Source organism: Hermetia illucens, chromosome 3 (assembly GCF_905115235.1).
Source record: "Hermetia illucens chromosome 3, iHerIll2.2.curated.20191125, whole genome shotgun sequence".
NCBI classification, from domain to species: domain Eukaryota; kingdom Metazoa; phylum Arthropoda; class Insecta; order Diptera; family Stratiomyidae; genus Hermetia; species Hermetia illucens.
In genome coordinates, this window is record NC_051851.1 from 436,159 (window position 1) to 580,337 (window position 144,179).

Here is a 144,179-nt window from a genome sequence, read left to right on the forward strand (position 1 = left end):
CACGGTATAAAAGTGCGTGAACCCAAGGAGCCCAGAAAGAAGTCCGCTTACTATATCAAAGCGGATAAAGGGCACTAATCACATTGGAATTTCAGAGTATAGAAAAACAGTTCGAAACTAGATCGGTTAAGAATTCAAGCGAGTTCTCCAAGGCTCTTCAATTAATTGGGAAAGTTGAGGAAGGCTTTGATTAGCGACATCTCCATGGCCAACCGAAATTAGTTTCGCCGACATATGCCAAGACTTCGCAAGAGGTATGTTGACGATTTTAATAGAGAATACCTTTGAAAATATTTTTTTAATAATAGAAAAGTCGAATTCGATTTTAAAAATGAGTAGCTGGTATACATAGCACAGCGTGTCAAGCCTGATTTTTAGGGGCATTTCTTTTGATTTTTCCATCATACCTTTACCTGTAAAATAATTGCTTTTTAATTATAACTCAAAATCGCTTGATTTGTTCCTGCTATTCTTTTTATGTGGACCGAAAACGGTTCAATATTTTTCCCACGACAGCCACACTACGTTATTAAGTGCCCTTATTTCTTATGCAAACCGGCGAACTTTTTATAAGGTTGAAAGGGTTAAATGTCAAGATGCTGTTATCGAATAGGATTCACCAGCTCAAGAGGAGACTAGGATCACCCAAGGACCGCAAATTAAAGCACGAATCTAGTGGGATATATAAAGTGGCATGTCAAGGTTGTGACAGCACAGTAGGAAATAGGAAAGAGACCTTGGCGATCCTAAGGGAACCAGAAGGGAGCAGATTGAACTACGATGCGAGTAACGTGCAATCAAAGCTTTTGAGAAAGCTAGCGAGTGAGACATTAGTGTCACCCAAACCGCGATACCCGAAATACGTATTTGCAAATAAATGACCTATCCCATTTTAGGAAGAAATCAACTGTTTTTTATTTAGATTCCATTGGACCAAATTCTAAGCTCTAGGAATGGCTGATCCTCCGGACTTCGTCGTGCGCTTAGTTGCGCGGTAAAACACCTTACTTACACATTGCTGTTACTTTCAAAATAACCCGTATTTCGAAAGATTACTTTGCCAGTATATTCTATGCATAATTTAAATTAAATTGATGCAAAACTAAAAAAAAAAGCCGTCACACGGGATAGCTCCTTAAGGTGGTAGTATAGAGTAATGAAGAAAATTTTAACGTAATTTAATAATTTTTAATAAGAAAAAAATACAAAATATTAAATTGTTGTATATTTTGTATTTTTTTCTTATTAAAAAAATATTATTATATTAATATTATTTTACTTAAATAAAAGTAAAAAAAATTGTTTGACTGGGGGAAGCATACAGCCCTCTGTAGTGGTCCGAATTCAAATGATTAAATTTCTTTCTATTCTGTAGGCTTGTCGTATTATACGGAATCTTAAATACTCATATATTTTCCAAAACGGGTTAAATTATTTAAAAAAAAATATTTATTATTGGAAAAATTCTTTCCAAAATTCTTTGACGTTTACTGTGTTGATTTCTTATATTTTAATAGTATATATTTTTACGTAATGTCTAGACCTTAGTTATCTGACTATAACAATATAAGGTCGAGGATATTATACATATATCAGGGACGATTGGAGTAGTTGCTGCCGGCTAATTGTCATTTCCAGAACTTATTATGTACCCTTCTTTGAGTAAGCACCAAGTTGGTACGAAAGTAAACAAAAGATATTACTCACTTTCCTGTTTGCCAACACTGAATTTTATTCATTTATGCTCTGTACATTTTGAATGATTACGGAATCTGTACAAACCCACGTGTTAGATCCTTTCAGCTGAAATAACGATTGAATCCGTATTTGAGTCTGCTGTGGCAGAAACCCAATCTGCTGTCGTAATTCTCCACTGACACCACTCATCCCAATCGAAGCGGCAATTGCGAAAATTATAAGCATAAAAATAAAGCAATGGTATGGTTGTTTTCATTTCCGAAAATTTTCGAACGTGAAATACGGCGTATCGGGACTACGGAAGAATTGATGTGAAGGGCGCGGGAAGAAAGTAGCTTATGAATGGGAAAAAAACGCCACCGCGTACTTATCAACAGCGCCCTGGGATTACGAAAACAAATTGCTCCAGAAACCTTGTTCAATATGTGGTAGGTTCTCTTCTTGGACAGTATGAAATTCGTCCCCCCAGGGACTCAGTTAGGTAGTAGCTGCTGCTAAAAAGGGAATCTTCAATGAATGGGAAACGAGGAGATGGCTCTGGGAGACTAATGGAAACAATACGGACTTTGCGCCATCCTTCGATCCTATTTGATAAGAAATTTTAATTATATTCAGTGTAGTCCGGCGGATTCAAGATAAAGCACACTCCTGAGTCAAAAGACGCTTTTCTTTGCTTTATGAGAAGGCAACTCGAAAGATAGGCAGGCCGGGAAACGAAGAGTTGTGGGTGAGCTTGTTTGAACTGTAGCTGAGACGCAGGGGGAATAAGTGGAACATGACTGCAAAATGGCCAAGACGAAGGATAAGCCATTATCATGAAATTCACCTGGCCGTTGAGCCGAGAGAGTGAGGAAGATGGGAAGCGTCGTACCATTTAGATCGGCTTTGTTATGTTAATAAAATGCTAACGTTGAATTAATACAGGAGCAGATATTTACTTTTTGTTTAATAAATTAAAGGATAAGAAACTACGTCGGTTACGACTTGCTAGGTCTTTTCACGCCAACGGCGGCAAGAGTAAAATATCTACTTTCGCTCTACAAGTATGAATTTTGATTAGAAGAGTTTAGAGATGTTCAGATTAAATGGTAACGAGTTTTCGTTTCTTCTCTTGTTTTATTGTTTTATTGCGAAAATATACGTGATAAAGGATTTCTCGAAATACAGCCATCGAGAAAAGTGCTGTTTTCATCTAAATTTAATGGTAATGCTTTTGAGAAGGGGAAGCACTCGCAATGTGCTGATTACATTATTCGGAAAAATTCTCCGAAAAGAATTTTTCATTTGTAAGGTCGGTATATGAGGGATAAGTATAATTATATAGGATCAAATTTCCTAGACTTCAGCTACAAATGTACGGCATATGATTGCATAATGATGATGCAGCCAATCCTTGGCCATGTGGTGACATATGTATGTAAGCATAGTTCGACGGAAAGATTCTGCAAATTTTCCAAATATCTGGAATGCTAACTAGAAGTCAATAGGAATATGTTTCCGATTTAATCAATGTCTGCTAGAAATAAGCATCCCATTAAAATCACTCAGTAGCAGAACATAAATGAGCAATTACCGAATCCGGCTAGCTGGAAAATAATCAGTTGGGTACGTTACAAGATGTTGATCTGATAATTATTTACTTAACGGTCTAATTTTAAAGTCTGGGTTAGCCCATAAACCAGTAATGATTCTAGCTGTCTGTTTAGCCTTTCAAAAACACTTCAAATCGATCATTGAGAAATAAATGTTGAAATCAAAATATTTCTTTGACGAAATTGTTATGAAAACATTTGCGGTAAAATTGAATCTGAAGTAATTAATCGGCCGAAATGCCTCGACCAACCACTGTTTTCGTTCGAATTACCAGCCAAAGCTAATACCATCCTCATAAATTTAAGAAGACCCCCTCGTAAGCTGAGAACTAAATTCGCAATTTAGAGAAATTCTGGTAGTTGAGCCGGAGTGAACATTGACGCAATTCGAGGATAAATTGTTTATCCAATTGTTTCCAATAGCCTAGTTAAAGTGAGGAAATCGCGTCCTGCTATTATTTGCTTTATTGCAAACATTTCTCAAGTTATATATATATAATTTCTAATCAAATTGGGCTTAGAGACAAGAAATTTGAAATAGAAAATGTAACACAACGCATAATTAAAAAATATCATGAAATATTATGGAAAAATGAAGAAATGTCTTCGATTTCATTGTGCGTACGAAAGCAGAGAATCTTCCCCGATTGTTGACGCGACCGTCTAAATGAAGTGTGTTAAAGGACTTCATTCTAGACCAGCTGGTCGGCTAGAGGCTGACATCAAGGAAGTGTCCTCTCACCACTCCTCTTTGTTCTTATTATGGACACTGTCAGACGAGACATCCAACGTTCAGTGACCTATACACTGCTTCATGCAGATAGTGTTTTCAAGCATCTAGTAGGAAAAATGATATCGAGCAACTTGTCCAGAAAAGGAATGGTCGCCTCATGCAACACGGTTTCAGATTGAATTTGAATAAAACTGAATTTTTCTTGACTGTCGCCGTATGAAATAGGCACTACCACTGTCAATGGCAGTGACCTGCCCAGAACTGAGCGATTTAAATACTTCGGGTCAATGCTATCAGCCAATGGAGTACTACGATATGAAATTGTTTCACGCATTAACGCAACCTGGATGAAGTGGCGTTCCACAAATAGTATTCTTTGTGATCAACGTACCAACGAACGTCTCAAATCTAAAATTCACCGCAGTGTTGCCCGCCCATCGTCCTCTATGATTCTGAATGTTGGCCGACTATAAAAGGCAATGAACTGCATCTCGCAGTAGTGGAGACGAAGATGTTGTGTTGGACTAGTAGCGTAACACGACTTGATCACATCTGAAATGAGGATATCCGCGATATGGGCTTGCACCGATCGTGAAAAAATTGCGAGAGAAATGTCTTCGATGGTATGGTCACGTAATTCGCATTGACGAAAATTCACTTGCCAAAATTGGTCTGAACACTGAAGTCGACGGTAAGCTAACAAAAAGGCCGGCTGAAACGATGGTGGCTTGATGCGCTAGACAAGGATTTAAAAGCCTTGCGACTGCATATAAAGAAAAAGAAGTCAAGATACAAACCCCTCTGCCTCCAGTGAGATTTGAACCGCGACCCTCCACTGCAAAAGACTAGTGTGCTAAGCACTAAGCCATCGGAACTTTGGAATATAATCAGACTCTACTATAATATAATAATCGTTTGCGCAACAATCCATACTGGATCAGGGCCTTGAAGTGTGTTAGAGCACTTCATTCAAAACCGTAACGGTACACTACAGTGCACTGTAGGAGGCAATGTGGTCAGCATTGCGCTCGCCCGAGATTATTATCCTGATTTGACTCAGGTACTCATTCACAGCTGAGTCGACTGGTATCCGACGTCAGGTCACGATACAAATCCCACTGCCACCAGCGAGATTTGAACCGCGGCCTTCCGTATTATAACCCAGTGCTCTAACCACTGAGCTATTCGGACACTACTATGTGAATAGAAAATAAGCAGAAAAGATCAATTGAAAGATATCATATAAAAAATGGAAATAGATAAATTAATTACCCGGAGTGCTAAGTTGTATTGTATCATACATACTTAATCATCATCAACGAATTGCGATATCACTACTAGCTGCCTGACGTCCAGGTCTACGTCAACGTTTCGTCTAAGGTAGGCCCTGCTACGTCTGTTTTTCTACCATAATATTGTCCCCATAGACTTTAATGATGGGAATATCAGTCATAGATATCTTTGTTATAAAGGCTACGGAATCGTCCATCCTCGCAATTTTGACCGTGGAGAAAAAAAAATATTGCCTTGTACCATAGGAATTGGGGCGTATCTTGTATTGTTATTTTCATTATATCAATACTGTTGCCTCTGGCATCCACTTTTTTTAGGGCTAGTTGAAAGAGATAGATAATAGGTCGGTGATCCAATGATGCATCGGGCCTCGTATATTGGTAACGAGGTCCAGAGCGACTACAGGAGTTGTTGTCTCCAAATATGTCGATTTTTGAATCAATATATTTTGAGCTAATAACGAGTGCAGCTGCTCTCGGTGGCGTTGCCCCACAGGATAGACGTGAAGCAGTGTCTAAAGGAATACATCAGCGCTGACGACAAAACCGTCAGAAATTTTTGGAAAACAAAAATGGCTTTAATAGACTATGTCAATATTTGTTTTGCTATAGTTGTGGCTTCTCGTTTGGTGTATCGAGAATGCTGATCACAAGGCTATGTATGCTTCTCATGTCTTTATATTCTTCAGTTCGATTCGTAAAACTTGCTCTTGTCCTTCAAGACGCCTACAAGTATTTGACTATCATGCCGTCGTAGTTTTTCGTTTGACGATATGCCAGGTCAAAGTACCCTCAATGAATCACCACAGAGAAGTGGTTACAAAAGGTTGGGGCTTCCAAGAGACGGTAGAGTAAATATTAATGAGGGGAGCCTCAAATTGAATTTTAATTAGATGCAGTTGCATTTTCAGATCATGCTGTCGTTTCGTCATCTAATGGCTGATCTAATGTCAGATGCCCGTCTCTGTCGCAAGTTGCGATTGTATCATTCTTGAAGTACAGGTTCTCAAATTGTTGATAATGATATGAAAGAGAACGAAGCATTTTAGGATCTGATCTACTTTTCCAAATTGGCTAGCACTTAGCTCCCTGAACGGCCAGCTTATTGCTTTCAAGTTTTGGAATGACTAACTCGGATTTCTTTGGATAATTACAAATATACACATTAGGTATATTTACCATGCACTAGAAGGTCCAATGCCGGAAATTTTCTAATCCAAGGCATGTACATAGTTAATCTATAAGATCGGTACAGTTATTTTCAAGAGATCTTATGCCTTTTATGAAAACCATTTAAAAATCGCTAAGTGCATAGGGGCTAGACTCATTTTAAGTTTAAATTTTAAACGATTTAAAATCTAGGTATTATCCATATTATAGTAATACCAGACTAAGGAAATGATGATATATTTTTTTCAATTTTAATTGTTTATTTATTACTCATAGGTTTCTTTATTATCCATCATTAATTCTTTTTTATTCTGTTTTAGATGACTTTTAAATTTTCTGTCAAAGCAAAGATTTTGAGGACTAGCCATTAAGTCCAGTCACTCTATAGTAAAAAGTTAATTAATTGGAATATAATATTGCTTTGTTTTGTGTTTCAGGTGACGTCGAAGATTAAGAGTCATACGTAATGACATGGTTTCTGCGTAGTAACTTATATGAGCTGGTAAGTGCAGAGGAAAACATGTTAGGCACATTTCAACTGGACTCTGATGCATCTTTTTTTTCAACGGAAGGTCATGACTAGTTGATTTTTTTTAGAAATCGCAATTGATTCGTGTTACATACTGAAATAAAATTTTGCATTATATATTTAGTTTTTTATAATTTTCACATAAGAATTACTAGCGTACACGACTACGCAAACGGGTTATATATATTTATGTATATGAAGAATATCGCCTTGCAGCTTTGAGGGATGGTTAATAGGGTGAAACTGAGTTATTCTTTTTTTGCTATTACTGTCTTGTTACTAGAGTTTCTAGCAGCGTGCGTACGGTCAGAACTCCGATTAATGACATAAGGTCTACACGTAATATAGGACATTAGCCCACACAAGGATAGGAGATTTGTTTGCAAAAGAAACTTTCTCAATGAGACAAGGCATAGGGTTGATTCGAACACTCACCATATCGGCAACACAAAGTTTGAAAATTTCAAGAGCGATCACTTTGGGAAGATAGAGCTTTAGCATTTTTACTAAATTGTAGTGTCCAGATCAGGCATTTGATAAGGTTAAATGGCAAGGCCGATCACGACGAGCCGACCCCGCTTGTGAACGGGAGAAAGGCTGAAGAAAAAAAAGAAGCATTAGCACTTTCAATATAATTGCTCGTTTGCAGCGAAGAAAAAGTTCTGGATATTATTCGACTGAGAACGTGTAAAAGTGTTTAAGTCTGGATAGACAAGGATAGTTTAAATTACCCTTTCGGATGAAAAGATAGTTATGTGAATGAAATGATAGGGAAGACTTATCATGTGGCCATAACAACGACAGTGAAAGAAGAGATTCTTTTTTATATGCAATATCAACTACAAGAAAAGGCGAAAAGTACGAGATAAATCTACAATGAATGATGCCAGTTTTACTGTTTAAACGTATACAATATATGGAGCTTACATCTTCTGTGACTCGGAGAAAGGTAGAAAGACTGGCACGAATAAAACAATTTTGCAACAAAATGGTCAAATTAAAAAACGATAATTTGTATTGAAAATTAATGCTGACAAATACACTAGCCCTACATCGGTACCTGGTTAACCACTATGTGGGATACAGCCCGTCAACTAGGTATGGTTAACGCGCTATGCCCGTCGTCGGTTCCTGGGAATGTTCTTCCGCTCCCTCCTTGAGAATATTGTACTCTTCCTCTACTGTTCTGTGCCATATTAGGGGGGATTCGGACCAGTGGGTCCCTTTGGTCCTGCATAACCCCCGATGGAGTTGGTCGACCTATCCACTGGCACTTCCACTTTCTGACACACGCACATTTGTTGTTGCCTCAGGCCAGAATGCCCCGATGACACGACGCAGACATAATCGATGAAAGTTTGGAACTTCCGAATCGCAAAGGTGATCTCCTTCCATGTGATAATCAAATATAGCAGCGCAAAAAGTACATTTTCACGGAACAGTTTTATCTTGATGTTGGCTTTGAAATAATTCAGGACCTTTGACGTGCCAAACGACATCTTGTTCGGTGTCGTCTTCAGACACAAATTCCTAGATTTACAAATTATTCGATGTACTTAATGTTCAGCCCATTAATGTGGATAGGAAGAGTGCGATGACCAGTTGGAGTAGGAAACTTGATTTGTTGGTGTTTATCATCCGACCCTGCTTGTTTCCTTTTCCAAATTTAGGGCCATTTGGCTAAGGTCTGTGACTTGGCAAGAAAGCGTACTCGAACTATTTGATGAAAGAGGTCATGGTCCGTTGAAGCCCTGCATACCCTCCAGCCAAGGCAGCGAGACGGATGTCGACACTTTAAAAACCACATAATTGGTTCAGAAGAAGAAGAATCCGGTAAGTCAATTTCGCCCTTATAAGTCGGTTTTCCCTTTTTTCACCTAATTCGGCATGCCAAACTTACGTATAGGCGCTGCATTATTTTTGTGATTCACGTGTAAATTCAGTTGTTTGATTCGGCCAAAATCCTTATTGCAACATGCGTACCTCCCATCAAAGGAAATTCAAGGTCTAATGTCTAGATGCTTGCACAGTTGAGATGATTCCGTGCAAGATTGAGCAGATTAATGAAGCATTTATTGAAGATAGCTAAAAATTCCAAAACGGTCAGGTCAATTGAAATTGAAAAGATAGAAACGAAAAATAGTTTCTCTCGACATTATTTAAGTTGTAGGTCCGTGATTAGAGAGCTAGTCCTTCGCAGCGGAGGGTCGTGGTCCAAATCTCAGTGGTGGCAGAAGGAATCGCGACTGGATGTCGGGTACTAGTCGAGTCAGCTGTGAAATCAAGGTATTAATCAGAGACGAGTGCAATGCTGGCTACGTTGTGTCCTATAGCGTACTGCAGTTCTGTAGTGTACCGTTACGGCCTTGAATGAAATGTTCCAACATGCTTCAAGGCATAGATCCAATTGAACCATTATTATTATTAATATAATGAATAGCACTTCCTTGCATTCTTACATTACATGGCAACTTGTTCCGAAGGCATGTTAAAGTTTGACTGAAGGCCTCTTGAATAATAAGCGAATCTTCAAAAGAAAATAGTTTTAAATCGTTTCCATATAAAAGATCAGGATAGAGAAAATAGTAAATAAGGATCAATCATGAGAAATAAAACCAGGAGTGAGGAACGGATAGAGTCGGAAGGTACCTTCAATGATGGATAATAAAGGTGAGATGCATCTATTGAAAGAGACTCGATTTACTTTACCGCTTATGACAGATCTCAACAAGAAGAGAATAGTTGAATCTATACGATCGAAGTTTGGTGAAATGTAGGGCTGTCAATTGAATCGATAACTTCGGAGAAATCAGTGTAGATTGTATGGACATCTTTTGTTGTATTAAGAATTCCAGTGAATTAGTCTCAGTCGAGCAATAGCGTTTTAATCCATGCTGCTTGTTCAAAATTAGGTGTCCAAAACAAAACGTAAAGCAGTCTTTTACGCATGTAAAAGAATTTTCGGCCAGTAAAACGTCCACATGTACATATACGGGGATAATACGAGCTCCTTTCCATATATCCCGAAAGATACCTTCGGACAAGCTCTTGTTGAGCTTGAGATAAATGATAGCAAGGAGAAGGGAAATCTTGTGTTTACATGTTTTTAGGAATAGATTTGAAGTACTACCGTGGTCGAGATCAAAATTTGAAAGGTTCAGAAGAGGAATGGAAGATACGCGGATAAATGGTAAAAAACGGAGGAAAAATGATTACAAAGAAGCCTACAAAATTCATGAAAGCTAGATAAAAGCGAGGCTGACACGTCCAGAAAGGGGACCTGATACCAACTGCGAAGATTAGTCCCGGTAAACGGAGGCCAAATATGTATGTTAGTTGATTTCAAATAGGTTAGTGCAGATACGGTTTAGCTTCCAAAGAATACGAAGTGTTGAAATCCGGAAAATAGCATGCGTTGTAGATTCCAGAGTATAGAGAGTGAGAGTGTTGCGGTCCGAAATACCTGAACGCAGAGACTGCTCGATATTCGAAAGATAGCTGATACGCTGTGGAATGAGTAATTCTCTGCGTAAGGATAGGTCGATGCAGAGAAAGGAAAAGGGGAGGGTAAAAAATGCAGTGCCGCGAAACTATGAAAAGATCCCATATGTGTTATAGTCTGACTGTAGTCTCCTTAAAGAAATATAGAAGGTCATCAATCATCCAGAGATCTCTGCCTAAAAAGATTTGTTTGAGGTTAAAAAACTTATTGTACCATCTACACTTAACCCGAAGCAGGAATAATTCTTGCATCAAAAGAAGATGTGTCCATTGATTTCACTAACCTTGCAAGGTTAGTGGTAGGTACCCCGCATGCACTGGACACCATAGAATTTACAGTGGCTTAAAAAGTGGGTCGGAAGCAAGGGCATGTATTTTACCCACTAGGTGATGTGACAGCGCAGTTTGCTCGGGTAATTTACAGGTAAAGAGAGAGTCCGTAATGATAGCAGCTTTCTTCGTATCCATTCTGAAGGCCACATTGATGGCCTGAAGACCGCCAAAAAGACCATACTTAATTTTAAGGGAAAACATGAGACATGCGTCCCCTCGGGACCAACTAGAACCACATGAAAGCAGCGTCCGACGCCAGGAGAAGAAAGCCCTTTGATTTTAGACTTTCCATGGCCCTACCACACGCAGCCGCAACACGTGCTCTGCTACAAGTGCCATCCAAGTCATAGGACAGGATAATCTGAAGCTTATTAGAGATTGTGGGCATTGGGAATAACAGTATCGAACAAATTTTGGATAGACTTATAGAGCAAGAACAGACCATTGTCAACATCTGGGTTTTGCACCACCAATTAATAGGTTTTACGATTCCTTTTCTTTAATTTAAAAAGTTCCTTGGCCACCAGAAAGTGCCTTCTGAAACGGAGTGGTGGCTCTTTAGCCTCAATCATTTCCAGTGGTCAATATGAGAAAATCGTCCAGATATTGGAAAATTTTAATGCTTTCAGAGCCTTTATGTGAAGGGATGCTGTATAAATATTAAATAGCGTTGAACTTAAAACGCATCTTTGGGGAATGCTATTGTCTACTTGCGCAAAATGCGACATCATCTTTATCACCCATAGAACAGTCTCAGCAGGAAAAATGAACTTTGACATTGTGTCACTCAGCGTCACCAGATCATCATTCTCATAGGCGTTCTTCACATCCAGCGCCACAGTCAACATCTGTTGACCTTTACTTTTGCGGATCGAGATGCGCCATAAGACATCATTAATGGGATGGGATGGGGATTTATCTGCAGAATAGGCATAACATTTTGCGGGGAGTGTTTGGTATTCTTCAATGAATTTATTGATTCGAACCTTTACCATTGAATTAAGCTATTTAACAATCACATTAACGAGAGCAATTGGACGATAACTAGTCAGTTCGGGGTCCTTAAGGGTATTGAGGATGAGAACCACCTTAATAATAGACCAGTCCCAGGTGGACTTATATTGCGCAAGATGAGGTTTAGACCCTGCAACAAAGCAGAGAACGGCGCTAACCAGCGGTAAGTAATATTGTCTGGACCAGGGGCAGAGACTCTCTTGTGCCTAAGCAGGACAGTCATTATCTCTTTTTCAGAGAAAGGCTGAGAAACTGAGGGATATCTAAGCCAGGGAGGAGGATGAGGGACAAAACCCCCCAGTTAGAAATTCAAGATATTTAAGATTTCTCCTTGGATCCCAGCACAGAGATTTGTCGCTAAAGTAGTTACGGAAACCATTGATAGATTTTCAGAAAGACTTAACATCCTAATTGTGTGTGTGTTCTTGCAAGGGAAGTATGTCGAAATCGTTGCAGTTCGCATAAAATTCGATTTTTTTGGCCCTTAGGCTCTGAACATTTAACTGAAGTATTTTCACCAATGCTGCAAAGAGAGAGTAGGTGGTAACTTCCTAAATCCGTTTGATTGAGTAGCTTCGTGATGTCAGAAACTTTACTCTTGAGTTCCTGATCATCGAATCTGATGGCTGTTTCTGTGAGCGTTAACAAAATTTCACTCATTGCTTTACAAAGGGTTTTCGTAAACAGGGGTGGTTGGTTTGAAACCATTCTGATGGGTAGCTTTGGGAAAAGTTAGTTTAGTAGTGCCAGTACTTCTCTTCTTAACAACGTTACTAAAACTGACCGGGCCTCTAATGACTCTATTCAGCTTCTGAGTAGTACTTTTGATACTTGGGTTTCTTTTTACTGGGTAAGGAGACCCTATCATAACTATCCGAATTTTTTTTATCTCGCAGGTCCCAGAGTAATTTTCAGCAACACTGTTGACACACCTGGATCATCCGGGCTTTGCAATACTTATTGATGTGGCCGGGTCTGCCACACTTAAAGCATTGAGACGCCTTAAGTTTAAAATATGAAACTTTCACTCTCGTGTAGGTGAACAAAATGTGGTCAGGTAAATTGTTTCCCAGGGGTGACCTTCACCCTCACCGTAGTAAAGGGCACTTTTTTACCTCCGGGATCTCGACTTCTTCGAGAGTTAGCATTAACTGTAGTTTCCATGTCACAATAGAGGGAGATGCTCCTGACAACAGCATATCTGTAGACACATCTAAAATATAGGCCCAAGGAGGCCAGTCGAACATTCTGAACAGCAGTGTCAGCATCTTTGAAGAGGATTTTCACGCTCCTACAACTGGCTTGAAACGAGTGAACCACATTCTGAATGTTAAGCGATTTAATTTCGTTGTTGTTCCAGGGAGTTTATACTTAAAGGAGCAGTTTCAGCAAACTTAATTCTTTCGACTAAGACCGGAAAACGCTTCCTCTGAGTTTCTACATCATACAATAGCGGGACTTCCGCCTCTCTAGAAAGCACCTGTTTAATAAACTTTTTAGGAGTCGGGTTGGGAGCGTCCACAGGGATTGACGGATAATCTCCACACAGGAATTGTTATCAGTGTTCATTTTTGCAGTTTATGAAGAAATTTCAGGGGGGTTAGTACTAAAGACCTTAGCAGTTGAGGGGAAGTTCACAGACAAATCTTCAGCTGTTACAGCATCAGCAACCGTATTCGTTGCATCGCTGCGCAAAACTTTGGGATCTAGGTTAAAGACAAGCGGATCCGGGCAAGTTCCCGGATACAACTTCCTTTAAGCAGGCGTGAGGCCAGGATCAATTGCCTTCCTAGAAGGGAGTCATAACGACGAAAGGTTCATCTCTTCCCAGTCATGCGATTAGGTGATTTTTTATGTAAACGGAGTTGACAGATACTTCGGTCAATATATTAAGATGTTATCAGATGAGGTATTGAAAGCAGAGCTGTAGACAAACAATTGCTTAGGAGCAATAACAATACGTAGAGGTGCCAGCACTTACCTTCAAGCCTGTTGTTGACTCGTGCAAGGGACCATTGAGACACCAGTTTGATGTGACAGAGGAATCGAAGCGCTCAAAGTTGTGAATGGGTCTGTACAGCCGTATTTTCGCCATACATTATCCCGTTTGCGCTACTTGCGCTTGCGCTTTTACGCTCGTACCACAACGAATTCCGACGAAAAAACTTTGATCATGTGAGATATGTCAACGATACATTACTCTGTACACCTGTATACCTCAGCGATTGTCTTTTAGGTTTGATTAATGGTGCTAGGGCTTTCAGGTGCCACTGAAGACGTCATTTTCAAGTACGCCAAGTATATATAATCTTATTGGTCCTGAAGGGTTAGTCCACCCAACTATTGGCCTATGCTGACGATATCGACATCATGGGAAGAACCACCCGAGACGTACAAACTGCCTTCATACAGATCGAGCAGGCGGCGCAAGATCTTGGGCTGCACATCAATGAAGGCAAGACAAAATATATGGTGGCAACGTCAGCACCGAAGACGAACCAACCAACAACATCAAACCGCACTGGTCAAACAGGAAGAATAAGGATAGGAGAATACAACTTTGAGACCGTTGACAATTTCTCCTATCTAGGGTCGAAAATCACAACCGATAACAACTACGATGATGAAATCCGCGCACGGTTGTTGTCAGCCAACAGAGCCTATTTCAGCTTACAAAGACTGTTCCGCTCGAAACGTCAAAGGGTCAAAGCTCTTACTGTACAAGACTATGATCTTGCCAGTCCTCATGTACTCCTCGGAAACTTGGGTTCTTAGCAAGAAAAATTGCGAACTCTTGGTCGCGTTCGAGAGAAGAATCCTCCGAAGAATTTTTGGCCCCCTACATGGGGATGGACGATTCCGTAGCCTACACAATGACGAAATCTATGAGCGATACCATGACCGTCCGGTTGTGGATAAAATCCGGCTCAATAGGTTGCGGTGGGTGGGTCACTTAATGCGTATGGATGAGGATGATCCCACCCGGAAAGTCTATAAGGGCAATATCTATGGTAGAAAAAGAAGACGAGGCAGACTCCGCCCAAGATGAAGCGATGGCGTAGGCCAGGACGCCAGACAGCTTTTAGGGATATCGAATTGGTGGACCTCGGCGCGGAACCGGGATGTCTGGAGTTCCTTATTAAGGCAGGCCTAGACCGGATACCGGTTGTTGCGCCGTTAATGATTATAAAGGGTTAGGCCATCTATCGCCAATCGAGTTAGATATTTTCATGGTGTTAAATCTGGAGATATGAAGCCATGGAAACTAACTTAGTCCTTGTTGGCATCCCGACTTCGAGTTATTAGACGTATAATACACTTGGATGCATCTACAATAGTTTGCCGCGAGTCCTGGTGAATTAAACTGCGGCGAGTTGAACGCTATCTAAATTACCTTTTAATCGGACAGATTCAATGCATTCCTGATTATTTCGAATCAGAGATGAAAGCGATATACGTAGAGAAACTCGAATGCAAGAACGGAACACAGCAAAGCATTTCAGTTTTCAATGTCCGGCGGAGTACTTGAGTTTAGCCGAACCTGTTCCTTGCGGGTCGTTGTCAGGAACCTGTCCAAAGCTAACCCGACGCCACCCCATTAAAATACTGATCATAATGTAAGTGTGCTTGTTAGCTATCTCCAAACCATTTGTGATGACATTTGCAACTTCTACCGCGACGAGCTTCCCCACACGAATTATCCCCTGCGTTGTACCGGGTCAAATGAATTGCCTCGGTGTTCACTTCCTCCGTAATTAATTAGAGATTTTTGTGGATTGTAATTTTATAAAGCGTCACAATTGTAACCACACGACACAAGCGGTGTGGCGACGCTCGAAACGATGCAAACAAATCTTTATGCAGACGAAATTGCCGTTGTAACGACTTTGACGGACGGTGTACCCGAGCAGAAGGCCCCTGACCCAAACCCGGGTTGAAAAAATCGGATGCCATTCATCCCCTGCCCGAAACTGCGTTCAGGCGATCGGAGAGGGAACGAATAAACAACGGTATCAAAACGACAGCAAATCGATCCTAAATGGGCGTGGATTACATCAAGTGAGAATAAGGCTCAGAGTTACATTCCGAAAGGTGCAAAAATCTGAAAGGAGCAGCGATTATGGTGTCCAACGTAAGAATGGAATGGCTATAGATAACACACTGAAAGGTGTGCGTAGCAGTGTGGCCCCGAGGTAGTTCTGGCACTGGTACCGACCTGCGAGCCGCCGAACGAGCGAGCGAATCGGTGCGCTCCCACGAGGGAGAGAGAAAACCATTTGACCGTAAAAAGTCAGGAGCCTTCCAACTTGATGCCAGAGAAATTTTCTTTTACAACACAAACTTAATTGCTGTGATAAGCAATTTATTGCTGAGAGCGAGCAAGAGGTAATGAGTTGAGAGCGGATGTGTGGGTTGAGCTGTTGGGTTGGAAAAGAAGTGCGAGCGAGATGCAGTGGCGGCGGTAAAGGGAAAGCCGGCAGCCGGGCGAAAGGGACAGGTAGTGGCGTGAATGAGACGGGCGCGGTGAGGCTGTGTGCGTGAGGCTAGTGCCACTTGGAGCCATGAAATTTCCGAAATGGTTGTTTTGAGTATGCGTGGGATTGAGCTTTACGTTCACTGTTATCTCTTCCCGAATGGCTACGAGACAATTTTTGTAATGCAAAATGTGCAGTTGGAAAGAGATCATAAGATATGTACAATAAAAATAAAATATATATGAATGGTTGAGGTTATAAAGTGAATAGGATTCGCGGGCGGGACGGGGGCCGCGGCATGCACTTGAAACTGGTCGCACGAGCGAGCGAGCAGGAGGGGTCGATGCATGTGAACCGGGCGCGCGAGAGGAATGGGTTGATTGGAACCGCTCGCGGCGGCGGGCGCGCGTCGTTACAGCCCATTATAATGCGTGGTATGAATGCAATTTAGAAACCGGGCTCTTTTGTGACTAGGTTTGCTATAATTTTTTTTATTATATTATGATTTAGTTTTTACGATTATTTTATTATTAGCGACACTTTATCGAAATTTTGATTGTTTGTTTACATACGCCGACGAGGGGAATTGTGGTTTGGCTAATTCAGCGGACCTGGCCAATTCCCGGTAGCATTTGATAAGTATTCTCGTTGGCTTTGGCAATTTTTATTTTGTTGGCTCACACTGGATTGCAGACTGTGTAGTTGCACTGCCGGAACCGGTTCTCATGGTGAATTTTTACTAATCTCCAATTGAGATAAAAATCGGAAATAGTACGTTTAAGGTAGATATGCATATTATCTGTGGAATTCGATGTAAGAGAAAAGCATGTACGTACGTAGTACGTAGGTATAAATATTGTGTGAAAGATCGATATATGTATGGCTGAAAGAATCTTTGGCAGCCAAGAATCTGAACGAACACATTAGCAGCACTGAGGCGAGCGAAATGATGAACGGGACAACTATCTTGGCGAGCTGGTTGCGTAACGATTGAGGGCCTTGGCGGGAAGGAAACAGCGAATGCAGCGCCATGGCGAGCGGCGGTTTGCATGTGTACGTCGTGGCAGTCGAGCGAGTTCTCGTCATCTGGCTCGAAAGCTAAGCGGTTAAGCGACGAAGGCGACGAAGACGACGAGAGCCTGGAGCGGTCTGTGTGAAGGATTTTAGCCCCGGCCCAGCTCCGACTTTTCTTCTTCTTGGAGCTCCCGGTGCCTGCCTGCCTTCACTTGGCTTGGTCGGAGCCGTGTCTTCTGTTTGGTGTTTTGTGTCGCTGACGTTATATCTCGCAACTATGTGTATTGTATAATATATACCGCACACCATGCACACTATAGACGGATCCAACGACCATACCCAGTGTATAGATAGATAGATGAAACGGAGAGAAAATCGCGTAGCTTTTGTATTGTGCCATAAACGAACTACTTCTCATAACGCAAACAGCTTCGGACTACTACGATCGAGAAAATTTTTATACTTAAATTTTTATTATATTTATACCACCATGCTTTCTGTGATGAGATACAAAGCATAAAAACTCATCAAAAAAGTGACAACAGAGTGTGGTTCGCTTTTGGTGTGTTGTATTTTGACCCCGAAACAGAAAGTTATTATTCGTCATTAGATTTTCGCTGTGTGAATTATTATTATTTAAAGTGGATTATATTTTTATTGATATAAACAAATTCCCGAAGAGGTTGTTATTTTTATGGGTGAAACGTTTAAAAAACATTAAAAGCCAGTCATCCATTCAATCGGCACCGGACGGACAGCACTTGTACTTTAGATGACGTATTATAATCGTAATAATAAAAACAGATAATAAAAAGTATATAAAAGGTCGCCATTAAACTACTGTTTACCATAAAATTAGATAAACTATCTGACGGTAACATAATAATAAAAAATAATGACAACGTGAGGAATGCCGTGAAACGTGGTGGTGAATTGAGTGCTCGCGCGCAGCAGCTGGCGTTGGTCAGTTCTTTTGGTGTCGATTTAACATTGATTGCGTTTTCTGACTTTTTGCGCTAACTTAATCGGTGGTTCTGTGCATACCAATTACCCTCGCGTGGTAAATCCTAAGGGCAGCGAGGGGCAACTGGACAAATCCGCAACAGCAGTATTATCATGGTGAAGTATATTAAGTCAGATCTCGAAATTTTAGAGGAACATTCACAGATATTCGTTTAGTGCGTGTTGGCCTACGTGTGTTCGGTGATTAAAGAGCTACATTCTTGCAAGTTCAAAATACGTAAATAAAAATAGACTTGATCTATAGTTTATGCTTATTGTACCTTCGTGTTGCGCTTGCCTTTCGTTAGGACGTAATAATTGGCAATTGATCTATCCGTATTAAGCCGCGTGTGTTGAATATTTAGCGCTAGTTCAGGTGTTTCGTGATTCCCGGTCCATATTCAAGGCTGTCTATAGACAAATCGGACTAATCAACACAATGGAAACATTGTTGTTTGCAATTGAGACTTTCAAGCTGTAATATGTGCGATGTCAAAATTCGTTTTCGATAGTATGCTACCAAAGTATCCACAGTTTCAACCGTTTATAAGTTCGCATCTACCATCCCATAATCACTCGCCATCGATAGCATCATCGCAGTCTGTTTCTCATCACACGACTCATTCTGAAGGTAGTCCGTTGACAGGTTCCGAAGGCAGTCCTAATACTCCGCCTACAGCCGTCGCAGCCGCAGCACAAGCAGCCGCATCCAAAATGTATCCGTATGTATCGAATCACGCGACAACGCACTCAAGCCTGTCTGGTATGCCAGGATTCTCTGGATTAGAGGATAAATCATGCAGGTAAGCAATGTTTTTCTCTAGTTGTGCATTTCCAGTAGTCTTATTGGGACTCTACCGACAATAAGATTGATCCTATACTGCTCATTACAGATTTAATTAGGAAGAATCGTATTTTATATTTAATCTGGTTTGATAGTTTCCAAAAGTTGGACTCCTTAAGAAAGCTTTGTATTTCCTGATATCTGTTTGTACTCTTTTACAATGCTTAAATAGTCAGTTTCTCTAGGAAAAGGATTTGTCACCCCGCCTCTCTGTGTAAAAATGTTATCTGTTGGTGCTAAACTTCCTGCAGGAATATTGTCTGTAATATGTAGGCTAGATGTGAGGAGTTGACCAGCTTGAATTCATGGTTCAGCTGTGCAAAACAATGGCTATTCTTGACTATTATAATGATCTATTTTACGAAAAGTAAGATTGGTAAATATAAAACAGCTTCGATGGTACATATTTTAAAATCTCGCGATAAAAAAAATTATGAAGATCATTTATGAAAAGCGTTTTCAAATGTCCAAGTAGTATGTGGGTTTTCCTGCTTCTTCAGCGGTACCGCCGGCATGGGTACCGCTTGCCGTTTTTATGGTAATATCAAAAATTTGATGTATTTATTCAAAGTTCGTAGATAGCAATTACATATACATATATGTAGTAACATGTGTTGATTAATTATTCAAGTTTAATCGGCTTCAACCAGGTTGGCAAGGCTTGAGGTTTTCTTTTATTTTATATGTCTATTCCGACGGGCCATATAAAATCAAAAATCTTTAAACTCCACTTTTTAGATTAGGTGTTTCTGAAATTGATATTATTGGATCTGTTTAGATTTGAGTAGAAAGGGACTAATATCTTTCATTCCCATGAATTGGTGTAAATAAGTTAACCAATCTTGAGACATTTTCTTAGTATTTTTACCCTTGAAAATGCAGTTGCCCAGCAATTTCTGCTGTAATTATTAACGGAATTATGTAAAAGGTTGGAATTTCGCTTCTATATACATATGAAGTATTATAAGAAACGAAACGAAATTTAATAAACAAAAAAATTAACAATTCTAAACAGATCATTGAATAATATTGGCTGATCATTTGGTAGATGATCCCACAGGCATACACGCAGAACAAGTGTTATAAGAATTGCATCAGCATGTGAAAAGTTTCTCATTTAAGATTTGGGTATAACGAAATCGCTTTGCAATTAATAAAGATAGTAGTCACTATAGAAAAAACATCCAATTTATCAACGTGAGTTGGAATTTGAATTTGTCAAAATGGGGAAGGCAAAGGACGGTTGCAATAGAAAATGATGAGTTTGATGAGGTGAGCAAGCGCAGTAGTAGCAGGAAGTTGGAACGTTGACGCATTTCGTCCTGCTTCACTAGTGCATGGAAAGCATGGTATTCATAGATCTGCGCATAGTTTGTAACGGCACTAAAACTTGTTATATTGGTTTCCAAATTGAACTAATATACAAAATTTCAGGAAAATGTTTTTTCGCTTCATAGATATAAGATGCTTAACATATCGACTTCACATACTTAATATGAATTGGTTAATGTATGCATCACAATGTATCTGCTCTGTTGATTCTACAGATAATTTAGGTTTGTTTTATCATCTCATCAAACTTAAATCAAAATTATGTACAGAAGGCGTATATGGTGTCAGTATAACATTGACTTATAGAAAATCTCAATTACCAATGAGTAATTACCATAACGTTTCAAAACCTTTGGTTAATGTATCACTTATTTTTCTTTCTCTTGTATTTACTGCAATTAATTGGAATTTACTTACGACTTAGACGCGAATTATGTGCAAACCCAATGGAAGGGAGGAATTCATTCAATTTTTTTGTTGGCAGATTCAGAAAGAAAGATCTTGCCAATCAATTTCCATTATTTTATTTGCTAACGAAAAAACTTTAGAGTTTACTTTAAACTTTATTTCTTTTTGAGGTTTCGGTTTTGAGTAAAATTTTTAAAATACAATAAAATAAGTAAAATAAATTTCTATTAGAAGTTAAAGTTAGAATTAGCGGATCACAAAAGTTTGGAGGTGTACTGGGTTCAATGTACGATCAACTTTGCCAAAAAATTAGTGTAAAGGGAATCTCAAGGGTTATCGCGAGGAAAGCTGCTCATTGACTGATTTTAGTTGATTGTGTCGGGTTGGTAATACTTGCCCAGTTGCCATTTGTAATGGATAAAAATTCATTCTCTCAAATTTCACACCAAACCTGTCAATTCCTTGATATCCTTTTCCTTGAATGATATCCCAAAACAAGTATTCACCATTGCCACTTACACTTTCTATACTATGTTCCAATTGGGTGACGACTTTTTTTTCCTGTTGGCATATGTTTGAAGGGATAGGTTAATAATGAATATGTGAAATTATAAATGAAAGAAAGAGCAAATATGTAGAAGTTTCTGGGAAATAAATTAGTTAGAAATATTGGCATCAAACAAATAGTTAGACAGTATACAAACAGCCAACTTAGTGGCGATATTACTCTTAAAATATCAAGTTCGAAGAACTATGAGCTGTAAAATTGCTGGTATTGCAAAGAATCACAGAAGTTAAAAATGGAAAGAATTCATTAAGTCGATAATTATGCATTTTCAGCTGTAGCCTTCAGGACAAAGCGAATTCGTCACCACGAATCCCGCGGATTCTTCGAAGTCCAAGATCCAAATCACCCACATTCGTATAAATGGTTAGCAATCATTAACCAAAAGGGTTCATTCGAATTCTTCTATAGTGAAAATGCATCCATATGCTTAAAATTGATTCTAAATCTATTTGCAATCTGTGAGAAGTCACTTCTGTTAAATTTCAATAAATTTGAACTTACTAGTTTTACTTATGTTTCCTATCGTTCGGAAGTCACAATTTTACCGGTTGTTGGACCAAGCAGTCATTCCTGGACAATACTATTATAGATATTATGATACTAGACCTTAGGAATTTTGGAATAGTTTTAGTAGAACATTATGGGAACCAGAACCTCTTCTGCGAATAGGTATATTTTGTTATTTTTCCGGGAAATTTTTCATGTCCTGCATTTCCGTTGCATATTCAATATGCAAGAGTTTCACCTATCACTTGGTATGAAACCAAACTAAATGTTCGCAAGTTTGGGTGTGGCCTTGTATCTCAATATAAACTACTTATACGCATCGAGTCGCTCTAAACCTAACTCTATGCGCAAGAAGTATCTATCTAATAATGAAGCGTCTTTAGTATGTTTTTCAGCTACTAGTTCCGCTACGGATTTTCACCCCTTGCATAGAGATTAGTAAGTTAAAGAATCTTCATTCCTCCACGAGGGCATCTTTGTTTGCATATTCATAGCCAGACTTGATGGCATCCAAAATATCCTTGGGAAGAGCACTGTACGTATGTTTGAACGAATCCAATGTGTTCGCAGCTTCAGCTTTTTGCCATTGGGTTCACCACAAGTCCGCGTTGTTTCATATATGAGACATGGTTGCTTAAATCAGTGTATCTTCCTTAGTTTTGCCCCGATTCATCTCACACAAAATTCTTGAAAGGTTCACCAACCCAAATAATAATAAAATGTGAAAAAAAGTTAAAAAATGTTTTTTCCTCTCCCTCTTAACAATACTTACAGTTGCTAGTATTAATTTATACTAGTGCTCTCCAGGTCACAAGGGTAGGGAGGTATGGGGAGGATAATGACTCAATTTTTCTCAAAAAATTCTTCTAATTGGCAAGGCCGGATGGGCGGATGCTTCGACGTGATGCACGAAGCATAAATTTGCTTGTCAGAATGCTGGCCTCTGCTTATTTTTGCGCGCGTGATGGTGTATGCCAGGGTTGCAAGACAGTTCCCCTAAGACTTCCAGAGACGCCGGCACTTCTTCTCTACTGTTTTGCACCAAGTTCCATTGAGACAACACATTCGTTGGCCATCCTGGAAAAGTGGATTCCACTGCATCGCGTGTCCAACAATGCAATTGTCGCCTCTATTTAACGTGTGACCTATCTACTGCCACTTCCGTCTTTCGATCACACCACCTACGAGTGGCAGACCTCTGCGCCGACCAAGTTCTTTGGAATAGTATCCGGCCAGCATACTACGAAAATACGACGCAGGCATGTGTTGACGAAGCCTCGGAGCTTTCGAATGCCAGTGGTTGTCATTTTCCATGAGTTACTCCCATATAGCCACAAAGAAAGAAAACTAACAAAGCAGTTTTAACTTGATCTTGGTGTTTGAATAATTGCATTGCCCGATTTTAGACAAGACAGCGAAAGCGGATGTAGCGCTGTTAACGCGTTGGGCAACATTCAGTTCAGCAGAAACCACATTTCCTAGGTATGTAAACTGAACAATGCTTTCGATACTCTCCCCATTAATATAGATAGGGAAGTACGATAACCCGTCAGAATGAAAAACTTGATTTTGTTTTTGTTTATCTTCAGTTCAACTCTATTTGCGTCTCTTTCCAAATCCAGAGCCATCTGGTCATGATTCATTACCCGGTGAGTTGAGGAACAGATGTCAACAGTGTAGTCGAAGTGTTTGAGGCAAAATATCTCTGTCGGACAAGACAACATGAAGGGCGTCACCAAAAAGAAGAAGAAGTAATATCCCTGATAAGAGGCAACACTGGTGGACTGCACTTTAGCCCCTAAAATCATCTGATATTTTACCTTGGTTCGGAATGTGACATTTTGCGCCATGTCGCTCTGTGCACCGTTCCCAAATAATTCGTGGGTGTTGATGGGATCAATGTAGAAGGATCCGGAGCGGAAACAAGGTTGCTCCTTGCCGATCAAGTTTTCTAGATGTTTTTTCAATGCGTTCCAGGATTACTTTGGCTACTATCTTTACGACGGCAGGGAGCATACAGATACAACTCCGATTGTTGCATTCAAAACGGGCACCCTTTGGAATCTTAACGACCATCCCCTTATTCCATTCTCTGGGAAAGGTCTGGGATTCCGAAAATTTCAGTACGAGTGGAAGTAGCAGATCCGTAGTAGCTGCAGGTGCAGCGATAAGTAACTCTGCGGGGAGACCGTCTGAGTGCATTAAGTTGTAGAAAGCGAGCATTCTGTTGACCCTTGCTACCGTTGTCGGGGAGCGTACATACAGTACAGAAACCAATCATAGTCTGTTTTCGATAGCCAAAGGTCGTAGTCGTGAGGTCAGCTCCTATCACAGGCCCTGTAGAAGGATAGCAATAATGTCTCATTTTAGCCCCCTGTTACGATAAGCAGGGAAGTTTTTGAGTTTATTCTTCAGTGTCTACTCACAGGGCCATGGAAGAAATGTAATATCGTTTGAAGCTCATAAGCACTCATTATTTTTTCTCATTTTCGAAACCATCGAACCGAACCACTTGCCGTAGCGTTTCCAAGGCGACGTAGCATCCGTCGGGAAACGTGATGGGCAGAATCGCTGTCTGCCACTGGCCTATGCTTCTCTAGTAGTCCATTATTATCATAAGGTTTTCAATAGCGAAAACTCCAAAGAAACAATCAATATTTGAAAAACCTTTCAAAGTGCTGAAATAAATCGCTTAATCCTATATACCAATTTTCCTGATCAGCTTAATCCATAAATTATAGTGTCGGAACATTAATTTAATAATAGCTGAACATTCGCCCGTCTATCATCATTTCAAAATAGTGAATAAGCCCACAGAAAAACCTTTACATTATGTGTACTTTTATTAGTAAGTCCACACTTTATTTTTATGAAAATTAAAAGTGGACGTCACACTATGCCGAAGAACTTCCAAAAATCCACGTAAAGTCTGCCTGAAGTCTTAAATTCTGAATTTTCCTTTTTAGTAAAATTAGCAAAACAAAAGAAGATAATCTTTGTTTAGTATACAATTGCAATTCAAATGCAAATTGATGCAAATCCATAATAGGTATGTGAGAAATATGACCGAAAAAGACATTTCAGCCGAAATGATTACGGAATATATTTATTAGCATCGTGACTAGAATATTAGCTGAATTACGAATGGCTAATTTTGCAAGATCCCCAACTTTTAGAAGTGCTAGTTAATTGTGAACGAATTAAAGTAACTTCAATGATATCTGGAAGCTACAGATAGAACTAGTACACATTTGATTTTTTACTTTTAATAGTTTTCCATTCATAAGTTAAAATCATTTCGATACGAAACATATTTAGCGAATTGGTGCGTCTCAAATGCACCTATCTCATGCGCGGGACGTTCAGGTGTCAGTTCAATGCGCGGCTCCAGATGGGTTTCTATATACCGGAATGAATTAGAATCGGTAGTATTGCATACTTGTATGTGTTGGAATGCCCTGTAGGTGGCAACACATACGAAAAATACCCAACAGTCACAAATTCGCCTATCGAAGAAGTGTCCTTATACGGAATATCCGACTAAGATCCTGATGTGAGCATAATGTCACAGATTTGACCAGAAATTCACTTTCGGCGATCGCGGAAATACCCAAGTTAAATTTCTTTGATCCGCTATGTTGGTTTTGTCATCTTTGATTTAAAAAAAAACTAATGATTAATTCACTTTCGACGACCACTAAAGCCTTCAGAAGACATTTTGGTCCAAATTGTTAAAAAAGTTGGCCATATTAGATTCGCCATCTTGAATTTTGCTAATTTGACTACAGATTCGTAATCAGCGACCCCAAAACCTTACAGGAATTGATACTGGTCCTGATAACTGAAGGAACAAGAAAGTTATCGCAATTCAAGTTTTTCTAAAAACTTTAAATGCGTTTTTCTCGAAACCATATTTTTCATCATGACTTCACGCACAGGGATTGATCTATTGACCTGATTCATGACGATTTCTATGACTTATACCTAAAACGAGAATGAAAAAATGTTAATTCATAATTTTTACGCCAGGTCCAAGTAAAAAACGTGTATAACTATTTTTTTTGTTTGTTTTGTAAATGTTCATTATTTAGCGTGTTTCTGTCCAGATTCATTCTAATTGGATATAAGCCATAGAGAATTTTATAAATTTTAATGAATTCAAATTATTACTGAAGTCAGTTTATTACAAGAAGCTTGAAGTTTCCGGACGATGTCTATTGTACAATTCCTCTTGGCGGATTAGTAGTTTCCCCTTCCGTATGGGCTACTGACAAACTTATGTTTCGATACTGGTTAAATCAAAAGATAATTCGCTAACTATACCTCAAACGGTTTACACCAATTTTGAAAGCGCAGATGACAAAATGTTCCTTTTCTTTTAAGCCCAATGTAAAACGTGATCACTCCCTAAGAATACGGTCTACCTAGCCATCAATGGGAGAGTAAAGGCCGGCGATGTGTAAAATTAACAACAAAGTCAATGAGCTTCAACTCCCATTTCTTTATGGAACTTTTTTTTTCTATTTGAAAGAACATAGATTCACATTATTTCACATTGAGAATGAGATAAAACTTTGCGTCACTTTCGTTTATTTGCAGTTTAGTTATATTCGATATCTTTTGTTTTTGTCGCCTGTTTATCTATTTCTCACTGTTTGTATATTTGGAATAATTAATATGGATGTGTGCGGCAAAATGATTCCATCATTTCGATAATGCGCTATCGCTAGTACAATTAATATTGACAGAATCTCATCTGTAGAAATAAAATGGTGTGATTTATAGCCTCCGAGAATGGAATATTTATGTTTAGGTTGATAACAACTGAAATATTATATACCACTATATTTTATGACTATTGAGATTAGGATTTTATAGAAATTTTATTTCAAATCCTAACTCTAGTAAATAATTCGTGATCAAGCTGTATGAAATGAATTACATGTCTCATATAATTGAGAACTTTCAAGCAAATGCAAAAGCCTATCTAAACGTTTTTTTTTTTTAAATTAAACCTCAACACTTTATGGCCAAATTTCCGTCATATACAAACCAAATAATTAACAACGTATTGACCCGGCTACTAAACGGGAGAAAAACTTAAAAGAAGAAGAATAATGGGGGGGGGGGGGAGGTCACTTCATATCCAAAGCGCCCAGGTTTCGGATCTCTGATTTGTTTAGATTTTCAGATAGATTCCAAGTTTATTTCCAAACATTCTTTATATCATTATATGTTCAAAGTAATTGAGATTCTGCCACCAATATGTATTCGATGTAGTAGCACAATATGTTACAATGAGGTTGCATAAATAATTAAGACACCTCTGTGCACTGTGTGTTTTGTTTCTGGATTCAGGGAGTCTTGACTCCACCAGTTATGCACTCCTTCTTAAGCACTCGTCCTCTTTTTAATTATCAAAATAAGATCTCGCTTCGATTTGTTTTGTGTATTTCCATTAGTACGTAACACGTAACATATGCACATATTGTGTGAAAATATCCACCTTCAAGTGATATTGACATTCAAAGCCTTGAATTTGCTAAGAAGCGACAATTTTGACCTAATATACCTTTGTTAGTAGTAGTGCAATTTTCACCAAATTTAGTAGGAAGATGCTCTATGCTATAGCCAACATTGCTTCGTGATTCTAAGATGAATTTAAGGAAGGTTTTCATGCCAATTACTGAAAATTATAGTATAGTACTATTATTAACTTTATTTCAACAGATGTTGGTATGTACTTTGGAGCCTAGGCACCATATAGTGGTAGGCTTCTGATTTTTTTTTCAGATTTTTCGGCTGGGTAGTTTTTGAGAATGAGTCCGCTAAAAAAATGATCAGTTTCAACCCCCCGAACTCCCCACTTTTCCAGCAGATGTCAAAACTAAGACCGGCTTCGGAAAGTACCTTTCATTTGTTACCCCACATAATTATATTTGATGAAAATAAAATGTATATTCACCTTTTGCATGTGTGGGGACCTCCCTTAAATTCGACGTGAAACGATGTTACTCACTGTATGCTTGAGCGTTCACTGTTCCCACCTTTCCACCAAATTTGGTATCAATTGCTATAATTGTCTCCGAGAAAAATGCGAGACAGACGGGCAGACAGACAGTAAACTCATTTTAATAAGGTTTTGTTTCACTCAAAACCTTAAAAATGACGGGTAAATGATTCTTATCTATTTTTGGCCTAAATGCGAAAATGGTTTAACCGTATTCTTTACTGTTAATTACAAGGAAAGCCAGAAAGAAGAAATTGAAGCTATGAGCTTAATATAAATTATGATATGTTTTGTGATCTTGGGCCTTTGAGGTAAATTTGGAAAATTGATTGATTAAATTGTAGCAAATACATTCTTTTTTGGAATTACTCAAAGTATTCGCCGTCAGTTCTAGCGATCCTCTCAAACCTGAACCGGCATCGATTATATGAGTGTTTAAGTCTTTCCCGTGTTGGTTATTACTTTGAAAAAGATGTCTAACATTTCCTTCGCTGCTTACGCCCCGAGGATCATGATTGAGTCGCTAAATTAGATTTCCCAACTCAGAAGAAACCTTGTCGGAATTTTTAGCCCCCCGAAACTATCTAACAATCTCGTAGACCAGTCTTGTCTGTATACAAACCATTCAACAATCTCTTTTGTTGATTCCCCCTGTATGAAGTGATTCGAAAGTGGCCGATTTTCGGTCTGTTCTTGGCTTATGTTTGTACAGGTCGATACGTGCTTATATCAGAGTGACAGATGACGATATATTCTGGTTTTGTACATTGGTTGGAAATCTATATCAAAGATTGTTAGTTTGTAGAAACTGTAATCAGCTAAGCAATAGAAGTAATAAGTTTGACTGTAAGAGGAAAGTATGGCTTCAACTGTTGAGAATAGCTTTTAAAATTATCTGAAGTTTTCCTTTTACATAAAAATAAAAAATGTTCAACATAAAAAATATTTGCAATGAAGATGGTCTTTTCCATACGCAATACGATCGTCCCGACAAGCTTATACAATGGTCAATTTTAATTGATAGGAACGAATGTTGATTCATGTTTAGTTAATATCAATTATTTTATATTGGCAGGTATACAGACAGTGTGATGAATAGCTATCAATCAATGGGTGTACCAGGAGGTGCATCGAGTTTCGCACAATTCTATCATCAGGCTGCATCCGCAGTATCAGCTGCTTCAGGTGCCATAGGTGTAGGAGTAGATTCACTGGGAAATGCTTGCACACAACCTTCGTCGGGAGTAGTTTCAACAGCGGGTACCGGCCAATCAATAGCTGACACACTTCCACGATATCCATGGATGGCGTTAACTGGTGAGTGATATCTGCTCATTTTATTTTTAAAAAAAATGTATCAATAGAGAACGATCAGTTTTATGTTAAGCAACTGGAAAATCTGCTCTCGAAGACTGTATTGGAGTTACTAAATCCATAAAATGCATGCATATGTAAATTTTCTTAACGTCTTCAATCACTTATAATAATATTTATTAAATAATCTGTTCTTAATATCCTTCAATTCAAATTTATAATATTTGGTAGTATCACAAACTGTCAACTGGTATTATGATGCCTGGAATAAATTTTGTATTGTGTAAATTATGCCAAACTCTACTTTGACCTATATTCCTACCTGAATAAGTTATTGCTTACCCTAAGTGCGGCATAATCGGGATGATTTATAACCCTGTATTTTTATCTTATTACAAAATGGAGATACAGCTAAGTATGGTGGAAGTAATACGCATTGTTGCTTGGAAATTTCAACGGAAATGTTACTTGCCTCCACAGCATTAATTCTATGAATACTCGAGATTGTTTACAACCGAACTATGGGATCATGATGTTTCACAATAGTGTCATATCGCAACCAACTTTTTTCTGTCGATATTAACAACGAGATAATTATGTAAGGATACCAATTGGGATCCCCGTGCTAGCTCCCAATTCACAATATTAAAGAACTTTTTACGCCTATCACGCACTGTGTTGGTCCTATCCTTACTATATTTCTTTCTAGGCTTTCACTTATCGAGATCAATCTATTGTAAATCATCCGCTCCAGCATTTTCTCATAGTGTATTATAGACTCGCAGGTTTATACGAGGATATCAATATGATATGTATTCCTCAAACAACTCACCGAACATGTCCGGTCTAGTCTACAACGCTAGTTCAAGAATCTTTTCCGATATACAAATTCTCAGCAATTCATCTCGTTATGCAGTTTATTATTCTTTCGCTAGTTGACTTTTCTGCTGGGGAATGTGATTTCCTTACCATTGACGCATCACATGCTTTTGTGATGCATTGCGTTAGGTGAAGGGCTCTCTCCCTGAATGTGTTTGGCACATTAGACTGGTCTAAATGCATCTTCATAAAGGTTTACTCATCCATTACTTTCACAGATCAACTTGACGTTCTTCTTGGTTTTGTTCGTGGGGCTCCCTTCATTTTTAGAAGATGGTTGTTGGTCCTCGCTAACATCTTAGGCTATGTTACCAGACAGTGCAACACTGACAAAGGCCAGGTTAACACTCATACGCTCTACCAATCAAGTCTATAACTCAAGCATTATCGCGAAGGATTCGTAAGTGGCTCGAATAAGTAGATCCTTTTGTAAGTTGTAGGTATTTGCCGATCCGGTACTATAGCTATTATCTACGTCGTCATTTCCTTTGCCTATTATGTGTTTGTATACCCTCGTGCTCTAACCACTCAGCTATCCGGACACTTTTTTACTCGAAGGAATTAATTGGAATTAAATCAAATGTGGATATTAATGATAATCGTATTTCAAACAACTTTTGAGAATTTTGTGAATAATTTAAAATGAAAAATGACAAAGTGAGGGGGTATTAGTCTATTGAAGGTCATAGCTACAGCTCTCCAATTGCAAGACGTGCAGCCGCCGCCAATTTTTATCTAAAGTCAAAAAGGCTTTAATTCTTTATTGCTAATTATTTTTCCAAATAATGAAAAAATTCAAAAAGTTTACAGCTGTTGAAAAAAAAATATTTCAATTTTTACCAATTTGTCACTATTGATGCAACGAAAGCGCAGTTAAAAATATAACTCCAAAATTTAGTTCATATTCTTCGTAATTTTATAAATCAAACTTCCAATTTTCATAATGATCAGATTCACTTTACTTTTTAAGTTAAAATTTTCCCTAATGTGAAAGAAGTCACTGCGTTTTCGAAGAAAAAAGAAATTGTTTGAAAAGAAGTCCTTCCGATTTAGAAATATTCCTCACTTTTAATTACAAATAAAATGAAGTTATAACAAATGCAGGAACTGAGGGTCGAGCCTGATCCTGTACTCAATAATCGCTTGGTTCTATGCTCATAAAATCTAAAGCAACAGGAATTGTGTTTTGAAATTTTTGTAGCATATTTTGGGATAACTAGGTTGACGATCGATGCAATAAAAAAAATCGAATCTTAAAACCTGTAGTTCCCCCCTTAAGTTAATCGTTGTCAATGATGAGTCTTTTCTAATAATGCGATTAAGTAGAGGATTCTTAATCGAATGAATAAGAAATTTGCATTCAACCAGTTTTTTAGCCACTGGACGCACGTAACTTAAGCCTTTCGTATTCGCCATGTGTTTCCGCATCGATAATGGTGCCAACACATTTCTATTATTGCGGCATTCTGAACGCTATATTTCCAGGCTTTTCCCTTTTTCTGACCCTGTAACGAATTGGTCCACGCCAGCTGCAATTGTTAGGTAATTCTGAAACTAGATTGTTTCTGGAACTAAATGTTTTTTGTTGTTTCTGAAATTAGATGATTCTTTCGCATACGTAGATTGGTCGGGTCATTTCACCTTCGAGTAAGTGCGGACAAAATTTACCAAAAAAACTTATCATCCTCAAAACTGAGAAGAAAAAATAATCGTGATTATTTTTAGCGTGGAAAGTATAATATTAATTGATTAGTTAATCGTGTTCCACTGTGATTGACAATTTCGGTATGCGTGGGTATTTGAAATCAGTAATCTTAATAAAAAAAAAACTTGGGGTTTTTAATAATGTGAATGTCAAATTATGATAGTTTGGTAGCTTTTATTAAATTTATTAAATAGGTAATTATAATCATCAACTACTTAGCATTAATCATGACTTAGCATAAACGACTAAAGTGGTATCCTGATGAGTGAAAAACTTAGTCTAATCGTCAATTGTAATTTGCGATTAGCTGTTTAAGGAGTGATTTTTACTTGGGATTTATTTTTTTGGTAATACTACACGCCAAATTAAAAATAATATAAATTTAGATTTTTCACTTTCTTCCGAACTTATGAAAGAGGGTATGCAATCATTACACCCATTATGAAGGAAGTCCAATGTCTGTTTAACTTCGCGGTACCACAAATCTATTCGATATTGTGTCGTCGCCAAGAGCTTCGTCAGTTCGCTTTTCACTTTTTTGATTAACATATTCCTGGACACCGTGGTATCCGTGAGAATTTATATTAACTTAGGGGTTGTTGGCAATTGTTTCCAATAGTTTGCTTAACTTCCTATAATATATGTATAAAACAAGCCATATAGTAAAAGAGATGGTTTCCACCCGTAGTGGGTGAACGTACATTTATATATTTATTTGTATTCTCTTGTCGTTTTTGACAAAAAATAGACAATTCTGATAGTATAGGTTATTTTTGAGCTCTCAATTTTTAGAATACTTGTATGCTATGCAAAAACATCCTTGACTTTGTTCTTCTATGTCTTAATGTCGGTCCACAATCAAACGCAAGCTAAAATAATTTATTTCTATTTTCACTGTGCCTTCTGCAATGGATGTTCGTTCATTTGTCCGTCGATTTGTAGCATCTCAATTGTGTGGTAAGTCTTGTTTGCAATATATCCATATGTGTATGTCTTAATGTGAATCAATAGAAACAGCTAAAAATGATTTTCTAACATTCAGAGCCCCAATATGACATTTATCATTAGAACTCTATCTTAATCGTTTTCTTTCCTTAGCAGTACATTTAAATCGATTCTGAAATTCAAAATACTACAATGTATTTACCAGTGAATGCATAATTATTTGATGTTTTTGAAAACTTCAATGCAGAAGCGCCTCAGTCAGATTTCAAAACATTCTGGAAATGTTGCTTTATATAAAAGTCGTTTGAATTGAAATACTTTGCAGCTATTTTTTGTTTACATGAAAATGAAACATTTTATTGCCGGAAGTTTATCTTCTGTTCATTTCTCCATTTCGTTTCAACCAATTTTGAATTATCTGTGAAAATATTTTCCAGTACGCTGAGCACGCATGCATATGTGGCATATGCTGCAGCCAGCATGTCTATCAAGCCCGTGTAGTTTCCATACATCTAAAGTATCATATATCTAATATATGTGAACGTCAAAGAATTCAATTGAATCTATCGTTTCATATTTTCCACTATCACTTTTAGGGTTTTGTTGTTTCGATTCTAGGTGATTCGAATAGCGATAACGTATGAAAAACTTTTGAAACTAAATTCTGCCAAGGCATCTAAAATCACCGCAATTGTGGGCAATTGTCTTACGTAGTGTTAGATATCTTTAATCTCTAAATTTTAACAAAGTCATCCTTCTTTCTTTCGATGTACACAGTTGAAGATAATTAGAAACCCTTAAACCCCAAAAATGAAACTATCAGTTCCCTCACTAAATCTGTTCGATTCTATAGGAAAAGGGAATCAATTATAAATACTTCTGTAAAGCAGCGATAAGTGATGATTTTATTGCACTTTACGATCACATCCTTGTTTGGATAAACGAATACTTTCATTGAAGTCGGCATATTTGTTTTCAAATGTTTTCAAGCGTTGCTTTCTTGTAAGATTTGTTTTTCAGAAGCTTTTCAAAGAAAAACAAAACTGGTGATATGGTGTAATGATTTTCTAGCTAATCAAATGCCGGTGGAGCTTTGTGTGAACTATCCAAATTTTCCAAATAAACGGCATCTTGTCTGAAAATGCACTTTCATAGAAGGCATTGATCTCATGACAGTTTAGTTTTATTTGATTGGTATTAACATGTAATTAAGCTGGCAAATGTGTTAAGGGATATGGGAGAAACATGCATGTATGTATTTTACATTCAACAGCGCCTGGATGTCTACAATGTAAAATTTAGAGAAATGTATGGGTAGTTCTTCTATTTTCTATAGTGTTACTTCAAATTATCGGGAGTATTATTATTGAAGGCACGAACTTGTGTTTGAAGTTCATAAAGTTTTCATTACATAGAGTTTTATGTGCTTTTTAATTTTATAATTATATTTGTTAATATGACTGCGAAGAGTTTTTAGGAGACATCAGCGTTAGCACCGTTGTAGGAACTTCTTAATTTGGCAAATATTCTTAGGGATTTCTGAAAGGTAGTTTTGGCGGTTCCTAAAGCAGTATTTCCGTTTTGAATGTTTTGGTGATTCATATTTTTCGAAGGTAGAAATTTCAATTATCATTCGTTATATCAATGGGTATGCCTTCTGAAAAGGAACAGACATAAATTGTGATGTCAAAAAAGAAAAGTGAAATCATTTTGACCGTCTTTTTTTTTTTTTTTTTAAAAAAAACTTGCTTTTCTAAAAAAATCTTGTCCTGAGTCCGCATCCACTTGATAATGGACCGGACCAGTTGGGAAGCAACTTACTTCCTCTCTTGTGGTCCATAGACCCCTCTTTTTGAGTTGAACACCCAAGTTTTTAAAAAAGTTGACTGACGTCGTCGTGTTCTCTATTATAATAATTTATTAGGATAGGATCCACATTTACTACTAGATATGTTGTGTTCAACGAGATTATAAACTTGTTATCAAGAACTGATTCCATTTATTGTGGGCCACATTGGCAAAAGATTTTTAAAACATGTCAATAAATAAGATTTTAAACATGTTTCCACGGTCTTTCCAATAGTAATGAATTTCTAAATTAAATTCATTTAGTTAGGATTGTTCAGTACAGTTAAAATATTGATATACTCCAATGAAGATTAAATTTTGGTTTTATCTTTCTGTTTTCCCAAATTTACAAAAAACATCTTATTTCACATTGCTATTGGTGTGGATGTGAGATTCGTACACAAAACCTTATTGTAAAATAAAATCTTATTAAACCCGGTTCATTGTCTCTCTATTTGTCTATCTGCTACACGCAGCATATTCGAAAATCTATAGACCGAAATTTGGTGCAAATGTTGAAACTGTGTATGTGGTGAATAGCATAATTATGTTAGCCTGAAGGAGAATCTGCAAACATGGAAAAGGTGGGTATGCACATTTTTCCTCGAACATATCCATGTGAGGTATCAACTAAAAGATCTCGCTAGTACTTTCCGAGCAGGTCTTACTTTTGTCATCGAGAGAGATCTATCTCTATTTTAAAAAGCACCCACCCGGACATCTGAAAATCACTATGAAGATAACTGTATACGACATCTAGGCCTCAAAGTATACCTTGAAAGTAAATGCTTAAATGAAGTTCTTCTTCTTTTTCTTCAGCCTTTGTCCCGTTCACAAGCGGGGTCGGCTCATCGTGATCGGCTTCGCCATTTGGCTCTATCGAATGCCTGATCTGGGTGCAATCTCGAGGCTTTCAAATCCCCATCCAGCGTATCAAGCCACCGTTGCTTAGGTCTGCCTTTTGGTCGTTTACCATCGACTTCGATGTTCACACCAATCTTGGCAAGTGAATTCTCGTTTGCACGAATTGCGTGACCATACCATCGAAGACGCCTCTCTCGCAACTTTTCCGCGATCGGTGCAACCCCATAACGATTGCGGATATCCTCATTTCGGATGTGATTTAAACGTGTGACGCACTAGTCCAACGTAGCATCTTCGTCTCCATTACCGCAAGACGCAGTTCATTGTCTTTTATGGTCGGCCAACACTCAGAACCATAGAGAGCGACTGGACGGACGACATTGCGGTAAATTTTAGATTTGAGACGTTCGTTGATACGTCGATCACAAAGGACACCAGTTGTGGAACGCCACTTCATCCAGGTTGCGTTAATGCGTGAAGCAATTTCATAACGCAGCTCTCCATTGGCTGATAGTGTTGACCCGAGGTATTTAAATCGCTCAGTTCTGGGCAGATCACTGCCGCTGACAGTGATTGTGCCTGTTTCATGGGGATCGGTCGTCAAAAATTCCATTTTGTTTAAATTCAATCTGAGACCGTGTTGCATGAGGCGATAATTCCATTTTTGAACAAGTTGCTAATAATTTGCTTGAACGTCCTATCCTCCTACACCAACAAACTTATATTGTTGATCCATAGAAATTTGCAATAGTATTGGCATATACGATATATGGTTCTGAAAAGTTTAGTAAAAATCCTGCTATTATTAGTGTGTCCGGATAGCTGAGTCGTTAGAGCACAAGGCTGTCGTACGGAAGGTCGTGGTTTAAATCTCACTGCTTGCAGTGGAATTTATATCGTGATTTGACGTCGAATGCCAGTCGAATCAGCAGTGAATGATAAGTACCTGAGTGAAATCAGGGTAATAATCTCGGGCGAGCGCAATGTTGACCACACTGTCTCCTACAGTGTACTGTGCCGTTACGGTCTTGAATGAGGTGCTCTAACACACTTCAAGGCCCTGATCCAATATGGATTGTTGTGCCAACGATTTGTATTATTATTATTAGCAGTCATAGTGGGTAATTTCGTCTTTTGTTTGAATTTATTGTATCTTAAGGGATCATATGTATTACATAGGATGTCAGTGTAACATTAACGTGATTAGTCTGACATACTTAATACATATATACTGCATGTTACCTACAAGTGACACCGTCGTGTATTTCTGTCTCTGCCTGAAGTACACAAGCCTTCCAATTTATTTTTCTAAAGTAATAAGTGATATGAGTTCATATTCAAAATCCCAAGGACGGAAAAATGTATTCTGAGTTAGTTGTTGCCAGAAGGTATGTATTGCTTCTGTTCACTCTTTTTGTGGAGTGTAGGACATCCCCCCAATCTCAAGTGTCAATAAGATTGTGCTTCAGTTTCGTTATCATCATACCTAATGCTGTGCTGTAATTCTACAGTAGCGGGACATCATGAATACGAACAAAGACATCCAAAACGGCCAGGATTCGAAGCTGGGGTAGGAAGTTCGAGAGACTGACGTGCATTGTACTCGCACCCTTATTTTATTGGAAATTTTTTTGACTGAATGGTAATATAGCGGCATTATTTTCGCCATTTTCGCTCTTTTTCGTCCACAGTTACTCGTTTTCGTATTGTTGATTTCATAGAATATTATTCAGGTAATATTCATAAATTATCCCTTGTTGAATCCTGTTTTATAGTAGATCAATTATAAGAAATAACAAGAGCAATGTTTAGTGCAGGTTGCAAAGTCATTTAACAATATCATATAATTTCAAATAACCATTAACATATTCTGTACTCGGTAAATTCTGACTGCTCGGTCTAGTAATTGATTGTCAGGAAATATGTGCAAGGACATCACGTTAATTCACCAACTTCGAGACCAAAATAGTCTTCATTATTTTGAGATGAAATTATTTGTTTTCTTAAGTTTTCATTATACTTATTAAATCGTTAGAAACATTTTGACAATAGAGTGAACATTTTTATTCGATATTTTATTTCAATTTGTTAAAGTTCATACTATATCTTCGGAAAGATGGACATCTCCCTCACAAGGAGCCAGATTGAGTCATTTGCTGATTATTCAAGAGCTGCTTTTCAGTAATAACTGATTGACAAATCTATAAAATAATTTAGTTGTATATTCGTTATTTCAAATTTCAATTGATTTACTATCACTTCTACTTCCTTGTCAAGTTGTATCTAGTTCTAACCACTGATCTTCTTCTCCAGATCATTTTTTGTGAAAAAAGCGATGCTGCCTCCTAAAAATGATTGATATCTGCTATATGGGTGATAGCAAATACTCATTGATCAATTATCTTTACTCAATGTTTGTTGTGTATCTAGAATGCATACTCTCATATATATGTATGTAAATTCATTTAGTTGGAATTACGTAGGTTTGGATTTATTTTGCCACTCATGCAAAGTTTTATTTCTTTATTTTCTCCACTTATATAAATAAAGGAAAATTACCTTCATCTAATAAAAATAAAATAAAAGGTGTTTGCATATTTTCCATTAAAATACAAATTCTCATATGCTAAGAATCAGGAAAATTTTTCAAAATACGTTTATTTTTCATTTCGTTTCAGCAGACTGGATGAGCAGCCCCTTCGAACGAGTTGTTTGTGGTGATTTCAATGGTAAGAAAATAATTATTACTTTGACTTTGTTACTAGATTAACTTTAAAACACAAAGGCAGTTTTAGTGACTCTTAAAACTACTCGTAGGAACCATCCTAATAGTCGTAAATCACTTTCGGTTACTTTCAACGCACGAGTACAAATTCCTTCTGAAAAGGTCTAATGTAACTCAACTTTCTAAATGCTTAGAGATTGCATGTTTATTGCTTCTTATTGTCATATAGAATCGTTGGAAAAGAGGTAGAATATATTGTTCATGGAGAAAGGTTATTTCAACCCTTACAAAAACTGAACCTTGGCTACACGCATGGCATTTAAAAAATAAAACTTTCACATCATAAAATCGACGACTTTCACTATTTGGTTCTTTCATTTTTAGAAATTCTCTGGAGTGTCGATCTTTCCTCTCATGCGGTGGATGTAAAGGTTATTCGTATTTTTATCGAATCCATTGTGAACACCTTACAATCCCACAGAAGATGAGGCAATATCTTAAAAGTATAGGCGTCGAATGATAAGCATTGACTGAGTGTGGATTTGTCTGAGTCTGAATAGTTTAGAAGAGCTAGATATTCGTTTAATTTTTTCCAAGGTTTACATTTCCGAATCCATATTTGAATATTTTTGAATATTCTATGTGAACCAAAGAACGAGAAGTAGTGTGACATATTTATGGGCGTGTATCACAGATATTTATTTTGAGAGAGAAATATAGGGATTTAAGTTCCGATTGATTCAGAAGCCAAATTATAAAGTCGACTGAAGAAACAGGTTTGAAAGGTTTCGGCATTTTCCATTAGAATTATTCAGGTTATACAGACATGTTACGTTTTCATGTGAGAACATTGATATCTTAAATAAACACTTTAGAATCTTTTTGTTTATCGCATTATCAAAGAGAGGCACATTCGTAACAAAAAGAGTGCAATTTTTCGTAGCTCAGTGCTAGCTAGTTCAGTGAGTATATTTGGAATTTTGTTGTGTTTAAACAAGCAAAGGGCCATCACATTTTTTTAGGTGTCATTAATAAAAATATATTCGGATGGCTTAGTTGTTAGAGAGCTAAGCTGTAGAGGCGGAAGGCCGCAGTTGAAATCTCGGTGGTAACAGGAGGATTTGTATCGTGACTGAATGTTGGATACCAGTCAACTCAGCTATGAATGAGTACCTGAGCCAAATCAGCGTAATGATGACGGGCAAGCGCAATGCTGACCACCTTTCCTTCTGCAGTGTACCGGAGGCCTGTAGTTTACCGTGACGATCTTGAATGAAATGCTCTAACACGCTTGTCGTGCAAACGATTAATAATATTAATAATAATAATTTTTGGCGCAACAGTTCAATTGGATCAGGGCGTTGAAGTGTGTTAGAGCACTTCATTCAAGACCGTAACGGTACACTACAGTATACTGTAGGAGGCAATGTGGTCAGCATTGCGCTTGCCTGAGATTATTATCCTGATTTGACTCAAGTACTCATTCAAAGCAGAGTCGACTGGTATCCGACGTCAAATTACGATACAAATTCCACTGCCACCAGTGAGATTTGGAAAAGATGCAGGAAAGTAAGATGTGATATCGAATTTTATGAAATCTACGAAAGTAGCTTTAGAATGGATTAAGTCTCTTATTGAAATGAAAAATATGGATTGAGAATTCATTGGAGCATATGAAAGGGCAACTTGAAGGCTTGGTCGACAGAGAGCGGGCTGATTTTGACCCTGAATCCCCTGCATCGCTCATGTTAATATCTTTCAGACCATTTTGGAGCAGTGCCGTTGTCGAGGCTCTGCAGGCCATTTTGGACTTTGGCTTTCAAGATGTCGCTTCTCCAAATATCTGATCTATCGATCGCATCCTCCAATTTCGAAATTCGAGCTGTGATGCGCTGTGTTCGTCAACAGAATCTGTCCAGTGCCTCGGAGTATTCCTATCAGCCTGCGTCTTCTGTTCTCCCTTCCAATACCCTTCCAGGTACCCGAGTGTCTTCCATACATTGATCGTGGCCGGTCAATTTCATGGTCGTCAAATATTTGATACAATTCATGGTTGTACCTGATTCGCCACTCGTCATTTTATCTTTTAGCTCCTCAAAATCCTCCTCTCGAAGGTATTGGCCAGTTGTTCGGAAGTTTGTTTTAGGGTCCATGTTTCACATTCTTAGAACACAGGTCTTATTATCGTTTTGTATACTCACAGCTGTTGCTTCCCTATGTATGCAGCTTGTTCTGTTTACAAGCTGAATTCGACGTTTTATTTCGTCTACTTCATTTCCATCTTTCGTCAGTTGAGCGCCTAAATATATAAAGTTGTCCACATTTTCCAAGTTGTTCTCGTCAATCGTTATATTTTGTCTGTGGACGTCATTCTTCTCGTTTGCGATATAATTTTCATCTTGTTTTCAATAATGTGTAGAACAACTTCGTTTGCTGTTTTATCGAGCTTTATAAACATCTTCTCCTGATGTGAAAAATCGAGCCATGAACATTCATTTACGCGACGATTTGGCAGGATTTATTCATAAGCATACCTCCTTTTATGTCACAGGCGACTTTCGTATAACCTGGTCCAGTGGCAGATTGAAAAATGGAGGTGTCAGTCCACTTCCTTGCTTTGACCCGACGTTTGTTTCAAAGCAGTGCGTGGAGCAATGGCGGAATTCAAGTTTCTGCTTCACTTGCTTTTCACGGACTTCGGGAAAGCTTCCATCAGTGCGAGCAAGGAGTGTATATGTACTCTACGCAACAGGGACATTCCGAAGAAGCTAATTGCTTTTACCAGGAAAACATATAACAGCACAAAATGCCTTGAAGTAAAGTCTCTGGAATTTGCAATTCCTCGATATTATTTCTTCTGCCTTGGCTGAGGCACGAGAAGGGCTTCAATGACCTATGATTTCTTTTCTTATAAATGCTGCGTCAGGATAGCCGACAAGGAGTCCACCTAGAACTACATGGTGTAGAACAATAGAAGAGGAGTGTAGCTTTATCTATAAGTCCTGGTGGAAGCTGAAACAATTTTCAGCGGACCAGTTAGGATGGTATGTAGATGTGATTAACGTGTCCCAATTATGGGTAGATAATAACAATATTTTATATACGTATGTGTTTTGGAAATTAGCTGTGAAACTCTACATTGGAATAGACCGAGTTGAATAAGTTCTAGCATAATATATGTGCTGAGATTGTAAATTTGGTGGATATCGGATTACTAATAAAGTTGCAATTAAGTTGGTCGTAGTTGTTAGCCCAAAGCTATTTCGTACTAGAACGGCTTCAGGGTTATGCTATCCCTAAATATGAACATGCAATTTTTTTTAGGTGTAGACAAATAAATGAACAAAGGTCAGAATGGTAGTTGTTAAGGTTTTTTGCTTTTCACTACCGTCTTAATCACAGAATAAAAGAAGAACTACTACCTATCTACTTTTTCACCCTTTCTACAAATTATTCATTCAATGTTCAGATATGAAAGGGGATACGAAAGGCGAAGAGGGTGACTCGGTGGATGGACTGCTTTTTTAAATTGAGTTTGATTTCACATTTAGGTGTGTTCATGCGCAATGTAGCGCATCGTGAATGGCCGAAAAGATCAATAATGTTGTCCATGATTGCCCCAGGAACGGATGGCAGAAAATGAGGAGGGATGGAAATGTGCAACACTAGGGTGAATGTCTGATGAACTTGTTAGAATGGCAGATGTAACTTTTAATTGGAGACTGGAAAAGCCTAGCTGCTTGAAATTGCAAAATTCATTGTAGATGAAAAATATTTTCGTGATTTTGTGACCGAATCATGAAACCAAGGTGTCTAATTTAAGAACAATGGTTTTAATTCTATTTAGATTGGAATTGTTATTACTTCAAGCTTGTAATATTTTTTGAATCTGATTATGTAATTTTTCTTTAACTTAAACTGGGCAGATAATTTTCATTTGTTGATCATGTTGTATGAAGAGTCAACTTGTTTAGTTAGGTAGGTTTACAAACCATTTAAGATGAGGCAATTCATATGTTTCCCTCACTATTTGAAACTGTAGAGTGAGGAAAAGGTTTCTGTCTCCTTTATTGCAATTCAATAAAAACACTATTGTGGTGTAAATCTTGATAGTGCAGTAGTTGAACGTTTCACCATAATCGAACAAGTCAAGAAATTAAAAGGAGAATGGAATTCAGTTTGCAAATTCCTGCATCAGACATTTACTTAATTTCAGATGAAATTCTAGACCGTGGTGGACTGTAGTTTCAATTTACCAAAAAAGAAAAACATTCTGAAAATGTAAATAAACAAAAAAATTCCCACAGCTATTTCACGAGCTTTACACTGATTATAGAATTGCAATGTAAGCTAATAACAACAAAGGCTCAATTTGCATCAAACAAGCTTGTTATGAGTTTGTGAAATTGTGTTATGACTGAGTTAAGAAGACTTTCAGCGATCAGGCCGCTGCCAAGATATACAGTAATACTTGGACCGCACTCTCTGAACGTTAAAACCTTTGTTTTATTGCTGAAAACCGATTTGTTTTATTGCCTACACTAATGCTCGAATATACGTACTCAAGTATGATTAACCAATGTGCAATTACCCACGGTATTGGATATTGCCTTCAAACATATTGTTTGAAATAAGGTGGAGGGAAAGCACGACATTTAACTGCAACGTCGTACATACATATGTACGTGAGATTTTCCATTCGGGCCGGGCCGGGCCTAATGAAAAGTGACCTCAAACCGAGAAGACTGGTCGGGTAATTACCTCTGATATATCGTAAAATCGATCGTATAATATACTCGTTTGCTGTTTAAAATTCTCTAATAATGTGCCTCCTTGCAACTTTTTATGAACTGTTGATATTATGGTTTAATTGCGGGTTGCCTAGTGCATTATTAATGTTTCACGGGCGAAATTAAGAGAATGAGCATTAATTTGGGAAATATGAAGTGCTACCTCTCAGAACAGACGTTCTTGAAACTATAGAGAAATTTGAGACTGTTCGGGTTTGTAATTTTGATACTGGCGGACATTATTTGTCTGTTATATTTTCAAGTAAAAATTAGAGCGGCAACACCTGAATATACATAAATTCATAAATGCAGATTCAGCAGAATATATTTTGCTCATACAGGCTTAATTAACTGTGAAGTTGGTATTCTCTATTGCTTTCTAAAATAAGCCATATATTTGAAGCTGATGACTATCTCGAAATAGAAAATCTATTTTATTTTGTTGTACAGATCTTTAGTTATTTACATATACAGATATATATAAGCGGAAAAGCTACAATTTTTGAGGTTTTGTCTGAAGCAAAACCTTATCAAAATCGATTTAATATCTGTCCGTCTGTGTGTCACAACCGATTTGTTTAGAAACGGCCAAAGCTATTGTCACGAAATTTGTTGAGAAAATGTAGCCTGTGAATCCCTTTACATACAACAAGTGACATCATTTTGTGTTGGGTTTAAAGGCGTGCTCCGCATACATGTGAAAGGGGGTGTAATCTATTTTTTTCAAGGAATATGGCCGTGTGGGGTATCAAATGAAAAGGCTCGATTAGTACTCCCTTTTGAAACTGATCTCTTTTTCTGATACTGGGTGAAAGGGAGGGAGTGAAAGCCAAAATGTGCTTCCAAAAATTGTAACAGGTCTTGCTATCAGAACCTATTCAAGCGAAAAATGTGAAAAGATGCTGCATCTATATGAAATCTAGGCCTCAAAATACATCCCATTCTGATATTTGCTCAAATAATGTTAATAATGGTATATAATCATATTTTTGAAATTTATCCGAAAACCCCTTTTAATTCATCCTAGAAGTTCAAAATTTGGTGTCAGTATAAGAATTTGTATAAAACACAAGCTTGAGCCCAATCCAACTACTACTAACTAACAAGCTATAAAAGGTTTTGTATTTCACGTGAATTTGTTGCATTCCAAGATGTGTATGACGTTATCATCGCGGGGTTTACGGGTGCATTCCAGTTTTCCCATTTTACCTTTTTTTTTGCTATTTGTATATCAGTATCAATTATTCGAGACAGACATATATATATATATATATAATGTAATATAGTTTGTGGGTACGTTGCTGCCAACGGTATGCAATTTACCTACTTATATATATATTAGTTAAAAAAGCCCACGGACCCTCTTCCCGCCCAACCGGACCGAGGGGCGACCAACCTAAGGATGGGCTGAAGGCAACATCCAAAGGCCCGCATCACAGCGATAATGCGTTTTAACGCAAAGTGTGTGCGACCTTGCGAAAATGTATTACTACATCCCGATTGTCGCAAACACTTCAGCCAATGACGTGGAGGTTCTACACTACAGAGACATGGATCTTATATCGAAGACAGTGCGGATCAAGACTGAAACCCATTAGGTCAGATTGTTACCCGACAGGACTCTTCGGACTATAGCACAGGTTGCAAGGATAACCGCTTTTTGCATCTCCATGTATAGTCCAGCCCTAAGATCGAGCGTTTTCAGTGCTTTATGTAAGTTCTGCGGGACTAATCCCGTCGCTGAAATTACTACTGGGACTACTTCGATCTTTTGTTGTCTCCAAGTATGCTTCATATCGTCTGCCAAGGGGCCGTAGTTCCGGATTTTTTCGTGCTGTTTTTCAATAGTGTTCCGGTCCAACGGTGCGGCTACATCGATTATAAAGCACGCTCGTTCTTCCTTCAAAAGCAGAACTAGATCGGGTCTGTTATGATTAACACTGCGGTCGGTGGCAATAGTGTGATCCCACAGTAGTTTAACCCGATAATTTTCCAAGACTCTCTGCGGAGTATACTTATAGTAAGGATGGTAGGTTGCCACCAAGTTATACTTCAACGCAAGGTTTTGATGGAGAATCTTGCAGACGGAGTTATGACGATTGGTGTACTCGGTACCGCCCAACATCCTGCACGCAGATGTTATGTATGGATGGTCTCCTCTTCACAGTTGCATAACCTACAACTGGAGTTGGTGATTGAGGAGTCGTGAAGAATGTACCGTTTATAATTTTTTGTTGGGAGCGAAGCATCCTGAATTGAAGTTAGGAATGCTTCGGTGCCATAGAAAAGTACACCATTTGTCAACCATTTGTTGGAGGCTTCGATGTCAATGCCTGACAACAACAAATTTTTGATATGACCTCCGTGAATGGGTTTCTCTTTCCACATGTCGATCTTCTGTTGGACTGAAGTAACATTCGACATGGGATCCCATTCTCTGCTTCTCAAGTTCAAAGGAGATAATTTATTATCTGCCATGACGGTAGCCTGCTGTATTTGGCTAGAGGATTGTTTCTCATAGAAAAACTCACGAAGAGAATGCACTTGATTGTAGTGCAACGTTTTTAAATCAAGTTCCCCCCTTCCTCCCTGATGACGTGGGATAGTGATCTTCAATTTTTCGGCAGCTCTATTGTGCATGTTGTTGTTTGCAAGAACTACCCTTACCCATCTATTGACAGATTCTAAATCAGTATTACTCCACTGTATCACACCGAAAGTGTATAGAAGGACAGGAATGGCGAAGGTGTTGATTGCTATGATTTTATTTTTCCCGTACAGCTCAGTTTTAAGGACAAGATCCAGACGCCGTTCAAATTCCCCCAGCAACTTAGATTTGATTATTGCCACAGCAGGTGTTGTTGCTTGCAATATGCCGAGGTATTTGTAGACGTCGTCCGAATCCATGCCCTCAATTCGGATGTTATACATATATATATATATATGTCCATACATATGTATGCTTTGGCGCGTGGAGGAAAGTGGAAATATCTAAAATGCTTGCCATTAATTTAGATATGTATGCATATATCTGTACGCATTAGTTTGCTTAGGATGAGCATAATATTTATACCTTCAATATGTACATCCATATATCTGAAAATTTAGCAATAGACAAGGAACCTTGTCTATAGTTTGGACACAAAATCTTTATACCCGAAGCATCCAGCTTCCGGTATTCCAGCTTTTTATAGTGCGAATTGGAGTATCTTTACGATATCATATGAAGTTATATAAGTTCACGCGTTCACCTCACGGTTTTAAAGCTTGAGATGCACTTTTCCTAGTAATGATAACTTTTTCTGTAAGCCTTCAGCCGACTAAAGCGTTTCAAGTTTGGTTTTTTTACTACGTATCCGGATGGTTCAAGTGATTAGAGCGCTAGGTTGTCGTAGCGAAAGGTCGCGATTTAAATCTCACTGGTGGCAGAGGGATTCGCTTTCGTGACTGGATGTCGGACACCATTCGATTCAGCTGTGAATGAGTACCTGAGTCAAATCAGGGTAGTAATCTCGGACGAGCGCAATGCTGACTAAATTGTCTCCTACAGTGTACTGTAGTGTACGGTTAAGGTCTTGAATGAAGTGCTCTAACACACTTCAACGCCCTGATCCAATTGGATTGTTACGCCAACGATTATTTATTTTTTACTACAATATTTATTTGGGTAATACCTATTTAGATCAAGTTTTAAGAATTACATTTGATTAATCTGCTATCCTTAGACCATACAAATTTACTTGTGAGTCGATATACTTCTGCTTCGTTCGATGCAGCTGCCTTAGCTATTTCGGCCATCGTGATCCTTTTTTCATCTTTTTGTACTGGCAGCCTATTACGTCTAGAATTTTTGCCCGGATAGCTCAGTGGTTAGAACACTAGGCTGTCGTACGGAAGGTCGCGGTTCAAATCTCACTGGTGGGAGTGAGGTTTGTATTATAACTTAATGTCGGGAATCAGCTGGGAATGACTACTTAAGTCAAATCGGAGTAATAACCACGGGTGAGCCGCCTGTTGGGTACTGCAATTCTGTAGTATATCGTTATGTTCTTGAATAAAGTGCTCTGACACACTTCACGTGATCACGCCAATGATTTTTATTATTATTGAACCCGGCCAGTGAAATATGCACCTAACTGGACGAGTTCCTGACTCGCAAACGTTTATTTGGAAATGATCGCCATTCTATGTTACAGTTCTCCCTGGTTGCTGGCGTCTGCATGAAATGTACACACAATAACGATTGTGTACGTACGTTCTGAAGGTACATGGGATCGCAAAATACAAAAATAAAATCGATTTTTCAATGGTGCTAGTGCCTTAATGACAATTTCCTTACGGATCCTGAAGAATTTAATAAATGTTTAATCCAACTATTGTTAAAGTACTCGTTTTATGGTATGTTCGAAATATCTTTTGGTTTGCCTTGAAGATTTATTTCTTTTAAATGACATTACGCATTAATGTTTAATATAAATTGCTGCAGCTAGACAAATGTAGAAATTTCGTAAATAGCCTAACGGCATTATTGGTCCCTGTGGATTTACATAAATGAAATTAGAGAAACCTCCGACATACTCACCCTTCCATGTTATGAAACGAGAAGCGTCCATTGAATTCATTGGGAAGCGCTGGCTATCTTCTTTTCCAATCGTATCGAGAATTTATGTTGCCAGGGTGTCAAAATATATTTAATCCTCGGATTACATACCTACGACTTACAAGATACAAAACGTTATTCAGAATTCACTGCCAGGCAGCCCAGTTTTTTCTCTTTTTTAGGGACGCATTTTGGTCTAGTAGATACATACATATACACTTTACCACCCCTCATTCCATGTATATAAAAGGGAGGGTAAAAATGTGTATCCATATTAAATTTATTTAAATTTAATCTGTGTTTGATGGTACTTTAGCACGCCCCTTAGAACATATTTTTTGATTTTGCTTAGATGTCAATTCCACCTTCAGTTGTGTCGCAGGCCGTCGTTTCCTACAGCTGGTTGGCAGTCTCATTTGTGTTCGAGTGAGTCAAGAGCTGTAGGGTGGCATTTGTTAAGCCATGAGGGATGCATAAGAAAGTAAGGCACAACATGAAAAGAGGAAAGCACCCATCAAATGCAGATAAACGCTAATCGTAGATTCTACTATCTCGTTAGTTTTTCCTCATGTTGAAGGTGGTATAGAATACAATCACCCTCGCCAGTGGCAGATATTAATCTACCTTGGTGGCAATTTATTTTCTCCAGAACTTCCTTTTAATACAAAGGGCTATTGTTAGATGTACAATGAAATTACAAGGGTGACTTTTTATACCAAATTTTTTTCGCTATTGTCTGTCTTAGGTTTCTTTTCTCTACAGCGCGCGAATTAGAGGCTATATGTTCACATTCAAATGCGGTTCCAATCCACAAGCATCGTTACATATTTTATTTATAAAAAATACGGATTTTAATTTAAATTTAACTCGTTTGTGGAAACTGTGAAAAATATATTATTTATTGCCTTGGATATAATCTATAGTTAGTACCTATAATGTTTTTTGGTCTCAGCTGTAGTAATTTTAAGTTGTGAAACCACTGACTTTCTATTAAATTTTATATTGCACTGCCAGCTTGACTACCAATCCCACTCAATATCAAATTAAAATTATCTTGTAAACGGCCTTGCGGTCTAATATCTATCATTCTGGCTATAGAATACACCTCAGCTGTGACAGCAATCAACCACTAATTTTAATAAATTTACTTAGCAGTTTATTACACAATTTCGAATGAACACCGTCTTTAACCTATTATATTGCCCCAGAAAAACCTTATGAATTGAAGGCTATAAAATTAATAATTACCAACTTAGTATCACCACAATTCTTTTGTTGATATAATAAAAAATCACATTTTTAATATTGTTAGCTGAGTCGTTTTTTTCATTCTTCAATGCTATTTTGCAATTTTATAGATTTATGATTTAATGAGGATAAAATGAATATTGGCAGACTATTACATAGCTTACGGTAGTATATTATATTTGCAGTAATGGGACTATAAACATTTTATGAATCTTTCACGTTTTTCTTTTTTGGGGTGTCGTTAATAATTTTCGGAATAATCATGGCATAGGTGTGCAAATGGCAGGCCTTTGATGAGACCACTTTCAAGCGTTACAATGCTATATTTAGGCTTCATGTGGAAAAATGGGAACTTACAGCGCAAGCGGCACATAAGCCAAAACCAAGAAGCATTTCTGTTCGATTCTTTATCTACAGATTTGGGATAATAAAAGTTAAAAAATGGCCCCTTAGGTGCGAGAAATTTTGAGTTTCCTTATATAAGAGACTTTCAAAACACATTTTTTTCTTAGGCATGTAAATAAATAAAAGAGCTTACTGCAGTAGGTAGGTAGGTATCAGTGGCTGCTCGGAGGAGCCCAATTAGCGCTGTGGTGCCAGTCTTCATGAAGGAAAGCAGCTCTCCCACCCTGCAGCTATAAATCTATTGAATGTCTCCAAAGAATGGTTTACCCAATGTCCATAACCTGACTTTAGCTAGCGCTGGGCAATCATAAGGGAAGTGCCCGTGGGTTCTCTCTCTTCTTCGCAGCTTCTGCAATGCCCCTATGGGTCAGTGCTCTGTGCAGAGCGCTGTAATCTTGTTTGCCTTTACACCCGTCTGGCACAGGACTTTTCGTGAGCGGGTTTTGTTATAAGTGGGCCAAATCCTCCTTGACTTGGTACAGGTGGTGAGTCTTTGCCATCTGAGGTCCGTTGGCTACAGTTCTTTTTAAAATGGGTTTACAGGGCGAGATTAGTGTCGTGTTCATAATTTTCGCGAGGTACACTCAACTATCTCGTCGGATGGGATAGTGTAATACTTGTGTTTGTCAAGTGACTTACACAAAGATAGTGTTTTATCAAGAAGATCCCACACAATACTCTTCTCCTTATCACTATCTGAAAGTGTAAACTCACTTCATGAAAAGTGAAAACATTACCTCTTTTTAGTACTTTGGGTGCCGACAAAAGGTTTTCTTCGTCTAGGCTGATTGAGTACTAAGGCGAATCTTCCGCCTTTTTCAAGCTCATAGCTGACTTATGTATTGCCCATCGCAGAATATGTATGAACTTAGCTTTGAGTCTGATGGGTCATCGCACTCTCTCTACCTGCATTAATGAGCAAAGCATCGTATGTCTAGGAAACATGGTTTCTGTATATAGTGGCATCGAACTAGATTTTACCCCAAGCATTAACAGCGCTAGATCCGCTTTCGCTGCTTTCTTTAAAATCTAGGAATGCAGTTATCTCAACTCAAGATCAAGCTGAGACTCTTTTGTGATAATGTTCTTGGTGTGTCACGTCGGAGTGCGCTGGATTGATACTATATCCAATGAAGAACTTGGTCGGTGCACCGGCCTGGATGTTGGCAGTGGGTAGGTCTAACATTGAGAAGCGCTGCGCCTCGCAGTGGAACCCACTCTCCCAAGATATTCTAGAGTGGGTCGCCCCAAGGGCACATGGCGCAGGACAGTAGAGAAGAAGTTTGGGGGTCTCGTGAAGTCGTGGGGGAGTTGAAACTCATTTCCATTCGCTTTACCTCGCCAAGGGTAAATTACTATTATACCATATACATATATATAGTTTAGAGATGACGAACATGGATTTAAATATTATTTTTTATTTTTCAAAACTCACCACGGATAAATTTTTCAAAAAGGATTTTTTTTTAGTGTAGTCAAGTATAATTTTTTCTCCTTTGTATACGTATAAATCTCGGAGATCTTGTTTCTTGATCACAAAGCTCTAAAAAAGACATAATTACCAGGTATAAGTTCAATAATTGTGCAGATCATAAACTGCGTGATGTATGCTCTGAGAGAGTTGTCACTATTGAAAGCTTTTCATAAAAATCATATAGTTATAAGTATAATAAGAGTTCTATTCAAAAGTTAGGCGCGAAACAGTTCTATGTTCATAATTCCTACCTTGCTTTCCAATGCTCATTATTGTTTGGATTGAGTTTCTATCAATAATTTCGGATTTATTGCTTGATATTTTACGTCATTATTGGTGAGGTATAGTTGATCTCGGAGTGCCTTGTATCAATCCACTAATGGAATACTACATTTGTTCCTTGTTCACTTCTTCATGGAGTACAGGGCATCCATTCAGTCTGTTAGTTGTTTCTGTTATTTTTCCTTTTACATATTTTATATCGAATTAGACTCCGCTTCAGTTTCACTATCATCACACTGAATGCTATGCAAGTGATAACATATCCACGACGAGCAGGATTTGAACCTGAAGCAAAAAGATCGGTGCACTAATGGGATTAAATTAATTCTTATTTTGTGTAAAGAGGCTTTTTAGTGTCCCAAGAAAAGTGAAATGCAAGATGACCTAGCTTGCTGAACCTTTCAATTCTGGCATCATTTTAAATTAACGTATCTAAAAATTTGTAGTAACAGTTATATATACACAATGCTTACCAATATTTCAAAGAATAAGAAACTCAAATTGAAAAGAAACTGAATTCAGTGTTCCTACTATATACATAGATCTACTAAATTTTCCTATGGACAGCAAATTGAATTTAACCAGATAAATTAAAGAAGTATCTACTCAATCTACTACTAGCGATCAGATTAATAGAGAAATTCGTAAATAAAACCGTACTGTTGTTCCTTTCGCTAGTATATTTTTTTAGAGGTCGCACTGATAAAGGGACTGAATGCTCCCGAAATATTGGAATACGCCAAAGGAAGTCCTGAGTCAAATCAGGTTAATAATTACGGGCGAGTGCAATGCTGACCACATTGTACCGTAACGGTACATATTACGGTCTTGAACGAAGTGCTCTACGTTTTTTGAAGCCTGGATCCACTGGTCACTGATTATTATTATAAAAGAGAAATAAAGAAAACGACAGTACCGTTTTGTTTATTTCTCTAGAAAAGTTATTTTTATAAAATTTTTATATGGCCATCCTTAACCTCGAAATTAAATTTAAGCCTCAAGAGATACTGCTTAAAGTCACTTAAAAATTTGATAAAAGAATAGCATTAAAATTGGTAATCAGAAACCGATTTTCAAATTTAATTATCGGAAATGTCGCCAGGAGATTAAAATTAGATATTCCAAAGTGTAGAAAATCATGTCCACTATTCACTTTAATAACCGTGAAATTATTGAGTTCACAATCAACACTGGCATCATCGTCATTCGTAGGTTGGTCATAGTATTTGTAGGCAAATTGATGGAAAAACTCAAATGGGCTTGTTACATTTTGACCATCACGTCGTTAAAATTGATGGTGCATTGAAAGAGCTATTATCAAAAGTGTTAATGGGCTATAAACTTATGGGTTTCGAAACACAATGTTTTATGTTTTTTCAATCATCCTCGTTTGATGGTCCGATAGTATGTATATTTAGTGTGATGTGGTTATTCTAGCTTTTAGGAAATTTTTCCAATAAGTGTGAATGATAGAATGCTATCATGTATACATTAGCGGAAAACATTGGACAACAGTATAAATGAGGAGAGTTGATTGAAAATTACTTTTGACGTTACAGCAAGCCATTGTAGTTTATAAAATTACTATTGTCAGAAATGCTTACTAATCATGTTTCCATCATAATAATTTGATCCTTTTCGACAATGATAAACCTTGATAAAGGGCAACAATTTTTTTTTTTGTGGGTTGTGCATTTATAAATGAAATTTGGCAAAAACAGTTCCTCGGATTGATTTAAATATTTTTCTAGTAGGTCTTTGAAGTATACTGCCAATTTCAAGAGAATGCATCAAACTTAAAAATAAAAAGTAGTTTAATTCATATATATGTATATATATAATTCCTATTCGACCATTTGGACATCCTTTCGTACTGCCCCTTGACTTTCGCTCTAGAAAGTATAATTCATATCAATATGTGGCTGCTATTATGTTCTCAAACATCCCCCTTATGATCGGTATGGGAGAATGGGCCTAGGCACAGGCACTTTGCATCCGTATCTTTGTTCTAATTTTATATGAACGTAAGTAATCCTAAAGCGATGAAAGACAATGCTCTTAACGGAATTAATAAATCATAAATCTAAAAAAGAGTGAAAATAAATTTCGGTAGCTAGTCTAATGCCAAATTTTTAACTATGCACATGAAAATCACACCAACCAGTGACGCTAGTGGATTTAGCTGAAGAATATGTATCTTGAAAAAGTTTCATGATGACACAACTGTTTTTACATTCAGAACGCGTTTGAAGAGATTCACCATATCAACTTTTATTGATGCTTTCGTTATTCTCTTCAAATCCAAGATGTTGCTTTTCCCATATTTTGTATGCATACACATATTGCCTGTTTTGACATGTTTTGTACGAAAAGAATACTAACGTACACATAACTGAATTTCTATTGAATGCCTTCGCAACGATAAAATTTCATCGAGGATGGCATTTAGGAGAGGCCAAATTACAAACCCCAAAAGGGATAGGATAGAAAATTCCTTCATGCATGATAAACCAACGAGGAATACTACATTTCTCTTTCTGCCGTCTGTATTGGTGCTGTTCGTTTTTTCGCTCCTTCCTTTATATATGTCTCCTGTTTTTCCGTTCCAACTGATATAATCTTACACACTCACTTCGACAAAAGGTGCTGAGAAATTCCACCTTTCTATTTTCATTTTAAGGGTTGTTGTATGAAATGTTCACGTCGTATGTGCCATCTTGCATTGTTAAACGTTTTATAAAATTTTATGTGTTTTATTTCTTCATATATGTGAAATGACGCGATTTGTGGGCATCTGTGTATACAAACCTTGCTATATATACATTTGTGTGTGCACCATTTTAGGCGGGTTATTGAGTTTTAATACCGTTTCGAATTGAATTTATCAAAGAGGCAATTTTCCCACTCCAGCGACGGCGATCGAATATACTAGGTCATTTGTTGGCCGCAGCCTTCAAGTTTTGTTAAGTTTTCCGATAAAGATGATGTCGTTTGGTGCTACAGAGAAGAAAAGATTCACATTTCCATTATGTGCATGAAACTCGTTCGAGGTAATTCGTGAACGCATCATATTGTCATAATGTGTGGTTTATGGAGGAATTGTAAATTTATGGACACACTGCCCTCTTCATTACTTTGGAGAAATGGAAGGATTGAAGTGAGGTGTTCATTTAAGGGAAACTACATAGACAATTGCTTGATCACAGTTGAAAGAAAAATATAATGTGGATACCACTAAAATGAATTCTCTTCGCAGAAGAGAAGTCCACAGTTTTTATTAGACCATCGGTAACGAAAGCACCAAATTAAGGATATATTGCAAATCAACTTAAATATCAAACAAAACCTTATTAAAATAGATTCACTATCTGTCTGTCTGTCATACGCACTTTTCTCCAAAACGGCTAAACCGATCCGAACGAAATTTGGTGGACAGATGGGACTATGACATCCCATAGAGCGACATAGTGACATAAGTTTAGGTGGAGTTTAGAGGGCTCCTCATACATGCAAACGGGGGATTTAAAAAAAAATTTTCACCGGATATAGTCGTGTAAGGTATCAAATGAGAGGACTCGATTTCCGAAACTGACATTCGTTTTGGCGTGAATTATCAACTATAAAATTTCGCACCAGCATAGAGGCATACACACGCCAAGTTTTATGGAAATCTGGCTATTAACGCCAAAGTTATAACAGTTCAAACTTAGCAATAAGATACTGACATCATAATTAACGAGAATAATTGACTTTCGCGTGAAATATTAAAGTCGCATTTGTGACGAATCTACGTCTCTGTAGCCCTTTTTAAGCTTTTGTGTGAAACACTTATGTGATATTTAAGCCTCGAAAGATGCCCCATTCTGATATCTGCTCAAATAAACTTCCTAATAGTATATTACCAGCTTTGAGAAATTGAATGAAAAGTCAAGTTCACAAGCGGGGTCAATTCATCGTGACCGGTTTCGCCATTTTATTTTACCAAATGTCTGATCTGGATGTAATCGTGAGGCTTTTAAATCCCCATTCAGCGTATCAAGCGACCGTTGTTTCGGCCGGCCTTTTGGTCGCTTAACATTGACTTCGATGTTCAGACCAATATTGGCGTCGAAAACGCCTCACTCGCAGTTTTTCACGATCGGTGCAACCCCATATCGATCGCGGATATCCTCATTTCGTATGTGATCAAAACGTGTCACGCCACTAGTCCAATGCAACATCTTCATCTCCATTACCGCAAGACGCCGTTTATTGCCTTTTATAATCGGCCAACACTCAGAACTATAGACAGCGGCAGACGGATGACATTGCGGTAAATTTAAGATTTGGGATGTTTGCTGGCACAAAGAACAGCAGTTGTAGAATGCCACGTCATAATGAAGCAATTTCATTATGCAGTTCTCCATTGGTTGAACTGAAAACTGAGCTATTTAATTGTTTAGGATAAGTGTTGGTTAGGATAAGTGAGGGATCCTAAGTCCACATCCACTTGATGTTGGACCGGACCAAATGGAGAGCAACTTACTCTCATGTCTCATTGGTCCACGGATCCCTCGTTTGGGGCATGGCAGCCAAGCATTTAAAAACTATAGGGACAAATGGTTTCGTTCAGGGCAGAGGCAACTCGTCAGATGCTGCCTCATCTCTGCCCTGGGAGCAACGTGACCGTGAGTGGCAACAGATGGAAAACGCTCCTTTATATATTCGGAAAAACACGCCAAGGGCGCCAATTATATCCGAGTGAAATCCAAGTGAGCTATTTACATATCTCGAGTCAATGCTATCAGCCAATAGAGAAGATCCTCACATAGAGAAACACAAAACCTTTTATACCTGAAACGTTAAGCTTCCGTTTTCCCGACTTGCCCGAAAGTCCCGAATGCTATCAATAGAAAACTGCGTTATGCCCCTCACATAGAGAAACATAAAACCTTTTATACCTGAAACGTCAAGCTTCCGTTTTCCCGACTTGTTACATATGCTATTATTTATATTCCATTGAGAAATTGATATGATGAGAAGATGGCGCTTTTATACTTTAAGGGGTCGATTAAAATCTACTTTTTTGTTTCACATATTTTTTTAAGTTTGGGGTCTGCAGAATATCTGGTGAAAAAGGCAAAGTAATATTTCTATGAACAAGCCAGTTACAGTCGTTTTGACACGTTTTTCTCAAAACCACGTTTTTCCATGTACCTAAAATTTCTCGAAATCCAATGAACCCATTGCTTTTTCTTGTGGTTATTCTATACACCATTATTTAGTACTTGTCGTAGGATTTTTTCTGTTACTTAATTTATAGGCGAAGTTGTTACTAATTTTTGGCCAAAAAATGGCTAGTTATTTTCAAACGTTCGCTGTTTAGTTATAAATCGACATTTTCAAAATCGGCTATGACAAGTAATAGATTATAATATATAATCTATTTATCTTTTAGGTTTTCAATTTCGGAGGATTTTTGAAGAAATCCCAGTGGGTATCATGTACGTCGTTTTTGTACCGTAGTCCAACGACTATAAAATATCTCATATTTTTAGTATTTTTAAATGAAAAATTATCATATTTTAGACAATCAAAACCTCAATCCGCAATTTCAAATAATGGTTCTTGAAAAAAATCACCAAAATAACCATTTTTCCGGCTCCTAGGTGTATATCTCCCCTTAAGGAAAGAAAAAAAACTAGGGAAATTGCACGGGAATTTAGAGCAATAGTTAATGGGGTAAATTAAGTATGAAAACCCTTGAATACGCCGAGAGTCTATGGTCGTACACATCTACATGTACCTATCATAAGGATGACAATGGTATGTGTGAATACCTCGATCCATAATTGTAAAAATGTCGAGTATACAAATTTCCTCTACGAATTGCATTGATTTGCATAGGAATCGAACATGATAATCATAAAAACCAAGTGGAAACCACGTCGGGCTTCTGTTAAAATATTCAGCGTTGCGCCTTAAATAATAGTAGTTTCTTGACAGTAAATCACAGCCTGCCCCAATGCACAAGAATGCAGAAGTCAATTTGCTTAGCCTTCACGTTCATTGTGTATTTACGGTTTAATCCAAAAAGAACTTTAAACAAAGTTCTACTGTGTACATTAATTTCGATAATGTGTCGATAATGTTGACAGCGTCTAGAAAAGTTTCAGTTATAAAAAAATGTTTTCAGTCTGAATATATTTTGACTTCAGGTCTCTTCCTAGAGCGAACGTAATTGGGAGCAAGTTGTAGGAAACAGGAGCCGAAAGGCTAAACTAAAAACCGTAGAAAGGAAAAAGTTAAAATTTAGTAAAAAAATACTTATTGATGTAAAGAACTTAAGATTCATTAATGTGTTAGAATGCTCTAATGCCTGGGAGGCATGGAAAGAAGTGATGAACATGGATGGCTGGGCAGTCCTCGTATTTCTTAATTATATATTCTAAAAAGGCAGTCGTTTTAGCGAACGTCAAGTGAATTTATATTAACTCGATTAAAAAGAACATTGGATTTCGAACATTTCTTAGTATTCTCGAGTGCTGCATCAATCCTTTGTAATGAATGAGGAGATTCGATTCTATTGTTTTGAACATAATAAACTTGTCTGGCACAACTAACATAAACTGTCTGATAAGTACTAGACAGGCGAAGAATTTTTCGTTGCGTATTTAGAATAAAATTGATAATTCTTGGGAAAATAATATAATACACATAAATAATTCAAAAAGTTAAAATTAGTAGTTAAGCGGTAGAAGAAAGATGAAGACATTAGTGTCATCTTCTTAAAATGTTTCTCGGATCACAATCCACCTAGAGTTTTAATCAGTTTGTCGCGAACATTTTGAAACATAACTCCGGCCACGATAGTGTAACACAAATATGGACTTATAAATTCAGTTGTTTATGTATATTGGGTTTCATACTTTGAAGTCTTTCTGTGATTTCTTCCTACAAATTCGATTCAATAAAAAATGGTGTGATGGGCGCGACGAAAGTTATAAGTAAGAAGTGAGAGGGAAGCAAAACTTGTTCGAAATTATTGAATTATCTGGCACAGATAATGTTTTGCATTTAAAGTGCAAATTATCACCAAAACAATTTAATCGTGTCTGATTTAGCTGTATATAAACTTATCGTTGTTTGCAATTAAATCGTAATAAAAATGAACTCTACCAATGTAGCAGCGTAATAAAAAGAATTTAATTGTACTTTTACGGCCATTCTTATGGCCGCACGTTAAAAACCTATTAGCTGGTGTTGATATAACTTTTCCCTGGTGTTTTATTAATTTCGCTTTTTCTAAATTGGATTCTGTCACTGTCAACTATGAACATATCGGTTTGGGTTCACGTACATTGATTTCTCTATCTTCAATTTCCAAGCTGTTCTCTGGAATAAAGTTTGCTCATAATCATTTCCATTGTTTAAGGAACTGCATTGATTGAACTTTATTCTTAATCTCGTATATGCAAAAGATGCGAGATTGAAATTAGCGTGTTCATACATATATAATGGATTAAAAACTGATATACATACATGCTGGCATTTCATTAGAATTATCAAGGTGACTAACGCAAATTATGCCAACCTACTACGAAGTGCCTACAACATGCCTGTCGAATAAGATACCGCTATATTTGGCAATATACTCATTTTTGGCTTCACTTTCCGCTAGAATATTTAAATATTTGCTGTTGTTAAGATCTTCGCTATTTATGAATTAAGTTCAAAACCAATTGAAATTAAAATCGCACCATTTTTTAAGGTTTTTTTTCCATTTCTTACTAGTGGATAAATTGTAGTTTATATTGACTGAGCTTGTGAGGGAGACAATGTTACCAATAGCAACCGGACTGTTGCAACTTTTCCTTCCATTAGTCTTTAGTATGCTGTCCGGACTACAGTTGAATATGATGCTATCTTTTTGCAAATGATTCAGATTAAAGTAATTTTCAATTCATAAATATGTGTCTCCTGTTCTCTTCTTTGTGGGGTATGGGACATCTTTCCTTATTGTTATTCAGGTTTTGTGCGAAACAAAACCTTATTAAAATCGATTAAATGATCATAATAATTATGTCTTCAATAGGTGCATATGTATGTATATTTTGGGATTCGGAAATACGTGAAGGAATGTTTAGAATTGTCAGCACAAAGGAAAGGACGAACATCCATGAGAAACCGGCATTTGAAAACGCAGCCATCGCACTTTCGAGTATCCTTGCCATTGAAAGCAAATCTTTTGAAAGGCTAAAGGTTCCTGTTTTGTTTTCAATATTTGTCTTTACACTGGTGTTCTTGTAAAATAAACTCTGACGAAAAAACGATCATTAATTTAATTTGAAAAATATGGGGAAGGCCAAGAAAACTACATACAAAAGATTTGTCTCTCGGCGGGTTGCTTGGATTTGTATGGTGGAAGAAAAGCATTGCACATGTTCTACATTCTTCCATAATTTCAGCGTGAAGAATTCTGTGTATTAATATGATAGTTTTGGGGTCATGTATGTGATATATGCTATGGGAAAACATTCATCAGAAAACCATCCAGGCGACAGTTAGCTACCTCGTACCTAACCCACATATACGCCATCACGTTTCGTCCGCCTACAAACTCGATTCGCTCGTCCTGCATGCAGCATTCTTTGTTGAAGACTAGATGCCACGTAAATTAATCACTGATTTATTCAAACATATCCAATGGATATTTTATTTGTTTATTAATTTAAAGAGGACAATGAGCAGCGAGAATTTAGAAAAAGTACACATGTAAACTGGCAGGATAGTATACAGCGGGGAGGTTCTTGTTAAAGAAGAGAGATCGCGTGAATATATATTAAACGTTTTTAAGAGTAAGGCAATCGCAATTGCGGGAAGGGGACAAGATCACGGAGCAATAGCTTAGAAAAAATGAGTGATCATAAAAAGACAGTGTGTCGAAGAGGAGCCTATCATAGAAGATTACACCGTGGTTTTGGATGGAGTTCAAATATAATAAAGGGTGTCCGCCGGAATTATTTAGTCATTATCTCCTCCTCCGATAGAAACGGCCCTTTTCGATGAAGATAAACTTTTGAAATTTTTACATGTTTTTCGAAAGGCCCCCATAATAATCGCTTTCTCTAGCTTGAACAAGAATTCGACAATTAGGAGTTGGGATTAACGGAAGTAAATTGTCGGCTGTGGATAAAATCCGGCTGAATAAGTTGCGGCGGAATGGTGACTTAATTCGTATGGATGAGAGTGATCCAGAACGGAAAGTCTATAAGGGCAATATCTATGGTAGGAAAGGAAGACCCTGCCTGAAATAGAGCGATGCCATAGGCGAGGACGCAAGATAGCTTTTGGGATATCGAATTAGTGGATCTCGGTGTAAAATCGAAATGTCTGCAGTTCCTTATTAAGGCAGGCCTAGGCCGGATACCGGTTGTTGATCCGTTGATGATGACGAAAATATTGGGTCTCTGGATAGCACTAGTTTACCTCTGAATTGAACCGTTGTACTCCACAAAATGATGTGAGCTTCGACCAGAGTAAAAAAAATTATCTTTTCGACAAAACTGTTGAAAGGCAGGGTGAATCCGATCTCAGATGGCGCAAAACCAGGACGATATGCTGCTGTCGAAAAACTTGGAGCAAGTGGGCAGCTCCATGTACTTAGATGCGACTATAACAAAGGACAACAATGGAAGAAGTAAAGAAATAGATCATGCCCGCTACCAAGAATACAGGGTTGTGACCCGTAAATCGTAGTATGTGTGAGGAATTGAGTATTAAAAATTATTGATTGATTGAAATTAACTCTCGTATGAATAAACTTAGGTTTTTAAACAGAAAAACGGTAATTCTTTACAATCAGCACATTTATTAACTACGTCATGTTTCCTTTCTCCCTTTGTGCTTCTATACAAAGTGGACAAAATTATTATCAATACATCTTTTTTTTATTCTTTAAATGTGCAATTAATTTTGTATGGAGCATGAATTCTTCGTAATAATTCTGCATGAATTTGCATCGGAAATTAGAAACCAACACAAAAAGTCGAACATTTTAAAATCTAACGCAGAAAAAATGAATATTCCTAATTAAGAGAAAATGCCTTTCATTTTTATTTTTTTTCACATGGTTTTTCGATTCACTTGGATAACATTTCAGATTTATCATAATTCCTCCTGCTATATGTTAATTTTACAAGCTGTTGCTATCTTGAGAGCAAATTTGGACTTGGAAATTAAGGTTTTTCGCGAAAAACTCTGGTTTTTTTACAATGTGCTTCGGGAATGAAAGCACTTTGCTTACTTGCTTCCGGGCGAACTGCAATTTGTTTCCGTCGTCTCGTCCTCTGATCCTTAGAGCTGATTTTCCACAGTTTAAGGAATAATTCCTTTACCATAGTGGGATGCAATGTATTTTGTATTTTGGACTTGTTCTGCATTTTTTTGTGGTGGTTTTTACGATTTTACATGATTATCACACCGTACTCAGTTGTCTTATGCCGGTTGGAAAATTTCTGAGAATGAGTTTTGTTTTAGTTTAAGTTTATACTTATTGACTCTTAGTCCGCTACTTGGCAACAGACGTTAAAACTTAAACTTGCCCCGTAAGATATTAATTCGGACCTTTCATTAGATACTTCTTACAGTTCTACTCAGAGAAAGAAAAATATTCCACTTTCTCTCCTTAAATTCCATACAATTCACTGTATGCGACAAGTTTTACAGTTTCCATATGCCCACAAAATCGGGAGTCAATAGATGTATCTTTTTGAGTACATATAACAGACTTATAGTCAGTAAATCGGTTTTAATAAGGTTTCGTTTTACACAAAAACATCAAAATGATTTTTGAATTTTAGGTGGTAAAATAAAATAAACATGTGGCCAATGTGTTAATTTCATTTCATCACTTAAAAAGTACTTTTATTGTGTTGCGTACAGAACAGAACTATTAATAATTTTGATGATAATTCTAATTTGATTAATTAGCATGATAACAAAAATTAAAAGAATGCTACGTGAACTTTTCGGTACTTGATGAGCAGGAAGCATTGAAATACTGTCAATGATGGAATGAAATAAAATATTTTCGAAAGTAGTTTTGCAACTAAACGTCTGAGGAAGATATTATTAGATCACTTCCCAGCATTTATATCTCCCACTATGACCACATCCCATCTTCAAGTGTCCTTTTCTAAATTACAATGAACTACTTGTATGGATGTTTCTTAGCACCTGAAGTTTCTGTTATGAGAGTGTTGAGAATGTCTCTATATTAATCCCCTAGCTCGTAGTTTCCAGCCATTTTCAAACTCCCTTTGTAGAGAGGAATTTTAGGAAAATTAGTAGTTGGTATATAGAGTAGATTCTATTGATTAATTTTCTAAATTTAAGGGAGAAAAAGAAAGATGTTTTTCTGTATTAGTTTGCTTTTTGTTTTCTTTAACAACGTATTTCAGGAACTAGATCATTGTTCCCTTCATCAATGCAAAATTTTGAAATTGAACAACTAGTTTCAGAATACTGTGTTTGGAGAAAAAAATTGTTTAGATAAGAAAGATAACGTCCTCTTTTCATTCTACTCTAAAGAAATTTTTTCGGTGAATATCTAATCGATTAAGAAAAGAACTAGGTTTTTTTCCGTATTCTGTAATTTTTTTATTTTCTTTAGTAGGTTCTTAATAAAGCAAGAAAAGAATCAACCCGACATCTCACACCGTTTTGCAGAAAAGTGCACTCAAAGTTGAATGTCTTCATTACAAAATAATTAGTTGATGTTTTTAGTTAAAAATTGGTAAAAAAACATTGCCCAGGCAGTATTGAAACTAACAAAGAAATCATTAAATTTCATTGAGTAGTTCTCAAAATATACATGTTTAAAGGAAAAAATTCACGTTGCGGGTCTAGGTTGGGGCTGGTCTCCCTTAAATATGAAATCTCATTCAACTTATGATATGACTTTAAGGATTTACTACTTTGTTTGTAACTATATTGTTGTTCCTACAGTGCTTTTTCATTGTCTTTTTGAACAAAAAACATACACCACCATTTCATTATCATATATTTTAACACTGAACAAAACAAACGTGCTCATTTACTTAAGGACACTTTTCACACTCTAATAGGGAATTCGGTTTTTTTATTTTGAAAATATTGGCAATTAAATTTCATAATCACATTTAATTTTTACCTAAAGCATCGAAAAAAGGTTTTATTATCAACGAATCTCAGAAATCCAAGGGACGAGCATTATGATCATTTGGATAAAAAAAAAAATACTAAAATCGATCTAGTAGTTCCTGTGAAAAATTAGAAGTTTTAAGAAACGGGTTTTCCAGATAAACGCCTTCAGTTTCATAAGATGTGTTCGACTATTCGGAATCTAAAATTTTATTAAGATGAAACGTAGTTTTTCTAAAGCCAAGTCTAGAGAATAAAACAAAGAAAGAATTAAGGAAATCGACTAATACACGGCCGAGCAATTTCGAAAAGTATCCGGAACAACGTTGTGTTGTCCAAATACAATTCATATGAAAAATGTGCTGTTCTGTCTTTTTGTTATTTGGCCTCCACAAAAAAAAAACGGAAAAAATACTATTCTTGAGACTGTATTCTATTGATTTAATAAATAAAAAAAAAAACACAGGAAAAAAAATTGCTGACTGTCAAAAGTTCCCTCAAGGATAACAGATTAATGACAAAATTGAGGTAATAAAAAACTTGCACCCTTCCTGGAATTATTTTTTAATTAAATAATTTCACTCCGCACGAAGCGAAATTATTTATGTATTATATACCTATATATGTTACATACTTAACAAAGCCTTCTAAATTTATTTGCTAAGTAAGACAAATGTTTTTACCAAATTTATTTTCACGGACACAGTTTTGGTGGTCGAATAATATACAATGAGAAGAATAAATCCTTTATCTACTTCGGGGATGGTCAGATGGTCAGATAAACGGGGAATCTATCATTTGAGGGCTTCCACTTGATACGTCACGTTATCCTCTTAAAAATTCCTTCTCTAATTCGCGGTCGCTTCGTTTCGTGTCGAATCTTGTGAATATACAAACATACATCCATGTAGCTTAACTGCTGAAAAGTGAACTGAGTGGGACGTGGGATTCCGTGGACAGACAGACCCAAAAACAAAACGGTTTTGCCGAATTATAACCTTCTCATAGATACCTTGTATAGGAATAAATATAATAGCAAGCATATATAATTTGGTTTTGCATCGCTTTGCCACTCGGAAAATCATTTTCCATACGTTCTAGTACAAAAGTTTCAGATGGCTTTCCGCATTTAGAAACGAAACAGCATATTATACATTTTTCAATAGGCAATCATAAATATTTATTCGTTGTAAACATTTTCTGTCCAGCCTGACGCACAAAACACATCACCGACAGTGCTGGGATGCTTATTACACTTGTTAGTTCAAATGCTAATTCAAGTGTGAAGTGAATGTGTCTACCACGGTGCGCGGATATACAAAACAGCGTTGGAAAACCCAAACAGGAAATAATAAGCGAGTTATGGCCCGCCGGCAACCCGTCAAAACCATCAGACTCGAATCTGAGGAGAATCCGGGAACGTCGGTTAACATCATTCACACGACAAGCAGGAGGACATTTTCCTTGCTGCCTTCGGTGTCATACCAGCAGACATTGTCCTCGCCATACCATGTGACGTCGACGGGCGCACAGCAATCCTCCCCCTTCCGCTTGGAATTAAACATGGCCTCTCAGGCGAGCGGTGCTCATTGTTGCTAAGCAACCGGTTCTCGCCATGAACTGCATACGGCAGACTGCTGCCTCCGTCTGTGGACTAGCTCTCCTAAGCTCCTCCTTTTGAGTGCTAGAGGAGGACGAACGTAATGCACTCGGGGGTTCTAAGCATTTCATTTGCTTACTAAGGTGAGGCATGAACCATTGGCAATTGCCAATTGAATTGTGTGCAGTTTGCAAATAATATGCAGCAATTGTCTGCTGGTGTTGTCGATTCAGTACTATTTAAATGTACATACCACAACGCACAGCGCCCGCAAGGCGATTTGAATGTTGGCGCCCGAAAAGGCGGTTGTTACTACTTGGAGGAAGTCACTTTAATTTAGTACAAGTCATGATTCTATCTCCAGCATTCCGGAGTAATTGCTGACCTGAAATCACACCCCGTCCATCAAGCTGTAAATTGCTGAAAATCTCTATTTCAATCAAGTTGGTTGATTCCGTGATTGTGCTCTTCGGAGAGAGTAGGAATGACGCTAGTGGCCACATTTAATATGTTGCGGTTAGCGACGCTAATCTCCATAGCCACAGTACAACACGTTTATACCGCTCGGCCGTGGCTCAGTGGCTGAAGCGGAGTCCGCAAGCCGCGAGTCTTAATCAACGAAGTACGCTTTGCTCGATCCAGTCATTTGCCATTTACCATTTGCCGCATCAATGAAATACTATACAACTGCTAATAATAATAAACTTTAATACGCAATAAAAATCATCATCATGAGCTATAAAACCCATAATAACAATTCTAAATTTAAATAATGCGCACTGAAATGCTGAAATATAAATTAAGGCGCGACTTAAATCAGTTCTTCTTGGTCGACGACTAGACAAGCTGTAATGAGACGAGGCACGCGTAACAGACAAATTTTTCGGCAACGGAGAGGACAAAAACGTGGCTTTTATTCTCAGCACGATGCCTCCATACTATTGTCTGTTCGTGACATGTGAGCTTTTCCCGGCAGTTGACCAGACTGAAGTCGTGTTCTACACGGCTGAAAGCATGGAGGGAAATTACAACTCTGCTTGAATACTGGGGAATTCAAACCGTATTTGCTAAACTATTGTCTTCCACTAACTAAATATAGTGGAAACATCTTATGGATAAATCAGAATCAAAAAAATGATTCAGGTCGCGAGGGATTTTACGGTAATTAAACTTCAGATTCAATGGTTAGCAATTAACGCTTGTATTTGATCTATGCTAGTAGTTTACCTCAAACTGAGGAAACGATGCATGATAAGTTTTTTGGCTTAAATTGCGGAGTTTGCTGATTCAGTAATTTATTAAAAATATATATCAAATGTGAAACAGAAAAAGATATTCTTGTTTTTGATTAGACGTACTTGTTGAACTACTCCATGTTGTTTTATGAAAACTCATCTGCAATCCCGAACTTTGATTGACTAACATGAATTTCCATAACTACAAATGCATGGATCTTGGCAAAAATTAAAGTGAGGTGAAGCAAGTCGTTTACTCTCAAGAAGCCTCAGTTATAACAGAATATCACAATTTACCATGCCGCATATAAAGGAATAATGTTATTGCTAGGGAAGTATTCATGGTGTGTTATGTTTCGGAACAAACCCTTCATGCATTTTAGATGATTTTCTAGATCATCCATATCATATGTTTGACAATGAGGTAGTTGAAATGATTGATCGTCAGCCTTGGGATCATCTACTTCGGACTTGAGTCCTGATTGTATTCATGGGTGTTTTATTCGTATTTCTGCTTGTCCTGATGTTATAGGATCAACACTAGTACAGTCCTACTAGTAGTGTTGTGATAATAGAACTGAAGCGTAGTCTGACTACATATGAAATAGAAACAAGTGGAAATTCGGGAAGCTAGTGCTTCGGGTATAAAGGTTTTGTGTTCATCTTATGTGAAAAACTTTCTACGCACAATTTTCCATTCGTATATGGCTAAAAACTCAAAATATTCTTTCATATTTTTCCCAAACTACAAGATTTACGAAGATATTGCAGATGTGGATATTATGATATACTCATACCTCAACAAACACCGAATACTATACTTATACATGCACATATATAAATTGATCGTACACAAATTTTCGGTTTACTTCCTGCTCAAAAGCATAGATATGTATATATACAGTACCTATATTGAATACCGCTGGTTTATTCTACAAATATATCTATCTGAATTAGCACTACCCGAAAGCTTCATTAGTATTTACATATAAATGCATATATATATATCGGCCTCGAGTAAATGATATTAATATATAAATGATTAAAAAACTAACTCGAAATGCTTCCCTATGCCCATGCATTCATATGAGCTCACTTTGTTGTGCTATTGACGAATTAATATGTTATAATGACGACACGACGTTTTATAATGCACGAAATTCATTCACATTCAATATAAAAGTTTCACTTTCTATAACCTTGTTAATAATTGTTGGATTTCCTTCAAGCCCATAGTGATGCCTTATTTTATCCCCTTGCCTTCTGCCACATTTTGTACTTCTACCATGAACTTAAGGGGGGTTTTTAAATTTCTAAAATACGGCAATGTATTATTATTAACTTTATTTGTGCAAATATTTTTAAATGGGATGCATTTTGAGGACTAGATTTCGTTTAGATACACCGCTGTGATTTTTTTCAGATTTTCAGTTGGATAGGTTCTGAGAACGAGACTCGTTACACTTTTTTGGGGGTCATATTTTGAGCCCTCACTCCCCCACGTTTCATGGGATGTCACATATGGGCAAACTCCATTCTATTAAGGTTTTGTTTCACACAAAACCTTGAAAAGACAGGTTAAAAAAGCAAAGGCTATGTAGATGCCCTTTTCTCTACAAAAGAGTGATCAAAAAGTCCCAAGATCCCCCTTTCCGCTCGACTGAATCTTGGAGCGACAATATCAATATTGGCTAAGGGCAACTTCCTAAGGTTCGCCTCAGAACGGCAATGAATTCGGTTGCTAAGTGTATGCGACAAACTGAAAATGTATTGCTAGATCCCCGATTGTGGCCAGCAACGCAGAACAGCAGAGATAATATGCTGTTAAATGAAACTTAAAATAAATTACAATTGTGTATCTTACTAGGTCAAACTGTCATCGAAAAGAACTCTTTGGACTATAGCACAAGTCGCAAGGATAACGGCCTTAAATATTTCAATGGTTTCTCCTACCCTTAGACCATCGTCTTTAGGGGTGAGTCTTTAGTTGTTTTTTAAGAGGAACAGATAGGAGATGAAATTTCTTTTAAGTATTGTGGTCAGAATGGAGAGAAAGAATTCTATGTTTTTAAATTAGCATCGGAGACAGGGTCGAAGGAACTAATATGTAGGATGTTGTAACACCGGCATAATCTTGAGATCAGGAAGTGATCTCATCGAGCTTTGTGAAGTAAATCTGGAAAATATTTGCGTTACGTGTGTTATGAAGTACGATGCGAACGATAATGTCAGAGGGGGCAGAACTGTCTATTAAACAATCACAGAGTTTCAAATGAGCACACATATCAAGGAATATTCAGCGATGTTGCAGATAAGAAAAATTAAAAAACGGCGGAGGTGGGAGGTTCTTTTTAAAGATAGCGAATTTGCTGAATTGTATAGCTCCAAGAGCGAGGCAGCCACACTTGTCGAAAGAAGATCAAATCATAGAAAGATATTCAAGAATGTTTTAACGAGAGATTTGAACATATTAAGGAGGATTGGATTGAGGTGAAGCCCGAAGAGGAACATTGAATAAAGTCAAACATTTTGGAAGCTGTCACGGAGCTGGTCTAAGAAGTAATCGCCACATCAAGAGGGTAGAAAAAGAGAGTTTCTGAGAGTTTGAGTTAATAATATATCGAGTGATATTTGCTCACGTTCACTTTCTAAATTGGGATGCAAGGAAGCACAATCCAACGGGGACAGAATTCAATTAATCAAAAATGGAAATAGTAAAGGGCTTAGTCTAGAGCCTTTCTGAATTCGGTCCATTCAACTCCTTGTCGTCTTGCAGATTTTTTCTTGCTGTTTTTCAAGAATCTTCTGACCGAATGGTGCGTTTATATTGCAAGCTCATTCTTCCGTGAAAAGCAGAACTAGATCGGCTCTATTTTGATCAACTCAGTGGTCGATGACATTGTGTGATCCCATAGTAGTCTAACCCTATGCTTTTCTAAGAATCCCTGCTGAGATTATTTATAATTGGCGCGGGTGTTCTGCATTGAGTTGTGATTCAACGTAAGGCTTTGAAGCATTGTTCCGTATCTTGCATGCACAATTTATAAGTGAAATTGTTACTTAAGAAGCCAAGGAGCATATATCGTTTCTAGGTTTTATTTAGGAGTGAAGTATATCCCGTTGACGTAAGGAATACTCCTAACTGCTAAAAGAGTATACCATTGTTAATTGTTTTTGATGATTCCCACCCTCTACCCTACAAATTCAAAAGGTACGTCATTTTATCTGCCATGACCGTAGCTTGGTGCAATTGATTACCGGATTGCTTTACATAGGAAAAATGTTGGCAAATGTGGCAATGTTTCCTTTAAAGATAATACAACCCTGTTTCTCTAATGACATGGCAGTGGTTATACATTCTACTGTTATATATGTCCGGCTTGTTAGTAAGAAAAAAACAAACAGAGAAAGATTAAATTTTTCCTGAAATGCCAAATAAGAATTTTTTACTTCCCATATACCGAAGTTACGAGGGCCAGTTGTCTAAGTCTCACAATGTTACTATTAGAACCTAAACGTATTAAAACCTCTAATCATATTGTAGGAACACGTTTACCATGACCGAAAATGAAATGCATTTCTTCGCTTGGAAGTTAATGGCAGTCTCACCGATATATGTTTTCTCTTGTGCACTGCATAAAAGGAATAAGAAAACTAAAAAAATGTGTCATTTACTTTCAAGAACTGAACTATAATTATAAAAAACGAAAAATTATAGGATCTCCTCTGATAGTTACAGTAATATGTAAATTATAGATATACTCTTGATAAGATTTATTCTCCAACTTTAAGTATATATGGTTGAAGTGAAAAGTTCAAAATTCATGTTTTGTTAAAACTGGAACTGGGACCAGAAAATTTTCCTTCGGAACTTGAATCAGAAACAATACAATGAAATAAAAATCATGAACCAGTTATTATTAGGTCCGAAGGGAAAATTGCATAGATTTAAAACCTCTTATAAAGCAATCGAAAGAAAATCGAGAAAAAACAAGAAATCTGAAGCTTGTCGATTGTCGACCACTTAAAAATATATTTTTAAATTAAGTTTATCTCCGTTTGGGGTTTATTCATACATCGATAGTGTGGACTTTCCCGGTGTCTGTTAAAACAGTTTCTCTCAGAATCAGTTGGCTGGATTCCATAGCTCGGTCTGAAAGCAAACAGATGCCGTCAACTTGATTGAGGTTTTTGAGGGAGAATATCATGATCCATTGAAGTCCTGCATGTTCCCCAGCCAAGGCAATATGGAGAAGGCCGCTGATGATGAGAAGAAAAGTTTCCTTGATCACATTCAAACCTGGGGCATTGGACTTCTAATTCCTCTAAGATTTTTCCTCGAGGCAACACGCGACATTCCGCGCCTTTGATTTAATTTAATAACGGCTATCCGTTTCTCTAGAATGCCCCGCCTGCGTAGAACATAGAAGATACATTCCATGGTGTCACTGTTGGCGACTTCATTCTGTTTGAGAGCATTGATGGTAAAGATTATTCCAGTTGGTTTTTGGGAAGCGGTTAATATCCGCTTGTTACTGTGGCTTTTTCATATCAGCCACGAGAGGTGAAACTTCTCTGGGTAATATACAACTAAGAATCGTGGTAAAGTTCTCCTTCCGCCTCCTAAGGTGTTAGTCTGCATAAATAAGAAGTTTACGGTTCAATTCTTCGACGGGATTACAGGCAACTTCTGTCTCCCCGACCAGTGCAGTGGTAAATTCTTTTTGTGACGGGATACAATAATTATTTTCGGTTCCTTGTGGTCAACGAACCGCTTCCGCTACTTTTGGCTTACACCTAAGTAAGTCCGATGAGAAACTGCTGAATAATCGCGACTTCACAAAACTGGGAAGCTGGGGAGCTTGAGACGTTGAAGTTCTTCTTCCCTGCGAATAGATGCAAAGGAAAGCAAAGAGAAGTGATGATCATGTGCAGGTGTCTGTCAAGAATGCATCTAACTTTTTGTGTACATTCAGAAGATAATAATGTGCTTGATTTGATTGGAAGCAGTAGCCTCGAAGCTCGTAAAATGGGCTGCTAACAAAGCGGTGTATACTATAGAACTCTGTAAATGTCTCACCATTGTCACAACGGTCCCCAAGACTATGTTCCTTTATCATCTGTCCGCGCAAGGTGTGATCACTCATCACAGCTTTAGGGAGACCACATGAAGTGGATCATGGGATGCTTCCTTCTCCCGGTCTTGAAGTCTCCATTGATGTGTAGCATTATACTTTTGAGATGTTTCTCATTATGGATAGGAATCTTCCTCAAGCGGCATCGGCTCTTCGTGATCGGTTACACTACTTTTTCCGTCATTTGCCTGATCTAAATACAATAGGGAGAATTCATCCAGTGTTTGAATGGCCAGTGTGTTCCATTGCAATTGTCGCGCAAGTTGGAGAAAGCGAGCTTTCTGAAGGACCGCTATGCCGTCGTCCAGGAGCGTTCGCACATTGTGGAATGCAATCCTAATTCTTTGACGATAGCAAAATCTGATTAACGTTCCTGTAACATAAATGTATTTCGAAATTTGCATATTGCTAAGCTCACAAATCTATAATTCATAGGAAAGTCATTACTTCAGGGGAATATCTATTATCTCCTCTTAAAATTGAATACTATTACTACGAGTGGCATTCACTCCGCACTGAGATGCCATGGCCATTCAGTCTATAGTGACTCTTTGTTCCGTCTCTCCTCTCCGCGGACCAATTTAACTTGTTGCTTTATCAACCGATTTAAATCATTATGTTACTTTCCATATATCTCCTTTATATATATATATATATATTTTATATATATATATTTTCGTTGAAAGTTTCCGCAAATCCCTAAACTCAGACGGACATCAGACGGAAAGACGGAAAATATTAATGCAAGTATAAAATGGCATTTTCTAACCGAAACAATTTTTTTTAAATTGAGTAATTACTGTGGTTAAGTATAAGGAATATGTTGACAGAGTGGCGACAATTCCTCAGAGAGCGCCTAAATTTTCCTTCATTTCTTAAAAAACATTTATAAATGTTCCGAATATTTTCCGTATATTCTTGTACTAACCAGGTAATACTTTCTACTGCCTGGAAGGTTTCCCTCGTTACCTGTAACCGGTTCCTAAAAAATTCTTGCACAAAACAATTGTTCGTAATCCTTTTATACCCAGAAAGACACAATCGATACAGATGCACCCTTTCACCAACATTTTCTGTTTTTTACCTTTTGTTTATGGATATTAACCTTCAAGATAGAACTGATGTCGTGACTTTCTAGCTCTTGTCAAGAGAAAGTACCATTTCCGAAACTATGAAATAGAAATAGGAGAAGAAGAGGGTCCTTGAAATATTTCTCCTTTTATCGAGAGAAACAATAAACATTTTCTCGATTAGACGGTTCGTTAAATTTAAGAGTTGTAATATCCGCAATTATCGTTTTATTACATGAACACATTTTTGTATTCTGTTCCTTTTTACAGGCCCGAATGGTTGTCCCCGACGGAGAGGTAGGCAAACGTACACACGCTTCCAGACGCTCGAGCTCGAAAAGGAATTCCACTTCAACCACTACTTAACACGGAGACGAAGAATTGAAATCGCACACGCACTTTGTTTAACGGAGCGTCAAATCAAAATTTGGTTCCAAAACCGGCGAATGAAATTGAAAAAGGAACTGCGTGCCGTAAAAGAAATTAATGAACAAGTAAGAACATTTTGATTGCTTAATATTATGTGTAAGTAGTTCACTTCAGTTTTGACTGAAACGATTAGAGCGAGAGAGATTTTATTAGTGATAGATTATTTTAGATTAGAAGGTGTCAGTTCATCAGGTTTCAACCTAATTACTTTAGTGTTGCGGTAGGCAGTTTTAATTCGTCTAGTTAGGTAGTTGGAAATAAAAAGGGGAGTCAATTTTTTGCTAATGAAGAAATACTGAATAAGATTCTCTTAATTCATATAAGGAGGTGGTTTCTAGGTTGTTTAGGATCTGCGGGATCCTAAGTCCACATCAACGTGATGGTGGACCGGACTAAATGAGGAGCAACTTATTCCCACGTTTTTTAGTCCATGGATCCCTAGTTTGTAGCGTAGCACCCCAAGCATTAAAAATCGATAAAATCAAAAATTGACTGACGGTTTCGTCCAGAGCAAAGGCAACTCATCAGACGCTGCCTCACCTCTGCCCTTGGAGCAGCGTGACCGAAAGTGCCAACAGGTGGAAAGACGCTCCCTTTTATCATCGCAAAAATCCAAACACAAGGTTGCGAATTATATTGGACTTAAAACGCCAGTCGTTGTAGTCTAAGCTAGACTAAGGCTAAAGCTAGGTTGTTGTTTAGGATCTGTGGGATCCTAAGTCGTGTTTTTGCGATGATAAAAGGGAGCGTCTTTCCACCTGTTAGCACTTTCGGTCACGCTGCTCCCAGGACAGAGGTGAGGCAGCGTCTGATGAGTTGCCTCTGCCTTGGACGAAACCGTCAGTCAATTTTTGAGGTGGTTTCTGTTCAAATTTTAAATACGTTCAGTTTTCGTATTGAGATGTTACATCAACAATAGACGCTCAACTTCGTTCTCAGTTCGTCATGGATGCTTTTGTTACACTTTGCGTTTACCCCACTGCTATAAGCTAATCACTGACGCAGTGCAAAGTATGATTGGAGAGAGTTGGTGTAGAAAAGGCTGAACTTAATGGGCGTTTGATTTCATTTCTAACCAGAACCAAATCTTTTATTAGTGTATTGTGGTAATAAGCCATTGATTTTGAAGTTTAAGTAGCTTACTGCAATACTCCACTCTCCACTCTCACACTTGCTCAGGACTTGCTAATCCCCCTCATACTTTTTCATGCTATTTGGGCCAGTAGCGTAATGGTTATTTTCAACTCCTTAAGCATATTAATGTAATATTGATATTCAATGATTGGATGGAGCTGCTATAATTTCGTTAGTAATAATAGGATTTTGACCAAACTTCGTAGTGTAATGCTCTATATCATAGTTTATATTACTTTAATTTTATGATTCTGAAGGGAGTTTCTAGTGAAGCAAGAGTCCTAAATATCGTATAGGGGCAACTACTCGATTTTTTTCAGATTTTAGACAGAGTAATTTCTAAGAATTGGCCCGTAGAATAAATGGACACACTCCACATACAACTGATGTCAAAACTGAGGTTTCAGAAAGTACTGATCAGAACCTTCTATTTGAGACACCTTATTGCTATATTCAGGTGAGAAAATTGTACTTTTACATATATGGATCCCCTTAAACTCAACAAAGAAAGATGACATTCACTGCATGAATGGGGGTTCATATTTCCAGCCTCTCCACTAAATTTCGTGTGGATAGGTATAATCGTTTTTGATGAAAGTTCATGTCATAGAGGGGTAACAGACATAACAATAACCAAAAAAAAACGATTTTAACAAGTTTTTGTTTTACACAAAACCTTTTTTGTTTTACATCAAGCCCTAAAATTCTATTACCTCAATAACAATTTCAAATTGAGGTTTTTTTTTACCCTTGTGTTCCTTTTGTATTGCTGAGCAGCAATTCGTCTAATACCAATCATACCAAATTTAACATATATTTATATGTTTGTCGGTGATAACATCATCAGGGTTCTTTGTTCTAGTATCACCTTAAAGAACTATGTTACCGTACGGACAAAATATCTTCTGGTTTTATGAAGACATTTCGGGAAGCCATAAGAGAAATGCACGTCTATAGGAATCTCAATCAATACGCTTGTCCAAGCTTCTTTGAAGTTGTTCTTTCTTAATTGTTCTTTTCTAGTCAGCGAATGTATCAATTTGTAGAGTTTATACATATATACAAATCCGATTACTATTTCAAGGTCGAGTAAACGCGTTGCCTTGCCTAAACTTCTTCACATATAAAACGTAAAGTTTGATCTGAATCTACTTCCTATTGTATTACTAACGATTAATTAATACTAGAATTTTTTCTATTTTTGCCCCATCGTTGTATCTTCGGTTTAGTTTTCAGAGAAGTTTGGTTTACTTATTAAGCTGAGCTTTTAATCTCGCGAGTTTTTCCTGTGCCTCATATTTAGATGTGCAATTGAAAGATGAACCAGGTTAATTGTTTAACTGTGAGCTACTTGTTGCGATTAGTAGTCAGTTTCTTAATTTGCTTGAATAACATTGTGTTATGGATATAGATGTTGGTTCTAAAGCTTGAGTGTTATCACTTACGGATTATTGCGGCAGAGATATTGATAAGAAGGTGTAACTCTATTAATAAATAACAGTTTTTAAGCATGAATTAGTTCCCGTATAGTATACTAGTCAGAGTGGAAAATTAAAAACAGATGAAGAAATGTCGACCCTCTTAAATAAGCTCAATTATTGCCTGATATGCATACCTGCACTTCATTCTCAGAAAGCATTAATACTGTTACCTAACAATAATCTCAAGAATGCAAAGATTATTTCTGTATAGCTCCAGCTCAGGCATACTATTTTTTGCTAATAGGCATTCCATTATGTGGAATATATTTCACAACGTCAACGTCCAGGTAGATTTCAGTATACATAGATATTTTAAATTATAAGCATGTTTTCAACAAAACTACTGGAAATGTGTCGGTTATTAGTGCCAAAATTAAAATATATAATAAGTTATGTAAGTAACAGAGCAAGAGGTTTCTTTTTCCACGACTCGACTTTCATATGTTTGCTTTATGATATAAAAAGGATAAAACAGAAAAATTAATTAGTAATTTTCATTTGTATAATGGCATTTCTGTTGACTGTTACGGTTGGTAGTTGTTTTGCATTCTGTTGAATTGCCGAGTTTATTTAATCATTAATTAAACCCGGACACGGTGACTTCCAGATAAATTTGCAGCATCTTATCCATTGATGGTATAAAATAAAAATGAAAAGGCTGACCTTTGCCATTCTAGAACAATGAAAAAGATCCATGATATCCATGCGCAGAGAAATTATCTTGCATTAGGTCAGACTAAATCCGTATGAATAATATGATAATAAGTTTGAATGAGTTTTTTGTTGTTCTGCTTTGGCCACTAGCATGAAGTCTTAAATCAGGAGTCCACCACACTGGTGAACGACTCAAATGATGGCCCTCTTCTCATTGATTCATGGCCCAAGCCTATTTGAATGCAATCAGAAACACCATAGATCTGACCTTGAATAGACAGGCTCTATGTACAGTATAGAGTGGTTACCTGACAGTACAAGGTGCCATTTATTCACTCCGTTCGGGTAGAATTAAATACTATGCAATCTAACGAAAACTTTCCTGCGTAAAGCCCGCCATCCACGTACAATTGGGTCTGTTGGTTAGGCCGTAAGAGCCCGCAATGCACCCGCCTACTAGTTGAACTAAATGCATTATCCACGTGCCGGCAAGCTGTAACATTATTATTCCAACTGTGGAAGTCGTTGAGATGCAGATTTGAGATAATTTTGTGCGTGAGCATTTATGAAAAATTTGCATTAGCGGCAAAGATACCCATAAAATTCTCGCGCACAGCCTAAACAAACGTGAAATCTTCGCTCACATCCTAAACAAACTTGTCTGGTCGGATGGCCGAATTATTGTTCGATCATCGATCACTGAGCAGTCCAAACTGACAAACCAAATACATCTCACCCACGTTACAGCCGCTGGTCAAATGCGGGCAGTGACCACACTGTACGTGGATGGCGGGCTTAACTAGACACAACCTCACCAAGGTGTTTCTTTGGATCATTTGGTCTTCTTGAAAGATGATACGCCGAACGCTATTCCGTGCTTCTGAGGAACATATTTGGTCCAGAAATAATTTTTCAAATTCATGCTATTGATAGACGGAGTGCTGAATCGGTCAGGGCAATGTTTTTAAAACTCATTTTGAGGTAATTTATCAGTTGATGAAGTTGGCAAAGTTCTATAACTCAACGACCAAACCAGTCAGTTCCTAACCCCTCGACAGTTGGTCTTATGATTCTTTTGTTTTGGAGAAGAACATTCGCGTTGTTACAATTGATTTATATATGCAGATTAAATGGAATTGAATTTCATCCTGTTCGCTTGACATTTTCCAGGGTACGGTTTTGATGAAAGCCGCTCTTATTCGGTTTAGAAATTTCATTTTTGATTCGTTGGTTTTCCACCCAGCCCGATCGATAGGCTAGAAATAGCTTAGCTGGAGAATATTCGCGTGAGCAAACTTTATTGAATAGCTATTACAATAATTCTAACCTATAAAGTTGACAATTTATAAAAAATACTAATGATTTATAAATTTATTTGGTTTCTTTTCGTTATAGGCACGTCGTGATCGAGAAGAACAAGAAAAAATGAAAGCACAGGAGTCCATGAAGTCTGCCCAGCAGCACTCGAAACAGCAAGAGCATTCAATTGTGACGTCCCAAAATTCAGGCCACCTGCATCATTCAGTTGGGCAAAATGATCTCAAATTAGGTTTGGGCATGGGTGTGGGAGTGGGCAGTAATTTAGGAATGATGGGAACACTTGAGAAAAGCCATGACCTTTTAAAGGCGGTTAGTAAAGTTAACACGTAAATTGCGTTTTCTTTCTGAGGATAAATAAATTTTATACAAAAAGTTAATATTAACAAAAAGGAAAAAAAACTAAAACGTAAAATATAGGGTAAGTGAAATTGAAATTAAGAACCTTTCTCCTAAACGTAAATAAATGCATATGAAAATTTATTGGTAAGTTAGAATTTAATTTCATTAATTGAAAAACTTCATTATGGGAGAAGTCTATTCGGATGAATTTATAATTCTTGTGTTCGCGCATATCAGTTGGAAGTTTCTACGTTATATTATTTAATTGAGACTCAAACTCCTAGAGAGTGCACTGTAAATAAAAAATAATGCCATTGGTTTATACTTAAATTGGGAGACCGAAAAAAAATGAAAGTGAAAAAATATTTCAATGATGCCCGCTTATCTATGTATATGTTAAGGTCAATTTAATTTTTTACTGAGAGGTTTTAGAATGCGTTTTAGAAAGTATAAGCCATATATTTAATAGAGAAGAATGTATCTGCTTATGTAATAGTTCCCAGTGGATTTGTCGAGACAAGTTAATACTATTCATTAGCATTGATATGGGAAAAAATTTCAAAAATTGAAAAAGTAACGTAAAAATAATACGCTATATAGCTATACTCATATACGTACTAGTTTTTAAGATAATTGAATGGAGTATTTTAAAATAATATACAAACGAAAACATGACCCAAATGAATTTAACTCCGTACAGATCAATTTAAAATTGAAATGTGAAGATTATCCTCACATGTTATGCTTTTTTCCATAACAAATTACTCTAAGTACGAATTTGATTCTTTTTTTTTTTAAATTTCATTTTGTTATTACATTTATCGCATTGATTTCGATAATTTGTTATACTAGTAACTCGTTTAGTTATGTTACATTAACAACATAAACTACCATATTATATGTAGAAAAACAAAGTTTTGCCTATACAGAAGTAGCATTTCTATTATTTTTTATATTTTGTTCTGGACAATCTGTCGCTAAATGTTATGATTTTGCTGTTTTGTTTGTAATTTTGTTTCTTGTGTATTCAATGTGCAAATTGAATTTACTCCAAACTTTCAGTAAACTTTATCTATTTGAGTATTTAAAATTCTATTTACTTTGTTCTGCGAACGAAGGAAAGATACGGACAACCGAACAGAAAACAGAAGACTTAACGTATGAATAGAAAAACATCTTAACATTTTTGTTTAATTGGACGAAAACAAATATTTTTATTGAAAAAAATGTATTTTATGTTCATGTGATGTGTTAATGTAATTTATTTTATAAATAAGAAGCAAAATGTGAGAGAAATCATAGGAAGTTATGAATACTTAACTGATGAATAGAAAGAAATCTTTGAGAGAGATATAAAGCACAGATTAAAATTTGTCAATAGCAACTAAAAATTGTAATGTAAGTAGAGATTAGAGCCATTCAACGATAACTGATAGCTAATTAGAAGAAGAAAACACTTGACGATAATAATGTAAGCAATTACAGAAAAAGGAAATAATTGTGAACATTGTACCAAACAAACAAATGTCTTCGAATGTCACCTCTAAACTAGGAGTGTAACACAGAGAGATCCAGTGTATCATTTTATTATTGCAAAACATTAATTTTTATTATTTAAAAATTTACATAAAAAATTATATTTTGAATACGTTTTTCATTTGAGCTTGTGGATTTTATTTGCCTAGGTTAGTTTGGACTTGGCATACGATATCGCCGTGGAAGCGAACTTTGTGCTGAAGCTGAATCACAATTCTCCCTCCTGATATCTTTTTTCAGTTAGCCAAATTAACGCCACCCTTTAACAACAAAATATTTAATTGATTTAACACTTTCTAAGGAACAAGTACACTTTAGTTATGAGAGCAATGCATTTTCTAGGTTACAATGTGTGTCCGGATACTGCAAAAGAAAATGTGTTCTTTTGGTATTCGACAGTCGTAATCATATACTTTTGCATATAACGACGTTGTGCTCCAGTGGAAGGGAAGATCTATTTCAGGATGACATTTGAAAAATCAATTGTGATAATTTTCCCTCACAGTACTGGGCCCACATAAACTTTCCTATTCCTTCTTCTTTTCTGGATACAAATTGATGGTAGTGTAAAACACGCAACTTAGCGGAGTTCTCTCAAAGGAGTATTGAATTATTATGCGCAGTTTGGATGTAAATATTAATGTAATAGATTTTTCCAAATCAATTTTCTGCTGACCTGTGCAAGTATTATTAGTTTATGCTGTGAGTATGGTCTGGAAGCTCCCACCTTAACATTACATCCTAACAACGATCCGTGATTAGATGTCAATTGGATTTGTAGTTTATATCAGAAATATTGATAGTCCGTTTCGCTGAACATGTACGTGCTGCTAAGAAATCTAGAGGTTGTTAAAGTCCACTCATGATTACTATATTATCAAACAGGGGAAGACAACTTAGGTTTGCTTACCGTCAACGGAAATGGGTACGTCTCTATGCCATCAGATTTTTGCATGAATTGTTCATCAGAATCTCGAAAATAGCAAATATGTATTTTGCCGCAATAGACTTTGTAGCACTTTCGTGACTGATCTGATAGACTTGCATCATAATTCGAGGTTTTTCTGGAATTTCTTCATTACGAAAATTTCATTTTAATTGTTTTCGGGTAAGTTCATAAATGTTTTATTGGTAACACTTGGCTTTGATTTAGTCACAGCATTCCACACGTACAGATATTCATCGGTAGGATCAAAATGGCCTCTCTGGTCCAGCAAGAAATAAAATCGTTAGATTCTTCTTGCTTTTCCATTTCTAAACTGAAATATACAACGAGTTTAAGTTGTTTCATGTAAACTCAAGGTTTTAGGAGGAAAACTATGAGAAAAAAATTAATCCAGTTTACCTTATATGAGGATCAATAAAAAATAAACGGCAACTATTTTTTAAAGATTTTTCTGGGTATGAAATAATTTGAAAAACATATTTTTTTATTTTACAACATAGTGAATTAAATTTTTCCCAGCGTTTTGGAGGTTTCCTTATTCCCTCGTCAAAAAGTTGAAGGTTGAGTAGTTAACCAATTGCGCACAGAGTTCAACCTCCTCAGCGAGTTTGAACTTTTGACCTCCAATAACTTCCTTCAGCGGACCAAAGAGATGGTAGATACACGTCGACAAATGTGGGTTATATGGTGAATGTACTAGTTGATCTGATTCCAGCCAATTTTCTACAATTTGCTCTGAGTTATGCGCGCCGTGTGAAGCAGTGCATTGTCATGAAGGAGGATAACGGCTCTGATTGTTTCGTTCAACAGTTCACAATAATAAACAGAATATATTGTTCGGCGTTCGTTGGGGAAAGCAACATAAAAATGTACTTTTGGAATCAGAAAACATAGTTGCAAGAATCTTGCAGAAAATTGCCTCCCTTTGCTCGCCTATTTTGATTCAGGCGTGTAGTGGTGAACTATGTCTCATCCTAGGAGACTAAACGACTGAGAAAACCATCTCATCCACCTATGGCGAATTTTCAAAGGGAGTTTTTTATCACGAGAAAGAAAGAGAGCACCCCACCGTGCTGAGATCTTTAAGAATTCAAAATCCTCTCTGATGGAATATACACTGTTGTGATTTAGACCTATAGAAGGAGCGATTTCGCCGATGGTGACGCACTGGTGCTTCAAAAGCTCCCTAACTGCATGGATATCTGTGATGGAGGTTCGAGGACGCTGATCGTTACTCTGATTTGGAGAGAGTTCATGCTAAAATTTCTGGAAGTTTCACTTTTTCTTGCGTCAAAAATTTGTTCACTTTTTGCTCTAATATAGGCTGAATAGGAATAAGATTGGTAGTGCGAAAGTGAAGTAGGAAGACCAATATGGTATTCGTGAAAAAAAAAAATTCAGAGCTTTCTAACTCTCAAAAAACGCTTGATAGCTAAATTCTTGTTTATATCCGACTGACCCTCGTACATATATTAAAATCCTTCATTTGTATCAATGTTAATGGAAAATGCGGTTATGCTTCAGGCTATTTTCCATAAAATTAACTGCATTATCTTTTATTTTTTTACACGGCTGGTTCATTTTCTTCAATTAGATTAAATTCCTTGTAAGTTCAATGTGTATTATATACAACTGCCACTTTTTAATCGTGACATCGGTAAACGCGGTCTTTGACTAATGAAGCATTCTCGGTGAATGAAATAAAGAAGTGGTGAATGAAATCATAAAAGAACTAAACCACCTACTAGATTTGCTTCAAACCAAATTCACTACTAATCTGATGACTACGTAGTGCATAGACCGACCATGGACTCAATGTTTGCACTTTAATTGTTTGTTATTCGACTTTTCTATGATGGGCAACTGATGGGAGAAGTATGCAGTTTTCAATATACATGGAGTAGCAACTCGTAACATTCGGAATAAAACCAAGGACACCGACAGTTCCTTGGTAGGCAAACATTCCAAGCCTAGCATGTATATATTGACTTCATGTTGGTTCTAATCTAGTAACTATTAATGACCATTCATCAAACGAAAATGCGCGTTGGGGAAGAATGTAGTTACAATTTTGCAGGACAATTAAATGTTTTGGACTTATTGCCTTCCAATGATTCCCTTTAAATGATGCTCCATTCATTTTCAATATAATTTATAAATATTATATAAAGAATATTTACTTGTTGTGAGGTATGGGTACTAAAAACAAATTGCTCGAAAATACCTTTCCCCATATTCGATGTAACATTAATTCCCTTCTTCCATGATACATAGGAACCAAGGTGTTAGTAGAATGTAATACGTACCAGATATGAGCAATAATTTATTTGCGAAACCTCAGCAAATAAATGAAACTTCAGAATGTTAACTGGAATTAACCTAATACTACTATTCATTACGAAAAATGACATAGTAAACCTATAACGTAATCAACAAAACAATAGAGATTGTTAAATCTTTGAAACAAAATTATATATACGTAAATTTGGTCAGGGTAGAATTGAAGTAAATACTTGAATGAACTGGGGAAAACTTTAAAAAAGAACCGCATAAAGTTAGAACTACTAAATTAAGATATGTATTGTGGCTGAAATATGTAAAAATCGGTATTTAAACAAAATATATCTTTATTTTCTTAATTGAAAGCATACATAAAGTTTTACAAGTTTTCGGATTTACTTCGAATTCTTCTTAGGATTAATCTCGGGAATATTGCATAGCGCCAATAGTTGTGAATAAAAATAATTCGCGAGTAATGCTTTTCAGGCTCCAGTAGTTAGACGTCTAAATGTTCTTTAACTTTAGAATTATTTCGTATCATTTGCATGTGTTGACTTCATATGAATTCTTTTTTGATTTTGCCAAAACACTAGTGACATACATGATAAAAAATTGTGAAGTGAATTTCATATACGTAATAAACAAATAATAAAAAATAATAATCAAAATATCTAACCTAAACACATATTGAAAATAACATTATTGGAAGTTATCTATATATTTCTGTGATAAGATTTTGACAGACTCTAGAAGTTGGTTGGCAAAGTTGAATAACAAAAAAATTATTACAAATCATACCATCCATTTTTCGAATAACGCTTTCGGTAGATTGCCATACAATCATCATTTAAATATCAGAACATATACGTATAAAACAATCTCAGCAACGATTACAGAAATAACAAAAATCTTACTTGTTAAAATCTTAACACAAAGTTAAAGTATATTTCTTTGGTACTACTATCACAGACTTCGTATGGGGATTATGAAATTTGTTTTCAAAGAATTTCAATATGGAACACGAAACAATGAAAATGGTCAGCTACCATAATGTGTTACATAGAAATATATATGGACGGAAAAGAGGAAATTGAGAATTTGAGCTATAGTTTGAATTATTGTTCTTAAAATAAATACTATGAAATTAAGGCTTATTAATATTACTGTAACTTTCCTGCTGTATTATACGTACAGATTATAAGTAAAAAATAAATAATCTTGGAATAAATTCAATTGATTTTTTTATTATCATATATCAATTTGAAATAGCGGACATATATATACATATTTGCATTCCTTCAACTCTATTCTTCAATAAATCCGAACTGCCAAAGATAGCAGCTAAGGGCTATTGCTGACATTACAATTTGCTGTTCCGGTTCGTAGGAAGTAGGCCTTACAGGGCGAGTGAATTCCATTGCATCGAATAGCGAATACAGCGATTTACTTCCTTCAGAATCTGATCAATTCGCCTTCATATTATAAGAACCCTTCATTATTTATCATGTATTATTTTGTGAATTTCAGTTGACTGCACCATTCCAATCTCATGAAAATTGATTTTGATTTTAATAAGATCAGGATATGTAATAATACGATCAAAAACTGCCATACTAACTGCACCCCCGTAATTACACATTACGACCCGTTCAAGTGAAGTCCAGGGTCTTGTGAAGAAACTCCAAGTCAGGGGTCAAAATCATGTGAGACGAACCACTGTGTTATTCCGGGCCCATCAGAAATCATCTTCACCCTCCTCCTCCTTTGGGCGGGTTCACTGAGTGCCTAATTTGGTGGTATTCATCTTTAGAGATTTCATCTAAATGCGATAAGACAGCTGTCATTAAAATGTATGTGTAGGAGAATCTCGAATTAAAACCAACTCTACTGTAACTCTACTTTCCTAAGTAGTCCTAATGCTCCAGAATTACGCTGTGACAAGTATAAGAAAAACATCCATGTCTATTGGGATTCAAACCCATGGAAACGAGATTGAAAGGCCAGCGTTCTACTCCCTCAACCATCGCGCTGTTTCTAGAATATTAGTTTACATATATGTTGTAGAAGAGAAAAGTAAAGGCGGAAGAAGTATAAGTTTAAACTGAGACAGAGCTTATTTTAAGAAACTATCTTATCAAAAAATCCTAAAAAGGTCACAATGATGTTCGGCCCATATAATATATTGCTAAAAGTTCGAAATTGACCGGAAGACGTTTATCCTAATTTCGTGAAAATGCTACTCTTACTAAGAAAGTCGTAGAAGGGGAACGTAATCATTTTCGTGTCAATTTGCTGCATCTTTAGTCATTGGAACTATTATCAGTTTGTAAATAGTACCAAGAATCCTTTCTCTGCATCCATTTTTTGTATCTTCTCCAAGTAAACTTCTGTACGTTTTTTTAATCACTGCTCAGCCTTGTGAAGCCAGATGCTAATAGAAGTGAACTATTATCGTGTCAGTACTTTTCAGAACGAATTTTATATTTAGGATGGTTTTGAAATGTAGTGCACAATTTAGTTTTCAACTGCGCACAACTGGAACGTAGACACAGAAGACACAAAAACTCGGATACTGAAGGGTTCAGCTTCCGGTTTCCCGATTTGTTATGAAACTGTAGCAAATATTTTAGTTACATTTTTTTCGCTTTTAAAGCGCAGTTTTTTGAACATATTAAATGAAGTCAATGGTTTCTAAAGTAAGAAGAAACCCAAAAAATTATCTTTGAGAGAAAAAAATGGCAGTATTCTGAGTGTATCATTTCCAATTGCACACTAGGTAGACGAAGCAGAATGTTAAAACCTATCTTCGTTCATACTATTTCTAATATATTACAGAATAAGTTGAGAGTACTTTTTATATTAAAAAAACATCGAATCTCTTTTCAATCCTTATTTTGTCTGATTTCCTAGATCGTCACAAGGTTTAAATTCAATAGTTTTGGTCAAAATCGGAGTTTAAAATAGTTAATAAAACAAAATCGTTAAATAACTAAACTGTAGCGACAGTCAAGGAATACCCAAGAAACCGAGATCTTCAAAGTTCCTTCTAGAAAAGAAGTAACATATGTTATGAGGAACAGCGGACCATCACACTCTCTTCTTCTTATTGTGATTTTATTCTCACAGATTTTCATTGACCTTTAGTTTCATTATCTTCCAAGTTGTTCTTATATGATGAGCCTATAGTAACGGGACAGCTAAGATACTCAGATAGACCACAAAGATTCATAACGAGCCGGGATTGAGAGACTGGCACTAAACCACCTCGTTCAATATATGAAGACATATAGTACATATGTATGTCGGTAAGTGGTCCAGGAATTGTGAATTCAGTTGTGACAGTTGGACTTTTTTATATTTATATATATTATTATTTTTTATATTGCTATGTTTGCAAATTATATTATCTGGTATAACCCATTAGCGTTCCTCTTTGAAAAAGCAGATCTTCCATGCTAAGGGCTGAAATCGCTTCAAGGGTTTAACGATTTCAAATTTCTGTTCTGAATTTTATGTATATTGAAGAGAAACTCCAACATTATAAAATATTGTAACAAATGCTACTGATAATTTGCATATTTATATTGATAGGCTACATTCGCATGTCTCGTTTTGTGACAAATTAAAATATTCACCGTGTATCAAAATGACAGTAAATTTCTTCAGGCCTTCTATGGCGTGGCTGGAATCCTCGGTTATTGCTATCAATTCTGCAATAGTGTGAGATTGTAGATGGATTATATGAAAATTAAGTAGACTCTTGGAACACATGCTGCTTTTATTTTTCATAAGCCTCATTCACCATGCAATTTCGCCCTGTAATGGATACGGCCGGAAAAATTGAAATGTATAAGTTCACCTTAATAGAAACATAATTTTCGCATTTTGCATATGACGACTTATGTGAGCGGGCTTATGCCTGCGCATGGGGGAGAATGATGCCACAAATTTTATTTATGAATTTTATTTATGAATACTGCGATTTCATCCCTAATTTTCGAGCATAAATTTCATCCGAACAAAATGCAAACAGCTACCGAAAATTCTGTTGGACTGAACAGAATAGCGAGTGTGATTCGATGAATGAGGGCTGCCGACAAGTACTAAAAAATGTTATTGTAATCATAGCGAGATAGGAAGTAAAAGAAGGAGTGCTAAATAATATAAAATCTTAAGTTCATTACAGTTAAGAGTTTCCCTGCAGCTTACAATCCTTATAAGCAGAACAAACCATAGCAGCTCAATTGAAATTTAGTTAACTCTTTCATCAAAAGCAGTGGGATTAAATACTAAAATGTTTTATTCATTTTAAACAGAAAGTTCAACAAATTTTGGTAAATAGCCTAACATTGTCATATTTCAATATGCTTTCCTCAAGGTTCCGATAAACTTTCCATATTGGAAGAAATTCTAAAATGGTATGTTTCAATAATACTAATATGGCAAGCCTTACTTGAAATTCCTCACCACGTGTCCTTGCACCCCGCATAGTAGCCCCATTCCGACTTTACTCCCAGTTTTGTGGAACTTCGGGAGAAAATGCCATGTTACGAACCACCCCTTATCATCGTTCCTATATTCTCAAACCCAGTCCCAAGGTGCCATTGTTGCGAATGGAGATCCTTTCGGAAGGTTGAAGAGACCCTCTGCTGTACTACACACGGTAATATCTAAAAAAATGTTGTCTGTATTTATAAGATCCGGTCGTACGTGTATAATTGTGTACTGGTGTAGGTACGAAAAGGCGCACAGTGTATGCAATGTTCATGCTTTGTAATAAAGGAGGGAGAGTAAGAAATGGTATATCCTTGTACGTGCCAAGAAAACGAAAACATATTTGTTCATCAGAAAACAGAAAGGAAAATATTATGCCAGAGCTTTGTCTGGAATTAATTAAATTTAATGAAACGTTTTGCTACTGTATTTCGTATTTCGGCTGTGTAAAGGTTAAGAACTGATAATTTATTATATAGTGCTCTCAGCTATAGACATGCTGCTGCGATGGAGAAAAATTAATTAATGGTAATAATGTATTGGGTGGAGCTAATCATGTCAGGATCCGGGGTTAAGTCCTTTCTGGGAGGATGACTTCAGTAAGCATGTGCTACAAATCGTTTTGAAGTAATAATTTCCTGAGACTTATTTACTGTGGATATCTTTTGCGGCATTCTGCTACGTACTCTGAATGATAAATTAATTAATCCATATCAATTGTGCAATGTGTCTAAGCCAATGTACCATACAATATTGACTGATCTGCATTTATGTGCATGTATTATAACATTCCTATAAATAATCCTTAATTTTTTGCCCCACTGCATTTGTATGCAGTAAATGGGGACGCACTTTTACAATTGGTCAATGCATTAACGGAGAATTGACGTGTCGAGTTAATCTTGTTGTAACTTTATCGTCAAAAGCAGCTTCAGCAAATATTTTTTATTTAAATTTACGGTAATTTACACAATACAATCAAGTGTTGCCTTTTGCACGTTTGGAGAGAATTTAAAAAAGATAGGGCCTTTTTGTCGCTCCAATTGGACTCTCCTTTTTTACCTTTCCCTGATGCTACTGTTTTTCCTCTATAGTAAACACATGCGTAGGCTTCGTTATTTCCATTGCAATTTTTGAGGAAATACTCATGTGTACGTGCTGGTTCACACACGTTACTACCTTACTCGCATTTCGATTCTACATAGCTTACTATATCTAAACACATAATAGTACATGAATGTGCCACAGGAAACTAACATGCGAATTAAGGGGTGACTGCAATAATAGCACCCTGTGGAGTACATAATATAAAATGTTGGTGTTCGCAATTTATATTATGAACTCCTATTGCATGTCTGGGTGGTCTCATTGTTCGCTCTCCATGAACTTGAGTGTCGTTGTTGCAATGTAATTAAATCTCATTTATACGGAATTCCAGTTGTTTGCCACATTCCACTTTTTATTATTAAATATTTACCATTAATATAATTAAAAGGATCGAAGAATAAGGTTCCACTTTTGCTGGTTATAGTATGCCTATAAACTATAGTAAGTCATTTAAACTTAAAACCGACCAAAACTTTAATATATTTTCGAGGTGCATCCACATTTTCCCCTGCTATGGACCTGCAAGTCATCAGAGCCCTTGCGGCGGACTTATATTTTCAACATGTGTTTCCTAGAGTAGTTTTGAGTTTAGTGTGCTCCCTAAATATTTGACCCCTGTTACTCATTTCACCTCCATCCCATGTAATGTAATGGCTCTGAAGTGATCAAGCTTATGCTTCCTTGTGATTGGTACTATATACTATATTGACCTTGGCTGGATTTAAGCGCAGTCACTAGTGATTCGCAGTCCGATTTTGATTTTTTCCACATTGGGTACCCTTATATTAACAATATTATCAACGTAACCATGGACCTGTATTTCAGTTAGCTCTCCAAGGAGTTCACCAACTACCGTGCTCCACATTAATGCTGTTAATTCCCCACCTCGTGGACAACTTTGAACAGTGTTCATGACAATAGAATTTGTACCTGTCTACACTTCTATTTGCCTACTCCCTGACATTCTGCCCATTCAGGAAACCAGGCTTCCTCGTATCTCTGTATGCGATGTGTTATCGAATGCGCAAATGATGTCCAAGACTGCACATAGGGTGGGGTGTAAAGGATCATTTTTACTCACTTTCGGATTGCCGTCTCCATGCCTTTGGTATATAGCCTATAGTGTCCCTTACCACTTTTAGGGGAAATCCTAAGATGATTTCAAGACCTCTCTGGAGTAGTGCTTTTAAAATGCAATCTACTCCGGCTGATATATCCTACAATGAAAAACTTATAGACAGATTCGCTCGTATCTATCCCCAGCTGAAAAATTGTAAGTTGATTACCGTGCACAGATTTATAAGTAATACTACACTGTACCTCAAAATAATTTCATGTATTAGACAGATATTGACTAAGTTATGGTTCACAAAGCTATTTAAGCTGAATATAGCAATATATACAATTAGTATGCTTTTAAGTTAAAAAAAATTGATAGAAAATTGGCCCAATTGTGTACATTTGAGAGGGTTTTAGCTATTTTTTAAAGAACGAAAGTCGTCTTCTTTTACTTTAGCGTTTGTACCCTTTCACAAGCGGGATCCGCTCGTCGTGATCGATTGTGCCATTTTGTTCTATGGAAGGTCTGATCTGGATGCAGTCGCGAGGCTTTCAAATCCCCACCCAGCGTATCAAGTCACTGTTGTTTCGGTCAGCCTTTTGGTCGCTCACAATCAACAATGGTGGGTTTCCACCTACTGGCCTGCTAACAATTTCAGTTTACATCAGTTGGTTTTGTATCTAGTCCGAAGTCATTCTGTTATAGTACTTTTGGCAGGGTATTTCTAGATGACTGGTTGTAAGCCTGTCTGAATATTCCCTCTGTTTTATAAAGAGAAAGATTTGCCTTTGAAAGTCTTCTCACGATCGAGGAAGGCAAGGTGTTTCTCTATGAGTAGTTGAGTGCTGTATAATTGTGCAAGTACTGTCCGTTCTTGTTAAACCTGCCTTGGTTCATTGTAATTTCAAGAAATTCGCGAATGTGTTTGGATAAGATTCGAAATCTTCATTATGTGGAAGAATAATGTAAAAAACGGCATTCAGTGGTCTCCTGAAATCGCGGGTGAAACGATTTTGGTTTTTTTCTTGGCAAATTGCCGACGGTTGATCCTTAGTTAGCCGACACGCTCCTGTTGATTGAATGATAGCGTTGGACAGCCAGTAACGGCCAATGTTGGCGTACGATCATTTTGTATGGCAAGGCTGGTGGAGCGTCATTGAGGCGGCGACAAAATGGCGGTATCTGATAAAAATATAGTTGATGTTCGTCTCACTGTTGTAGTTATGTGGACAACCGTTTCATAGACCATCATTATCAAAGGCGCAACAACCGGTATCGGGTCTAGGTCTGCCTTGGTAAGGAACTCCAGACATCCCGGTTTTACGCGGAGGACGACCAATTCGATAATAGACTACGTGTTGACAGATATATGGTGGTGAATTTAAGCACAAACGACGATACGCTTGGCATCCTAGTGTGACGGCGTTATTTTCGGTATGGAAATGACTTGACTTTGATGCGTAGGTGGTAAAGAAATAGCTCGTATGGTAAGTTTAAATGATCCTGATCTTCATCAACCGATTATCAAATCGATTTCGATTTCTTTAACGGCGTTGAGGAAACTATTAGAGAGGGCAATGCTTTCACCTCATTGAATGCCTAGATTAGAGAGTTTGGAGCTGTGTTTCTTGCTGTCACATTAATAACTTGTAATTTGCTTATATTATGTTGCTGCTTTATGTCGAAAGCTCTTGCTGCTTTCACGAAAAGAACCTTAGCACGGTCCGTTGCGTCAACTATGATGGACGTCCTAGCTGGGATAAGTGAGGCATATTTAATAGAATATTTGTCCTATGCTGGACATTCACTGCATTTGTTTCTAGTCATTTTATCATTAGAGCTGTCACGTGCAATGGTTAATAGGATTAGCATGATGATGTTTTTAACTCCGACCTCTGCAATTTTATTTTTATTTTATCAAGGATAGTACTGAGTAGTTTACCAGTGGTCCTACTCCTTTATCTGGGATTGAGACCAGTATATTACGTAAGGAATTTAGAAAAGTTGACGAAAATCAATCGGAGATGATTAGCACAGGTAGGTCCTCTCCTGGGGCTAATCTGCACATACCATAACTGACATCACATAAAAGTTCTTTACAAATGTTTAGATTATAGATTATATAATTATGTAAGAGATAATCATTCAGGAATCTTTATATTCTATCATCTCTTCTTTCATCTGTCCTCATACTGGAAATTTTCAGTGGAGTGAGCATAAATGATGCTCGAGGGAAGCTGACAGGGGCTACGGTTGAATTGAAAATGTTCAAGGATTAGATCGAAATTACCTTTCAGGCAGAAGTGAGTATTTTAGTTTTCTGATAGTTCCAGTTTAATATATTATATTTGCCCACATATTTAAATTTTAAATTAATTCGGATAACAGGACAAACAATGAAAACGGAAGCCTTTAAATAATTCGCACTACTTCATTCCAAAATGGATATTCTGGCCTTTAAGGAGTAATGCAATGAAACAGTTATTTTAACACCATTTATCTTAATGTAATTTTAATACACCAGCCAACATTTGCTCTTTTGTACTCTCAACTAATATCCTCCTTCCCTATCAATTCCTCTGTCATGTAATTATGACAAAGCATTGTAATACATATAATCTAACAAATTGACGAACTTGTTGTTCAAATGCTTTCTGTGCGTTATCTTAAATCTGATAGCTCTCTGCCCATACTCTTCAGCCTAACCACATGTTTTGACTTTATAGATGTGCTCATACATACTTGCAACAATGTACCAGGCGAAATTCCCTTGCTGTGCGATGAAACTTTCATATCTCATAAGCATGAACATATCCACTAATAGTAGAAGTTCTTTCTTCAGTTTCTTTCTCCATTCGAGTTTCCGATGACTTTTTGAATAACAAAGGAATTTCCCGTCACATAAGAGTTTATTGTAGTATGTTGTAATTAACGTCATTTTACCGTGGGGATACTTGCCTTAGTAGAGAAAAGTAATTCTTCTATCATATTCTTTTAAGGCCAATATTGCAATGTATCGTAAGCGCATATGATTAGTACCTTTACGAATCACAACAAACATCTTCATTTACATACACATGAGTGTTGGCCGACTATAAAAGACAATGAGTGACGTCTCGCGGTAATGGAGATGAAGATGTTGCATTGGACCAGTGGCGCAAAAGGCCTTGATCACATCCAAAATGAGGAGAGAGAAATTTGAGGAAAAAATCATGCTAACAAGAATTTATTTGCCAAGATTGGCCTAAACATCAAAGTCGATGGTAAGCGACCAAAACCCCGTCCAAAACAACGGTGTCTTGATATGTTACACGGGGATTTGGAAGACTCGCGACTTCATCCAGATTAGGCTTTCGACAGAACAAAATGGCGCAACCGCTCAAGAGGAGCCGACCCTGCTTGTGAACGGGACAAAGACTAAAGATGTATATATAAAGTTTGTGTATGAAATAGATTATATTCGATTTCATGAAATCTAAAGAAATGGGCTTTTACTTGACTTTTCTACTTTAGAATAAGATGCGCATTGGCCGTTTTATTTTGAGCGAAAGGTGCAAACCCTTTTGCTGCTGCTTAATCGGTACTTTAGTCAGTTTTCATTGAAATATCGCTACACATTCGTTCAGAAACCAAATTCGATAAAAAGTAGCTTTCCTTATAAGCATAAAAATGGAAGGTTTAATGGAAGTCGCCAAAGAGGTAGAGAAGGGCAAACAACCAACTTTCGTTCCTTGACCAAAAGGCTCTGGGCTCGAGGTTGAAAAGATAGCCGCCATGGGAAGGAAGGACGAAAATATAATAAAATCGGTAGAGAAAAAGTATATGCAAGACGAACACAATCTTCTTCTTCTTTTAGCCTTTGTCCCGTTTGCAAGCGGGTTCGGTTCGTCGTGATTTGTTGCATCATCTTATTTTATCAAAGGTCTGATATGGACGTAGTCGCGACGCCTTCAAATCACTAGCCAATCATACCTCTTGAAATGACTTAACCGTGATGAAGAAAGTGATAGAAGCTAGGAAACAAGACACGTATGAATCTTTGGAAATTTTCACATCAGCCAAGGATTCATGGATAAAGGATTGAACAAAACCCATAGAAATATTTGTTGTCCTAAGTCCACCTCTTTTTTGAATAAATTGACTTACCATTTACTAGAAAAATGTCGACTATGATTTTTTTTCATAAACATAAACATGACCGCTTTACTGAGCTGTGGAAAAGTCTCATGATTTAATAAGAAGCAGAACTAGTGGAAATCCATAAAACACTCCTCCGATTCACACTGAAGTAGTAGTAGCTTGCACTGTTTATCTAAAACCGTAGTATTTGCTTTTACAATTTTTTTTATTCCATATATATATCTGCGTGCTATTTTCTTCTTCAGTACTTTGACTACCTAGATAGTAGCTAAAGAACTGATGGACCCCTGGAAATGCGTATATGCATTGAATAAAAAAAAAATTTGAGAAGGAAAAGCTACAGATTTTTTAGTATTGGGGAAAAATTCAAGCGTCAGAAAGGATAACTATTTTAGTGATTTTGGCAAAATTCAGACCTTAACAATCAAAGTGTTATTGCGGGACTTTACCTTCCCATAGGTCGCCAAAAAATTACAATATGTGTCGGCCAATAATAGTATAAGAAACCTTGTTTAAGTGGAGGAACGACGAAGCAACGAATTGGTCACTCCAGGCCAGTGATGGTGGTGCAAAACCGTCAATTAGGAATTTGTTTTCAATCTATTGGAGTAGAATTCGTAACTGTTTTGAGAGAGGTATGGAATGTAGATTCAGTTTCGGTAAAGATGATAATCGCCAGCATTTTCAACTGCATTTCTTGGTCCTATCCAGGGAAATATATAATTATTGTTAGATAACATTATTGGCCAAATATTGTATACTTTTCCATTTATCAAATATTAAATAGTATTCATTATTCTGCGCTTCTGATTTATTTATAATGTCCTGAAAACTGAAATGAAATGAGGAAAAAGTCAAAGAGAAAGGGGAAGATGGTACATAAAAACAAAGGCAATAAATGGCGTGTTTAACCAGTTGGACCTGAGGAACTTCTGTCAGATCGCCGTCCCCTAAAATTCAAGCACCTTGTTAAAATTTCATCCGTCTTCGTAGTTCCCATGAATTTTCAAGTCAAGCGGACAATATCAAGGAAGTTTTATAAACTTCCATTCCCTGCTAACATTGCAAACAATCAAGCCTAAAGTTACACGCTCTTCATTCATTCCGACATAACCTTTTATATTCAACTCAGTAGCCCATTTTATATAATTTAAAATAATGATGACCCATTTTTCACCGCCATTCACCATCACTGAGCTGCACATTTTATGTTGACATGTCTTGTCTATGTGTGTATATAATATTGCCTTGAAGATTGCATCTTCTCCATACCTTACGTTCTAAAAAGGAAAAGTAAATTACACCGTAAATTAATTGTTATCGACAACTGAAATGGGGTATTGTGTCGCTGACATGGGAGGTGAGAGTTTTTATCAATGTTTCAGATCTAAATGGCTGATGTATAGCAAAACAACAAGGAAAGTGATGGCGTAGTTCCAGATTAGGAATTTTATCGTTTGTGTACGAGTTATATGGGTATGTTTTCAAAGTAATTGATAGTAACTTCATAAGTTACTTGCAATAAGGTGCATATGATGGATTACAACCTTATGAATTTATTGCTATCATTTTATATCAATAAAACGATTAAACGATTAAATTCTATCCTTAAATACGACACGCAATAGATTTCGACTTCAATTCTTACTTTATCTATGTGCGTTACTTTCACAAAAGGAACTACTACATAGAAGCACTTTTTACCTTTAATCCTTGGATATTTTTTCAATTTCAAGGGATTTCTTGAGGATGGATGTGTTGTTGGAAATGTTGCAATATCACATCTTACATATGACCACCACAAAGTAAAATGATCACAAAGCGATACCGACCAATAAATTTTGTTGTGGTTTCAAAGATAAAACACAGAAAGGCCATTAAAATGCTTGAAAACCGAAAAGAAAAGAAAGCAATGTGACCGAAAAGCCGAAGAAGCATTATGCAATGATGATGATGAGAAGAAAATCCGAGATTGAAGGCTAGTCTGGTCTAAAAGTCTAAAATCCTGCATAATTATATATGTGTGCCGTGCACTCTATATGCACACGGGTATGGGTAAAACATGCCCATATATCTTTTGCGCCCTGGCACCTTATAATATTCCTTGACTTACCTCACCTGACTTTTCTACCTCCACGTTTTGATCAGTTTTTTCCTACAATCCTATCTTCTTACTCAGCTGCCCGGATTTGTGTAGGTTCTCATACGACAAAGAAAGGAAAGAGGTGCAGCAATGGATACGGCAGCGGCCATGGAAGTTTTCAAGTACGATTCCAAAGAGCTCAAGCTGGATAAAATATTCCGACAAGAACAAATGGTGTTCCATTGAAATTTATTGTATTTTACTTTTCCTCATACGTTCATTGTGATTTTTGTTTTTGTTTTCCATGGTTTTTATTACCCACTCCCAACGTAAAAGCTATAAATTTTCCTGCAAATTAATTTTTGATTCACTCATTTTATGAGAATTGAAACCTTTTGCAATGTTGATTTGTTTATCCGTATTTAGAATTCCACATTGAGTTTTTAAGTCAATTTGGGATTATAATTGAAGGCAAAAGCGTCGTGCCAAGGATTTGAGCCAGGATATCGAATAATGCGTTTCAAAATTCAATAAAAACTTAATTAGATCAGATACATGTAGGTTAACTTTTATTTTTATGAATTTCACCAAGTAGTAATATAAGTAACAGATTAATAAGAGGAATTTCCATAGCATTGTTTACCTTTAATTTACTGATGGCATTCAACTTTCACTAGAGCTCTTATCAAAAGAATTAATCTTAATTCTTAATCGGGTTCTGTAATATATTTTGCTTGATTTCGAATCGAACAGGGTTGTAAACATTATTTTATGTAAAAGATATGGAAATTTCATTGCGTGAACATGAGTACAATTGGAGGCATAAGAAATTCAACATCAGGTCTTACTGTAATCTACTATCATCGAAAGCTTGCAGCTTGACTACTGAGCTAAGAAATCGTCAAGAAAAGTTTTTGCGTTTCCACGTACACAACAAAGTGAAATTTTCAATTCTCGATTTGAATCGCAGACCTTTGCTTTCGAAGTTTCAAGAGAGATACTCAAGAGTGATATTTATAAGTAAATGGGATTATATCAGGTGTATGAAGCAAATGTAATATTTTCAAATGTCGTGTCAGAATAATTTTCGATGACCAGTTTTTCGGGATAAAACTAAAAATCATAAACCTTCATCTTTCTACCAAGTTTATGCTGCCAACTTAAAATTTCTTTTCTCATTATCATATTACAATGTAAGTTGTTTTGAATATTACTTTGATAGATTCAACTCGAGGGGACAATCTACGTTACTTCGTTGAAGATATTTATATTAAAACGATTTTTTTTCATTGCCTTCATCTTAGTTACCTTTACGCTAATTTGCATCAATAGTAATTTTCAGAATTCATTTTCCATGTATGTCAGTTGAAAAAGTCGTTTATTTATGTTAAAGCACCAAGGTGGCCAAGAAGGAAAAGACGCAAATTAGGATCGCACCGTTCTTTATTTCACTTGAATTTTAATAAATTTCAATTATACACCAGTTGAAATTCAGTGAAGCATATATTAAAAATCGATGCTTGCAAAGTTTACATTGGATCACAAATATTTATATATTTATAGGCCAAACTGCTTTTTCCAAGCAAAATTGGAAGCGGCAAGTTCACTTAAAAGAAAATTCAGTGGCTATAAGTTTACATACGGAAATCGTGCTAATTATCGCTTTGAAAATAGGGGAAAAAAATGAAGGATATGAATGCATGTGTGAACAAATGCAAGATATACATTATGGAAAGTACGTGAATTGCTGATCAATCTTTTTTAAGTAAGAATAGATTCGGGTACTCGAGTAAGTTTTCATATTGTAACTGAGTAAGTATTCAGTAGCAATCCAAGCTCTAAAACTGATTGCTCTTTGTGAGATAATGAATAATGGAACCAGTTATTACGAAAAGTTTCACTAAATTTCCCTTTAATTTTGACAATATATCCAATATTTGAACAATAATCGCGTGTACGTCAGTAATATACTACTTATTAAGTCAATTCTTACTGATCAATAATAATCGTTGGCGCAACAATCCTCGAAGTGGGCTCGAAGTCTATTAGAGCACTTCATTCAAGACCGTAACCGTACACTACAGGATTACACTAGTCTATAGTTGACTGGTATTTGACATCCAGTCACGATAACGATTTCTCCTGCCACCAGTTAGATTTGAACGACCTTCCGCTACGACAGCATAGTGCTCTAACTACTTGAGCCATCCGGACATGGTCAATAACATTGAGAAATGTATAACTAAAAACCCAAGTCGGAAATTGTAATTGTACACCATAATTACCCTGATTTGACTCATTCGAAGGTGAATCGACTAGTATCAAAAGGACAGAGGCAATCCCTCAGTCGCTGCCTCATCCGTGCCCTGGGAGCAGCATGACCGAAAATGGTAGTAGAGGGAAAACGCTCCATTTTATATAATCGCAAACAAATGAGTTTTGTGCTGACCACATTGCCTCCTATAAGGTACTGTCATCTTGTACTGTACCGTTACGGTTTTGAATGAAGTGCTCTAACACACTTCAAGGCTCAGATCCAATTGGATTGTTGCGCCAACGGTTATTATTATTATAAGAAATGAGTGCGAATTACATATATCCAAGTTGAAACCGCCAATTGTTAAAGTCTAAGCTAGGCTAAAGCGAAATTTTTGTTTGGGAGGTGTGGGATCCTATGTCTACATCTACTTGATGTTGAACTGGACCAAACCTCATCTTTTTTGGTCCACGGACCCCGCGCTTTGGACATAACACCCAGGTGTACAAAAGAAAGACGACTAATCCTTTCGTTCAGGGCAGATGCAACCCATCAGAGGCTGCCTCACCAGGGGGGAGGTGGAAGCATGACCGAACAATAACAGATGAAAATCACTCCTTAGGATTCCTCATACTCCAAAGAAAGATACAAAATCTCTCAAATCTCTCTGCTAACAGAAAGATTGGAAACGCAATCTCTTCCATCGCGACATCCTAGAGGTAGAGGGTAGAGATGGATTTGTGATGAATATAATTTCAGATGTAATCTCAGAAGTGATATCACATTAAAGTGTAATAAAACGTCGCCAAACATTACGGCATCACTTAACATTACAATATCACCTAAAATCACCGCATCGTCAAAGTGATGATGACATAAGTCTTGTCATAGGTAATGTTTTGTATGCGATATCACATCGCCAATCTTTACAGTACAGGCGGCTGTTGTCGAATACTTAGCCGATTCCGAGTATTGCTTTGGATTCTATAATACATATTAGTGTTACGACTCCCTTGGTTTGGCTTGATTTCGGCTGCATGTTAATATGCAGACGTAGAATATGAAATTATATATCGGCAACGGTATGGCTTGATAATGAATGTCGACCACTGATATGCGTAAGTGTTGGCCTAGGAGATATTGCAATTTATCATTCGATAGATCCCACGGCAACCGGCGATGGCGGGTACCAAGTACCGATGCCGGCTACGGATTGCGAATCTGTTAGAATTATGATTATGATTATGCCTCTCCTCTTCTCCTGGCTAGTTTTGCCATGGAAAAATAATTTCCAGTTTGTGCGTGATAGATAACTTTTAACTCCGGGATTGCAATGCCGACCAGAGCTTTAGAAAATGCATATATTTCTAAGTGAAATAATGTTCTTTGGCAAAACTCATAATCCCTGTGCTTTGCTATGGCATCGATCTTCTGTTTTTTTAGATGGAAACTTGTCTGAGAATTTTCAAAAATGCTAAATACTCGTAATTTTAGATATTCTTAAGAACCAACTCTATTGCATATATATTGACCAACCTGCCCTTAATAACAACACTTATCTGTTGGAAGTGGAATAACTACATCTCTAACTACAAGTGCAAAACTCAATTGTAGTTTACTACTTTCACAATTGTCAATATTACCCTGTCCCCTTTTTGAGTTTATTGCCCTCCAAACGCATCCAAAATGCGGTAAATCTAAATTGGCACGGGACTTCATTTAGCTGAAGCATAAAAAATGCATAAATCTCGCCATTTAATTAGAGGCATTACCCCAGACCAAGACTACCTAATTAATTATGTAAAATCTCGTTTAATTAAATTGCTTTTATTTCCATTACATGAACCCGTAACACACGATTAGCACAGAATTATGTAAAAATTAATTTTAGACATGCAATTTTTGGAGTCGCCATCTTATAGCTTGCTACGGTCAGTTTGTTTTCAGGGCGATTCCCGGCGGGGCAACCCAGATTGTCTCTGTGCTACCTGGGCTGTTTGTACAGAATACTAATTCTAGGCGAACGCTTTGGAGGTTCACAAAGTTTTATAAATTTCACGCTTTTGAGAGGTTAACTCTCACGTAGTACCCAATACATTGCCGTCACCTTTCCAGTTAAAATGCTTGAGGCGGAGTCCTCGCCATTATTGTTGTTCACACAATATGAAGTGAATTATTTACTCCTGACTCAGGGTTAACAATTACTTCTACGATTATTTGATAATTTGTAATATTGCGTGGAAGGCGGACAAAAGCAAAGTCATGGGATTTAGAAGAAGAACAAGCTTTTGGTTTGATTTCGTTTATGTTACGATAGATTGTCATTGACTGGCACTTTTTGAAAAACGTAGAAATGCCGAATAGGTGAAGAGAAATTAACGAGAATGGTATTTCAGGAAGGGATTAACACTTGGATTGACTGATAACTTGCATGAGTTGTGTGCAGTTGAGTTCATCTACACTGCGCTGTCTTCACCGGTACTATATGAACTCTTGGCTTCTAGCGATGGTAAATGTTTTATACACATACACATACTCACCGAGTGTATTACATACATAAATATAGAAAACAAAGTTTTTGAAAGTTTTGTACAAACGTATTGCATATTTAGTCACATTAAATAGTTAGTCAGTGAATCCGTCTTCTCACTTGTTCGTTAGATAATGTGTGATCTAGCCACTGGCTCTTTCACGTCCAAATCAAAATTATTACTATCGATAATGTGGCCCATATGTTAAGACAGTTCCTCATTTGAGGATGTGTTTGACTAGAGTAGTCTAATGATACATTTAGCAGTCCTAACGAAAACTTAGAGCGTTTGATTCATTGTGACGATCACTTTTTGATTAATTATGACCATCACTTTTTCCACACATCAGTACGGGGACAACTTTACCGAAGAAGAAAAGTCTACAAGACATAAGGGAGCAAGCAGATATCATCTGCGAAATTCCGATGAGTAATGAATTTCCTCCAAACTAATCCATGTCTTAAACGCAATAAGGAAACTGTACTCTTTTGAAGATAACTGTATTTTCCAATTCTAATTAGTCAGAATAGAGTTTAGCCAGACTCAACCTTGGGTTTCTAATTCCTCTTTGATTTCATACTAATGTAACGCATGATTTTAATACATCATGTAATTTATCGCTTTGATAATAATTATTAGTTTCTTTATAATATCCCTCATTAGTAGAAAATTTAAATACGTTCTCTGTTTAATGTTCCTCAGAATCACCAAAAAATTGATAGATCGGTGATTTAATTTTATCGCACTTCTCCATTATAATGTGGAAGACGTGAATGAGACCAGAGTAGCTAGACCCGGAAGAAAATCTTATTAACTAGCCCTTCGTTGATTAACCTTCAGAGTTATTCATCTGTACGTTCTTTAGAGGTAGGTAGGTTCGCAGCAATGTGCAGCTGTTGCTTCCTTTCCCAATTGTTCTAGACTGATCCTATATAGCAGAATAGAGAAAACAGCCTCAACTCCGCAATAATCTGAAGGACATTAATGTAGCTAGTATCTACAATTGACTAATGTCCTTAACCTAACAGAAATCTTAGTAGTTAACTTGAAAGTGAGTTAAAACTATGGAATTTTACCCAATAATATGTTGTTGACTGTATGTAAACCAGTACCTACGGGAAAGTTAACAAAGACTTCTAGTCGCTATTGTCACTCCAATTAAGTTTACTGGTGACAGAGGAGGGTACGGATTAAGGATAGGAAAGAGCTTAACGGAGAAAAGGTAAGTTCTGTTTGGGTGAAAGAACGGCAATACGATTTATTCGAGCGGAAGATATTTCTCTCGCTTATCCACAGGTACACTTTTAAACGAATTTCATCCCATATCCGACTAGATCCCATTGATGCGTGGTGCCTAAGAGATTTTCTAAAGGATCTGGTTGAATATGTACCTCGTACCATCGTTGTTGACAAATATGCCGGTATAGTAGCTGAGAAGCCGCCTTTCTCCGAGGCGCAGCCTCTCTAACTGATGTCTAGAGGTTTATCAAGAAAATGGAACCGAAAGTTATTAGAGGTCGGATTAACTGCTTTGAGTAGAAAATCTTGACTTTTGGTGAAATGGCCTTATTGAAGTAGATTGTGGTGTACAGTGGTTTGAAAGTGCTATTTGCACGGTTTATCGTTATTGAGGTCCAGCAATACGTGCTTGAACATCTCTATGCTTCCCACGCTCTGGGATGTCGGAGGATGTTTTCCCCACGCATCGCATTCTCTTCCGATGTGTCGATGCCTCCGGCGATTGTGACTTGCCTGTTCTGGATTGCGGTTACCTGCTTAGAATCTCAAGACCTAACTTTCGGAGACTCCTCTAAATTTGTTTAGCTCTGAATCCCTGAAAAAGGAATAGGGAAGTTCAAGAGGAAGTTCCAAATTCGCTCGTTTTACGCTTACTTGATAGAGCTAGTATAAGTGAGTTAGCAATTTTACCTTCAACTTGTTAACATGGCAAACAAAATCATTTCTTTAATTGGAAAAAAGATAACTATTAGCGGAATGAAAAGAAATATCGTCAATGCATTAAAAGCATGTCTGCGATAATTGTTAGAGCTCCAGTGACTACAAGAACTACCATCCTGAACAACTGATTATATGAGTTGATATTTATGTTGTACTGCATATAAGAAACTCTATATATTCAAATGGAAAGTAAGCCAAATGTTGGCAGGTTGTTGCTGTTGTCAAAATTTCGATTTCTCGAAAGTTGTAGAGTGGTTTCCCCCTTAATTAAAATCATTCTGGATATAAAAAAGAACTGTCCGGCTCAAGTGGTTATAGCGCTGGACTGTTGTATCGGAAGGTTGCGGTTCAAATCTCACTGGAGGCAGAGGGAGGAAACCACATTAGAAACCCTATTTTGACGCATGTTTTGGAATTTTTTAGTAGGAAAAAATAATTGAAAATCAATCAAATTAGTCATACTACTAGCAAATTTTGAGATTTTTTTTGAAAAATACCCTTAAAAAATGATATCAACCCAAATGTTGTATTCTTGGCAATTTTATAAAGAATCATACCCCGAAATTTCGTAATGATATCTTTATTAGTTTTTGAGGTAGAATTTTAAATGTGCAAATGTGAAAAACGTCATTTTGAGAAAAACGAGCTTGAGGCAAAGTAATAATCTCAGGTGAGCGCAATGCTGACCACTTTGTCTCCTACAAGGTACTGTAATCCTGCAATGAATCGCTATGGTCTTGAATGAAATGGTGTAACACACTTTAAGGCCCTGATCCAAATGAATTGTTGCGCCAACAATTATTATTGTTATTATTACGAAATTACATATGGACATAAACTGATTACATCTACTGCGCTCGAGCCTGATCCTGTATCCGATAAGCGCTCCGTTCTACACTCATAAAATTGAAAGGAACATGAATTTTACTTTGAAAGTTTTGCAGGATATTTTGGGATAGCTAAATTAACGATCTATGTAATAAAAAGAAGTCGATTCTGAAAACCTGCTAATGTGTTTCCCCCCCTTAAGGATGTATAAAAGTTAACTTTGACGCTATAAATATCATATTGGCTCGATAGCATGATTTCATTAGGAAGTACATAGGTGTTGCGAATGGTCTAGATGATGTTTTTGATTTTGTCCATCAACCTTTGCTTCAAATAATGCTTTCAATTCTGCACGGCATACTTTGAACACACGATTCAATGCATTAATGGATAAGTGGATTGTCCAGGTATACTTTGCGAATATTTTGTATTAAAACTTTCTCTCGCATAAACGTTTTGTTTCAAAACACCCATACCATTTACAAGGAGACTTGGGTGGCAAAGGGAACCTCTTGACAGATTTTGCGACATGGCGAAACGGCAGAAGACCATCGCCGGAGGATGATACTTTTCTCCTGATCGTTATCAAACGGAAACAAACTGGTCTCCCAAGGCAATTATAGTGGATTTATCACTGAACAGGAGCTAAAAAACCAAAATTAACCGCAATTAGTTTTTGTAACAGAAAATATTTTGAAATTACATTTCATTCAAGTCCAGTGAACGTTTTGTCCTGCTCTACGAAATTCAAACGGGTCATTTCCAACGTCTCTGATCAATGTTAGCCTTTTTGTGGGACAATATGTTTCAGCCAGGACTCAGCCAAGCGACGCTTTAATGTTTGAATGGATAAAGAGAAAATTCGGTCTATTCTCTGCGCGGTTTTGCATTTGCCCTTACAGTTCGACCGTAGATTTAGTAGGTCACTCCTTCCTCCATGAGAGTGAGATTGTAAACATTTCCTTTTTATATAAACTTTACTTTTAAGTGATGCAGTGCCTTTGGCTTATAACTGAGAAACGATTCTTTAAATATCCTCATACAAAGAAATCTGCTTTCCCGGGAACGCATGGTAGTAGAAGACCAGTAGAGACTCATTAGAGGTGCGGTAAGTGGCTCTGTTTTGGTGCAACTACATGTTCTGATTTTATTTAGAAAATTTGTTAGGCTGTGCTGTTAGAAAGTTTCCTAACATTTATTAGATAGCATATTAATATAAACTAATTCATGGTTACCCCGTATGTGCCTGTTAAAAGAGTCCTGGCGCTAAAGTTTATGCATGCCAACTAGATTTCGTTAATTCGTTTGACTCACTTCGATAACACTTTAAAATTCTAAATGTCAATAATTTATTAGTAGCAAATTATAGTTTGAAAAAATTACTGGGAACTATCTCACGTCTGCTAATATATAATGCGTTCCAAAATGCTAGGTCCACTTAATTTTTTTTGACATAACAGCTTCTATCGTTTGGTTTTTTTTCATATTATACATCTACTAGTTGATCTATGGTTCTTTTGAACTCCATTTTTGCAGGATTATTATTTAAATTAGAAGCCAGAGGTTTACTTCTTTAGTGCGAAAATGGAAATGGGGTAAAAGGGTCAACAATAATGAAAAAAGAATTTCGGACAGCATAAGACCAATTCTCAATATTTTACAAAAAAAAACACCAGCGCTGTTGACCATAATATTTTCACATAAATTGTTAAACACAGAACCCAGCATAGTTCTAGCTTAAATCGAATCTTGTTAAAGACAAAAAATCTAATGATAACTTAGAGATACAGTTAAGCCCATGAGTGTTTAAAGTAAGTACCTGTCGTGGAGACTTAATCCTACGGTCCTCTTCAGACACGGATTGATTTTGTGACCACAATCAGAGCCCCGCTGAGACAAGCAACAACGGTACCAGTCTATACCAAGTGCATGGCTTAGCATTCATACTGGTGGATGCAAGAATTACCTAAATCTCTACCGAACTAAGGAGTACGGCACCAGTGTTGAAACGCAACACCATGCCGAGGACCGAAGGTCTCTTCAAGCTTGAGCACAACCACAACCACCATGAGGGGGGGGGCAACCGCAAATAACCGAGCTGTACTCACATACAACGGGAGTTCACCCGAAGTATGAGAGTCCAGGGGCTTTCCCGGTTCCCATGGTACCAGTATACCCCTGGTAAGGTTTCGTGACCAATTTGCCACTTCAGATGAGTCCCCGTGCAGACTCTGGTCTGATCGCCCTAATCAGGCCTCTGGAGCATTCGCCTACTGCATCACGGCCGGCAAACCAAAGTGAGTACAGCGTCTCCCGGTGCCACCACTATGGAGGTTCGCCTTGGCCACTTGGTTTGGTTTGGCAGACAGGGTTGCCGCCCCGTCTTCCTCACTGCCACCTTTGAGCACCAACTTAGAGGTACAAAAGGAAGTAATCGAAAAGAAGAAGAGAGAATGGAAGACCCACAACATCAAATCCAGTGTACAAATATAATAAACAAAAGTGAAAGCCGGACACTGTCGTACAAAATACATAAGGGCCCAGGAAGGAGGTAAAAGGAGATGTATGTGTTTGGTTTCTTTCCAAGGACGTTACGTACAGTTTGTTGGTTACAATTCAAAAAAAAATCAAATAAAACCCTTGCTGAGGGGAAAAACAAAAGAAACTCCAGACAGTGACAAAAATCATAATAATAACATTAAAAACTCAAAAAATAACTACTTAATACTCCATATGGATACTTTTAGCAACATATACATACTTCACTGGACAGTAGCATGGGTTTGACCAAACGTTGGATATATTCGGCAGGAATTTTCCTCCATTATTCGAGAAGATCTCCATCAAGCATTTTTTCTTCGAAATGGGTCCATCGCGATGCCTACCGTCTTTACAATCCTACAGGTTCTCAATAATATTGCCCCCGAAGAGAGTTTTTTTTGCCCTCAGCAAGGGTTTTAATTGATTGTTTTTTTTCGCCCTCAGCAAGGGTTTTATTTGATTGTTTTTCGTTGTTTTTCTGCATTATGTACAACGTTTACCCCCTTCGTGAGCCCTTATCTATTTCGTACGACGGTGTGCGAAGCGGTTAAGTTTTTTAAATCAACTACTATTCTTGGTGGAAAGCAGGTGATTTTCCTAATTATAAACTAAAATCTCCTTTTTATCCGTTCTTGTATCATCCGTCCATGTTTAATTGGTCATTTCTTCCGATTTAGATATTTAATGCCCCTAAGGAAAATGAACTGGTGTCGAACATTGTGAAATGTTCGAAAATGATTTATGGTCTATCCATAAATGCTGTTGGTACCTTGGCTTACAAATATGGAAGAAATTGTGCGTATACGATACCGGAACGGTGACGGAAGCAGGTAAAGCGACCACGGATTGGTATTACAGTTTCATGTGCCGCCATCGCAATATATCGTTGCGAAAGCCACAATCAACCAGCTTGCAACGATTGAAAGGATTCTGTAGTGTATCGGTGGATGATTTTTTTGTTAATTTGAAAGCTATTTTGGAGTAGACGCAATTTACGGAACACCGAATCTGGAATATCGTCGAAAGTGGCTTCTCACCTGTATCGACCCAACCTGTGAAAGTGGTCGCGCAGAAAGGGACAAAACTTGGTTCTTATACTGCAGTTGATCGTGGGACCAACATAACCGTTGCCTTCGGTGTAAGCGCTGTTGACAATACCACTCCACTTTTTTTGTTTCCTCGCAAAAACGTGAAATCCGTTTTCATGGATTTGCCCGGATTTGTTGGATATGCAAATGAAAGCGGCTGGATGACAGTAGTGGATTTTGTCGTTTTCCTGAAGCATTTCATCAAGTTCACTTGATGCCTTGCATTGCCTTGAAAGACAATCCGCTACTGTTGATCATGGACAATCACATGTCACATGTTTCGATTGATGCCATCGATCTGTGCATTGATAATGGCATTACTGTCTTGACACAGCCGTCTCATCGTAGTCGTCAAAAAGTCATACGCGGTGAAAGTCCATGAATGGTGTCTCAGTAATGGCGGGCGAAAGTTCGAGATACACCATGTAGGTGGAGTGATTGACAATGAAATTGATTGATTCAGAGCTGTACGATCTTGAATATCCGAAAAGGCTTCGCATCAACGGTCATTTAACCTGTAAATGCTGACATATTTACAGCTGACAGCTTTCTTGAAAAGCACCATTATGATATCGTCATAAAACCGCTTTGATTTGCAAAAGAAAACCAATGAACGGGCCAAGGAAAAATACACAAAATCGCCGCGGAAGCAGGTCAAAGATAATGCTCAGTCACCGAAAAAAAATTATACTAAGTCCTCTTCATCAGATGAAGAAATTGGAGATCTTTGCCCGGCATGTGGACAAGTTTTGCCAAAAAAGTGAATCGCAACAATTCAATTTACTGCAACACTTGCGACATTCCATATCATGTAAACTGTGTCGATATGCAAGGTCACAACTACTTCACTCGAATAGTTTTTCGAATAATTTTTTTCAATGTTTGAACAATAAAAAGTAAAAATTCTAATAAAATAGGTTTCTTCTTCAAAGTTCATTTTTTCTATAAGTTCAGTTATATCATACTAAAGATTTTTTCACCAAAATTTGATTACTTTCTTTTTAAGAAGTCCATATTTAATATTTACAGCCATTTATGTAGATTTCATTGCATGTATTACCTGATTTTAACCGGTTCACCCCACGTTTTTCGAAAATGCAAAAACGATCTTTCGGAAAATTTAAAGAATTAATACAAAAAAAATCTAAATTTGAAAAAAATAATAATGCAAAAATTTAGCATTTTCCTTCCCTTATATAATACAGTTATTTTATATTCAAAAATTTAATTTTTGAAGATTTTCCCTGAACCACCCCACTTCACCCTACAGAATTCTTAAATATAGTTAAATTCGATTTCAGGGGAAAGGTATTCAATGAAACGTGGTCTAGATAGCCTTTTGACCATCCTCACACCCTGGTATCATCATAAATGGGGCCTAATGCCGGTTATATACGAAATAATTTTTTAACCATTTCAACACAACATTATGATCGCTGGTACCTATTGCGGAAAAAAGGTTAAAAAACATCATCATTTCCTAAGCCTACGAAGATATTCTCGAACCTTTATATGCCAGTAAGTGCATTTACAAAGAATCCTTGCGTTGATCCTTTCGGATGGCAACCAGTTGTTTATTAATTCTATTGACTCATTTTAATAGGCGGGAGGAAAAGTAACCATTTTGACTAAAAATTTGGACCAGTACAAAAACTTTTCAAAATCTTGAACATGGAAGTTTCTATTATTAAGAAATTATAGGTTTGCATAAAATGCTGGGGACATATAATGACGTCTGCTATAAACTGAAACTTATATTTTCACTAGCTATTCGCAGCTGGTAAACTTAATTTTAGATGTTACGAGTAAAATTTGTTTAGTTACAGTTTTGATTAAGGATTGTCAAACAAAATAGATGGAAGCTGTGAGTAATAATAGGAGAGTAGTATTATCTTCAATTGTTAAAGCTTGTTCTGGAAGTAATTATCCACACTATTATGCTAATTTATGAGAATGATTTGGGATACATTGATAAGATTGAAGCTAAAATATAATAGTTTAGATATCTACTTCGCTGTGACGAACGTTTCAAAATATATATCACAAATTGATCAATGGTTGACATAAAGCTGGTACAGGTATACCTCGACTTATCACACTTCGACTTATATCATTTTTGACTTATAACACTCGAAAAATTAAGGAGCATGCTTCGAGTTAACATGTTTTTGCTTCGACTTATCACACAATTTTTAGTACTATATGCATACATATTTTTAATTCTACACACTTTCATTGTCGGAGTTCGTCCGCTTAGATAAAAGTTAAAATATTTCTCCTAATTACTGGCGTTTGGGCATATGTATTGAATATAGCTCTGAATGTTCCCACAAGGGGTCGGTATTTTCGATTATTAGAAGCATTTGAGAGATGTGAATGTGTTTTATTGATTCCTTGTTTTGTGGATCTTTAGTTCTTCTTTTCTAAATCCTTAGTTAGGTATTAACATATTTGTTGAAAGGGAAGAACTTGGTGCACGTGAACAAACTTCGATGGTTGTGAACAAAAGGAACCTTCTGAACAAATTATTTTGGTTTATTATGGTTGGTTTGCAAGTTAACATGAAAACGGAAGGACATTCGAAGATTATTATTAAGGCAATTATACTTTCAGATAACAATAACAATCGTTGCAAATACCAGGTTGTTCAATAAGTTTTGCGGTTTGATAAGAAAAACACAATTTTATGGTTTGAAATACATTTTACTATTCAGTTTAGTCTCCGTGAACATCATTACAACGAGATTGCAATTTATGAATTGAGAACTTCGAGGGGATGAAAAATACGCTTTCACAGCTGTTATGACCTCATCATCTAATGAAAAACGCTTTCCACGCATGAATGTTTTAGGTCTGGAAACAGATGGAAGTCGCTAGGGACCAAATCTGGTGAATACGATGGATGCTTCCACAATTCTTTTTCTTCTGCAAACCTAGTCTTTTTTTTCACGACTTTTTTTCCTTCAGCTGTCTAAAAGGTCACAATAATATTCAAAATTTATTGTTTTACCAGTTTGTAAATAATCCACAAACAAAATTCGTTTCGCATCCTAAAAAAAATGATGCTAACACCTTGTTGGCCGATTTCTGGATACGAACTCGTTTTGGAGCCGAAGAACCAGGTTCACTCGAGCCTTTAACTCTTGTTTTGATTCAGGATCATGGTGATAGACTTAAGTCTCATTCATAATGATGAATCGGCCCACAAAATCCACTTTATCCGTTCGAAAACGTTCTAAATGTTGCTGAGAAAGTCGCATTCGAATGTGTTTTTGTTCCATTGTTTGCGAATGCGGCACCCATTGTGCGTACAGCTTTCTGAAATCCAATATTTCAGTCAAAATATTGCTTACACTGCCCAATGAAATGCCTAGGGCTTCTACTAAATTTCTTTCAGTCACTCGACAATTTTCCAATACGACATCCTGGATTTTTTCTGTGATTTCCGATGCTGTTACTGTTTTTTGAAGTCTTTGCGGTGGATCGGTTTCAAGGCGACCACGTTTAATTTCAGCAACCCAACTTTTGATTTTGAGTAAGAAATTAACGACTAAAACTTGGTAAGAAACTTTCTTGTTAAACGGACCTTCTTATTCTAAGCGATAAAATTGTTTTAACAGAAAAAGGATCAAAAACCCACATAGCAGTATCGATGTAGGATACAGCTCCTCTAAAAAGAAGAGGCAGAGGTAATTTATTAATTTAAAAACAAAAATGGAAATAATTAAACGTTTGGACGAAGGAGAGAGAGCCGCGCAAATTGCTGTTTCCTTAGGATTGTAGGCATGCGCTATCAGACAGATAAAAAGGAATGCGGAAAAACTTCGTGAGCATATTAAGGCGGGCATTTCTTCACCAGGAAGTACCATAATAACAAAACACCGACCATTTGTATTAGAGAAGATGAAAAAATTGCTGTATGCCTGGATTCTCGACATGAACCAGGGAAACATACCAATTTCAACTGCAGTCATCCAAGAAAAAGCGAAGAGTTTGGTCAATACCATCAGAAGTGAAAACGAAGTCGAGGATGGTTCGGTAAGTTCAAATCAAGATTTGGTCTGCATAATTTAAAATTGGCTGGAGAAGCGGCTAGTCCTGATTACGATGAAGCGAAACAATTTCCCGACATGCTTAAACGAATTATTGATGAAGGCGGTTACAACCCGAGACAAGTTTTTAATGTCGATGAGACAGGACTCTACTGGAAGCGTTCACCATCACGTATATTTATATCTAAGGAAGAAGCTACAACACCAGGCTTCAAAGTCTACAAAGACAGGCTTACACTCTACTGGTGTAATATTTCGAAAACCACGCTGCCAGTTATTTGGAGACATAATAAAAAGGCTTGGGTAACTTTAGCGTTATTCACTGAATGGTTTAGAAATGAATTTTGTCCAGGAGTCACAGTATATTGTAGGAAGTACAACTTATCCCACAAGGTTTTGCGATTAGCCGATGATGCTCCTGGACATCCTGCAAATCTTAACCAAAGCGATGAAAATGCGAAAGTGGTCTTCCTACCGCCATGGACCAAGGTTTAATTGCTAACTTTAAAGCATACTATCTGCGTCGAACTTTCAGGCAGTTGGTGGACGATATAATAGCATTGGATAAAGATAGGCAATTATAAATTTAAGAAATCTGGAAAAATTTTGATATTCTCAAGGCTGTTGAAAATATCGAAGCTTCTTGGAAAGAGGTAAGTAGTAGCACAACGAACAAAGGGAGGCGCAAAATCTGGCCAGAAGCGGTTGAGTCTCCTTCTGACATTGATATCGAATATCGACAGTGATTCAGAAATCAACAGAGAAATTCTTAACATTGCGAAAACTATAGGCTTTTACGAAACCGATGAACAGGATATATTTGACGTAATTAATACTCCTCCGACAGATAACACAGAATTGGTACAAAAAAATTTAGACGAGGGAGAAAAAGAGTTTCCAACTAAAAAAATTTCCAAATTTTTGGAAGACATTGAGAAGGCACTGGAGTATTTGGAGGATGATGGTGTCCTTTTCCATAAGTAAATGTGTTGAAAGTTATCGGGAATTGTACAAATCGAGAATGCTTAAAGCAAGTCAGAGAACGTTAACTAAATCTGGGACAGCTTCTTAACAGCAAACCTCAGCAGAAATTCATTGTGATTTGTCTTGTACTCTCCGTTACCCTAACCATATGAGCATGTATTTCCTACGCTTGGACTTATCACATTTTCGACTTATAACGCACTTTCATGGATCAATTAACGTGATAAGTCGAGGTATGCTTGTAATTCTCCATTCAAGAGACCCATATTATTCAAATCAAAAGAGATGTTAACAACCTATAGTAAACGTGTGTCTCCATGCTATTCCTCCTAATTTTCTGATTTTAATTTACTAATTGTCATCTTCACTTCCATCTTCACAATTTCTTAGCTAGCACCAGACAGTCAATAATTTAGTGTGGCGAATAGACATTGCTCTGAAATACGTACGAGCCCAAGTATAACTACATAACCTGCAACAGTTTCCAGATTATGAAACGCAGAATTTTTAGCTTCCGTCGGACAAACCATGCAAACATTCTTTCGACGCATTCCTCCATTCCAGCCCGAACAATGCCACCGACGCCTTTTCAGCCAAATCTTGTTCAGCAAATCTTCAAATAGTTTTCGTTCGCAAGTATGTGAAAATTCGGAGAAAAATGCAGCAAAAGCCAAATTTGAATATTATTCGCAATACAAACAATATCAAGCCGACGTCGGTGCAACTGTTGGTTTTTAGGTAAAAATGAGCAGACGAGATAGTATTGATTTTCCAGGGATTTGCAAAAAATTAGCTCGGAAAATTTCCAACTGCACACAAGGAAAGTGAGGCTGCAGAGCTGTACCGAAATTCGAGTAACGAGTCACGGAAGCAGGGGACAAGTGCAGAATCAAAGGCCGTCAAACCCATTCCCGTGGCAACGGCTGCATGCACTCATGCTAGACTCGATGCAGTCGCATCTATCGAGTGCCTTGGCAAGGCGGCAGAAAGAGACGCAAAGGTTTAATGATGGCCGACCTTTGAGTCGGAGGGGTTTGATGGGCGTAGCCTGCATAATTAACCGCTTGTCTCGCTCTTCCCGCAGAACCGATTCGTATTCTGAACCGGTTCTCAGTTCAGAGGGGAAGCGAATGAATGCGAACGCTATAGTGATTTTGATATTTTGGATTGTGCGTCGCCAGTAGAAGAAAATCAGAAATGATGCCCGTCTTATTAGAAATTCCGGATTATTTAGTTGCTGGAAAACTCCTATTGGAATGTTTCCACCTTCGTGGGACGCTACTCTGTTGCTAATGCCGCTGCTTAAATAAATTCAAGGTATTCGTAAGATGTTAGACATTGCCTGAAAAATCGTCCGGTTGAGAACACGACCTCATTTTTGTCATATGCGTCATTTTACCTGAGAAGTGGAAACCTTGAAAACTTGTTTGGATACTTTGGAATGAATCAATGGAGTAGCGCTCGAAAGTGTTATTTTTGGATCAACCCACATAATACAATGTAAGTATGAAGATAATTATCATTCCTACTTCCGATTGAGCTTCTAGCTTATTGAAAGCTGGTCCATAGCAATCTGGAGTTCGCTACCAATTTTGATATATATGTAGATATTAAGGATGTTTCGCAGACTTATATATTCGATATAAAGGATCGACCAGTCAGTATCAGAAATAAGGGTACACAAGATCGTGGTTGTTCACCATGTTTTCTCCTCATGCTATCATTTGTATCAACACTCGGCTTCCAATAACGTATTGCTTTGTGACCAATCTATTAGACAAGTCTCCCTTTTCTTTAAAAATGTAGCCTTTAACGTTGAAGCTCAGCCGCATGGCTCAATCCGGCGAGAGTATGGTGAAAAAATGTAACAAGGAGTAGGAGTCAGGGTATGACATATCCATTTAAAAAATTGGCTAAAAAACTTGATTGCATGAATAGCATTAATTATTAATTATTTGTTTTTAACATAATAATAATCGTTGGCGCAACAATCCATATCGGTCATTCAAGGCCGTAACGGTACACTACAGGACACTGTAGGAGACAATGTGGTCAGCATTGCGCTCGCCCGAGATTATTACCCTGATTTGACTCAGGTACTCATTCACAGCTGAGTCGACTGGTATCCGACGTCAAATCACGATACAAATCCCACTGCCACCCGCAAGATTTGAACCGCGACCTTCCGTACGATACCCTTGTACTCTAACCACTCAGCTCATCCGGACACACAACAAAAGGCTATTTTAACATTTTTTATATATTACATAACTGGAAAGTGACTTGTTCCAACGAAAATTTTCACATTCTCAAAAAAAAATTTCAAAAAAAAATCCTTTGAGAACAACTTTTATGAAAAAAACTTGAAGATACGATAGAAACTAAACAAGTCGGGAAACCGGACGTTTCAAGTATAAAAGGTTTTGTGTTTCCCTATGTGAGGAGCAAAACGCAGTTCTCCATTGGCTGATAGCATTGAGTCGAGGTATTTAAATTGCTCAGTTTTGTTAACAGCAGTAACTTGCCCAGAACTGAGCGATTTAAATATCGCGAGTTAATGCTGTCAGTCAATCGAGAACTGCGTTATGAAATTGCTTCACGCGTTGACGCAACCAAAATGAAGCAGCACTTCATAACTGGTGTTCTTTGCGATCGACGTATCAGCGAACGTCTCAAATTTCAAATTTACCACAATGTCGTCCATCATGTCGCTCTCTATAGTTCTGAGTGTTGGCCGACTATAAAAGATAATGAGCGGTGTCTCGTGGTAATGGAGACGAAGATGTTGGGTTGGTCTAGTGGCGTGACAAGTTTTGAGTATATTCGAAATGAGGATATCCGCGATCGATATGGAGTTGCACCGATCGTGGGAAAACTGCGAGTGAGGCGTCTTCGATAGCATTTGCGCGCAGATATCGGAATGACATTTTGAGGCCTAGATTTCATCTAATCGCACTTTTCTGTTTTTTTCGGATTTTTGGGTTGGGTAGTTTCCGAAAATGAGTCCTGTCTCACTTTAAGTGCGGACATTTGGACTCTTTACGCCAAAACAGTTTCGGAAAGTAAAAATTTTCCCTCCTTTGTATGAGGGAGCCCCATTTTAAACTCCACGTAAATTTATGTCACTCGCTGTATGCGTGTGATTTCATAGTTCCCACCTGTCCACCAAATTTCCTTCGTATCGGTTTAGCCGTTTTGGAGAAAAGTGCGTGTGACAGACAGTGAATCGATTTTAATAAGGTTTTGTTTTACGCAAAACCTTAAAAAGATAACAAAAGTCTTACGATCTTGGGAACTGGAGTACAATTCAGTGCAGTTTTAAAAAAAAAAACAGTTGCAAGCTCATACAGATAGCCTTTTCATAGCCTGCACATACGTATTTTGTCTTCTGATCCCTTTTTGGCAATCTCCGCATCTAATATAACGACCAGGAACATTTTGAGTCGATGAAAGTGGTTCGCTGATCTGGGAAGAGATTCTCTGACGCATATAAATATGGGAATATTTTTGTGGTATTTTCGCAACTTCAGGTGTTTGTAAAATAAAGCCAAGACTAAGTTAAGTTGAAATCGGCTCGTTTGATGTTTCTGTCGCTTGGTTCTTTGCTCAGAAAACGGAAGGAACACGAATGCCGTTTTGAAATTTTTGCAGCCTTTTCTGAGATAGTTAAGTTAAAGATCTACTTAATAAAAAAATCAATTTTAAAAACCTCCTATTGTGGTTTCCCCTCTTAAGGAATATGGCAAGCGACCAGGTTCAAAATATTGATTCTTGGACTTTTTAATTTTCTTTTATTATAACATATTATGGATAATATGTTCTGATAGTTGTATTCAAATTGGGGCAAAGTTCAACAAGGCAATGGTTACTGATTAAGTTAGCTCGCAATTGCCTTTCTACCACTATTCGGTTTCTCGTGTGTGTGTGACATTTGCTTAAACCTTTAGAATAATAGATTGTATTGAATGAAGGCAAGGAACACACATTTGTGACACAACGGCAATAGCTAAGTTTTTGACAAAGAAGGGGGTGGATCTAACCGAAAATTTGCGTCTATTTCAAACAGAGTTTGAGTACAAAAGCTTTCTTTTTCATGACATAAAGAGTTTTTTGTAGGGTTTCAAACCATAGACACCCAAGGGCGAATGATATCGACACCAACTTCAAGGCCACTGAAAATCTCATGGAGAGTCTTTGAGAAAGAACCTCAACATCAGTTAGGGGAGCGAACAGCAAAATGTAACAATGAGCTTGGCATATCACAGTTGCCCCTAGTAACGTTCTACGTCGTTTAATGAATCGCCAAATGCAAAAGAGTAAGTCGGTTTTGAATCGAGTCGTTACGAGTTACAACAGATGAGTATGGAAGTGAGAATCCTAGAGCGGCGAGCGTTTATCGGTGAAGGCAAAGACGCGGTCCTTATGAATGCATACATGCGTGCGTGCGGGCTGAGCGAGCTGTCAAATAAAGTTCATTACACGTAATTGTATGGGACAATGCACAATTACTCGGACTCTTAACGTCGTAAGCAATTTTTGATAGTTCATACCACTCCCAATTTGGCCCCGCTTTTCGTTTTCGGCATTTGTATTCCGAATTTACTTAATTTGTACGGATTGGTTTTGAAGAGTTAGGTAGGTACTATTTCAGTGGCAAGTGCTAATTATTGATGTCACTTACATTAGTTTCGCCTATTGCATTCAGTTAAAATTTATAAATAAAATTGGAACTAAAAATGATGATGACTTTCGTACTTGACAGATTATTCTCCCAGTCCACAAAAAAGCATAATGTCAAATTATATTTATACTTAAACCCATCTCTCCTGGTCACTCGTTTGCAGAGTATAGAACATCCACAATCTTTTTTTGTTATTTCTTCATTTTATTTGTTGTCATTTCTTCATTTACAGCGATTTACAGTGGTATTATGTTTCAGTTTCTTATCACCACACTTAAAAACGTACACAAACTTCCATGACGAATCGAGATTTAAACTCAGAGCAACGAAGCCTAAGGATGACGCTCTACTAGCTCGGCCATCGCACCGCCATCAAATTAAATTTAGGTCCGGAAAAAAGATAACGCGAAACTTTTCGATTCTGAATATCAATTTAAATATATACATATCTTTTGCATATTGTCAAGAGTTAAAAGGGAATCTCCACCAACATCAGTCACAAAAATAATCGCATTGAGAAAGCGACCTTTAATTTACATGACTACATACTACTACCTCGTATCGTTAATAGAATATGATTAATTTGACCGCCACTCCAGTATCTGACCTAACTCAACAAGCAGAAATAAGAAATGAATTATGATCAAGTGGCAGACAGGGTCTATATATATTGCATGTACACTGGGATGTATATGTATACAAGGCAGACAGTGTTTTAAAATTTATTCCTATTGCTTTCTGCATATTGATAGAGTTGAATGACGAATATTACAGCCCGTTTTTATACTCCATAATCGAAACATATGTATTCAAAACAATGAATATCAAGTGCCATCTATGGCGTGGCTCAATTTAGGAGCTGACTTTTTAACAATTGATGCTTTCTTTGACAGGAAAAAATTGGTTATTTTATATTAGAGAATACCAACAATGTATTTTTGAGATGTTTCTATTTATAAAAAAGTTAAAAATAGAATCCAGCCCACCTGAGTTAGTCACATGAAATCTGTTCTACTTTGGATGACATTATTTATATGCTACTGCCTCTTGTTAGATGATTGTTACATGTAACTGAAAATATTTAGTCTTGAAATTTGCGTGGAATTTGTTTTAGACAAGTGTCGAATTTACAATAACCCATTCGCAAAATCGCCACGAACTGCATGCTGCCACTTCCATATCCAAGCCATGACCGAGACAGACTTCTATAAATATTCAGGAATTCTGCAAGAAACCTATGCTGTTGGCGCCTTGAATTTAAGCGTCACTATATTTATAAGGTTATAATTAAGATTTCTGTGAAGATCAATGTTGATAAAAAGATACCAACAAATGAATTCAGTATAGGGAACTATTTTGGTCGGGGCGGCCCGCAAAAGAAATATCCATTAATAATTAATTTAGGCTAGCTTTAAGCATAAAATTGATTGATTCAAGCTGGTGATGGTGATTCGAAGGATGTCATGTTGTTCTAATTCATGTTGCGTTAAAGAGTGGCAACCTTTGGTGTGAAAAATATAATCGATGTTGCCGAATTTATTGGGCGCACTAGCTCAAATTGATTTTCTTCAATAGACTATGCAATAAATTACACGAAGTGAATCCGCTCCCTATGAAATTATTTATTATTTTTGAATCAGCATCGTACTGATGGTGAGGTTAGGTGCACGAAAAAATAATCTTCAAGTGTCCCCCTTGAATTTACGAATCGAAAAAAGGACATCATTAGAATCAGTTTCTTCTGAGGGTTAGGTCTTCAGACAGTGCGACAAAGCAAAAGAAGCCATCCACAGATAATTCAAGAGAAAATTCGGAAATGTCAATTTTATAATCCATTGATCACCGAGAGTTATTTATTATGAAAATTTTAAGTGAACAATTATTTTGGCGTCGAGGACTTTAGCGGCAACAAGGTATTTGGCGGAACTTAATGTGAACGTTCGAAGACGGTGGAACTGTCAGAATCGAAAAATTGAAAACAGAAATTTTGGAAAGTTATAAACCCATCGAATGACATATCAGCACGATAGTCAAGATGGTACAGAGGTTTATAGAAATTAATTTCGCAGCTCCAGATATTTTTGTTGTTTGGTTTGATTGATGAAATTGTATCAGATCAGTGACAGAAAGTTATTGAGTACCAGCGTGAAAGTAAAATTAAATATTGCAAGAGATGGTCTACGCAATTTCAGATGGGAACCGAAGATTGTTTGCAAAAGATAATCTTGAAAACAATAAGTTATTTGGTTTTTTGCTAGAAAAAGGTCCATAAATCTTATCAGTGCCTCAGCAAATTGCAGAACTCAACCAAACCAGCGCAACCGAAAGGTGAAAAATCGCTGAGAGTCTTGAGTGGGAACACCACCAATAGTTTATAGATCCAGTACTGATGCTATACATGATCATGAATAAAAATTGCATTTCAGGATTGGCAGAAAGTGAGTTGGCAAATAATCGAGCAGGGAATAATGAGGCATGAAAATACTAGGAATTCGTACCATGAAAATTAGCGCTGAATCCGATGAGATTGGTTTGTGGACTGAGATGACAACAACTAACTTGTTGTTGAGCTGAGGTAATTAATATAGCAACGCATATTAAGAACCATTCATCATAGAATAAGGACGAATTAAAAAGGGATTAAAGGATGAGTTCGATTCCTTTTCTAGAGAATGCGCTTTGCATTGAATGTGGCAAATTTTATTTGATTCAACAAGAATCCTGAAGCCGCAGTCGGAGGGCGTTGAAACGAACGAGTCATACGCATTCTGTACGGTAAATTAGATTACAGCTCGTCATCATCAACTCGATCATCGATCGGGTTCGGGTTACTGTTTTTTTTGTCGGGCAATGGTGAGGACTTGGTCGAACGAAAAATCACAAAAAGTTTCTCTTAGTTTCATTGAAATTGAAGGCAGTGGAATCCCGATAATTCGTACATCGTTTATTCGTATTTCCGGTTCCCAAAGTTATTTTTCTTTATTTTGCACTCGTGATAACTGGTAATTTCGATATTTCGTACCAAATCGTCACTCCCTTGACCATACGAATCGTCGGGATTCTATTGTATATGGCTGGACGAACAGTTCAAGAAGTAAGCAGATCATACATTCGACCGGGATTCGAACCCGTGGTGGTAACAAGATCGACACGCTGACGCTAAACCATCTCGACCACCGTTGATTCTAATTTACTTCTAGTCTGTAACGGTACTCCAGGAGGTAATTTGATTAGCACAGTGCTCTACAGGCAGCTGATGCGGATAGTGATTTACAGAGGAGTGGTTTGACGCTCTATATCAACATATGATATAAATCACTCTGCCACCAGCGAGATTTGAACTGTAACTTTTTATTGCAGCATTTTTTATGACCGACCCCAATGAAATTGGCAGTATCCTTTTCAGTGGTAACGACCTGCCAAAAACTATGCAGTTTAAATATTTCGGATCAATGCTATCAGCCAATGGTTCGTCCTGTCGTCCTCTATGGGACTGAATGCTGGTCGATTATAAAAGGTAATGAATGGCGCCTCGCAATATCGGAGATCGATATGGAGTATGTGTGATCGTGGAGAAACTATGAGAGAGGCGTCTTCGATGGTATGGGCATATAAATCGTGTTGATAAAAACTCAACAACATTGGCCTTAACATCGAAGTCGAACGAAACGACTAAAAGCCCCACCGCAACAATGCTGGCTCAATACACTAGATAGTGATTTGAGAGCCTCTGGACTCTATCCAGGTGACCGAGCAAAATCGCGTAACCGATAAACGCTGAAGAAGAGGAAAAAGGTGCGTCCATTGCGCCTATATGGTTTTCTTGTGTATGTGTATCCATGTGGTAAGTCGTAAACAGCTGTGTAATTTGTCAAACTGGCGTAATGGTATTTAAATGCGTTTGGAGATTGTTGGCTGTAAACATGTAAGGATTCCTCTATTATAAAAATTCTCCTATTGACAAATTTTAATTGAAGTACCTTAATTGAAAATTGAAAATAAGCGTCCAACCAGATATTAGACTTATTTTAATTGTCATGGTACGTACGGCTTTGAGTTATAAGCGCAAATGCGCAGAACGCAGCTGTGCAAGACGACGCACTGCACTTTCCTCCACCACAAACATTCAAGCACTGGGTCGGGACCCGGGCATTGTACCTCCTGTATGTAATATTCTTGCGCCCAAGGCGTTTATTATCTTTGAGGTTGCCACATTTGGTGGTGTAGCAGTGCCTATGTCCTCATTCAGAAGGAGTTTCGTTTTTCCACGAAAAGCATTTCTCTGTTTTCGGTTGGCGGTTTTTGAATTCACAAATCGGCATCAACTCCATGCTGCGCTGGAAATCTATACTCTAGGCACACTTTTCTCTTTCACTAAAAAGTATTTAGCTACCCGGTGTTTTAGGAACTTTTCCTTCGTATTCGTTGCTCGGCTTCTTAGCTTGATAGCCTGTTACACAACTGATCTAGTGCGAAATGTTTGCCTCCATTATGAGAAGTGATGGTCATTGTTTTTGGTAGTCGGCCAACACTCAGAAGCATGGAGAACAATGCAATGAACAACATTCTGGTAGATTTTGGATCCAAGACATTCGTTGATGCGTCGATCACAGTTGTGGAACGTCATTCATAAGAGCAACAAAAAATAACAACAGTAGGTTGAATCGTTTCTGAACTACTAACAGAAAGATGGTTATTTTTAACCTTTGTGCTGGTATAATCAGACGTTTTCCGGTTCGTAGCATGTCAAGTGATTGCTGCCTCGGGGGTCTTTTGGGTAGTTGGAAACTTCGAATAGGGATACTTAAAATGGTTCGTACTGAATGATCACAGTCATCAACAGTGACGGTGACACTTTCATTGAGGTCAATCCTCGCAGCCTGTGTTGCATGAGGCGATAATTCCAAATTCAGAGGAGTTGTTAAAGATCACCTTCTTTGTGAGAGGCTAAGAAAATATATATATAGAGCATTGCGTAGGACGCTGAAGATTAGATGCTTTGCGTGACTACGTACTTAGCGAGAACGAAAAAGAGTGATGAGAATAAGGTCCTTCCGTGAACACAGGAGGAGACACAATCTGCTTTTGTTGTACCACTCATACTTTAACCTCTGCTGTTTGTTAAACTGAGGAAGGCAATGTGTAGAGATCGATGAATTTCATGACACTTCTCTAAGAGAAATCGAGCGGCTTCGATGCCGTTAGTAGAATCACAGTTCTTGACAAAGCCAGCATGGTTAACGACAATTTCAGCGACGTCGTGAATGTCCTTGTTCATGGCACTTCAGACTATAGCAAATTACCACTCCATTTTGAACATTCATACATATATATTTGCCGCGAACAGGGTGGGACAAGGTGCAAAAATTTGTGTTTTTGTATAATTTTTTATAAAATATTTAATAACAAGCGCTAGGCGCGTGACTCACAACCAATAATTCGCCGTCATCTCAATTAAATTCTGTAAAATTTGGAGATTTTAAAGTTCATTTAATTTCTATCAGATAAAATATGTTCATTGGTTAATGGACATATTCCTGATTTCATGAGTCTATTCTATAGTGTGCTGGACCATCAAGAAATTGAGGATATGATTTTCGGTTGTCGAACCGCACCTGAAATTATAAATTATTTTTTTTTGTATGTATGAAACTGATTGGTGGGAGTAGTCAGGTGAAAAAAATTTGAACCTCATGAAATATTTAGTTAAAGTCTCCGCGCAATTATTTTTGTTGGTACGACGTTCTCGTCCTTTGAATGACAGCAAGGGAGGCTAACTTAATAACCATGTGAAAAACTTCAGCTTTAGTTGAACTCATCAACAGTTTGCAAGTCCATAACTTTTTCAAATGAATAACACATCCTTTCTGTACCCAAGAGAATCCAAAGATTCATCCCGCTTTCAAAATTCCACTTTCCCACTGGGTTGCGTTACAATCACCCAATTGTTAGGCTTAGGATTTAACTAAGGGTGTGCGTCCTATAGAACTAAATCGACAAAAGCTGTCTTTATTGCATCTTCTATAGTCAGTCTACGCTTCGTAGTCCCATTTACAAGGTCGTTCGGAACATTAAGCTTACGACGAAGGCTCGCACTTCAGTTCGTTTCTCCGCATAGTTGCCTGTACGAGTACGTAGACGCAATATAGATTTGCTCATATTTCAGGAAAGTAGTGATGTCGTCATCCATTACATACCACCCCATGAGAACTGAAATGGAAACCACACAAGGATGCTGGAATTGCTGTTTACAAATATTTTAAATTTTCGAGTTTATCGAGCATTTACCCTCAGAACCACCCGAAAACTTGGCTGTTCACTTGTTTGATGGTTTTAATAAACGCAAACAAATAGTTGGCACGAATCTGTTTGGTTGGTACTCAAATGAGACTCTTGTTGCGTTCTTCTGAAACTTTAGCCATTTCCGAGAGTTTGTGTCTTCCGAGAGATAAAACGGAAAATTTATTCATGGAATTAATGAATTTGAACCCAACAAATTTGAAATTAAGCAATTACGTAATGGCAATATTCTTCACTCAAAAGTTCATATGAAAAGACATCCTCCAGAGGGATTTTCATTTCAGAGTGTTTGAGTAATTATGCGGTGATTTTGAGTAGGGAATGATAAACAACATTTTTCCTTTTTTATATTGTTTAATGAGTGTTAGATGGCGCAGCAATTGTGCAGTTGTTTCGATTAGTGGTAAGGTTCGAAAAAAGCCACCAACTTTGTATTCATTGTACCACGGGTTCAGATCTCGCCCAGCAAAATAGGTAATGACTTGCAATTGACATTTTTACAAGGTCATTTTTTATCTCATTTAAATATTTTTGGGATTCCATCTTATTGACTTTTATAATGCTGTTTTATTTATTTTATATGCATATGTATGTATGTACATATATAACAGGCTAAGGGGCATGGATGGATGATCTTAGAAACCAGCAGGTCAGTAAGAAGGTTATTAGAATGGCTTTAACCCGTGAAAAGGAGGTGCGCTTTTTACAGTATTTCTGTGTCAGATTCCCCCAATTCTTTTGAACTAGTCTCCTCTGTTCTAGGCAAAAGAATGCAAAATTGGTGAACTACGTTTTGGACATTTCCTAAGGTGCAGTCGTGTGAGTAGTAGTCGACTAGTGAAAAGGTTTCGTTGCGGTTCTCCGCAGTGGGCTCCGATTTCAGGTGAACGTTGCCTCGCAGCCGAAATAAACTGTTCATGTCGAGTCCAGCGTACTCCACTACTTCCGAAAAAATTCTGACCTATATCAGAAAACCAACTCAAATTGGTCACCCCTCTGATGTGAGAAGCTGACGAAGGATGGCTCTCCTGACCGAGTGATAGCTCCCCACGACTTCGACGCTGTCGTCCAATCTTCCTTTTGGCCACAGGGGGTCTTTGTCAAGCCTTATTAGAGGAATAAGCCTCGTGAAAATTCCGGGCCCGCCCATCTGCCTCGCCGAACTTAAATCATTCTCACAATTTTACACTGTTCTCAAACTCAAACTCTCTGCCTTAGCATTCCAACATCGCGTCATCTGCATTTCTGAAACCTGGCTGGATAACAGGATTTTAGGTTTCGAGCTTCTCGAAGGTTACTCTGTCTTTCGTTGTAACAGAACTGCGCTTGGCAAGAGAAGCTCTATCTACGATTCTATCACCATGCGGGTCATTCCGACAAACGTATAGTTTTTTATCATATCCTGTGTATATTTTCCCTGCTTCATCTCCCTTCAGAAGCCCTAATCGTTTTGTTCCCCTAACTTTCCTTCATCCTCTATGGCGACTTTAATCTTCCTATGTTCTTCTGGCCTTCCCTCCTTCCCTAATAACTCCATCTACCCTTTTCTTCCTTTATCCGCTACATGAAGTACCGCCCTCCAGCTTTCTAGACACCACTTAGATCGCAAACTTGATCTTGTACTATTTAATTCTCTTGTGCATTGCCATTCCCAATCCCCTCATGCCCCGCTTACGTTGCCCCTAACGCTCATCATCTTGCTCTCGAGTTCGATGCTCAGATATCCCGAATCCACCCCCTGTCGCGCACAAGCCTACCAAGTTCAATTTTCGTAAGGCGAACTTCGAAGGTCTGAACTGAGCCCTGGCGGCAATTAACTGAGCTCCCCTGCTCATTTCATTAACGTGTGACCAAGCACTCCACACCTTCTATAGCATTTTATCTGGTCTTCTTCCCTGTTACGTCCCCTCGTCTCCTAGGTGCTTACGCTCTTACCCTGTCTGGTTCACCGCTGAAGTCCATGAAAAACTTCGTCAAAAACACACTGCGAAGACGAAGTTCCTGTCTTCTAGAACTTATGCTGACTTAGTTTTTTTTAAAAACTTTGCATTCCTCGGTCAAATCCTTAACACGTAAGTCCAGAAACGAATATCTGGTCAGTGTTGAAGATTCACTAAAGCGCGCAAACCTCTTATCCCTCTTCTGTTCAAGTAACTGATTGGCAAACTTGATGCCAATGCCCGCTCTGGCTACGATGGTCTTCCAAACTTCTTTTTGCTTAAAACTGATTAGTCCATCTCTCTTTCTCTATTCCTTATTTTTAACAAAAAGCTCGAAAAGAATCATTTTCCCGGCTTCTGGAAAGAGGCTCTCCTCATCCCCATTGACAAAAGTGGCGATCGTACGCTTGCCGAGAAATACCTTTTGTTCCAAAATCCTGGAAAGATATGTCAGCAGATGGTTCAGCCCACTTTGGCCACCACATAGTGAAAGAGCAACAAGTCTAAATTCACAGTAAGAAGTGCATACCACACTGTAAATCACAAGATACTTCTATCCAAACTCTCGTCTCTAGGCATTCCCATGCCACTTGTTTTATGGTTTGCCTCTTAACTTTCCAACCGATCCTGCCGCGTCTCATTAGACGGCTGCATATCCCGCTCCTTCTCCCCTGGTCTGGCGGCTCATTTATTGTTTTTATTTTTTATCAACGACCGTCCCCCTTCCTTACTTGTCCCTGTTTGCTCTATGTGTCTCAATCTAACCTAGACACTCTGGTTCGTGGGTACTCTGCTAATGGTTTAGCGCTAAATGTCAGAAAGTGTCACTCTTTGTGCTACTCGCTTAAATACTCATCAGTTCCTTTAACTCTCTTAACGGACATTCCTTATCATACCTAAATTCCACTCATGACCTCGGAGTCACTTTCGACAATAGGCTCCGATCTCACCAATGGAGTAGCAAAATTGTCAGGCTGTATACTTCGCTCCTCCTCTGAGTACTACTCCGTGATCTGGTCACCTTCTCGTAACTGTGATTGTCTTGCGCTTGAAAATGTGCAACGTAAATTCACCCGTTCTCTCTTCTAGAAGAAAAACTTCCCTCGTGTTGACCTCTCCCGCCTCCGCTTTCTGAGCGTCCCCTTCCTACAACAGCTTAGATCCTCCTGAATTTATGCACATTTTTAAGGTTTTGTGTGAAACAAAACCTTATTAGAATCGATTCGTTGTCTGCCTCTCTGTCTGTCAGAGCCGATTTATTCGAAAATGGCTAGATCGATTGTCACGAAAATTAGTGAGAGCATGTGATCTGTTTTCCCTGTACATACAGTAAGTGGCGCTATTTTGTGTTAAGTTTTAGGGTTATTTCAAAAAATAATTTTGAAGATTTTTATGATTATATAAATATAAAATAGCTTGTGTAATTCGCTTCAAAGAAATTGTCAAACGTACGAAACTATCCTGCCGAACAACTGATGCATGTATGGACAATTTTGAAAATTGGTTCGCGGAGAAAATGGGAAATGATAAAAAAAGCATACATAATTCCACCATTCCAGATCGGGCATATTCTTTTCGAGTGACAAACCCCAAGGTATGTCGAGCAAGAAATAAACTGAATGTCCTTGATCTACGAAAAACTGCTAATAAAATTAGAACTTATATTTTTATAGCCAGTTTTTATATTTCGATAAATTATTTCGGTGGCCTTTCAATTTTCACTTAAATTCTATCACAGCCTTATTGCTCTTTCTTCCACAAAGACTAAGAATGTTATATTTTCACTCCCAAGTAAAATTACTTAGCCATGTTTGCAACATCCTTAAAGGCTCCTGTAAAAATACCAATTTGAACAAAATCAACAGCAAAAATATTTTATTTTAAAGAAAGCAGCTTTTATACTACTAGCATCTTTAGAATTTCTTTGAGTGATATTACTTTTGATTGCTAATTGTAAAATATTCGAAAAAGTGCTTAAGGGATAATTGGCAACGGTTCTTGTACCTTCGAGTTCTCGCTCCTTTCAAAACTGTTAAAACATCCACCATTCTTCGGCTTATTATAAATTACTTTACGCCCTTCTAAATAATGTACAATCTATGACAAATCAAATTCTAACTTTTCTTGTCAGAATTCCATAAAGGTTTGAGTCTGCGTGTTTTGGCGAAAATATGGTGGAATTTGAATTTTTCAAATCAATGGAAGTAACAAAAGCCCTTTATCATACTGCTGACATCTTTTGTTCTCTAGCTACAGCTTAATGGAGGATATCTAGGTCAACATTAAATTGTTCATCTATTTGGTTTTGTATTACGCGGAAACTGAAATTACTCAATTAATCATGAAGTCGCATAAATCTTTACTTAATAATCTTAATTACATTGCACTTTCCTTTAAAAAGTGAGTTTTTATAGTGAATTTCGCAACCAACCCATGCATGCGGTTCTGGTGTTGTAATAGAGAGGGCAACACTACGCATGATAATGCAGTGCCCAACTCTCAAAAGTTGAGATTGGTGTGCATTTACAAAACGTTCCATGGGGAAAGGTGGAATGGATGAGGAATTTGAGTTTTGTAGTCGTAGGTTTGAGAATGTTCCACAATATGTATACGAACGAAAACTTGACGAAGAGCGGAACTAATAATAATTCTTTCCGTCTTTTTGCTACATTGAGCTCTCACTGCTGTTACCTGCTATGATTGTATTTCTCATCACTGGATGTTGAGTAACTTAAGGGGTTACGCAAAAAAACAAAATTTCTGACGGTTGAAGGAGATGAGTATTTTTTCCAATTTTTTTTTTCCACAGAAATTGTAAAATTTTATATTTTAATTTGGTTGTGGTAGGGATGATAACAATACATATCAGGTCCGAAATGTGCTTGGATATTTTTTAAGAAATACCGTTGATAATTGCAACTTCCAGCTAATCGGCAATGCCTGCACCATAAAAGTCAGAGCCAAATAGCTCGCATTCAAAGTAGCGCGGAATATGCTTCTTGGCTAATACAGGTCTTTGGAATAATAAAAACTTACTTTTTCTATTCGCTAGTGTTATTTATTGGTCTTGGAAATATCGATATTTCGGGAACCACTTGTTCCCTCTATCAGTGCTAACAAGTCATCTAAACTTGTCATCCTTAATTTTATTTGGAGTCAAATTTGCTGAGCTGTCAGGCAAGTACAAAATACACCATGCAATCAAGTGTATGATGAGATCAGAGCTCTGTGAAATAAACCAAAATTGAAGGAGAGCCCTAAAATTACTTTTTCGATGGTAACGCAATCAACGCAGGTGACCCCCAATCACATACTCGTGGATGGGTCGAGAAACAAAAGGGTTCGGAAAAAGGAAGAAGAACGGTCAAGAAACCAGCAGGTTTCTAGAGAATGAAAAGGCGTGTCACCGACTTTGAGGGAGAGGGCTAAAACCTCGCTAGGCAGGAAAATAATACGTAAAACAGAGCGCCGCCAAGGAAGGTGATATCCAGTCAAAAAATACGTGACGGACTATGGTTGAGTTATAAAAGGCTAAAAAGGAAAAAGAGCGAATAAGATTCGCCCTAAGAGTATCGTCATTTTAAGCACGTATATCCTACGCAGGTATACTAAGAAAGGCTAAAGCTGACCCTGATCAGAGGAAAAAAATCTGACTACCGCAGAAAAATCAAAAATTTACTTGATGAAAGTTCTGCCATGCGTGCTCAAAGGCTTGAAAACGGTATACAGTGGGAGGGCTTAGGCAGAAATCTGCATTGCCTTAGCAGAGCAATACAAACTGCATGAAGGAGGCATCCAGAAACGCTTGAGACAGGCAGATGGCGACCATCGACTATCGGCAGAGGCAACGTGCAAGCTGCTAGAGAAAAGACAGACAGGCAGGCATACATTAAATGGGTTTTAATAAGGTTTAGTTTCACAGCTGAAAGATGGTGTTCTTACGAGAACGAAACACATGAGCAATGGGAGTTTTAATTTGAAGAGTTTCTCATTCTTTGGTATATAACTCAATTACTTGAGCTGACAAAAACTATGGTCGAATATGTCAAAAGCATTGACCTTTTCATTCAGCATAGGAACCGGCCAGCTATTTAACGCCCAACAAGCACTGGAAAAGTTTAAAGAATTCAGTACACATTCGTTGACTAAGGATATGTACAAAATAATACTCAACTTTGAGATCGGAGCAAAACGAGTAAGTCTTTCCTAGATGGCAATGATCCACCTAATAGTGTAAGTTAGAGCCAACAGCAATTCGATAGAGGTGTTTGAGCTAAATGTAAGGCTAACAGAAATTGGTTTCTGTTCTAAACTAGAACTAAACCAGAGCAACTACTACGAAAGCTGCACGTTACTAAAAGGGCTATTTCCGCTACAGTGGGACAGGCAAACAGGCTCCTATTAGCGACTGCTTCAAAATTATAGTCTTTACTGACTGCAACGGCAACGCCGGTATTGGTGTCGTTCGGGATTGTGTTCTAGTAAACCCTCATTATAACGAATCCTCAAAGGGTAGCGGAATTATTATTTTGTTATAACGAGATTATTTTTAACCGACTTTTTATTATGTAAAAGGTAGAATTCTAATAAAAACAAAAATGCATATTATTTAATATTATATAATATATTATATCAGTAATTTCGAAAGATTCTGCCATGGATAAGTTCTCGTCGATGTTTACAAATTCGTTAAGACTTAAATTGCATGGAATGATTTAAGTACATTCTACTATATTGTTGGTTGATTGACATCGATGTTTACAATAATTGCATTGAGAATACTTTTCCTGTATCCTTTTTTAAACAGTAAATCTTTCCTTGGTCCAATGGCTGTATTCTGGATATTGCGTTTAGAGGGAAAATGCAATTTCAATACTAGGATGATCTATACCATCACATTTATGGGCTGAGCAGTTGTCAAAAGTTAATAAAAATTTTGCTTTTGGCGAGCTCTCCTCCATTATAAATTTAATAACCATTATCTAAACAAAGGCTCACGCCGTTCATCTTGCGATTTCATCGAAATCAAAAATATATTTTTCGACGAACTTTGATTTAAAAAATTAAAATTGATGTCCTTTTAGTCAATCGTTGACGCACGTTTCATTTAGTTTACTTGCTTCTACAGAAATAGCGTGTGAAGAAATGTTATTTCCATTTAAAACTCAGAGCCAATCTCAGACAAGCTTAGTTGACAAGAAAGTTCTTTGCCATTTGTTTTGATAATAATAATGATAATAATCGTTGGCGCAACAATCCAATGGATCAGGGCCTTGAAGTGTCTTAGAACACTTCATTCAAGACCGTAACGATACACTACAGGATTACAGTATTTTCTAGGAGGCAATGTGGTCAGCATTGCGCTCGTCCGAGATTGTTACCTTAATTTGACTCGGTACTCATTCACAGCTGAGTCGACTAGTATCCGACGTCAAATCACGATACAAATCCCACTGCGACCAGTGAGATTTGATCCACGACCATCCGTTTGACAGCCTTGTATTCTAACCACTCTGCTATCCGAAAATGTTTTGATAAGCGGTTCAGAAATTGGAATCCGGGACAATCTCATTCTTGTCAACCAATCTAGCGACTTATGTTTTAAGGTGTTATGGCCGAACTAAGTGAACATCAAAGTCTCGATTTCTTTGAAGACGAATCCTGGGTACGTTATTGATGTATTTATCGTTGTATTTGACTCGTTGCTGGCGGCTTATTACTTGCATGTGATGATAATCAATTAAATAATGATGCAGAGTCCCTTTGAAAATGAAGTAGGGAACAAGGGAAGAAGGAGAGAAAAGTCCCGACACATGCAAAACGTGGTGTACATTTTTTTCCGAATATAGCCATGTATACCCCACATGGTTTTAGGTTAGTAAGGTTAGTAGCAGTATTTTACAAAAGTGGCATCAGTTCCGACTTTTGATGCAAAAGTAGGTAGTACGGGGGCTCGAAAATGATCATTTCTTTCACGGATCCATTCTCAGGAACTAGTCAACCCAAAAATCTGAAAAGATCATGTAGCCGCGACTATGCTGTGCCAAGACCTCAAAATGCCCTCCATACCGACACCTGTTTAAATTAAGTTAATCATATCTAGTATATGTATGTATATATGTTTTTTTTTTAGAAACTGACTGGAAGTCGCCTTAAGTTCATTTTCACTTTTCCATTTGTTTCGCTGAGTGGTCCAGTTTGGCTTCGGTGATAACATCTACTTTCTTTCGAAAAAGATAGTAGATTCTACTCAATGCACCGCGCACCTCCCTTAAGGTGGGGATTGAATTTTAAGAAATCATCTAGCTTCACTCCTAAGTATTTAATCGATTTTGATCTGCTCCTTATGGTGCTCCCGACTTTCAGTTTCAAGCTGTGAACTTCCTTGTGGATGGATCTAGAGCCAAATATATATATAAATTTTCGCTTAAAAGTGTAAACTTGCATTTTTGTCCCCTTAATTTCGATACCCCAGCTGTGGTAGTATTTGCAGAGTTCTATCAAATATTTTTTGCTGGCTTCAAGTGCCTTGTTGGGATTAACGTTCAAAGAGGAGATACGGTCAAGATCGGCAATTTGATCGGATCAACGCCAATGTCGGAGGTCGGGAAAATGAAGTGAAAATGTTGTATAGGGTTGAACAGGAAATGTATCTTTGGGGTACTCCTGAAGTGGCAATAGATCGAAAATTGCATTTCCCACGCTGAAAGAGAAGTGCATATCTCCAAAGAAACTTATCAGAAGTCTAATCATTTGAATGGAAAACTCGTTTTCTGTTAATTTTTAGATAAGCCCGTTAACGCCTACAGAGTTGAAAGCCTTCTCTAAGTTTAATACAAATGCTATCGTTTTACTGTTGACGTTAAGTTGGCTGCTCACAGTATCGTGAAGCATATTGTGATCCATGTTTTAACCAAAATTCAAACTGATGGGTAGGAGTAATGTTTTTGAGTCTAATCGGTTTAATTCACCGATTTTTATTTACACGTCTAAATTTGAAACACCATTTCTTCTTAATTATATTATTTTAGGTAGAATCTCCTGGTGACGACAGGAAGAAATTTAGACTAGTAAAAATATTTCATGACCCGTTAGCAGTCATTATCCGCTATTTAGTACTTCCTATATTTGTTTTCATCTTGAATATGTTTATACACCAAATATAGCACTGTATTTACTTGTTTATAGGGCTGGTTCACCTCTTAATGACTCTTCCTAAATATGGAAATTAATAAAGGAAGATTACGGTAATCTATCAGATTGAGAAGCCTGGTTTTGTTGGTGTTTATTTTCAGTTCGACTCTACCAGCTTCTAAAGCGCCATTTAATAAAGGTTCATGGCCCGGTGAAAGGGCAAACAGATGTCATCAGTCTAGTAGAAGTATTTTTGGAAAGATATCATGGTCGTTTGAAGCACTCCACACCTTCTTTGGAACTCAAATTTCTCTGATATTTTAAAAATTTGTGCCATAATATTTCGCTCTGATAATAGCTATTAGTTTCTGCAAAATGCGCCTGTCGAGCTAAAGCAGGATCACATAAACGGTCTATGTTGAACTTGGTGGGGCGCACATCAAGAAAACATCTGCTAAATCGACTGTGACAAAGCGATCAATCTGATTCCTCATACGATATCGGCCAGGTGAAACCTAACTGAACTTATAGCAAGCTCTGTGATAGAACAATGTGGCTCCAATGAGTAAGTTGCAGAAATCTACAAACCGTGGTTATTTTCGGCAAGACCGTGTTTCCCAATCACATGCCCGAACAAGGTCTTATCACAATCCACTTTGACATTAGGATCACCCATCACCGTCACAATGTTAATTTTATGAAGTCTTTCCTAAACTATGTGCAATTGTTCATGGAAATCCAATATATCGGAAATCTCCTTTGGGGCATAGCACTATATCATTGTACTGCTTCTCAACCTGGACCGAAATCCTTCAATTAGGGTTCTGTCAGAAACTGGCTCCCAAGATCGCGCTTTGCGGTAGCCGTCACTAACAATCCGACACCGAATTCCCGTCTGCTACTACTTCGCTTTCTAGAGCACCGCCAGAGGAAGTATGTTTCAATACTGTATATTTGATTTCGGATTCACACCAGTTGAAATGCCACCATCTGAGCTTAATCGGATTAACTGATTTCTGTTTGCCCATCTAAGTTCGGAACACTATTTTCCTTTAATTAATTTTTCCTACGAGAGGAAGAGATTAAGACTAGCACCAACATATTATGACTTATTAGTAGTCACTATTTGCTATTTAATAGTTCCTTTATCTTTTCGTCTAATTGCTTAGTACACGTAAATTCTCCGAATTATGATCGCTAATACCCCAGAGATTATTGTCCAATTTTCATAGACAAATTCATATTTTTTGATCAATAATCACTTTGGCTCTATTTTAACCTTTCAGTCTCTTCCACTATAAAATAAGATTTATGCGAATTTCATTCTCCGAATCGATAGGGCAGCTTACACTCGTATCCATATCAAACGCATATTCAAGCTTATCCACACGATCCAGAACCCTAGAAAACCAGGAAGCTTAAGGGTTCGTTAAGCCTACCTCGAATTAAAGCAGATTTGCAGTTCCATAATTCACATGCTTTCTCCGGACTTAATCCTTAAATGATGCCATTTTCTAAATTGCTTGCGCTCTGGATTCTGATCCAGATCCCATACTGTCGGTGACGGCAAAACAAACACCGCTCCATGCCAGGACGATATACCGATAGGACGTCCCTGCCCCACACATGAATGTGTACATACACGTCCAATTATTGCACATATATCAATGGAATAGCTTTATGCTTTCGAAAAACTCCTTGAGCCGTTTCCGAAGTTGATTCTTTACAGCAGAAAATATTTACAACTCAAGATGCTCGAATCTTGGGAGGGTTAGTTTCTGATTAATGTCATGAATTTATTACACATTTAATCCTGCCAACTTTAAGCTTCGCATATTATTTTGGATCCAGAGTTGTAAAGAATTCACAATGGAACGCCATGGCAACGTAGCAGAGAACGAGTGGCGTAGCAAATTCGGGCCTTGGGAAAATTATTCACTTTTATTGTTATTGTCTGGAGGAGTAATACTTTTGAATATTTAACAGATAAATTTGAGACTCCCCAGGGTATTTTGTTCCTGGCTGTGTCTGTTCGATGAGTAGAACGGGCCAAAAATTAGATCGAGGATAGGAGACCCAAATAAATATAGATGTAGATGCGATTAACTCAAAAAAGATGCTTTCATATGGCATTCCAGAGAGTTGTGGTACCCATTTTGATTTCCAGTTAAAATAAAACAACAAAAACCTGAATTCGGAAGATAGCTTGACCCAGTTTGCATGTCTCATTTTTGTTAAAATGTCTATCACTGGTAATTGTTACGGTTTGGTGCATGGACGCAGCTGCTAGGGGACTGCATGGACGAGAAAAGTTTTCGTTATCACAGGAAGAAAACATCTCTGAAAATCCGTCTTGCGAAATGCTCTTTAATATAATTTCGGCAAGTAATCACCGCTCTAAATTAAATTATTAAGGCGGAAAGAGCGACAAAACAATCAAATATAAATTATGGTCCCTATCCATTCATAAATTTCAATATTTCAAATCAAAACTGAATTAGAATGAGTTTACATAATGGCCGAAAAGCCATTAACGCGAACGCCATTCTCCACTGCTTCGCAGAACGGATCGCCCATTTCTTTGAGTTAAATTAAATAAAAATAATTTTGATGGTAAACTTTCCGCACAGGCAGCGTGGCGTTGATGGTGTTCTGTCTCCATAGAGCGATATTCATTTCGCTTTTCCTGTTCGCAATCATTCCCCGGCCTTCCTGGATTTTTTCTCACAGTCGGGTCTTGAGTTTTCCTTCTTTGGGGGACCCCCACTGGTTTCTCAACTTCCGTTCTCCCTCTGCTTGTGCCTGGACCTTGTTGTTTGTTTTCCACCCTTTTGTAAATCTTTCAAGTTGTTTGTTTTCCATTTCGCTTCCTTCTCGGACTCACACTGGCGTCGTCTTCTCGCGCATTGTCCTTATTGCTGCTTCAGAACAATGCAAAGAAAGATCCTTGGCATCCTTTCATGATTCGGTTGGGAACCGTGCAACCCTCGTTGTGTTATGTGGAAGGAATACGGACGTGTTTATGTAAGTGTAGAGATGGAAAGTTACTTTCGCAAAGGAAATTGCTAACATAAATCATGGGGATGATATCACCCCACTACAATTCACCCGGCCACACGTTTTAATGGAGGAGTTTGTGTGCTGAATCTATAAATTAAGGGGGGAAGACATAATCGCATGTTATTCACAAGATAATTATCGGCCACCGGATTCTGTTTATTCAGAAGGAAATTTACTGTCTTTCAGGCAGTTTGTTGATTTGATGCTTCTTCGTGAAAACACTTTCCTTACCCAACTGTTCAGCAGCCGAATATGGCATTAACCCCTATTGGAATTAGAAACCATTGCCACTGAAATTTTCTTGCCTGGGAATGGTTGCGCTAACCAAAGCATCACTCTAAACCCTGAACGATCTCTAGATGCGACGATAAAGTGCAGTCTGTCGGGCTGAATTCTTAGTTTCGATTTAAGTCTTGTTTATCTTGAGTTACAACGTAAGAGCCGGTGAATTATTGCCACGAGGTAAACGTTTTCGCAAGAAACAAAACGCCACAGCCTCCGCACAAGATGGAAGTCAGGCACGGCCCGCGCAACTCTGACTAACTTTTAATTGGATGCGCGGCTCATTTGAATATTTCATAAGCAGAAACCCAGAAGAAAATCGCCAACTTAAAGCAATTTTAAATGCTGGGGCCATTAGTTAGGATTTACCGTCTTCTACCTGGATAGCAGCGACAACCACCAACAACAAAAGGAATATCGAGAAAGTCGGAGGCCACCTATTTTACGTTCAGGCACATTTTAATTAGACTTTTTTTTGCAATCGAGTTTCTTTCCGCGAAATTATGGCGCCTCTCGATTATGAATTCAAATAATTGTTCCTTCTATTCGACATGGCTGTAAATTAACGTGGAACGTACAGTTTTGGCAATTTAATCTTTTCCCTCCTGTTGGACCTTTCCGCTGGGCAATTACTAATGTGTGGAAAGATGAATTGCAGCTGATGGGAATGACGACATTTACATCTGAACGAGTATCATTAGCCATTCGCGGTTACCAGAATATTCGCTGAGTTAGGTAGAATAAAGGGATTTTTCATGGCTCTTTTTGAAACTACTAATACTATAGATAGATAGATAGCTTACTAGGCCACAAGTGGATTTAGTATATTTACATACTTCTGTTTCCATGTGTCACAAATATTTAGTTGAAAAAGTCCTCAGAGTGTTGTGAAGCACCTCTAAAGGAGTTCAAAGTTTGTGTACTAATACTCAACAAATTTTCAAATAATCGTATTCATGAAACTTTTTTACTCCAAAGATGAGGATATACTTTCCAGTTACGATCTTCGCCTATCGCACATTTTGAAGATTGATTAATTACTTTTAATAATAATAATCGTTGGCGCAACAATCCATATTGGATCTAGGCCTTGAAGTGTGTTAGAGCACTTCATTCAAGACCGTAACGGTACACTACAGTAGACTGTAGGAGGCAATGTGGTCAGCATTGCGCTCGCCCGAGATTATTACCCTGATTTGACTCAGGTACTCATTCACAGCTGAGTCGACTGGTATCCGACGTCAAATCACGATTCAAATTCCACTGTCACCAGTGAGATTTGAACCGTGACCTTCCGTACGGTAGCCTAGTGCTCTAACCACTCAGCTACCCGGACACCTTTTTGTACTTTTGGATTTGTTTAATAGATCGGTTGTGTGCAGTATGCGACTACCATATATATCGTATCCCGAAACAAATATCACATATGATCATCATTAACGGCGCAACAACCGATATCCGGTCTAGGTTTGCCGTAGTAAGGAACTTAAGATACCTCGGTTTTGCGCCAAGGTGCACCAATTCGATATCCCAAAATGCTGTCTACGCCATCGCTCCATCTCAGGCAGGATCTGCCACAACCTGACAGTCATGGTATCGCTTATAGATTTCGTCGTTATGTAGCGCTACGGAATCGTCCATCCTCATGTAGGGGGCCACAAATTCTTCGAAGGATTCTTCTCTCGAACGCGGTCAAGAGTTCGCAATTTTTCTTGATAAGAACCCAAGTCTCCAAGGAATACATGATGACTGGCAAGATCATTGTCTTGTACAGTAAGAGCTTTGACCCTATGGTGAGACATTTCGAGCGGAATAGATTTTGTAAGCTGAAATAGGCTCTGGTGGCTGCAAACAACCGTGCGTGGATTTCATCGTTGTAGCTGTTACCGGTTGTGATTGTCGACCCTAGATAGGAGAAATTGTCAACGGTCTCAAGGTTGTATTCTCCTATCCTTATTCTACTTCGTGTTTGTGTTTGACCAGTGCGGTTTGATGTTGTTGGTTGGTTGGTTTTCGGGGCTGACGTTATCACCATATATTTTGCCTTGCCTTTATTGATGTGTAGCCCAAGATTTCTCGCCAATTGCCGCCTGCTCGATCTGGATGAAGGCAGTTTGTACGTCTCGGGTGGTTCTTCCCATGATGTCGATATCGTCAGCATAGGCCAGTAGTTGGGTGGACTTAAAGAGCATCGTACCCCTTGGATTTACCTCAGCATCACGTATCACTTTCTCCAGGGCTAGGTTAAAGAGAACACATGATAGGGCATCCCTTTGTCTTAGACCGTTGATGTTGAATGGTCTCGAGAGTGATCCTGCTGTTTTGATCTGGCCTCGCACTTTGGGCTGGGGCAGCGTAGTTAGTCTTATCAATTTCTTCGAGATACCGAATTCTCTTATGGTCGCGTACAGTTTTACCCTGGCTATGGTGTCATAAGTGGCTTTAAAGTCGATGAAAAGAAGGCCAACTGATGGCTATATTCCTGCAGTTTTTCCATCGCTTGGTGCAGAGAGAAAATCTGATCTGTTGCTGGTATGCTGCAGTGAAGTCTCTTTGTTATGGGCTAATGATGTTCTGGGCGTATGGGGCTATCCGGTCTAGCAAGATAGAGGAGAGTATTTTATAGATGGTATTCAGCAACGTATGTATAGGACAAATAATGCCTCGTCGTCAGTTATCAGTTGGTGAATCGCTTGCTGTAATTGGTTGCCTCCATATTTAACAAGTTCGGCTTTAATTCCAATGGCTCCTGGCGACATATTGCTTTTAAGCCGATGAATTGCACGGACTGTTTCTTCCATGCTTGGTGATGGCAGCATTTGTCCGTGCTGTGCGCTCATATGGAATTTACTAAAAAATACATTGAGGGGTTATTTCGGTGTTATACACTTAAGAAAGGGCGTGATTTTAAAACTGTTATAGAAACAAATTATTAAAGCTTAAAGTATCGCATGCTTTATTAGTGAGTCCCTAAAGTTAAACTTTCATTGTTGAAAAAGATTAAAAACCGAATTGCGGTCGCAGTATCGACTCACTCCCCAACACCTAAAAAATATTTGTTTGTAAAAAAATTAGATTAAATCGGTTCAATAGATTGTTCTAGCATGTACTACCCCACAATCCACTCCTCAACATGCTTTGAGGAAAAATGTTTGTCACCGATTATATACAGGATATGCTTACAGGGATAATACGAAAGCAGATATCGACCAAATTAGGGGTTGGGTATAACGTATTACTAGATTGTTCTTACAACGGCGGACCTGACAACGAAGAAGTACTTGATTTGCGCGGGAAGAGGTTCAAAAACAAACATGAGTCTTTCCAGACGGATTCACTTTCAAACACGACGGCGACGATCTGCTCAATAACCAGAATATAGGCGAGTTGAAGGAAGAAGAGGAGAACTGATCGTCGAAATACCGGTATATGACCAATAAAAACTAGTTATTCGCTATTTGGAAAACAAAATTGAGCCTCTTTTTTTTTACGATGACAGACAAATGCTGGTAGTATCAAAAATGGAACAATTAATCGGTACAATTCATCGGGTTAAGCATAAGTTGTCAGATGCTGATGGAAGTACAACCGAACTGGTTAAATATGATGCAACCAACAACTACAAGCGCTCATAGACTTATGCTCAAGGTGAGGGACAGGAAATTAATGTTTGAAGACTGATAACGAGGCAGGATAGCCGTAAACGTCCAGAACGTTAACGGCTCATACCATAGAGGCTTCACTTCAAGAAAATCAGCAACATTAGACTCAGATTTTTCCTCTGGAGTATGCAAAAGAAAAGCTGCTGGAATATAACTTCAAGGCCGAAGATTTGGTATCCCAACTAAATTGATATGAGTGACTAGGTAGATCCTCACTAGTGTACGAAGATACATAAACAGACGTGGATCACTCTCGAGAGGTTTCACCATCAATGACGGTTTAAGGTAAGGAACTGCCCTATCATACATCGTTTTTAATCTGGCCCAGGAAAAGGTAACCTTTGAGGCTGATGTTAATGCGAGAGGCACCATCCTCTTCAAGTTCACCTAATAATTGACCTATGTTGACGATATCGGCATTACGGGAAGCACAACGTGAGATGTACACATTGCCTTCATCCATCTTGAGCTGGCGGCAATTGGCACGAGATGCAGGAGATCTTGAGCTGCACATGAATGAAATCAAGACGAAATACATGGTGGCAAAGGCAGCAAAACAAAAAAACAAAGAAAACAACAACAACAAGTAGCGCTAGTCAAATGAGGAACATGAAAATAGGAAATTTTGAGCCCGTTAATAATTTTTCCAATCTAGGGTCGAAAATAAGAGCCGATAAAAACTATGACGATGAAATCCGCGCACGGTTGTTGACAGCCGATAGAGCTTCTCCTGCATAGGGTCTAAGCCCAAGACAAATGATCTTGTCAGTTCTCATGTAGTCTTCAGAAAATTTAGCGCGAAAAATTATGAACACTTAACTGCGCTCGAGAAGAATCCTCTGAAGAATTTCTGGCTCCTTACAAGATATTGTGTGTGATTGACGCCCTACACCCCATCAAGGTGTAAATGGCAACCATATAGTACAAAGAACTGGACGGCTCTGTAGCCTATATAATGACAAAATTCGTCTGGTTATGGGTAAAATTCGGTTGAATAGGTTGCAGTAGCGGATCACTTAATCCATATGGGTGAGACTGATCCAACCCGGAAATTCCATAAGGGTAATATCTATGGTAGAAACAGAGTTGACGTACCCCAAATGTCAGACAACTTTTAGGGATTTGAATTTGAACTTAAATTAAAGCTATGATGGGCAGCTCCTTCTCCCTTTTATCCGCAGCAGTAATTGGTAGGCCTGGGGTAATCTGCGCTATTTGGATTGGTTCTGCGCAAGCGTGCATTAGTGTGTCATTGTTGTCGCTGTCATAGATGCGATATAGGTATGGTTTACTTGTGTATGTGTATCCATGTCTCAAGTTACAAACACCTGCGCAATTTGTCAAAGTGACATCATATTGTTAAGATGGATTTTGCAATTGCTGGCCAACATGTAACATGTAAGTATTCCTCTATTGTAACCATTTTTCTATTGTCATTCACATATGGTACTTTAAAAAAAAAAAACATCTTAAAATTAGATAAGAAATGAGCGTTCGACTTGAGATTTGGCTTGTTTCAATTGTTATAACATATGGACCCATGTTCTCATAGACACGCAACCACACCCCATCGTACACACAAGAGCAATATCTGTAAACGAAGATGCGCAGAACGCAGCTGCGCAGGTTATAGAATCTGGACGGCGCGTGCTGCCATGGTTTTCTTTTAGCTTACAATTTCAAGCATTAGTTTAGGAGTTGGACCACCTGTGTATAGTCTTCTTGCATATAACATACAAGGTTGTAATTTCATTCTGTTAGACTGATTTACATTTTTGAAAATAGGTGAGAGCTTGTAGAAGCAGTTGAATAAGGCAGACGTCTTAGATGGTGATATCAATATGGGATTTAGTATACATAGTAAAATATATAATCCAAGTCCCTTTTAGTCAAAGCATGACAAGCGAAGTTTTTAAAGAAAGGGAATGGTGCCGATGCTCATCTAGTGACAGTGAGTGGGGACGACTTATTGATTGGATAATAATTCACAAAAGCACATTTTTGCAATTCTCCAATCCAACAATTTTCTACATTAGTGATTAGAATAAACGGGAATTGAGAACCGAGATAAAAAATTATATAGTTTTGAATTTTAGATAATTAGCTTTTAGCCATTTTTAAAATGGCCACAGTGCAATGATACTTCCCTAAGTATGAGACATTGCGGTTTTGAATATGATAGAAGTTATGTTTTTCAAAAATCAAATCAAATTTGAGTTTGAGTCTTCTACAATTCACATTTGTATTTACACCACAGTGTCTACAAGCAATATCTCTGTAAGCAAAAGTTCATTTTTTCCCTGTAAATTTACTGCACCCTGCGAATTCTTCTTTTTTATTTGCCTTTGTCCTGTTTGGTTAAGTTCCTCATTTTTAGCGGCTATAGGCTGCTTTCCAATGGCGATTATAAAGGCGGCATTATCCGATTGAAATAAATTGCTCTCCCTGATGAAGTACATTGTTTAGAAATTAAAACTCAACACCGTCTCCGTCGCTAGAAGTAATTTTTATTCGGCATTATTGTATATACCCCCGGCATTGAAGAAGGGAACAAGTTGTTCCCGAAATATCGATATATGCCGAATAACAATTACTTCTAGCCGCGGAGGTGATATTGGGGTTTAATTTCTAAAAGCTTATGTATTATGTATTTGATGTTGTTGCTTTTATTACTCAATCAATTGAGTGTCGCATTAGCTTTCATTGGTTTTAAAAATCTAGACTTGAGTCAGGAGAAAATTTTTGTTGCTTGATAAATTCTTAGATTGTGAATTTTTTTCAGTTTCTTTTATTTTACATCAAGTTAAATTACAAATTAAATATATAGAAATTTTTAATCAAATTTTACAGTATAAATTATAGTAAAACTTGTAATCACGTATAATTTGTTGCATAATAAATAGAAATAATTTTTTTAAGTATAATACATTAAAATAATTATAAAAGTTGATTAAGAGGTCTTCCCGACCATAATGAAAATGCTGATTGCTGCATTAATTATTTACCCAGCAAGCATTCTACCGTGACACCGTGTTGTAATAGTACACAAATTATAAATTAGAAGTGGTCAACTCGCACGATGAGGTCTTCATTTTGATGTGAAACTAAACCACCGCCTCTCTTACTAATAAATTTCGTTTTTTGACGGGGAATCGTGGAATGGGTTATGTATTACCAATCCGCAGCGGGTTCACTCATGACTCAGTCTCACAGAATGTAACCGACCCCGAAATCAGTGGTTGTAAACATCATTGAAATATATTTTCTTACCAGTAAATGAAAGAGTTAAACTTATTAACGGATGGTTTCTATTTAGATTATAATACAACAAAAGCCTACGAACAGGTAAAAAGAAGCTATCGAAAAAATTTCATAAAACAGGGGAGTAATGTGCGGCAGTGATACATAGATTTCTAGTAAAAGGATACGTTTTCGGCTAATTTTTGAAAATTTTGCAAGGATTTAAAAATTTGTTTGTTTATTTTCTTTGTTCTATATTTTGGGGCAAACAAAAAAATATCAAGTAGGTCTGTCTGCCATGTGTAAGTTATTCGGAAACCAGGGGGGATAAATAGTAGTAATGAAGCTCCTATATAATATTTAGGTCTTGAAATATTCCCATAACTGTAAATACTCAAATGAAGTTAACATGGTAATAGAATTTTGTTGTATTTTTTATATTTACTTCAACTCTCCGCCGAACTTAATCTTATAATTAGAAAATTTTATAATGGAAAAAGTCATACCATATAACAATACTGGGAAATTTGGCGGAAATTCTGTTATTATTAACAAAAGTATCGAAAGTACAGTTGCACTCTAAGACAGCACAGGCTAACAGTAGCCTGAAAACCCAAATTAAATAATGCTCTCTTACAGTAAATGATCGATGCAGAACTTTCCAGTACGAGCTTTTCATGGAAAAAAGTTTCGGATACTAGTGCACCATTCCATATTTAGCTACGTACAACTAGAATAGTCTTACAGTCTCTCAGATAAGAAATACACAACACCTTCATATCTGAATAGGATTCCAGTTTTTCGATTTACTTCAAATTGCAGATCGGAAAATCATAAATTTATGTTGGTCCCTAGTATCCTATTATTCTCTATAAGACCAGGAGTCAGATTAGATTTTGAACCCCATATCGCTGTTGTAGACAAGATTAAAAATTTTAAGACGTAGCAAGCGCTGTTATGGAATAAGAGGCTTATTTTTCATATCTTGACATGCTCAATTTACTTTGGAAAGGTCACTTCTCTAACAAATTGTTATTAGAGAAATGATGATGAGTCAACTGGCCCTCTGCCACCAGTGAGATTTGAACCGCGACCTTCCGCTTCATCATCCGGAAATACAATTTCTCTAAGCTTATATTAATTTGCTTACTTCCGCAATTATAAATGCGAACGATTTCATTTGTACCAGTTTACTCTAAATTTCATGATACCGTAATCAATGAAGTCCAATCGAGGTGCTATTATTGCTAGTTGAAAGTTTTATACTATAAAGAACTGCCTCGTTGAAAATACTTCTTACGTTTTAATGTCTATGGCTTTTATTCACAATCTTATATCTTCTCTTGTTGAAATTCCTGTAGGTTGACGATAACTGACATAAAAAGTATCATGCATGGAGCAGCGCTACACCTCACAGAGAATGTTATCTGGAAAAATTATAGCACCCATTTCATTGGCTCGTTCCATGTTCGGAAAATAGTGAACGTGAAATAAATGTGTTCTACCTTTTTTTCTCTACGCTTTCTTAACTACTATTCCATTTTGAAGATTAAAACATCGTTATAAATATCACAAATGGCTTTCCAAAACAGTAACATATCAATTTAATGTAGACATATATTAAAGAAAAGGTTTGGGTTGAATGCAGAGGGGACCTGCTCAATGTCCGACTCAAGGATCAAAATATCAGGTAGTGTGGGTAATATTTTATGCTGCTGTACTTGGTATTCTATACATATACTCGGTTGCTATGCATGGGAGAAAAAGGCAATATGTATGTACAAAGGTAAGATATAAGGAACTTATGGCTTCAAACATTCTACCTCATTTATGAATTGAATTTTTGTTCATAACAGATGATTCCTAGTAGTCGAATGTTACATACTGATATACAGCGGTGATAGATCAATATTTTTATCTACACCACTTCTATATAATAAACGTAATATGACTAAGTTTTAATAATTACAGTCTTCGGGGCTTAGAGGAAAAATAGAAACATTGGAATTGCCGTGTTTCTCATTTAAATTATAAACTGAAAAGTTGAACAAGTTCGCTCCCTGCTTCCGCTCTTTGGGTCATTAAATATGGGGATTCGTGTTATATGTAAGATTAACGGGGAGTAAAAATTTTTTAATGAAAATAATAGAAAAATGACAAAGTTCGACTTGAAAGGGAAAAGGAAGTGTTCGCCATCCCTTCACTGGCTCATGGGTACGGCATGTTGCTACGGACGAAGACCGATTTGAAATAGTCTAGTGCCGGATACAGACCACTATGTTCAAATTCCGATGCATCACCTAAATTTCTTGTAACATCGGGGGGAAGATTGCA

General features: G+C 37.4%; 1 protein-coding gene across 2 annotated transcripts; it reads left to right on the forward strand.

The window, feature by feature from the left end:
- Positions 1-16,968: 16,968 nt before the first annotated feature.
- Positions 16,969-78,324, forward strand: LOC119650573 (homeobox protein abdominal-A). Of its 2 annotated transcripts, none has more exons than XM_038053389.1 (5): positions 16,969-19,156; positions 29,098-29,339; positions 38,256-38,306; positions 72,574-72,797; positions 77,397-78,324. In XM_038053389.1, exons 1-5 carry the CDS (start codon positions 18,843-18,845, stop codon positions 77,649-77,651), a joined length of 1,086 nt encoding a protein of 361 aa, XP_037909317.1. In that variant the 5' UTR covers positions 16,969-18,842; the 3' UTR covers positions 77,652-78,324. The 2 variants fall into 2 exon arrangements, with proteins under 2 accessions (XP_037909317.1, XP_037909318.1); XM_038053390.1 differs by having other exon boundaries at positions 16,972-19,156; positions 38,259-38,306.
- Positions 78,325-144,179: the final 65,855 nt, after the last annotated feature.

Coding starts and splice junctions, on each gene's coding strand:
- LOC119650573 (XM_038053389.1), top strand. CDS start 18,843: ATGTCAAAATTCGTTTTCGATAGTATGCTACCAAAGTATCCACAGTTT. Junction 19,157..29,097: donor TTAGAGGATAAATCATGCAG/GTAAGCAATGTT, acceptor TTATATTGGCAG/GTATACAGACAGTGTGATGA. Junction 38,307..72,573: donor TGTTTGTGGTGATTTCAATG/GTAAGAAAATAA, acceptor TCCTTTTTACAG/GCCCGAATGGTTGTCCCCGA.